Raw genomic sequence first — 141,581 nt, forward strand, 5'->3', positions numbered from 1 at the left:
ACCCGGTTCTCCCAGATAAGAGAGCTCTGGCTGACCCAAGGCCATTCCAGCAGCTGCAAGTGGAGGAGTGGGGAATCAAACCCGGTTCTCCCAGATAAGAGTCCGCACACTTAACCACTGCACTGAAGTGGCTCAATAAGGGGTTACTGGCCCTCCTGGTGTTGCTTGCTCATGAGTTGTCAGGGAATTGATTTATAATTTTAGAAAGTATTTGCTGTTGCTCAAATGTTTTCTGTCCACCTTGTGGACTCCGATCAAGTGTCAAGGTGGCTGTAAAATGCTTTCAGTAAACAAATGCATGCAACGCACGAAGAGGCCCTGTGTAGAAACAAAGGGACCGAGTGAGTCTCCTCTTGCAGGCTCTGGATCTGTTGTTCTTTTTTAAAGGGGGCCACAGGGGAGGGAACTTGAAGGGAAGAGAGGAACACTCTGCCAATAAACAAATGGGAATAGAAGCAAAGAAATCAAATTGAAAATCAAGGAGGAGATGGAAGCAGGAAAAAATGAAGTGTCAAAGAAGAGAAAAATAGGAGGCTGGAGAGAGTTTGACAGCAAAGGGGCCATGAGAGAGAAAGTGCAGCAAGGAGAAGACGTGCAAGATGAGGGACGTCAGCGTTAGATGGATGGACCACGGAGGAGAATGCAAAGCCCCGGGCAGAAGAGACGAGGCCATCCAAGCACACAAGGAGCAGAAGTTAAGGGCGGTGACTCATCTGCTGAGAAAGACAAAGGGCTCCTGTGTGGAAGCGGCCATTCACAGGAACGGCACTTAAGTGTGGTGCCAGGACAACGTGAGGGTTGCTTGGAGGACCCTTCACAGCCTCGCTTCCTTTGATCACTTTGCCTGATCTTCTGGCCTACCATGGCCTTGATACTGGACTACTGTAATGTATGATAGGTGGGGCTCCCCCAGACGACGTGGAAGTTCCAGTCCATTTAAAATGTAGCAGCAAATTGACCAGCAAAATCCATGGACTGTAAATGCATCGCTCCAGGCTCTGCACTGGTTGCCTGTTTTCCCCCCATAGAGAGCAGTTTGGTGTAGTGGTTAAGTGCGTGGAGTCTTATCTGGGGGAACAGGGTTTGATTCCCCACTCCTCCACTTGCACCTGCTGGAATGGCCTTGGGTCAGCCATAGCTCTGGCAGAGGTTGTCCTTGAAAGGGCAGCTGCTGTGAGAGCTTTCTCAGTTCCACCCATCTCACAGGGTGTCTGTTGTGGGGGCGAGAAGATATAGGAGACTGTAAGCTGCTCTGAGTCTCTGATTCAGAGAGAAGGACGGGGTATAAATCTGCAATTCTTCTTCTTCCCCTCTCCTCCACTTGCACCTGCTGGAATGGCCTTGGGTCAGCCATAGCTATCAGGAGTTGTCCTTGAAAGGGCAGCTGCTGTGAGAGCTCTCTCGGCCCACCCACCTCACAGGGTGTCTGTTGTGGGGGGAGAAGATATAGGAGATTGTGAGCCGCTCTGAGACTCTGATTCAGAGAGAAGGGCGGGGTATAAATCTGCAATTATTCTTCTTCCCCACGCCTCCACTTGCACCTGCTGTAATGGCCTTGGGTCAGCCAGAGCTCTTGCAGTGTTGTCCTTGAAAGGGCAGCTGCTGTGAGAGCACTCTCATCCCCACCCACCTCATAGGGTGTTGTGGGGGGAAAAGATACAGGAGATTGTAAGCCGCTCTGAGACTCCGATTCAGAGTATAAATCATGTTCCAGATGCTGCTTTTAACCTGTAAAACCGTCTGCAACCGGTCACCCTTCCCCCCCACGTATGGCTCCCTGCAGTGACCCCCCCAGACGCTCACTCCACCAGCCAGCCATGGTGGTCACAAGCCGATGCCCATTTGCACCTCAGGTTCTGCTTAACGAAGTGGAAAGTACAATGTGTTTCCTGATATGGTCCTTCAACTCCATTCGTCAACAGCCAGCTCAGCCGGGATCCCACCTCACTTCATCCTCACTGTCCCTCTCAGCTTTCATGCTGTCTTCTCATCTTCCTCCAAGTCTGGTAAGACAGAGTTTCTCAGGCTTCAACAATTCCCCATTTCCTGCCCGTGCAGCCGTGAGCCATCAGACATCCGTGGCCACTCTGTGATCTGCCACCCGCCAAAGGACTGTCTCTTCCTTGGAGCCTGCTGAGTGGCAGCTTCAGGCTCCTCCCCTCCCTCCTCAGGTCCTGCAATCCAACCAGCCAGGGGTCCCTCCAGCCAGACCTGCAGCAGGGGGGTTTTGCCTGCTCCCACCAACAGCTTTGCCCCCAAGCCAGAGGCAGCCCTGTGTCTAAGAAATGCCCCCCTGGCCAACGAGCAAGAAAGAAGGATACAGTTCTCATCCCCCTTCCGGTTCCTGGGGGGGCCGGGCATGTTGAGCAGCACCAGCTTGGCCTCCTGGGACTTCTTCACAATCACCTCGTTCAGCCTGACGGCCGTGTGCATCCGCCGCACGTTGGACTGGTTCCTGCAGGAGACAGGGGCAGAGTTGGTAGCCCAGCAGCCCGGAAGCTCTTCCCCACGGCCCAGGCGTTGGCCGAGGAACGCGGCGGCGAGACGGAATCCGTGGCTACGGAAGCAGCAAGGACCTCCCCCCGCCCCCCTCGCTTCTCGCCAAGCACAAAGCAAACACTTACAGCGTCTCCCACTCTCTGGCAGCGGCAGGCAAAGGGGAGAAGAGAGAGAGCAGGTCATTCACTGCCTGGGACCAAGAGCTGATGCCTTGGGCAAGACCCCCTTCCCTGGCTCCTGGCTTCCTCTCTACCCCGCAGCTCTTGGTCACCCCTCTGCCCCCAAGGCCCCCCGTTCCTGCCAGAGGGACTAGAGGCCGTACCAGACGCAGCTGCCCCCCTCCCCTCCACCTGCCAGGTGCCCCGGGGGGGTGGGAGACTCACGGCTTCATGCTGAAGAAATCTTTGATGCTTTCAGGGCTCACGGGGCTTTTGGCCTTGTTCTTCTCTGCCACCTTGTCCTTCGTCCAGGTGAGGTGCACCTTCTCGGGGGCTGCCTCAGGTTCTGTCTCCGCTTCCTCGCCTGGCGACTGAGAGCTACTTGAGAAGGCCGTGGCGGTTTTGTCATGGATCAGCTGCACCTGTTGGGGCACGAGACAGAGAGTGGGGGGGCTGTGCGCGGACCCAGCTGTGGCTCTCCTTGGGCAACCCCCCCAGTCCGCACTCAAGCACACCTCCACCTGCAACTCTGCTCTGCCTCCTCTGAGCCTTAAGATCAGGTCCCCTTTTCCCCTCCGGCCCACGGTCCCAGCCGCCTGCAGCCAATAGCAGAAAGGGATCGTGTGGCTTGGTCTCAGCACAAGGCAGAGGACATAAGAACAGCCATGCTGGATCAGGCCAATGGCCCATCCAGTCCAACACTTTGTGTCACATCGTGGCCAGAGCACAGGAGCGGTAAGGAGATTTACCAGTGGGGCCAAAACTCTAGAAGCCCCCTACTATGGCCCCCAAGCACTAAGAACATAAGAGAAGCCATGTTGGATCAGGCCAATGGCCCATCCAGTCCAACACTCTGTGTCACACAGTGGCAAAATTTTTTATATATACACACACACTGTGGCTAATAGCCACTGATGGACCTCTGCTCCATATTTTTATCTAAACCCCTCTTGAAGGTGGCTATGCTTGTGGCCGCCACCACCTCCTGTGGCAGTGAATTCCAAATGTTAATCACCCTTTGGGTGAAGAAGTACTTCCTTTTATCAGATGAGGTTCAATGTGGCCAAGTGCAAAGTAATGCACACTGGGGTCAAGAATCCCAGCTACAAATAGAAGTTGATGGGTTGTGAACTGGCAGAGACTGACCAAGAGAGAGATCTTGGGGTCGTGGTCGATAACTCACTGAAAATGTCAAGACAGTGTGCGTTTGCAATAAAAAAGGCCAACGCCATGCTGGGTATTATTAGGAAGGGAATTGAAAACAAATCAGCCAGTATCATAACGCCCCTGTATAAATCGATGGTGCGGTCTCATTTGGAATACTGTGTGCAAATCTGGTCACTGCACCTCAAAAAGGATATTATAGCATTGGAGAAAGTGCAGAAAAGGGCAACTAGAATGATTAAAGGGCTGGAACATTTTCCCTATGAAGAAAGGTTAAAATGCTTGGGACTCTTTAGCTTGGAGAAACGTCAACTGCGGGGTGACATGATAGAGGTTTACAAGTATATACATGGGATGGAGAAGGTAGAGAAAGAAGTCCTTTTCTCCCTTCCTCACAATACAAGAACTCGTGGGCATTCAATGAAATTGCTGAGCAGTCAGGTTAAAACGGATAAAAGGAAGTCCTTCTTCACCCAAAGGGTGATTAACATGTGGAACTCACTGCCACGGAAGCATGCCCAGAATCAGACTGCTGGACTTGAAGGTGCCCACTGGACTTGGACTTTGCTCCTGTGCTTCAGACCAACATGGGACCCAGCTGAGACTGTTAGCCTGTTTGTCAGCCTGTTCAGAAGGAGGATTTGCTGGATTTCTTTCTAACTGTGCAGCAGAATAAGCTTTTCACAGCTGTGCCTTCTCACACAGCTCAATGCAGTTCTGTTCCCCGTTGGCTGTAGTGCAGCTCCAGTCTGCAGAAGACTCTAAGCAGACAGTGCAAGAAGTGCTTATAAGCAGGGTCCTGCCCAAGGGCTATCTTTTCCTTCCCTGAAAGCCCCCCTGGTCTGTCCCCTTTCCCTACTTCCTTCCCACCCACCAGCCAGCCTGCTTTTATCGGCTCCGCTGCAGCCATCCAGCCAGGTCTACATGTGCAGAAGCCATTGCTGAGCTGCTCCTGTTTGCACAGCTGGGCTAGTCACGGTGCAGCAGGGGCCGAACGGTTTGTTATGGGGGCCGGATCTCACATAAAGGAGACCTTGAGGGGCCGCGTCGTGTTGGGTTGGGCCGAGCTAGATCAGTCCAGGCCCCGTGTGTACCTATTTAAGATTAGGTAGCAGAGATATAAATTTCGTAAAGAACACAGACAAACACAAATATATATTTTTTAAAAAACTTAAAACATGCTTAAAACGTTAGCACTCATTGGTCTTAAAGGCCCAGATAGAAGCCACTGCGAAATCCGCCTTTTTCCACCTTAGGAGGGCACGACAGTTGGTCCCCTTCCCGGAGCGCAGCGACCTAGCAGCTGTGATCCATGCAACGGTCACCTTGAGACTAGACTACTGTAATACCCTCTACATGGGGCTGCCCTTGTCTCGGATCCGGAAACTGCAGTTGGTGCAGAACGCGGCAGCCAGGCTGTTATTGGGTCTCTCTGTACAGGAGCACATACAACCAAGGCTGCGGGAACTGCACTGGCTGCCAATGGTATTCTAGATTCGCTACAAGATGCTGGTTATTACCTTTAAAGCCCTATATGGTCGAGGACCTGTCTACCTTAGGGACCGTCTCTCCCCACATTCCCCAGAGGGTACTTAGATCTGGATCGCAGAATCTACTGTCAATCCCCGGGCTGAGGGAGGCAAGAGTGAAGGTTACCAGAGAAAGAGCCTTCTCAATTGCGGCCCCCCACTGGTGGAACCAACCCCCAGAAGTTGTAAGGGCCTTGCGGGACCTTGCCCAGTTCTGCAAGGCCTGTAAAACAGTTCTATTTCAACCGGCCTTTAGTTGAGCTACAACATCGCTGAATGTAATGGTACCAACACTAGCACCAAAAATTGATTAAAAATTTTTTACACTGTTATAAATTGTTTAATTGGTAATGATTGTTAATTTTAATTGTTTGCTTACTGTTCTATTGATCAGGTTTGATTGTTGTTAGCCGCCCTGAGCCTGCTTCGGTGGGGAGGGCAGGATATAAATGCGAGGAATCAATACATAAATAAAGGTGCTTTCTTTCTTTTCTCCCATGGGATCCAGGGAACTGGGCAAAGGAAGCTCCGGCTCTTTCCTTCCTTCCCCAGGGAAGGGTGGGCGGGAAGCCTCAGTCAGTAGAAGGAAGAGAGGCTTGGCTCAGTAGCTCTGCTGTGTGATTGAGGAGCCTGGCAAAGTAAGCTATTCCTCCCCAAGGGAGGAGCCTCAGCCAATGGAGAAAATAGAGGTTTTGCTCTGTAGCTTGTGTGCAATTGAGCAAGCCTGGCAAAGCAAGCTATGATGCAGAAGGAAGCAAGAGAGAGAGAGAGAAGGGAGCAGATGACAGCCAGTTGCTCAGGGACCTGATAGGAGACCTCAGGGGGCCTGATTTGGCCCCCCAACTGCATGTTTGACACCCCTGATATGGGGTACACAGTGGCCACCACAAGTCCAGGTCCAGCTATGTGGGTATTGAATCTCCAGCTGTCCCTGGCAAGTCCTCTTCCGTCAGGGGACATAACAGGAGGGGTCTAGGACCTTTTCCATGTTACAGAAACCTGAGCTTGGAAGGCTCAGCAATAATGCTGTGGTTGCCTAGCAACCTCCAAAATTGCCCTTAAGAGCTCAGTGGGAGTTCTTTATTCTTAAGTTACGTGCATTATTTCTATTATTTAGGGGAGTTTTAATCCCTTGATGCATCCCCCCCCCCCGATTTTTCTGCAGATCTGCAGGTTTGTACAGAAATTCCACCCCCATCTGTCCCTAGCTATGTTTTGCGGCCGTATTAATCACACTCTCTGTGGTGTGGTTCAGAATTAGATATATGATAAATGCTGTCTTTAAAAAAACTCCCACTGTTCAGTGTTCATCCGAGACTTAGCGACATTAATGCTGCCAATCTATTTCCATTCGTAGAGTTTTGGAACATTTGAAAAAATCTAATGCAAACCTGTTCGATGGGTGTCCAAGTCTTTCAGGTATGAACCAAATAGATCATTTTAGGTCGAATCAACACAGCCAATTGCCGTAAATGTGACTATTGAACATACTTGCAGCAAAATTCATGACATCTGTTAGTCCACACCACGGAGCTGCCCAAATCACGTAACCAGAAGCCAGATCTGTGATGCCCATAGTCAGGGGTGGAATTCTAGCAGAAGCTGATTTGCATATTAGGCCACACCCCCTGATGTAGCCAATCCTCCAAGAGCTTACAAGGCTCTTTAGCTTGGCCACTGTGTGATACAGAGTGTTGGACTGGATGGGCCATTGGCCTGATCCAACAGGGCTTCTCTTATGTTCTTATGTGACACAGAGTGTTGGACTGGATGGGCATTGGCCTGATCCAACATGGCTTCTCTTATGTTCTTATGTGACACAGAGTGTTGGACTGGATGGGCCATTGACCTGATCCAACATGGCTTCTCTTATATTCTTATGTGACTCAGAGTGTTGGACTGGATGGGCCATTGGCCTGATCCAACAGGGATTCTCTTATGTTCTTATGTGACACAAAGCGTTGGACTGGAGGGGCCACTGGCCTGATCCAACAGGGCTTCTCTTATGTTCTTATGTGACACGGACTGGAGGGGCCACTGGCCTGATCCAACAGGGCTTCTCTTATGTTCTTATGTGACACAGAGTGCTGGACTGGAGGGGCCACTGGCCTGATCCAACAGGGCTTCTCATATGTTCTTATGTGACACAGAGTGTTGGACTGGAGGGGCCACTGGCCTGATCCAACAGGGCTTCTCTTATGTTCTTATGTGTGACACAGAGTGTTGGACTGGATGGGCCATTGGCCTGATCCAACATGGCTTCTCTTATGTTCTTATGTGTGACACAGAGTGTTGGACTGGATGTGCCATTGGCCTGATCCAACAGGGCTTTTCTTATGTTCTTATGTGACACAGAGTGTTGGACTGGATGGGCCACTGGCCTGATCCAACAGGGCTTCTCTTATGTTCTTATGTGACACAGAGTGTTGGACTGGATGGGCCATTGGCCTGATCCAACAGGGCTTCTCTTATGTTCTTATGTGACACAGAGTGTTGGACATGAGGGGCCATTGGCCTGATCCAACAGGGCTTCTCTTATGTTCTTATGTGACGCAGAGTGTTGGACTGGAGGGGCCATTGGCCTGATCCAACAGGGCTTCTCCTATGTTCTTATGTGACACAGAGTGTTGGACTGGATGGGCCATTGGCCTGATCCAACAGGGCTTCTCTTATGTTCTTATGTGACACGAAGTGTTGGACTGGAGGGGCCACTGGCCTGATCCAACATGGCTTCTCTTATGTTCTTAAGCTCTTGGAGGATTGGCTCCATCAGAGGTGTGTGGCCTAATATGCAAAGGAGTTCCTGTTAGAACTCCACCCCTGCCCATGGTCACGCACGGTTCATTACTGATTCATTGGCAGCTGGTAAAGACCCTGCCTCTGGTGCCATCTCTTGCTTTTCACCTGGGCCAGAAATGGCTTCTCCTACACACACGCATACCCGTGCCAGCCACATGAGCACCCTCACCTCTTCCTCAGGCTTCTCCTCGCTGTCTCCCACCTGCTCTTCGGGGACACTGAGCCGCAGTCGCGTGTTGGTTGGATTCTTGCGCCGAATGGAGCCACGTGACTCATCGGTGATGCTCTGGATCTGGAAGGCAGAGGGGGAAAGAGGCGGGTGATAAACAGCTGCAATGGATACCTGCCGTGGCGGACTGGGACGGAGGGATTCCAACCCGAGGACTGGAGCCACCATGGCTAACTGGAGCCCCCGTGTTCAAATACAATGTTTTATTTATTTACTTCATTTAGAAGATGAAGAGATTGCATTTATCCCTCGCCCTTCACTTGGGAGTCTCAGAGGGGCTTCCAATCTCCTTTCCCTTCCCCTCCTCACAACAGACACTCTGGTAGGTAGGTGGGGCTGAGAGAGCTCTCCAAGAACTGCTCTTGAGCAGAACAGCTCTTTGAAGAACTGTGACTGACTCAGGGTCACTCCAGCAGGTGCATGTGGAGGAGTGGAGAGTGGAGCATAAGATCCATGTATTTAACCACTACGCCAAACTGGCTCTCCATTCCCACCGCCCCACCGCTTCTCTTCTTCTCCTCTTCTCCTCACAACAACGCTGTGAGGTCAGCTAGGACTCAAGGGTGTCAAACTCATTTTTATGAGGGCCGGATCTGACACAAGGGAGACCTTGTCGGGCCGAACTATGTGAACATCTGAAGCTGCCTTCTACTGAATCAGACCCTCCTGGGTCCATCAGAATCAGTCTTGTCTACTCAGACTGGCAGTGGCTCTCCAGGGTCTCAAGCTGAGGTTTCTCACGCCTACTTGCCTGGACCCTTTTTAGTTGGAGATGCCGGGGATTGAACCTGGGACCTTCTGCTTACATATGAACATATGAAGCTGCCTTCTACTGAATCAGACCCTGGGTCCATCAAAGTCAGTATTGTCTACTCAGACTGGCAGCGGCTCTCCAGGGTCTCAAGCTGAGGTTTTTCACACCTATTTGCCTGGACCTTTTTAGTTGGAGATGCTGGGGATTGAACCTGGGACCTTCTGCTTCCCAAGCAGATGCTCTACCACTGCGCCACTATCCCTCCCCCATTTTATGTGCGTCATAAAATGCAATGCCATGTAGTGGAAATATAAACTTTATAAAGGACACAGGACTGAACAGAGATGTTGTGTTTTTTTTTTCTCATTACATATACTAATCCCTTAGCACCTGTCGCATCAACCATCACCAGTGGTCTGACCAAGCCTCAGATCGCAAAGCATGGAGGCACACCATCCACCAGGCTGTCTCTTCCTTTGAGAACGCACGCATAGCTGGTCTTGAGGACAAAAGGAGATTGAGGAGGAATCGCACTGCTACAGCACCAACCCCAAATCAGACTTTTCCCTGCAGCCACTGTGGCCGGATCTGCCTGTCCCGCATTGGTCTTGTCAGCCACCAGCGAGCCTGCAGCAGACGTGGACTACTGCACCCTTCTTAAATCTTCGTTCGCGAAGTCAAGCCGAGAGAGAGAGACATATACTAAACCCACTTTCATCAAGTAGGGCGATATATCCACAGTATTCCAATGTATTTCTCTTTTAGGATAGTGTATCGGAATAACGCTTTCGTATTGACATACTCAAACTAGGGATATTGGCTGTTTATCTCATTACATATACTAAACCCATCTTCCACTATATTTTAATGTCAAACTAGAATGATGTATATATTTGTTACATGTTAAAAGGTAAATTAGTTGGACAGGAAAAACTTCTGGGAAAGAAATGCTTTCTTTTTGACCCAGGTTTATTAGCAATAGAATAATTAACAGGCATTCTCACATTCTGACATTACTGTTTTATGGTTTCCCACGCTAATTCAACCCAGATCAAAGGTTTTCTGAATTTGTTAATTTTGCTATTCAGCTACTGGTTTTTAACTTTGTGCCACTTGGCATTCCGAACCCCACCAGCTATATGTGGCTCTGCTTACTGTACCTCATTCCTCGTCTGAAGAAGTGTGCAGGCACACCAAAGCTGATGTTCTGAATAAAACTAAGCTGGTCTTAAAGGTGCAATCGACTCCTATTTTGTTCTACTACTTCAGACCAACATGGCTGCCTATTTGGATATACAGGCAAACAAACATTCTTTAAAAAAACCTAAAATAAAACATGCTTAAGGTATTATCCACTCTTGTAATACTGTGGTCAGCATCAAGCAAGCTAAGTTAGGTGGAGGGTGTGTGGCTGGCCCAAGGTGAGCAGTAGCCAATGCTCGCTCAATATGCCTCAGGTTCCTCAACGGAACAGGCTTCCTCCTCGGAAGGTGGGGGGGTCTCCTGCTTGGGAGGTTTTTAAGCAGAGGCTAGATGGCCCTCTGACAGCATAAACATATTTATTTGTTTATTATTATTATTAGAAGAAGAAGATATTGGATTTATATCCCCCCCTCCACTCCGAAGAGTCTCAGAGCAGCTCACAATCTCCTTTACCTTCCTCCCCCACAACAGACGCCCTGTGAGGTAGATGAAGATATTGGATTCATATCCTGCCCTCCACTCCGAAGAGTCTCAGAGCGGTTCACAATCTCCTTTACCTTCCTCCCCCACAACAAACACCCTGTGAGGTAGATGAAGATATTGGATTTATATCCTGCCCTCCACTCCGAAGAGTCTCAGAGCGGCTCACAATCTCCTTTACCTTCCTCCCCCACAACAAACACCCTGTGAGGTGGGTGGCGCTGAGAGGACTCTCACAGCAGCTGCCCTTTCAAGGACAGAGCTATGGCTGACCCAAGGCCATTCCAGCAGGTGCAAGTGGAGGAGTGGGGAATCAAACCCGGTTCTCCCAGATAAGAGTCCACACACTTAACCACTACACCAAACTGGCTCTTATTTATTACTTCCCTTTTATATCCCGCCCTCTCTGCAAGTGGACTCAGGGCGGCTTACAATCAATTATATAAAACACTTTAAAACCAAGAAAATGCATTTAAAACATTTTGTGGTGCTATACACTTAATATGGTGTGATCTTCCTTTTTTCTGTTAATGATCCCATGATATTCATAGCTCCTCAGTGGTGAGGTGGTGGTTCTCTCCCGGATTCAGATGTTGAGGCCTGTCAAAACAGTTCTGTCTTACAGGCCCTGTGGAATTGTGGAAGATCCCGCAGGGCCCTTAAGGCCTCTGGAAGGGCGTTCCACATTTCTGGTGCCACCACTGAAAAAGGCCTAGCCCATGTAGAGCATAGCCTGGCTTCCTTTGGTACGGGGATGGACAATAGATTTTGTGTCCCTGAACGCAGTGCTCTCTGGGGAACGTTCGGAAAAAGGCAGTCCTGTAGATAGGCGGGCCCTCGACAATAAAGGGCTTTAAAGGTCATAACCGACACCTTGAAACGAACTCAGAACACAATAGGCAGCTTTTGCAGCTCTTTCAGCACTGGCCAAATGTGCTCCCATCTAGGAAGCTCCATCAGTTTGGTGTAGTGGTTAAGTGTGTGGACTCTTATCTGGGAGAACCGGGTTCGATTCCCCATTCCTCCACTTGCACCTGCTGGAATGGCCTTGGGTCAGCCAGAGCTCTGGCAGAAGTTGTCCTTGAAAGGGCAGCTGCTGTGAGAGCCCTCTCCAGCCCCACCCACCTCACAGGGTGTTTGTTGTGGGGGATGAAGGTAAAGGAGATTGTGAGCCGCTCTGAGACTCTTCGGAGTGGAGGGCGGGATATAAATCCAATATCTTCTTCTTTTTCTTCAACAGCCATGCTGCAGCGTTCTGCGCTAGCTGTAGACTCCAAGTCAGGCCCCATGTAGAGGGCATTACAGTGATCTATTCTCGAGGTGACCGTAGCATGGATCACCATAACTAAGTCATCATGCTCCAGAAAAGCTGCCATACCCGCCGGAGATGAAAAAAGGATAAACATATGGAGCAGAGGTCCATCAGTGGCTATTAGCCAAAGTGTATTGTTGGAACTCTCTGGGGCAGTGATGCTCTGTATTCTTGGTGCTTGGGGGGGAAACAGTGGGAGAGCTTCTAGTGTCGTGGCCCCACCGATGAACTTCCTGATGACACTGGGTTTTTTGGCCACTGTGTGACACAGAGCATTGGACTGGATGGGCCATTGGCCTGACCCAACAGGGCTTCTCTTATGTTCTTATGTGACACAGAGTGTTGGACTGGATGTGCCATTGGCCTGATCCAACAGGGCTTCTCTTATGTTCTTATGTGACACAGAGTGTTGGAATGGAGGAGCCACTGGCCTGATCCAACAGGGCTTCTCTTATGTTCTTCTGTGACACAGAGTGTTGGAATAGATGGGCCATTGGCCTGATCCAGCAGGGCTTCTCTTATGTTCTTCTGTGACACAGAGTGTTGGACTGGATGGGCCATTGGCCTGACCCAACAGGGCTTCTCTTATGTTCTTATGTGACACAGAGTGTTGGACTGGATGGGCCATTGGCCTGACCCAACAGGGCTTCTCTTATGTTCTTATGTGACACAGAGTGTTGGACTGGATGGGCCACTGGCCTGATCTAACAGGGCTTCTCTTATGTTCTTATGTGACACAGAGTGTTGGACTGGATGGGCCTTTGGCCTGATCTAACAGGGCTTCTCTTATGTTCTTATGTGACACAGAGTGTTGGACTGGAGGGGCCATTGGCCTGATCCAACATGGCTTCTCTTATGTTCTTATGTGACACAGAGTGTTGGACTGGAGGGGCCATTGGCCTGATCCAACAGGGCTTCTCTTCTGTTCTTATGTGACACAGAGTGTTGGACTGGATGGGCCTTTGGCCTGATCTAACAGGGCTTCTCTTATGTTCTTATGTGACACAGAGTGTTGGACTGGAGGGGCCATTGGCCTGATCCAACAGGGCTTCTCTTATGTTCTTATGTGACACAGAGTGTTGGACTGGAGGGGCCATTGGCCTGATCCAACAGGGCTTCTCTTATGTTCTTATATGGCACAAACTGTTGGACTGGATGGGCCATTGGCCTGATCCAACATGGCTTCTCTTATGTTCAATACTGATTCTGTGAATTAGGCAGTTCATGAGAAGGAGGGCAGGAAGGGTTGCATCAGTGACGAGTTCTTGTGGCCCTTTCTTAGAGGTCTGTCAATGGCTACCAGCTGTGGTGACTAAAGAAAACCTCCACAGTCAGAGGCAGCAAACCTCTCAATGCCAGTGCTGGGAGGCAACATCAGGCAAAAATCTTGGCCTCTCTGCTCTGTTGTTGGCCCTCCAGAGGAACTGGCTGGCCACTGTATGAGACAGGAGGCTGGACTAGATGGACCCTCACTGGTCTGATCCAGCAGGGTCCTTGTGATGTTCTTCCCAGGGGAAGGCCTCGGCCTCTCTGCCCTGTTGTTGGCCCTCCAGAGGAACTGGTTGGCCACTGTATGAGACAGGAGGCTGGGCTAGATGAACCATAAGAAAAGCCATGTTGGATCAGGCCAATGGGCCACCCAGTCCAAGACTCTGTGTCACACAGTGGCCCCAAAAAAAAGGTGCCATGAGGAGGTCCACCAGTGGGGCCAGGACACTAGAAGCCCTCCCACTGTGCCCCAAGCACCAAGAATACAGAGCATCACTGCCCCAGAGAGAGAGTTCCATCTATAAGAACATAAGAGAAGTCATGCTGGATCCAGCCAGTGGCCCATCCAGTCCAACACTCTGTGTCACACAGTGGCCAAAAAACCCGCAGGTGTTATCAGGAGGTCCATCAGTGGGGCCAGGACACTAGAAGCCCTCGCACTGCCCCCCTCCACAAGCACCAAAAAGACAGAGCATCACTGCCCCAGACATAAGAACATAAGAGAAGCCATGCTGCATCAGGCCAATGGCCCATCCAGTCCAATGCTCTGTGTCTCACAGTGGCCAAAAAAACCCCAGGTGCCATCAGGAGGTCCATCAGTGGAGCCTGGGCACTAGAAGCCCTCCCACTGTTCCCCCCTCCACAAGGACCAAGAATACAGAGCATCACTGCCCCAGACAGAGAGTTTCAACAATACGCTGTGGCTCATAGCCACTGATGAACCTCTGCTCCAGATATTTATCCAATCCCCTCTTGAAGCCGTCTATGCTTGCATGGGCTATCCAGGTCAGGGCTTTTGGCATCTTAAAGGATGGGAATGAAATTCCAGATGGCAGAAGGCTGGAAACAAAGGATGAAATTTAAAAACGTAAAACAATAGAGACAAACCCTCTAGGCAAAGAAAAAAGGGATCAGATGCAGGGATAGAAGGGGCGGGGGAGCAACTAGTGTGGCAAAGGATCTTGGGAGTTCAGCTGATGACAAGCTGAACATGAGTCTTCAGTGTGAGACATCTACAAAGAGGATTGATGCCATTTTTAGCTGCATTTCTAAAAACATAGTAGCCAAGCGAGAAGAAGTGACAGATCCGCTCAGGGCTAGTCAGACCTCAGGTGGCATAAGGGGGTCTCCTTTGTGAGGGGGATGTAGTCAACCTGGAAAGAGTTCCGGGGAAGATGACTGCAGCAGGCTGGGTGTCTGGGAAATGTAGGAAGATTTATTTATTGAGAAAATGTATCCATGGCCTCTCCAGACACCACCTGAATGGATAAATTCAGCTTGGAGAAGAGAAGAAAAGCTTCCCTTGAAAGGAAGAGCTCACACTTTCCCCCCCACTTTTTTTTGGGGGGGGGGGAAGTGCGTCTTATGGTGCGAAAAATATGGTATTTATTTAACTTAAATTTACAAACCTGTATTTAACTGTATTTTATTGTATTAATTGTATTTTATTGGTATATCATGGTATATCTATCATGTCTTGTAAGCTGCCTGCCTGCTCTCCGTATTGTGCCTGATCTCCGTAAACATGCTGTGGCTATTTGGTCCTGCTATCTGAAAGGTAGTAAATTGGAGGGGCAGCGGAACAGCTCCCCACTTCTGGAGTGTGATGACAGGTCAGACTGCAAAGTGTGTCAGATCACCCTGTGACCACTTGAAGGAGAAAAGTGGGAGATGGAAGTCTGAGAAGCGCTCGGAGTTGGCTGGGAACATGACAACCAGATGAAGCCTCTAAACAGCAAGGCTGGGAAAAGGTGCTAGATGTGCAAATCTGTCCAGCATGAGATACTGTCTCATTTGCTGGTGGCAGCAGTTACTACCCAGGCTCCAAGAGGGAGTAAGGGGCAGGAGCAGCAGCACCAGGGAGTACAGACTTGGGACGGCTGTGAGATTTTTCTGACCTCCCAAGATCCCAAAGGAATGGAACTCTATAATTCACCTAACCAAAGGGCCTCTCTTCTTTTGTTTAACTGGGAATTCTCTGGTGGGGATCAAGGCTAAATATGTCCGGTTGTTTTGGGATGCTGCTGAAAAGACCGAGAGAAAAAATCCTAAGTGAAGATTGCTGTGGGATGAAGATGGGAACAGAAGTGTAAAGAAGAGCGTGGACTAGGAGAGGAAAGGAAAGGAAAAGGCAGAGGGAGAGAGAAAGAGAGAGAGCAGAACTCTGCCTAAGGGCTCCCATTTTTGCACATAAGTAATTTAAATGAACCTGTCTTGTGTGTCAATACATCTCTATACATTTTAAGCTTGCTTTAATGCTTTTATTGTTCATCTCCTTGGGGACCCTAAGCTGGGTGGGAACAGAGCTTAAAAATGCTTTCAACAAAATAAATAAATATCCTGAACCCAAACTTTGAATGTTGGATCACAGGCATGCAGACTGCCTGTGATCCAACAAGATCTTCTTGCAAGATGGGGAAAGCTGGTCCAGCCAGGATAAGGGGGCTTCTTTCACAGACAGCTTTTCCTGCCAGCAGTCTGTAGCTCCTTGGAAAGGCTGCACCAAAGTCTTTGGCCAGCCCCTCTCTGTCTAGCCCACTTTGAAGGGTGTTATGAGGACAAGCTTAGTGTGAAGAATTGTGTGGCTCCTGGAGGGAGGGAGGATGTGCTGCTAGAACATGAGATGCATTGTAGGAGCCCTTAGTCTTGGAGGTCCAGACAGCTGTGCGGGGGGCGGGGGGGTCAACCTTACCTCTCGTTCTCGCTCTGTCTTGGTGAGGTGCATCTGCTTCAGGATCTGGGACCTCTGTTCCATCACCAGGGTCTTCTCATAGGTATAGGCAGAGATGTCGCTCTCATGCTGCAGACCAGGGAGGGTGGGAAGAAGAGAGGGTGGTCAGCGGGTGTCCGGTCAGTGCCGGGGCAAGGAATAGAAACCTGTGCTGGACCAGGAGAGCTCCTTGCGTGCCTCTTGATTCAAGAAAGAGCCTGTGTCTCACCCTCATGGCTGCCAAGGAAAACGGCTGAGTGACACAGCCTGAACGGAGCTCCCCTCCCCGTTTCCTTCCCTCCCCGCTCAACGCTTTGTGCCCATGCCTTTCCCCAGCCCATGAATGAAAAGGAAGGGAAACACTGTAATGAAATGCCTAAAGAACAACTACAGGGAAACTGTGTTAAATATTGCTACTCGATCACGCAAATAATATTTATACAATATCAACATAACATAACAAACAAATGACAAGTCTCAAAAGTCCAAAAGGCTCAGCGATAAACAACGCCCTTGAAATGTGGCAGAAAATCTTCTTCCAGGTATTTTGCTGGCAACGTTCCCAAATTAGATGTAATCTGATAGACCGAAGCCTCCTGAGATATACAAGGCGGTTTCTGGACGTCTTAGTGCGTTTCGAAGCATAGCCCTTCATCAGGCAGTCTCATTCCACTTAAGGGTAATTCTATTGGTTGAATTGTACAAGACTTTTTTGGTCTAATTATACAAGAAGCTTTTCTTTTTCGGGGTCCCAATTAACACATTCTCACAGTCATGCAGCTTCACAAAATTGTAGCGTTATTTAACACGTTTTCTCTGTAGTTGTTCCTTAGGCATTTCCCCAGCCCCATGACAGGTATCTGTTTGCATCACTTCCTCCAGGGCTAAGCCCTTCACAGCAGTTGGCCATTCTCTGAAGCTCAGATGCACCAATCAAGAAAAACAGCTGGTCTGGTACCGTCTCCACCAGGGCTTTTGTTGTAGCAAGAACTCCTTTGCGTATTAGGCCACGCCCCCTGATGTAGCCAATCCTCCAGGAGCTTATAGGGCTCTTCGTCCAGGGCCTCCTGTAAACTCTTGGAGGATTGCCTACATCAGGGGGTGCGGCCTAATAGGCAAAGGAGTTCCTGCTGCACAAAAGCCCTGGCCTCCACCAAAGGGGACCAGGAGGCTCCAAGAGAAGTTGGAAGGGGAGGAATGGACCCGCCCACTTTGCCTTGGAGGAGCCAGGCAGGAAGTTGAAGATGCAAGTGCCAGCCAGCAGCTGACACACTTCCTGGGGGTGGGGGCAGCTGATGAAGAATGACTTTTGAAAGGACCACCCTGCTGAACGCAACCCCGGAACAGAGGCCAGGCACCCCATCATGCCTTCTGCCCTCTCCACGAGCATCTGTGTGTGGAGGGGGGGGGAACTGCTGGGCCCCCCCGGTGGGTGGGGGTGGCCCTGGCTCCCCCCCTTCCACGCCGCCTACCATCTCCACCACTTCCACTTCGGCGGTGATGCGGAGGTGGTACAGGAAGGTGGTCAGGTCCTTCTTCATCTGGATGCTGTTGTCGTCCATCTGGGCCACCGTGAAGATCCTCATCTTGCACTTGCGCCACACCTGCGGGCGAGCAGAAGGGGCCCTGAGGACAGGTGTTGACCCCCCGTGGGGCCAGTCCAGAAGCCTCCCTCCCTCCGGGCCCCTCCCCCGCCCTCCCCCCACCCCTGGGACTCACCTTGTGCTGCCGAAGCAGGAACGGAAGCAGCATCAGCATCCCCCCGTCGTGCACAATCCACCAGACGTCGATGTAGCTCTCTGAGAAGCGCTCAGAGTTGGCCGGGAACATGGCCACGTTTTTGGCCACCAGCAGTGCCATGTGGCCAGCTGTGGTCTCGCGCACCAGCTCTGTGGGCCAATGATAAGAGAGTCAAGACAGCCCAGCCGGGGAGGGGAGGGGAGAATATCTGTCCATTCCCCACTCAGGAACACAGACCTTGGGAGGGCAGCTCAGGGGTGGGGAATTGCCCCCCAAGCCCCACGTTTTGGGGTGGCTTGCCACCGTCCCCATCCCCATGACAGACCAGATATCTCACCAAAGAGAAAATATATCACAATAAAAAAAATACAAGAATACTAATATATCAATACTAATACACCACTTGAGTGGTATATTAGAGCAAAGCAACACCTGCGCAGTCGAAATCTCAGGGCCCCTCTTGCAAATTATCTCCTAATGTCTCCTGCAGGCCCCTTCTCCAAAGCCCCTTTGACAAAGCTGCGGGGGGAGAAGCAGAGAGAGGCAAACCGGCCGCGGCCCCTAAAGGCATGGGGCCTATTTGGCATGTTCGTTATTCTGGCCCTGCCTGAAGGGGGCAAAGGAGAGACGAGGGGAGGAAGAGATCCCCGGAAGGGGCGTGTTCTCTGTGGCAAACCTGTGGCCCTGCCCACCCATACGGTGACACACAGGGAGTGACTGAAAGAGGGTTGCCAATCCCCAGGTGGGGGCAGGGGATCCCCCGGTTTGGAGGCCCTCCCCCCGCTTCAGGGGAGGGGAGGGAAATGTCTGCTGGGAACTCTATTATTCCCTATGGAGATTTATTCCCATAGAAAATCATGGAGAATTGATCTGCGGGTATCTGGGGCTCTGGAGGGGCTGTTTTTTGGGGTAGAGGCAGCAAATTTACAGTATAGCATCTAGTGCCCTTCCCCAAAATTCCCCCCAAGTTTCAAAACGTTTGGACCAGGGGGTCCAATTCTATGAGCTCCCAAAGAAGGTGCCCCTATCCTTCATTATTTCCTATGGAAGGAAGGAATTGAAAAGGTGGCCAGAACTCCCTTTGGAGTTCAATTATGCTTGTCACAGCCTTGATCTTGGCTGCACCCCTAATGTCTCCTGGCTCCACCCCCAAAGTCCCCAGATATTTCTTGCATTGGACTTGGCAACCCTAGACTGAAATGGTATTTGGGCCCTACATGGTGCTTCCCCCCTGTCCAGAAGTCTCCTGGAAAGGCCTGGCTGCTGCGTCCCGCCCCCTCCCTCCTGCCCCCCTCCCAGCAGCCCCCTCAGCCCCTCCCAGAACATACCAATGAAGTTCCTCCAGGTCTGGTGGTCCTCTTTGCTGCGCCAGTTGCGTGGCCATCCGACCAGCACGGTGTTGTGTTGCAGGCCCCCGAGGCCACTGGCCTGGATAAGGTGGGACATGCCATCCCGCACGTTGGACGAGGTCACCACGTGGCAGAAGCCCTTCACTTTCTCGGCCTCCATTTGCCTCCGGATGGACTGGGGAGAGAGGGACATCCGTGCTCAGCATCCCGAGAGAGAGAGAGACGCCTCCCAACACTGCACCTTTCAGCACCTGGAACCCCACCACCCCGCCAAAGCAACACCTGTGCAGCTGGGGGTGGGGTCAGTGGGAAGATCCCGAGTGATTCTTGGCTCTTTGCTACATCTGGCCCCTACAGAGAGCTCAGAACAACGGCCTGGTTTGCAAAGTGGGGGTAGGGGGTTTTTGGCTGAGGACCCCTCAGGACCCACCTCTTCCGCACGCTGGACCTGCGGGTGGTTGTCCAGGAAGGTGCCGTCGAGCACCGAGCCCACAATGGTCAGCCCCTTGCTGGCCTTCAGCTGATTGGTGAAGGAGAGCAACTGTGGGTGGACAACGTTCTGGTCCTGATCCACACGGACGAGCACAAGTAGCTGTGGCCTGAGAAGGAGAGACCGGGAGCCCAATTGGCCACGGAGACCATGGCATAACGCCCCCTTTCCCTGCCTTTGACCGGACGGCCGCCCTCCTTCCCTCTCTGGACCGCAAGGACCTCTGCTGCCTCTGGACCTTCTGTCAGCCATCCCTGTCCAACTTGCCCCCCTCCCTCCTCACAGCTGGCCTGTCCATTAGCTCCACATAGGCCGTTGCCATGACGCCACACCTGGAAGGGCACCAAAAGGCCCCGAAGCAGCTTAAGGGCTTCTTTTAAAAAGCAGCAGGTCTACCCCAGGGAAGTGACCAGAGGGGAGCACAAGGTCTGGCAAAAAGCGTACGGCGGGTAAAAAAAGAATTTGAGGAGAAACTGTCATCAAAGATAGAATTGTTAAGCACACAGAGGAGCAAAACCTGTTTGGAGAAAATCAGCATGACTTCTGCAAGAGGGAATCCACCTATTCCGTAGAGAGCCAGTTTGGTGCAGTGGTTAATTGTGCGGACTCTTATCTGGGAGAACTGGGTTTGATTCCCCACTCCTCCACTTGCACATTGGGTAAGCGATAGCTCTAGCAGAAGTTGTCCTTGAAAGGGCAGCTGCTGTGAGAGCCCTCTCCAGTCCCACCCACCTCACAGGGTGTTTCTTGTGGGGGAGGAAGGGAAAGGAGATTATGAGCCGCTCTGAGACTCTTCAGAGTGGAGGGCGGGATATAAATCCAATATCTTAATCTACCTCACAGGGTGTCTGTTGTGGGGGAGGAAGGGAAAGGAGATTGTGAGCCACTCTGAGAGTCATCGGAGTGGAGGGCGGGATATAAATCCAATATCTTCTTCTATCTTCTTCTTCTTCTTCTCTCCAGCCTTTTGGAGGTCTTGGGAGAAAGTGAACCATTACTGACTTTGCCAGGAAGTAGAAGAAGAAGAAATTGGATCTATACCCCGCCCTATACTTTGAATCTCAGAGTCTCAGAGCTGCTCCCAATCTTCTTTCCCTTCCCCTACCCACAACCCCGAGAGGTGGATGGGGCTTAGAGAGCTCTGACAGAAGCTGCCCTTTCAAGGACAGCTCTGCCAGAGCTAGGACTGACCCAAGGCCATGCTAGCAGGTGCAAGTGGAGGAGTGGTGCTTTCCCACATAAGAGTCCACACACTTAACCACTACACCAAACTGGCTCTCTGACTGGCAGCCACAGAAGCCTTCACTGACATGAGCCAAGCTGCTGAGGTGGGCACACAGGGAGATGGGGTGCCACAGATAAACCACAAAGGCCTTCGTTTGTGGCAGCATGGACCTTAAACTGAGCTCAGTCACAAACGAGCTCTGGACAAGAGGTTGCAGTTTGAGCAGAACATGGAGACACAGAACAGCTCCCGACTGGCAAAGGAGCGAGACAAGGATGTAATTTGTCTCCTGAGCTCTTTAATCTACATGCAAAACATTTCACAAAGAAAGCTGGATTAGACTCAGTTAAAGGAGGAGTGGAAACTGGCAAAAGGAACATTAACAGTGTGAGATAGGCACTGCATTCCTGGAAGAAATTGGTGAAGACTTGAAACAACCCCAGTGATGGTTAAAATAGAAAGTAGCACAGCAGGATTACAGCTGAGCATGAAGAAGACAAAAGGAATCGCTACTGAGCAGCTGCTCAGCTTTAAGGGTGATGATGACGAAACTGAGACTGTTCAAGTGTTTCTATTCCTTGGCTCCCTCATCAAGCAGAACGGAGACTGCAGCCAAAAGCCAGGAGTCTGAGACTGCGAAGAGGAATCACAAAGAAGGAAGTGTCACTGGCAATGGAGATCAAGGTAATTCATGGTATTCCCCATTACTGTGTCTGGGTGTGGAAGCTGGACAATGAAAAAAGCAGACAGGAGAAAGTGGATTCATTTAAGATCATAATAGAACATACAAGAAGCATGTTGGATCAGGCCAATGGCCCATCCAGTCCAACACTCTGTGTCACACAGTGGCTGAAAAACCCAGGTGCCATCAGGAGGTCCACCAGCAGGACCAGAACTCCAGAAGCCCTCCCACTCTTGCCCCCCCCCCCAAAAAAAGCACCAAGAATACAGAGCATCACTGCTCCAGACAGAAAGTTCCATCTATACCCTGTGGCTAATAGCCACTGATGGACCTCTGCTCCAGATGTTGATCCAATCCCCTCTGGAAGCTGTCTGTGCTTGTAGCCACCACCACCTCCCGTGGCAGTGAATTCCACATGTTAAAAGGAAGTTAAAAGGACTTCCTTTTATCAGTTCTAACCCAACTGCTCAGCAATTTCATTGAGTGCCCACGAGTTCCTGTATTGTGAGAAAGGGAGAAAGGGACTTTCTCTATCCCGTGCAGAACCTCTATCATGTCGTTTGAAGTGTGGTGTCAGAGGAGAGTTTTACTGCCAAATAGACAAGCAAGTGGGTTCTAGATCAAGTCAAGCCCAAGAAGATCAACTCTCCCAAGAAGCTGAAATGACCATATTGAGGCGATTGTATTTGGTATCATTATGAGGAAATGAGTCACGGGAAAAGGCAACAATGCTAGGAAAAGTTGATTACAGGGGACTTAACAAATGGTGTCCTGGCATTGGGGCTGAGATAACTTGGACCGTCTCTTCCTGTACTGCCCAACCTGCCGGTTAAGATCTGCCGCCAAAGCCCTGATCTTCTCCTTACCCCTGCCCCAGAGACAGGGCCTTTTCAGCAGTGGCACCTTGGTTTGAAAGAATGCCCTTCCCCAGAGGCTTGCCTGGCACCCTCCATTAGGCCAAAACATTTCTTTCCCCCCAGCCTTCTAGCTAAGGGCTTCCATTTTTTTGAGATGTTTTATTTTCTGTCTATAATCTTGGGATTGTTTTATGGATATTTCTAGGGTGGTTGGTGTAGCTTTTATGCTGCTTTTAATTGCTTGTTTTTAATACTGATCATTTATATTGTTTTCTTATATTGTTTTTCCTTGTAAGCTGCATTGGAAACATCTGCGGAGAGGCTGCATTTGTTGTTGTTGTTCAGTCGCACAGTCGAGTCCGACTCTTTGCGACCCCCTGGACAAAGTCACGCCAGGCCCTCCTGTCTTCCACCATCCTCCGAAGTCTGCTCAGATTTGTGTTGGTGACATCAGTAATGCTGTCCAGCCATCGCATCTTTTGCTGCATATACGTCCCTCTAACCAATCCATGTTGTCTGTAGTCCGGCAGGTCCTTTGTCTCGCATCCACCTGGGATCACCCAAGGCCGTGTGGTCCTGTCACACTGGTCAGCTACAGAGCACGGACTGCCACAACAGGATACTTAGAACATCCCATGATGCTGCTGCCAACACACCTCTGCTAGCATCTGATTCCGCTAAGCAGCCAGCTGAGCAAGCAGCTTGTGTGGGACAGACACGGATCTTGCGCAAAGGAGCATTGCAGAGAGAGCCTGAGCCCCCCACCACCACCACCAAAGGGAAGTGCAAGGCCCCCAAGTGACCCGACTCGATCTGTGCTTATTCATCATTTTTATCATACGTAATTTTGTTTCATTACATTCAGTCTCAGAGGAGAAGATGTTTGCATATGGAGGGCGATGAAGATGGTGAGGGGTCTGGAGACCTATGAGGAAAGGTTGAAGGAGCTGGGGATGTTTAGCCTGGAGAGGAGGTGGCTGAGAGGTGATAGGATCACCATCTTCAAGTACTTGAAGGGCTGTCCTATAGAGGATGGTGTGGAATTGTTTTCTGTGGCCCCAGAAGGTAGGACCAGAACCAATGGGTTGAAATTAGTAAATCAAGAGAGTTTCCGGCACAATATCAGGAAGAACTTCCTGACCGTTAGAGCGATTCCTCAGTGGAACAGGCTTCCTCCTTGGGAGCTGGTGGGCTCTCCTTCCTTGGAGGTTTTTAAGCAGAGGCTAGATGGCCATGTGACAGCAATGAAGATCATGTGAATTTAGGGGGAGGGGTTTGTGGGTTTCCTGCACTGTGCAGGGGGCTGGACTAGATGACCCTGGAGGTCCCTTCCAACTCAGGAGGTGGTGGGCTCTCCTTCCCTGGAGGCTTTTCAACAGAGGCTAGATGGCCATCTGACAGCAATGAGGATCCTGTGAATTTAGGGGAAGGTGTTTGTGGGTTTCCTGCATTGTGCAGGGGGTTGGACTAGATGACCCTGGAGGTCCCTTCCAACTCTATGATTCTATGAATGTCAAAGTAAAGCTGCTTTTTGGATCACTTTGTAGTCGGCTGCGCTGAATCTCCTGTCCCTCCGTCTGCTGCTTTGTGTGCTTGTGACGCAGTCGAATATGTATTTATTTAAAACATGTTTATGCTGCCTTTCCATCCAATCGGGGGCCCCAAGGCGGCAGACATAAAAACATTTGAACAAAAACAGTTAAAATATAAAATACAGTTCAAAGGCACAAGACAATGGAGGTGCTTAGTTGCGAGCCTGGCTCGATGTGTCTGTGTCAGACGGAGTTCGTTGCCTGACCCCCAGGAGGGGACCCAATCCCGCCCCCCCCCAGCCCAGTTTCCAGGGCCTCCCGCCACCCTGCCTGGCCTCGTCTTCCCCGTGTCTGGGCAGAACCCCTCCAGCCACCTCCCCATCACTGACCTCCAGTTCTTGGTGTGGGGGGGCCCTTCCTCCAGGCGCAAGAGGGCATATCGCGCAGCACTCAGGGAGAGGCCTCGGATGCCGTCGCCCCATTCCTTCTCTGCTCTGGAAGGAGGGAAAGGTGGAGAGAAACCAGTCCTTGCTGGGATCCTGCTGGAGCCGCCCACTTTCATGGCACCCCCCTCAGGCCAGAAGGATTGGGAGGAGACTGGCCTTGGGGGGAGCACTAGGCATCCCTTCCCCAGGCCAGCCAGGTCCCACTTACAGCTACTGGGATTTGCACCATGCTTGTTAAGCGCTTTGCTGGGCCACAGTGGCATGGACACTACACTGGTCTAGGCACTTGGGGGATCGGAAGAGAGGCTGCAGCTTGTGCCAAGCTCAGAGCCCCTTCGATTGCAGGCACACAGGACTCAAGGTGGGGGGGAGGGGAGGGGGCACATTCCTGTTGTGGCTGCTTAGTTCTTGGGGGGGGGGTCAGCGGAGAGAGGGACAGCAGAGGCAAAGGGAACGGTGAAATAGCAGTGCTCACACTCCACATAGAAAAAATGTTCATTATTGTCCACAATTTGTTTCTTCCAAAAATTCTCAACAGTATTACAGACAAAAAACCATCTATTACAGGGGTGGCCAACGGTAGCTCTCCAGATGTTTTTTGCCTACAACTCCCATCAGCCCCAGCCAGCGTGGCCAATGGCTGGGGCTGACGGGAGTTGTAGGCAAAAAAAAACATCTGGAGAGCTACCCTTGGCCACCCCTGATCTATTGCACAACACGCCTACTGTCCAGAAAAAGTCCAACGAATCATAAAAGAACTTGGGGAGGGACAGTGGCTCAGTGGTAGAGCATCTGCTTGGGAAGCAGAAGGTCCCAGGTTCAATCCCCGGCATCTCCAACTAAAAGGGTCCAGGCAAGTAGGTGTGAAAAACCTCAGCTTGAGACCCTGGAGAGCCGCTGCCAGTCTGAGTAAACAAGACTGACCTTGAGGGACCGAGGGTCTGATTCAGTAGAAGGCAGCTTCATATGAACAATGGATCTCTCAAAACCTTTGGGGGAGGGATGGTAGCTCAGTGGTAGAGCATCTGCTTGGGAAGCAGAAGGTCCCAGGTTCAATCCCTGGCATCTCCAAAAAAGGGTCCAGGCAAATAGGTGTGGAAAACCTCAGCTTGAGACCCTGGAGAGCCGCTGCCAGTCTGAGTAGACAAGACTGACTTTGATGGACCGAGGGTCTGATTCAGTTTAAGGCAGCTTCATATGTGCAACCAGTCCAATTTCGTTTCGGGAAGACCCTTCTTTTACTTTTATGGGTTCAGTGGTGCTGATGTTTGCAGCCGGGATTTTGGTGAACGATATCGCCGTAGAAGCGGTACCATGGTCGGATCACCTAGCCCTTAAGGCCCGTGTGGGGATGCCGCCCCAACCCTGTATGGGCGGAGAGCCTATTTTGGCTCGCCCTCGGGGCCTGATGGACCCGGAACGGTTCCAAACGGCCCTGAGGGATCCCTGGCCCACTGGCAATTCCCTCGATGACCTGGTGGAAATATGGCAGGGCCAGCTGTCCAGGGCTATCGACGAAATTGCACCCCGGCGCCCTCTGCGCCCTCGTATGAAGCTGGCTCCATGGTACACCTTGGAGTTGCGCCAGCTGAAACAAGGGCTCAGACGACTAGAGAGGCAATGGAGGCATACTCGGGACGAAGCAACGAGAACATCCTATAGAACGTTTATGAAGTCTTATGAGATGGCAGTCAAGGCTGCAAAGAAAGATTACTTTGCAACCAAGATTGCATCTGCAAATTCGCGCCCAGCACAATTATTTAGAATAATTGGGGATCTTACAACGTTGCCACAAGGCAAACCAAATGTTAGAGAATTAGAAATAGGCTGCGAGGCATTTGCGAAATATTTTGCAGATAAAATCTCGCTGCTCCGCCAAGACCTGCCTACCACATTAGATACAGTGAGTGAAATTGAGGCTCCGTGCCTGTCTTCGGGTTTAGTGCTGGACCACTTCGACCCACTCAGCCTGGAGGAAGTCGACAGAATCCTCTCTGCTGCTCGCCCGACAACATGTGATCAGGACCCTTGCCCCTCTTGGCTGATTAAATCCTGCCAAGGGGAGCTTAGATGTCCTTTACGGGACATCATAAATAGATCCCTTTTAGAGGGGCATTTTCCAACACCTCTGAAAGAGGCTTTGGTCCGCCCTCTCCTGAAAAAAGTTACAGCAAACCCGGCTGAATTGGCGAATTACCGGCCGGTGTCCAATTTACCGTTCTTAGGTAAAATTATTGAGAGGGCCGTGGCGCAGCAGCTACAGGGGTTTCTGGATGACGCTTCTGTCCTAGACCCATGTCAGTCTGGTTTCCGGCCGGGCCATGGGACGGAGACGGTGCTGGTCGCCTTAGTGGATGACCTCCAACGGCAACTGGATCGGGGCGGCGTTGCGGTACTGATGTTGTTAGACCTGTCGGCTGCATTTGATACAGTCGACCATCGGTTACTGACGCGCCGCCTCGCCGACATTGGGGTCGAGGGGTCGGCCTTGCAGTGGCTTTCCTCCTTTCTCCTAGGTCGGGGACAGAGGGTGGCTATCGGGAGCGAGCGGTCCCGGAGGCGCACACTGGATTGTGGGGTGCCTCAGGGAGCAGTTCTCTCCCCTATGTTGTTTAACATCTATATGCGCCCCCTTGCCCAGATTGCCCGGCGGTCTGGGCTGGGTTGCCATCAATATGCAGATGACACCCAGCTCTATCTACTAATGGATGGCTGGCCCGACTCCGCCCCAGGGAACCTCAACCGGGCATTACAGGCTGTTGCGACATGGCTCAGGCTGAGTGGGCTGAAGTTGAATCCAGCGAAGACAGAGGTCCTATGCGTGGGTCGCGGCGCTCTGGGAAGGGAAATAGCTCTCCCGACCTTTGATGGTGCGCCATTGAAAGCAGCGCGCCAGGTAAAGAGTCTGGGTGTTTTACTGGAGCCTTCACTATCGATGGAGGCCCAGATAGCAGCCACTGCCAAGTCAGCATTCTTCCATCTGAAGCGGGCAAGGCAGCTGGCCCCTTTCCTTGAGCGCCGGGACCTCGCAACAGTGATCCACGCAACGGTCACCTCAAGACTAGACTACTGTAATGCCCTCTACTTGGGGCTACCTCTGTGCCGGACCCGGAGATTGCAGCTAGTGCAGAACGCGGCGGCCAGGCTGTTGTTGGGACTCCCAAAACGGGAACATATACAGCCGGGGCTACGTGAACTGCACTGGCTGCCGATTATATACCGGGTCCAGTACAAAGTGTTGGTCGTTACCTTTAAAGCCTTATATGGCCGAGGACCTGTCTACCTGAGGGACCGTCTTTCCCCATACGAACCCCAGAGAGCACTGAGGTCAACCGGGAAAAACCTAATGACTGCCCCTGGGCCGAAGGAAATTAAATATCAGAGTACCAGAGCACGGGCCTTTTCGATCGCGGCCCCTACCCTGTGGAACCGACTCCCAGAGGAGGTGCAGGCCCTGCGGAACCTTGAACAGTTCCGCAGGGCCTGCAAGACCACCCTTTTTAAATTAGCATACTCGGACTGCTAGGAAAAACGGTAACCAAGGGTCCGCCAATGCGGTCTAAAGATCTATACCGCATCACAACTGTATTACTGGATTGGTTTTAAGTTAATATTTTAATGTTTTATTGCTCTATATTGTAATTTTAAGGTTTTACTTGTTATTGTATGACTGTAGAATGTTGTTAGCCGCCCTGAGCCTGCCGTGATGGGGGAGGGCGGGATATAAATGAAATAAATAAATAAATAAATAAATAAATAAATAAATAAATGTGCCATTTTTCATATCTCTGTTTTCCAAATGATAATCTCATCTAAAGTCTCTTGTTGGAACGCCACTGCTAATCCTTCTCCTGCAGCATTTGAGAGCACTGTTATTTCATAGTTCTCGGGGGGGGGGGGCGGGAAGCTTCTGCATTCGCCTCCAGAATCCCCCCTCACTGCACCCCTGGGGGGAACCGGCCCAGCCCCTCCAGCTTACCCACGATATTCAATGTATTTGTAGATGAGTCCGGCGATCAGCATGGCCACCAGGGCGTAGTACCAGGAGCAGATGAACATCAGGGCCAGGCAGAGGCTCATGCCCAGAAAGGAGAGCGTCCTGCAGGCATCACACGAGAGCTTTGCAAAGACCCCCACGAGAGCCAGCCAGCCCCCCTCCCTCCCTCCCACCTAGCCCCCTGCCCCTCCCCTCCCAGCCCCCAGCAGACCCCACTCTCTGCCCCTGCTGCGGGGGGGGGGGGGGGCTTTCCTCACAATGGCTGTCCAGCAGAAGACACCTACCAATGGTAATACCGAAACCGCGGCCTCCAATTTGGGGTCCTCAGCAGGGTCTGGACTGCGCATGCCAGGTTGACGAACATGTAGCACATAAGGAAGAACCTGCGGAGGGAAAGAAGACGACGACTGTGGATTTATACCCCACCCTTCTCTCTGAATCTGAGTCTCAGGGCGACTTACAGTCTCCTTTATCTTCCCCCCCACATCAGACACCCTGTGAGGTGGGTGGGGCTGAGAGAGCTATCCCAGAAGCTGCCCTTTCAAGGACAGAGTCTCAGAGCAGCCTACAATCTCCTATATCTTCTCCTCCCACAACAGACAACCTGTGAGGTGGGTGGGGCTGAGAGGGCTCTCCCAGAAGCTGCCCTTTCAAGGACAGAGTCTCAGAGCAGCCTACAATCTCCTTTCCCTCCCCACCTCCACAACAGACACCCTGTGAGGCGGGTGGGGCTGAGAGGGCTCTCCCAGAAGCTGCCCTTTCAAGGACACAGTCTCAGAGCGGCCTACAATCTCCTATATCTTCCCCCCCACAACAGACACCCTATGAGGTGGGTGGGGCTGAGAGGGCTCTCCCAGAAGCTGCCCTTTCAAGGACAGTGTCTCAGAGCAGCCTACAATCTCCTATATCTTCTCCCCCCACAACAGACACCCTGTGAGGTGGGTGGGGCTGAGAGGGCTCTCCCAGAAGCTGCCCTTTCAAGGACAGAGTCTCAGAACAGCCTACAATCGCCTTTCCCTCCCCACCCCCACAACAGACACCCTGTGAGGTGGGTGGGGCTGAGAGGGCTCTCCCAGAAGCTGCCCTTTCAAGGACAGAGTCTCAGAGCGGCCTACAATCTCCTATATCTTCTCCCCCCACAACAGACACCCTGTGAGGTGGGTGGAGCTGAGAGAGCTCTGACAGAAGCTGCCCTTTCAAGAACAATTCCTAGGAGAGCTCTGGCTGACCCAAGGCCATTCCAGCAGCTGCAAGTGGAGGAGTGGGGAATCAAATCCGGTTCTCCCAGATAAGAGTCCGCACACTTCACTACTACACCAAAAGAAAGGCCTGAAGGGGACTGGGGCGGGGTTGTCCAGAAGGAGACTGTTGCTCATCCAGCTCCAGCAAAACTCCCAGCCCAAAGGCTCCCCACAAGGTTTCCATGCGGGGTGTGTGTGTGTGTCATGTGAGCTGCTGGGGGGAGGCGAGGGCAGGGAAAGACACCAGGCCCTTCTCAGCCCCCCCGTCAGCATGGGGCAGCTTTCTTCCCTGCAGGCCCCGGAGGGTGCAGAAGGAGGCCAGGCCACTGTCTCCTTCCAGGGCGGGGGTGTTCAAGGGCGTACATGGACAGGATGGGGGCCACTTCATCCAGGGACGCTATGAGGATGCCGATTTCACAGATGCAGGCGGTGAGCAGGAGGGCCCAGGTGGGCTCCCCGTTCGCTTTGCCGTGGCCAAAGACCTGGAGAGAAAGAGAGAGACCTTGAGCCGAGGCATGACCCGGAGGGACCTTGGGCCTCTGCAGTCCCACCAAGAAGGGGGCAGCCTCACACCGTCTTCCTGCGCCCTGCCACCCTGGGCCTCATTTCCAGTGCAAACCCGCCCGTGAAGGCAGCCGAGTCCCAGGCTGTCTCTCCCCCCTCCCCCTTCTGTCTTCAAGCCTTTTCCACATCTTGCTCATTTAGGCGAGTGCAGTGACCTAGTCAAGGTGGGGCTGCCCTTGGAGACTGCCTGGAAGCTGCAGCCGGGACAGAACACTGACTGGAGGGGGCCATGCTAGAGACCACCTCACTCCTGCCTCACTGGTCTATGCTGGGGCCCAGGGTGCTTCCAGAGGGGCGAAAAAAGGTGTGTAAGGGGGGGGAATGTCTTTCCCAAGGCTGTTTTTGCAGAAAAATCCAAGCAGGGGCTCATTTGCATATTAGGCCACACCCCCTGACATCACTATTGCTTCACACTGGGTTTGTTTTGTAGAAAAAGCCCAGCAGGGACTCATTTGCATATTAGAAGAAGAAGAAGAAGATATTGGATTTATATCCCGCCCTCCACTCCGAAGGCCACACCCCCTGACACCAAGCTAGCTGGAACTGCATTCCTGCTCCAAAAAAGGCCCTGGTCTTTCCTAATTTCTCTCATCGAAATGCAAATCTCTCAAACTCTCCTCCTCCCTTCTGGACAATGCAACAAATGAAGTCCTGGCATTTTAGGGCTGGGAGCGCAGAGGACTCAGCGGCCTCCCTCTCAGACGGGGCACCCTCAGAGGTGTGCTTGTTCCGGTTTTGACCTCAGCCTCAGCCCACTGGCCCCAGCCTCCTCCTCTTCCTCCCTGGGCAGAGGGCAAGCCCCTTCCCACCTCCTGCAGACGCGAGAGCCGTCTCTGAGTGAGAAAGGGCACAAGACAGGGAAGGACCTCGTGAATTGGTCTGAGACTCAGGAAAGGCACCTTGTGACAAGTGCTGAAAGCCAGGCGGGCGGGATGTGTCAGGGGCTGTGCCAGCTGCCGCCACCTCACAGGCGCTGGGCAAGGAGGCTGGGGCCTGAGCCACAAACAGAAGGGTCAAGCGTGCCAGGCAGAGAGGGGGAGGGGGAAGAGCCAAGCAGCACCTGGGTCCTTCTGGGAGCACCGAGGCCGCTAAATGTTTAGCAGGTGGAAGCAGCGCAGAGGCGGAAGAACCACTGTTGGCTCTGCAGAGGGAAGCCTGAGGAGACAGAAGGCGGCAGCAGGCCCAGGCCTGGGAGAGGCAGAGGAGGAAAGGGGCTGGTTGCATTCCCTCCATGCTGGGGCCTTGGGGGCATCTCCAAGCAGGAAGCTTTCAAAGCCAGGCTGCTTCTGGGTCAGTCGCCCCTCCCACCCCAGTAAAGGCAGGAGGCGTCCAGAACAAGACTGACTGTCAGCTGCCAAAACAGAACCAGGTGACCACCTCCCAGGTGTAGCTGGCATCTAAAGGGCTGGTTCTGTGTGGCTCTCCGATAACAGCAATATGGATGACCAAGAACAGGCCCCCACTCTGCAGAGTGACCCAGCGGCACAGGCAGACTGCAGGTCAGAGTCATGGAATCCTAGAGTGGAAGGGACCTCCAGGGTCATCTAGTCCAGCCCCCTGCCCAATGCAGGAAACTCACAAACACCTCCCCCTAAATTCACAGGATCTTCATTGCTGTCAGATGGCCATCTAGCCTCTGTTGAAAAACCTCCAAGGAAGGAGAGCCCACCACCTCCCAAGGAGGAAGCCTGTTAGAATCATAGAAGAGTTGGAAGGGACCTCCAGGGCCATCTAGTCCAACCCCCTGCACAATGCAGGAAACTCACAAACGCCTCCCCCTAAATTCACAGGATCTTCATTGCTGTCAGATGGCCATCTAGCCTCTGCTTAAAAACCTCCAAGGAAGGAGAGCCCACCACCTCCCAAGGAGGAAGCCTGTGAGAATCAAAGAAGAGTTGGAGGGGACCTCCAGGGTCATCTAGTCCAGCCCCCTGCCCAATGCAAGGAACTCACAAACGCCTCCCACTAAATTCACAGGATCTTCATTGCTGTCAGATGGCCATCTAGCCTCTGTTTCAAAACCTCCAAGGAAGGAGAGACCACCACCTCCGGAGGAGGAAGCCTGTTAGAATCATAGAAGAGTTGGAAGGGACCTCCAGGGTCATCTAGTCCAACCCCTGCACAATGCAGGAAACTCACAAACCCCTCCCCCTAAATTCACAGGATCTGCATTGCTGTCAGATGGCCATCCAGCCTCTGTTGAAAAACCTCCAAGGAAGGAGAGCCCAGTTAAAGCATAGAATCATAGAGATGGAAGGGACCTCCAGGATCATCCAGTCCAACCCCCTGCACAAGGCAGGAAACTCACAAGCCCCTCCCCCTAAATTCACAGGTTCCATCTCCCATCTGCATCCCCCAGGCAGACCTTCCCCACTCCGACCACATGGGGCTGAAGGAAGGAGCTCTCCGAGTGGGGCCTCCCCCTCCCCAGGGCAATGACTCACCCTCAGGAAGGGCACGATGCCGTCCCGGGAGATGGCCTGCAGCAGGCGAGGGGCCCCCGTCAGGCTCTGGAGTCCGGCCCCGCAGGTGGAGAAGAAGGAGCCAAAGACGATCACCCAGGGGGAGGGCCAGGCCAAGGTGCCAACCACCAGGTTCCCGTTGACAGCCTCCCCAAATCTGCAAGAAGGCACATGCGTCAGCCCTGGACCCCTCCTCTAGACAGAAACCCCTGCCCCACAGCCTGGCACAGAAAGGCATCCTCCTAGGCGGAGTGGAAGGCACAATGATGCCACACACCTAGATCTCCACGGGCCGTCTGATGCCCAGGTGAGGTAGCCCACAGAGGGGCAGGTTTCGAGGGGTTCCCCTCCCCCAACTCTGCCAAGGTTGGTTGCACGGGTGGCCCCGAAGTGCCAGCCGCCCTCCCCATGGCACAATACGGGGCAGGGGGTCAGGCCAGCCAGCCAGCCTGTTCTTCCTGGGGAGCCCTGGAGTCGTCAGCTGGGGGTGTGAGGGCAGCAGCCCAGGAGCAGAAGGCCCTGAATCCTCCACCTCCCCACGTCGGGGTGGGGGTGCCTCCCCCCCCCAGCCAGGGATCAGGGGCAGGCAGGTGACTCACTTGTCCCGGAGCACGACCCCCTCGATGCAGGCCCCGAAAAGGATCACGGAGCTGATGTCTGGGAGAGCATCAAGGAAGGAGACCGTTCCAACCCTTGGAGGGGAGGGCAAAGGGAGCGGGGAGGACCCTGGCCGGCCATGGGCACCCCACCTGAGGGGCAGCCTTCGCTCCCGTGACTGGCGAGGGCGTCTTTCTCAGCAGCAACCACAAGGGATGCTCCACAAAGGATTCGCCGTCTCTGCACTGACACGGCAGAGCATTCCGGCCTGGGCTGCGGAAGGGCTCAGCCACACATCGGAGCCTCTTGCAGCAACAGCTTGATCCCCCCAAACTCTGTCCTGGGGAGGGCAGCAGACAAGCCCGACATGCAGGCCAGCCCAAGGCAGCGGCCTCAGTGCCCCCCCTCCCTCCTCAGGCGCCCTGGGAGCCGCGAGCAGCCCCTGCGCCTCCCCCCAGGCCAAGGATACAGACTGCTGAGGTGGTGGCGATGGCAAGGATGGTGCCTGTGGGGATGGACTTCTGGGCATCGCGCAGATCTCCGGACCTGTTGGAGCCGGCCATGATCCCTGGGAAGGAGAGAGAAGCAGGTGAGGAGGGAGCTGCCCACAGCTGCAGCAGGGAAAGGTCCTGCAGGGGCCTCACATGGACAGCTGGAGCTCTTAAGACATAAGATATTGGATTTATATTCCGCCCTCCACTCAGAGTCTCAGAGCGGCTCGCAATCTCCTTTCCCTTCCTCCCCCACAACAGACACCCTGTGAGGTGGGTGGGGCTGAGAGTGCTCTCCCAGCAGCTGCCCTGTCAAGGACAGAGTCTCAGAGCGGCCTACAATCTCCTTACCCTTCCTCCCCCACAACAGACACCCTGTGAGGTGGGTGGGGCTGAGAGGGCTCTCCCAGCAACTGCCCTTTCAAGGACAGAGTCTCAGAGCAGCCTACAATCTCCTTACCTTTCCTCCCCTACAACAGACACCCTGTGAGGTGGGTGGGGCTGAGAGAGCTCTCCCAGAAACTGCCCTTTCAAGGACAGAGTCTCAGAGCAGCCTACAACCCCTTTTCCCTTCCTTCCTCACAACAGACACCCTGTGAGGTGGGTGGGGCTGAGAGGGCTCTCCCAGCAGCTGCTCTTTCAAGGACAGAGTCTCAGAGCACCCTACAACCTCCTTTCCCTTCCTTCCCCACAAAGGACACCCTGTGAGGTGGGTGGGGCTGAGAGCGCTCTCCCAGAAGCTGCCCTTTCAAGGACAACTCTGCCAGAGCTCTGGCTGACCCAAGGCCATGCTAGCAGGTGCAAGTGGAGGAGTGGGGAATAAAACCCGGTCCTCCCAGACAAGAGTCCGCGCACTTCACCACTGCACCAAACTGGCTTTCAAAGGAGGCAAAGAAGATGATGGTCTGGTGAGTAAAAGCTGGAGAAGAAGCCGCCGCTGCTGCTGAAGGGACTGAATGTTTTGCCATTTTCCTCTCTGGGCTGGACCCCCGGCATGAGTTTGCCAGGCTCCTGAACCCCCAGCCTTCAGGGTGGGGCAACGTAGGGCTCTCTGTGCTGCACCAAATACATGATATGGCGGGGGCGGGGCTCCCCCATGGCCATGTTTCTAGCCAAGCAGATCTGGGCAGGGGGGTGAGGAAGCCGTGCCCACCCTCAGATGCCTTCTGCCCCCACCCACATGCCGACCTCACTCTGCCAATCTCACTGCCCCCTGTCTGTCCCCAGAGGACAGTGGGAACTCTCAAAAGCTCATCTCCCCCCCACCCATCCCCCAATCCGGTTGATCTCTCAGGCTGCGCTTTGACCCTGTCTCCACACCCGGGGCATTGGTGTGTGTGTGTGTTTGGGGGGGCTTTTACCTGTGACAGATGGGAAGTAGATGCCGACCAAGAGGGTGAAGTAGGAGGTCATGTCGCTGAAGACGTAAGGCTGGTCCATGTTGATGAGAGGATCCGAGGGGGGCACAGAAGTCATGCCCGACCTCTCTATGATCACCCCTTTGGGCAGGTAGGTGCTCCAGAGGTTCTCTGTGGAAACACGAGCCATATGCTTTGGGGCAGGGGGCTCAGTCCTGGTAGGTGACCTTGGCCGCCCCAGAGTAGCTCCTCTCCCCCCTACTCTCTCCCCCCTTCACCCCTGTCTTCCAGCACCAGCCTGGCAACACACAGCCCAGCCCCCCACCTGGTACTGAGCAAGTGGGTGGTAGTTGTTGTTCAGTCGCACAGTCGAGTCTGACTCTTTGCGACCCCCTGGACCAAGTCACGCCAGGCCTTCCTATCTTCCACCATCCTCCAAAGTCTGCTCAAATTCGTGTTTGTTACATCAGTAATGCTGCCCAGCCATCTCCTCTTTTGCCGTCCCCTTCTTCTTTTGCCTTCTGCCTTTCCCAGCATCAGGATCTTCTCCAGGGAGTGCTCCCTTCTCATTGGGTGGCCAAAGGGTTTGGGCTTCAGCTTCAGCATCTGACCTTCCAGGGGACAGTCTGGGTTGTTTTCCTTTAGGACTGGCTGATTTGATCTTCTTGCAGTCCAAGGGACTCTCAAGATTCTTCTCCAGGGAGTGCTCCCTTCTCATTGGGTGGCCAAAGTATTGGAGCTTCAGCTTCAGCATCTGACCTTCCAGGGAACAGTCTGGGTTGATTTCCCTTAGGACTGACTGATTGGATCTTCTTGCAGTCCAAGGGATTCTCAAGAGTCTTCTCCAGGGAGTGCTCCCTTCTCATTGGGTGGCCAAAGTATTGGAGCTTCAGCTTCAGCATCTGACCTTCCAGGAAACAGTTGATTTCTCTTCAGACTGACTGATTGGATCTCCTTGCAGTCCAAGGGACTCTCAAGAGTCTTCTCCAGCACCATAGCTCAAAAGCATCTATTCTTCTGCGCTCGGCCTTCCTTATGGTCCAGCTCTCACAGCCATACATTACTACTGGGAATACCATCGCTTTAACTATACAGACTTTTGTTGGCAGGCTGATGTCTCTACTTTTTATTATCCTGCCCAGGTTCGCCATAGCTGTCCTCCCAAGGAGCAAACGTCTTTTAATTCCATGGCTACAGCCACCATCTGCAGTGATCTTGGATCCCAGGAATGCGAAGTCTGTCACTACTTCCATGTCTTCCCCTTCTATTTGCCAAGGTGTGATGGGGCCGGATGCCATGATCTCAGTTCTTTTGATGTTGAGTTTCAAGCCTACTTTTGTGCTCTCCTCTTTCCCCCTCAACAAGAGGTTCTTTAGGTCCTCCTCACGTTCTGCCATGAGAGTGGTGTCGTCTGCATATCTGAGGACTGCCCTCCCCCAAACCCCGACATGGCAGGCCAGAAATGCTCTCAGAAGCAGCCTCAGCCAGAGGTGTGGGGTCTTCTTCTGCCCGCCCACAGGAAGCTGCCCCATGCAGAACCAGGCGATCAGTCCACTTCTGGGGCTGGGCCTTGGACCTCATGTCTTTCAGAGCTGAGGTAATGGAGTCCACCCCCCTCGCCCCCTGGCCTCCCCAGCTCCAGCCCAGGGCCCCCCCAGGCTCTGCGCACCTTGGATGAGGCCAGACGCCGCACCGGGGATGCCCTCGATCTCGGTCACGTTGTTCTGGATGAAGTACTCGTCGCAGGAGGCGTTGAGGAAGCGCGAGGAGCAGAAGAGTTCCCACAGCTGGGAGCCCATGGATTCGTTGCCCACTTGGATGATCTTGGCACACACGTCGATGCCGTGGCGGGACAGGGTCCGGTTGCCCAGTAGGCATATCCTGGCACACGCAGGGAAGGGAGAGAGGGAAGGTGTGGGCTCCTTGGAGGGGCTGGGCCAATGGCCTTGCAGTCGGCACCCTCCCCCTTCCTGCTCATGACTCCCTCAAAGCTGAGTGGACTCAGGGCTCCTTCTCAGGCCCCACCGCAAGAGGCCAGCTCAAGAGCACCCAACAGGCCAGCCTCTCTCAACAGACTCTCTTTAGCTTTCAAGGGCTTTCAAAAAAGAGCCCTCTTGGCTTGACCGGAGCTCTGCCCTGGACATGGTGTGGGGGGGTGTGGCATATGGTGGTCCATGCTGTATTTTGGGGTGCAGAGGGCAAGCAGCCAAAACAGTCCCCTATTCAAATCTCCTTTGGAACACAGGCTTCTAGGTGGCCTCGCAATGGAGGCTTGTGGCACTGGAACCATTGTTTGGACTGGCACCACAGCATGTCTTCTTGCAGGGGTCAGCGTCCCAATCACGGGGATGTGTCACGGGGTGGTCCACGTTTTGCTTGGGGGTACAGTCTAGCCCTGCGTGAGTGTCCTGGGGGCACCATGGTTTGGAGCAGCTGGCACAAGAACCGTTCTTTGGACCATGAGGCAGCACAGCTCCTCTCAAAGGGCAAAGGTGTGAGGTGGGTGGGGCTGAGAGAGCTCTCCCAGAAGCTGCCCTTTCAAGGACAGAGTCTCAGAGCGGCTACAATCTCCGATATCTTCTACCCCACAACAGACACCCTGTGAGGTGGGTGGGGCTGAGAGAGCTCTCCCAGCAGCTGCCCTTTCAAGGACAGAGTCTCAGAGCGGCTACAATCTCCTATATCTTCTCCCCCACAACAGACACCCTGTGAGGTGGGTGGGGCTCTCCCAGAAGCTGCCCTTTCAAGGACAGAGTCTCAGAGTGGCCTACAATCTCCTTTCCCTTCCTTCCCCACAACAGACATCCTGTGAGGTGGGTGGGACTGAAAGAGCTCTCCCAGAAGCTGCCCTTTCAAGGACAGAGTCTCAGAGTGGCCTAATAATCTCCTTAAGAACATAAGAGAAGCCATGTTGGATCAGACCAATGGCCCATCCAGTCCAACACTGTGTCACACAGTGGCCAAATATATATATATATATACACACACACACACACACACATACACTGTGGCTAATAGCCACTAATGGACCTCTGTTCCATATTTTTATCTAACCCCCTCTTGAAGCTGGCTATGCTTGTAGTCGTCACCACCTCCTGTGGCAGTGAATTCCTTTTCCTTCCTCCCCCACAACAGACACCCTGTGAGGTGGGTGGGGCTGAGAGAGCTCTCTCAGAAGCTGCCCTTTCAAGGACACAGTCTCAGAGCAGCCTACAATCTTCTTTCTCTTCCTCTCCCACAACAGACACCCTGTGAGGTGGGCGGGGCTGAGAGAGCTCTCCCAGAAGCTGCCCTTTCAAGGACAGAGTCTCAGAGCAGCCTACAATCTCCCTTCCCTTCCTCCCCCACAACAGACACCCTGTGAGGTGGATGGGGCTGAGAGAGCTCTCCCAGAAGCTGCCCTTCCTCTGTTCCATATTTTTATCTAACCCCCTCTTGAAGCTGGCTATGCTTGTAGTCGTCACCACCTCCTGTGGCAGTGAATTCCTTTTCCTTCCTCCCCCACAACAGACACCCTGTGAGGTGGGTGGGGCTGAGAGAGCTCTCCCAGCAGCTGCCCTTTCAAGGACACAGTCTCAGAGCAGCCTACAATCTTCTTTCTCTTCCTCTCCCACAACAGACACCCTGTGAGGTGGGCGGGGCTGAGAGAGCTCTCCCAGAAGCTGCCCTTTCAAGGACAATTCTGCCAGAGCTATGGCTGACCCAAGGCCATTCCAGCAGCTGCAAATGGAGGAGTGGGGAATCAAACTCGGTTCTCCCAGAGAAGAGTCCACGCACTTCACCACTCCGCCAAACGGGGGGATGGGAGGCACTGCAGCAGGGAAGGGGGCTCTGCTCCGGCACCATCTCCTGGACCAGACCCCTTTCTTCTGATGCCCCGGACGGAGCAGGCTGAAGCCCCCTGCGGAGTATTTCCAACTGGAGAGGCAGCTTCCAAGGGGAAACTAAATCTTGTGGTTCTGGCATGGAGTCCTACCTGTAGCATGCCCCACTCCCCGCCCAGCCAAATAATAAGACTACAGCTCCAGTATCCCCCCTGTGCAGTCTTTGGCAGGAGGCGTTGCCAAGGGGCGGACCTGGGAACTTTTGCAAGCCCCCCTCCTCCTGTCATTTCCCCGGCCCTTCACTGAAGGTGAATTTTCTTCTCTATGACTACATTTGGGGCGAAGGCTGAGCGGGCAGCTTCTGGCCTGTCTCCCACTACTGGAGCAACCCCAGCATTCCAGCTTGAAAAGGAATGTTTGGGCCCAAAGGGAGATCTTAGACAGTGTGGATCAGCGGTCCCTCTAAGCTGAATTAGTATGAGCTAGCTCAGTTTTTTTGCCTCTGGCTCACGCATTTGTGTCTTAGCTCAGGAAGGAGGGCCCCAGAGCACAATAATTGATACAGGAGCTGTACCACTCACTCACCACTTGAATGCCAGTAGCACACAAAGTAGAATTTCCACTCACCAGACTCCACAGCTGAGAGGGAGCAGCATGTGGAGGGTTCCTGCCCCATTCCAACCACAGCTGCCCCCCACCCCCAAATCTTGGCTCAGCCAATGGCCAGAAACTCACGGGAAGGAGGGCGGGTCAATGGCAGACTTGATGACCCCGGCGTAGATGGCAAGGATGGAGAGGATGACGCAGCCCAGGAAAACCAAGGCAAACTTGTTGACGTATTTGACTCCCACAAAGACCACGGTGGCCATGCACGTGAGCACACACGTCCCGTAGACCCGCATGTTGTTCAGCAAGGCCGCTGCCTCTCCACTGGCGTCCTCGGCCTTGAAGATAGCCATGGGTGGGAAGATGTAGGCCTAGGAGGGAAGCAGGAAACAGCAGGCATCAGAAACAGGCTGCACCTATAAACGCTCTGGCCCCACCCCACAGCCCTTGCCGGCAAGGAGCCAGGAATACAGTGCAAACCCAGGAATCAGCCTAGAAGAGATCCCTTCTGCACCTGAGAAAGTGGTCTCTTGCTCACAAAAACTTTAGCCTAAATACATGTGTCACGACTCAGGGGGGGCTCACCGATTGCTGCCACCACTCCGGGTTAAGGGTTCCCCTTGAGAAGGCCCAGAGTCCCCTCCCAAGCCCTCAGGCCTCCCTTCCTAGGCCAAATACTGGGCGTGAGGACCAGGCAGAGTTAACAACAACAAAAATGTTTATTCCAGGGCAATATAAATTAACAAGGTGCATGAAACAGTAAAAGGGTGAAGGGGAAATGGTCAAAAGTCCTAACGTGTCTATCTCTACAGTCCCTACTCTAATACTACACTTACCCCTACCCCTTGGGTAAGGGCCTCTCCCCTGCTTCCAGCTCTCCAGGTGACAGCCTGCCGCCAGCTCAGCCTTCCAGGGAAAGAACACCCACTTCCTGGGCTTGGCCTTTGTGTTAAAACGGATAAAAGGAAGTACTTCTTCACACAAAGGGTGATTAACACATGGAATTCACTGCCACAGGAGGTGGTGGCGGCCACAAGCATAGCCACCTTCAAGAGGGGTTTAGATAAAAATATGGAGCAGAGGTCCATCAGTGACTATTAGCCACAGTGTGTGTGTGTGTGTGTATATATATATATATAAATAAAAAAAATTGGCCACTGTATGACACAGAGTGTTGGACTGGATGGGCCATTGGCCTGATCCAACATGGCTTCTCTTATGTTCTTATGTTCTTATTCTCTTCCCAGGCCCCACCCCTCTCTGGAATTGTTTCCCTCCAAACCCCTTGTTACCCAATCAGAGGGACAGAGGGGATCCTGGGAGATGTAGGTTTTTTCCAGTAACTCCTAAGCAGGCTTCCCTGGGGCCTGCAGGCCTCACTAGGCCCAGATCATGACACCCCCCGCTAGACCAAATCATGGGGTGTGGCAATCAAGATCCCCATTGATGTCTACCCAAAATAGGGTTGCCTTGGAAAACCAACCATAAAACATTAATACACTCAAATAGCAACAGGACCCAATTATACACAATAGTCTCTATCTCAGGAGCTTAGGGTTGGTGAGTTTGGCTGCCTGTTGCCACCTCCCTCCAGTTTCCAGAACCCATGGAGTAAGCAGTGAAGTGGCCAAGTTTGCAGATGATACTAAATTGTTTAGGGTGGTGAGAACCAGAGAGGATTGTGAGAAATTCTAAAGGGATCTGTTCAGGCTGGGTGAGTGGGTGTCAACGTGGCAGATGATGTTCAATGTGGCCAAGTGCAAAGTAATGCACATTGGGGCCAAGAATCCCAGCTACAAATACAAATTGATGGGGTGTGAACTGGCAGAGACTGACCAAGAGAGAGATCTTGGGGTCATGGTAGATAACTCACTGAAAATGTCAAGACAGTGTGCGATTGCAATAAAAAAGGCCAACGCCATGCTGGGTATTATTAGGAAGGAAATTGAAAACAAATCAGCCAGTATCCTAATGCCCCTGTATAAATCGATGGTGCGGTCTCATTTGGAATAATGTGTGCAGTTCTGGTCACCGCACCTCAAAAAGGATATTATAGCATTGGAAAAAGTGCAGAAAAGGGCAACTAGAATGATTACAGGTTTGGAACACTTTCCCTATGAAGAAAGGTTGAAACGCTTGGGGCTCTTTAGCTTGGAGAAACGTCGACTGCGGGGTGACATGATAGAGGTTTACAAGATTATGCATGGGATGGAGAAGGTAGAGAAAGAAGTACTTTTCTCCCTTTCTCACAATACAAAAACTCGTGGGCATTCAATGAAATTGAATGCACTTACCCCCATGGGTAAGGGTTTTTCCTCTGCTTCCGGCTCTCCAGGCTACAGCCAGCTTCCAGCTCAGCCTTCCAGGGAAAGAACACCCACTTCCTGGGCTTGGCCTTTATATTCTCTTCCCAGGCCCCACCCCTCTCTGGGCCTGTTTCCCTCCGAACCCCTTGCTCCCCAATCAGAGGGGATCCTGGGAGATGTAGCTTTTCCCAGTAACTCCTAAACAGGCTTTTCTGGGAGCTGCAGGCTTCGCTAGGCCCAGGATCATGACAACATGCATTAGGTTTTTAAATTAAAGAGAAATAGTTAGGCTTTAAGGCACCAATAGATGCTTTGTCAATATTGGACACTTTGGCCCTTAGAAACTGTTGATTCTTTTATGTATTCTAAATGCCTTTGTAGGTTTTCCCTCCCCCATGTTAAAAGTAGTGAGTATGCCTGAAATGTATTGGAGGGGTGGGGGTCATCACGTTGCCTTTGGAAGAGATCCGGTTGCAGCGTTCTTTGTGAGTTTCGACCAGACTTCTTTGTGAGTGTAGCTGCCAATAAAATCTAAGTTCCCCACATTTTTTTTTTAAAAAACCATTTTACAAATCATACACAAAGCTGCTTGAATACTGGATCAGACCCCCCAGTTCATTGAGGTCAGTCTTGTCTACTCAAGCTGGCAGCAGCTCTCCAGGGACTCAGGCAGAGAAGGGTCTTTCCCGGCACCTGCTGCCCGGTCCTTTCTAAGTGGAGATGCCGGGGATTGAACCTGGGACCTTCTGCATGCCAAGCAGATGGTCCACTGAGCCACAGCCCCTGTCCAAACACACATGAAGCTGCCTTATATTAAATCAGACCCTTGGTTCATCAAGGTCAGTATTGTCTACTCAGGCTGGCAGCTGCTCTCCAGGGTCTCAGGATGAGATCTTTCACATCCACCTCCTACCTGGCCCTTTAAAATGGAGATGCCGGGGATTGAACCTGGGACCTTCTGCATGCCAAGCAGAGGCTCTTCCACCGAGCCACAGGCTGAGGTCTTTCGCATCACCTGTTGCCTGGTCCTTTTTAAGTGGAGATGCCGGGGATTGAACCTGGGACCTTCTGCATGCCAAGCAGAGGCTCTTCCACCGAGCCACGGTCTCAGGCCAAGGTCTTTCACATCAACTACTATCTAGTCCTTTTAACCGGAAATGGCGGGGATTGAACCTGGGACCTTCTGCATGCCAAGCAGAGGCTCTTCCACCGAGCCACGGTCTCAGGCCAAGGTCTTTCACATCAACTACTATCTAGTCCTTTTAACCGGAAATGGCGGGGATTGAACCTGGGACCTTCTGCATGCCAAGAGGAGGCCCTTCCACTGAGCCATGGGCCTTCCCTGGTTGGCTCATTCAGCCTTATTAATTCTGTTTCCTCTGGCCACAGCAGCAGAAGGGGAGAGCACCAAACGCCCCCCCCCCCCCCGCACAGGCATCCACATACTGAGCCAGCTAAGCAAGCCCCCTCTCTCCCTCCCTCCTTACCTATGGGGGTTTGGGTAGGCACCACCAAGCAAATATTTGTTGCTCAAAAGCAAAGCTACATCAAGGCTTGGAAGCTGTTCCCTTAAAAGGGGCAACAGAACTTCTCTGAGCAGCAGGTTTTGCCACCCAGGGGCAGCTCTAAGGTGGCCACATGGGGGGGGCGCAACCCCCAGGCTGCTGAGCCTCCACCAACATCCATGGTGAGTGGAGGTCCTGCCTTCCCCGTCCCTCACCCCCACTCACCAGTAGGATCTCGATGGTGCCCAAGATGTACATGGCACCGGCAAAGGTGGTGCCCAGGTAGAAGCAGAGGCCTACAGCTCCACCAAACTCCGGGCCCAGAGAGCGTGAGATCATGTAGTAGGAGCCCCCAGCTGGAAAGAGGGAGAAGAAGAAGAATTGAAGAATTGCAGATTTATACCCCACCCTTTTCTCTGAATCAGAGACTCAGAGTGGCTCACAATCTCCTTTATCTTCTCCCCCCACAAAAGACACCCTGTGAGGTGGGTTGGGCTGAGAGGGCTCTCACAGCAGCTGCCCTTTCAAGGACAACTCCTGCCAGAGTTATGGCTGACCCAAGGCCATTCAGCAGCTGCAAGTGGAGGAGTGGGGAATCAAACCCGGTTCTCCCAGATAAGAGAGCTCTGGCTGAGCCAAGGCCATTCAGCAGCTGCAAGTGGAGGAGTGCGGAATCAAACCCGGTTCTCCCAGATAAGAGAGCTCTGGCTGACCCAAGGCCATTCCAGCAGGTGCAAGTGGAGGAGTGGGGAACCAAACCCCGTTCTCCCAGATAAGAGATCTCTGGCTGACCCAAGGCCATTCCAGCAGGTGCAAGTGGAGGAGTGGGGAATCAAACCCGGTTCTCCCAGATAAGAGAGCGCTGGCTGACCCAAGGCCATTCAGCAGCTGCAAGTGGAGGAGTGCAGAATCAAACCCGGTTCTCCCAGATAAGAGAGCTCTGGCTGACCCAAGGCCATTCCAGCAGCTGCAAGTGGAGGAGTGGGGAACCAAACCCCGTTCTCCCAGATAAGAGATCTCTGGCTGACCCAAGGCCATTCCTGTAGGTGCAAGTGGAGGAGTGGGGAATCAAACCCGGTTCTCCCAGATAAGAGAGCTCTGGCTGACCCAAGGCCATTCCAGCAGCTGCAAGTGGAGGAGTGGGGAAACAAACCTCGTTCTCCCAGATAAGAGATCTCTGGCTGACCCAAGGCCATTCCTGCAGGTGCAAGTGGAGGAGTGGGGAACCAAACCCCGTTCTCCCAGATAAGAGAGCTCGGCTGACCCAAGGACATTCCAGCAGGTGCAAGTGGAGGAGTGGGGAATCAAACCCGGTTCTCCCAGATAAGAGAGCTCTGGCGGACCCAAGGCCATTCCAGCAGCCGCAAGTGGAGGAGTGGGGAATCAAACCCGGTTCTCCCAGATAAGAGAGCTCTGGCTGACCCAAGGCCATTCCAGCAGGTGCAAGTGGAGGACTGGGGAATCAAACCTGGTTCTCCCAGATAAGAGAGTGATGGCTGACCCAATGCCATTCCAGCAGCTGCAAGTGGAGGAGTGGGGAATCCAACCCGGTTCTCCCAGATAAGAGAGCTCTGGCTGACCCAAAGCCATTCCAGCAGGTGCAGGTGAAGGAGTGGGGAATCAAACCTGGTTCTCCCGGATAAGAGTCCACGCACTTCCCCACCACACCACACTGGCTCTCCCTGGGAGAGACCAGGTGAGCAAAGCTGCCTGTGCAGAAATTCCCAGCCCCACTCCAAGAGGCTGGGCTGTGCAAGAGTTGGAGAAAGCAGCCTTGGCAGCCAGGAATCCCCTGCCCTCCGCTCTCAATCCAAGATGGCAGCTGTCCGCCCAGAGAAGGCAGCCAGGCAAGGCCTTCTCTTTCCACCCCCCGCCCCCCATACACACACACTGTGGGGCTGGGGCAAAAGCGTGGGCACCTTCCCAGGCTCTCTTCCTCCAGCCTAAGGCCACACAGGGCCTCCTGCCCCATCCCCCCCAGCCCGCAACAAACCTGGTACCACGCCGTTGGTCGCGATGGCACTCATGGAGATGGCCGTCAGCATCGTCTGTGGGGGCAAGGCAGAGGTGTTGGAGGGGGGCGTGCCAGGGAAAAGGGGTTTGTTGTTGGTTGGGCAGCCCGGGCCTCTTGGCACAGTCAGCTCCCTTGAGATCCACAAGCTACCTCCCCTTTCCCTGGGCAGGCACAGCAGCTCTGCCCCCCCTACCCCTTTCTTATGTGCCCCTCTCTCAGAGAGACAGAGCCAGCTTGAACCGAAGTTGGGTGCTTGGAAGGTTGGCTGCAAGACTTCCCCCCGCCCCGCCAGGGAAGGGGAGAGAAGAAAGTGAGGAGACCTGCAGCAAGGCTGCTCCTCGTCCAGAGCAGCGGTGAGAAAAGGGGACAGACTGGGGGGCCTCTGACAGAGGGGCTATACGGCTGGAAAGGGGGGCTGAAAGGATGGGCCTGGACCTCTAGGCCCTATGGGTGGCGGGACTGGGCCATTTGAGAAGAGGCCGGGCTCCTTGCGCTGCCGCGAGAGGAGCTGGAGGGATGGATGGGCTTGAGCAGCCGTGCTTGTGGGCCAGGATGCACCTGGAGCCTGCTGGGTGACAGGCGGGGATTAATCAGCTGCCAGAGCTCAGCCTCCCCGCACCGCTGCCCACCCAGGCAGGCGTATCCATCCCCATCCCCAGCACCAGCAGCCGGCTGCTCCTCGGCCTCCCAAGCCTGGCTGCGGGCAGGGACCGCACCATGCAGCAGAGGCAGGAGGGGCAGGGCTGCTGGGGGGGGGGCTGGCAACGGGGGCTTCCCAGAGGAGCAGGGTGGGGGTGGGCTGGAGACTCACGCAGGAGCAGCAGAGGACGACCATGCAGAAGGACTCCAGGATGCCCGAAATGCCCACCACCCAGGTGAGGCGGAGGAAGAGGATCACGCCAAAGATGTTCTGCAGGCAGGGCAGGTAAACCCCCATGAAGGTGCCCATCCGAGGAGCCTGCAGGACGAAAGACAGCGGGGGTCAGGCAGGTCAGTGCGGGGGGGGGGAGGCCAGGAGGGCAGAGGAGGGGAGGAGTTTGCGCCGCACACCGATGCCTCCTCTCCGGAGCCCCCTTGCATGGGGCAGAGGAAGGGAGCAGCTCCTGGGAAGGGGCTAATTCTCAGCTGGCCCCCAGAGGACGTCTTGGGGGCTCCCAGAACCTTTCTGACAAGCGGGGGGGGGGGGCGGCATTTAGACTCTCAGCCATCCCTTGCTCCACTTGCAACCGCAGCCCCAAGAGTTGTTTTTGTTCACCCCACCCTGAGGATAGAATCCCAGATCTGCGATTTCTCCCCCAAGCCCTTAAAAAACAGTAAATAAGAATCAAGCAGAATGCCAAGGAGTTGGCTGATGGCCATGGGGGGCGGCCCCCCCGCAAAGGTCTCAGGAGACCCACAGCCGAGATCTGAGCATCGCAGACACGTGGCTCTGTCAATCACACTCTCTCGCCTGGAGTGCTGCTTTTTTTTAAAGTGTCCTAATTTTTCACTTGTGTCTTGAGAGACGCATTTCATGCTAATGCAGCTTCCTTAGTGGGTGGGAGGGAAGGGGAGGGGAGGGAGGGGAAGGCTCAGAACCACCACTGGCCCCCAAGAAAACTTAATAGCCGCCCCACCTATGACAGGGAGCCCTTTCAACTGGGCATGCCTTCAAGTCAAACCAACACCTGTCTGCTGCCACCCAGGGACACATTCTGGGCCGGCTGGCCAGTCTCTACCATGCGCTTCTTCCTCTAAATCAAAGGTGGCCAAACTGTGACTCAGGAACCACGTGTGCCTCTTTCACACATATTGTGTGGCTCGTGGAGCCCCTACCGTTCTGCCGGCTGGCTTGGAGAATGCATTTGTCTCTTTAAATCACTTCGCCAAACCAAGCCAGGTGGCAGCTTAGAGAATGGCTTTAAAGTTGCTTTCTTTCCACCGCTCCCTCCCCCATCTATTTGCTTTCCTTCCTTCTTGTCTTGTTGCTCGCAAACATTTGACATTCATGTCCTGAGACTCTCAAACATCTGATGTTCATTTTATGTGACTCTTATGTTAAGCAAGTTTGGCCACTTGCGCTAAACCCTCCACTCGCACAAAGACTGAGCTGGAAGCCATTGAGGGGCACAAAGGGAGGCTCCAGCGGAAGAAGAAGGGGCTCTGGGGCAGGGCAATCCAGCAAGCCCGGAACTCGGCCTTCGGAACCTTATTTTGTTTCATTGTTCTATTGTTCTTGGTTTGCTAATTTTACGGTATTGTTTTTAAACTTAAATTGTAGGTTTTTATTGTTGTTCAGATTATGTTGTGACCCACTCTGAGCCCCTTATGGGAAAGGGAGGAGTAGAAGCCGACTAAATAAACAAATAAAAATAAATAAATAATGCTGAGCAAAGACATGCGGTTCTGGGCTTAGGATTCCCAAACTCCAGGTCCCAGCGGGGGATCTCCTGGTTTTACAGGTCCTCCCCCCCCCCCCGCCCCCAGCCAGCTAGCCGGAGGGGGAAACCCCACCCCCACAGCTCTAGATCTCCAGCAGTTTTAGGGAATAATGGGGAATTGATCCGCGGATATCAGGGAATCTAGGGGGGCTGTGTTTTGAGGTAGAGGCACCAAATTTTCAGTATAGCATCTAGTGCCTCTCCCCAAAATACCCTCTATTTTCAAAACGATTGGACCAGGGGGTCCAATTCTATGAGCCCCCAAAGAAGGTGCCCCTATCCTTCATGATTTCCTATGGAAGGAAGATTTAAAAAGGTGTGCTGTCCCTTTAAATGTGATGGCCAGAACTCCCTTTGGAGTTCAGTTATGCTTGTCACACTCTTGTTCCTGGCTCCACCCCCAAAGTCTCCTGGCTCCACCCCCAAAGTCCCCAGATATTTCTTGAATTGGACTTGGCAACCCTATCCAGGGCAGGGAGCCCTTGTCCCCCTACCCACCTCCTCTTAGACCACAGCAGCCCAGCGTGCAAATGGGGCTGCAGGAATCTAGCCTGGGAGAAAGCCCCTGAAGCCCCATGGGCAGGGTCTCAGCCCCTATGGGGAGGGGGGTCTGTTGCTCTGCCAGCCCCACCCATTGTGCAAGCAACAAGAGGACCCCAATCCCTCCAGAAGGAGAAATGGACACCCCACCCCAGCCCCCCACCAGCTTCCAGAGTCAGCTCAGGCCAGGCAGCACCCGAGGTTTCCTCCAGTGGCACAGAGAGAGTCTGGAAGCTGAGAGAGCTCCCCCCCACACACACACATAAAGGCTGTTGTGTCCCCTGTTGTTGTGTTGCCTCTTAACGGGGTGGGGAAAAGGGAACGCCAACCAGGACTTCAGACCCTCAGCTCAAAGCGCCCCCCCAGCCCCGCTTGAGCCCCACACACCTTGACGGAGGGCTTCTTCTTGGCTCCCTCGTTGTTCTCAGCCTCTTCGTGCTCCCGGCTGCCCTGGGGCAGGTTGGTGTAGTTGGCCAGCCCGCTGAGCAGGGAGGAAACCATGGGGCTGGTGTCCATCTCCTCCTGGAAGGCACAAGAAGGGGGGGTGAGGCTTAGGAAACAGCTCCTGTCCAGCCACGCCCTTGCCCCCCCATAGGGTTGCCAATCCCCAGGTGCGGACAGGGGACCCCCCCACTTCAGGGTCATCAGAAAGCGGGGGAGGGGGAGGGAAATGTCTGCTGGGCATTCATTATTCCCTATGGAGACTGATTCATAAGAACATAAGAGAAGCCATGTTGGATCAGGCCAATGGCCCATCAAGTCCAACACTCTGTGTCACACAGTGGCAAAAAAAATCTATATACACACATACGCTGTGGCTAATAGCCACTGATGGACCTGTGCTCCATATTTTTATCTAAACCCTTCTCCATTATTCCCATAGGGAATAATGGAGAATTGTTCTGCGGGTATCTGGGGCTCTGGGGGGGGGGCTGTTTTTTGAGGTAGAGGCACCATTTTTGCAGCATAGCATCCAATGCCTTTCCTCAAAACACACCCCATGATTCAAAAAGATTGGACCCAGGGATCCTATTCTATGAGCCCCCCAAAAAGGTGCCCCTATCCTTCATTATTTCCAATGGAAGGAAGGCATTTGGTGTGTGTTCCCTTTAAATGTGATGGCCAGAACTCCCTTTGGAGTTCAATTATGCTTGTCACAACCTTTCTCCTGGCTCCACCCCTGAAGTCTCCTGGCTCCACTCCCAAAGTCCCCAGATAATTTTTGAATTGAACTTAGCAACACTACCCCCCCACCTGCCCCACCCCACTCACCTCAAACAAGGCCATGTTCTTCCCGTCATACTCCTTCCCTTTCTCCAGGTCTGTGCTGTTGATGAAGGGGCTGCTCTCTTTGGGGTTTCCATCTCCTGAAAGGAAGAGGTGCAGGGGGTCTGTATGTGGGGCATGTGATCCCTTCCCTGCCTGGCCCTTGTCATGATCCCAGGCCTAGTGTGGTCTACAGGCCCAAGAAAGCCTGTATTAGAGTAGCAACCAGGCCTACATCTCCCAGAATCCCTTCAGCCCCTCTGATTGGGTGGGCAGAAGTTTTGGAGGGAAAACTTGTCCAATGGAGAATAGAGGGGTGGGACCTGGAAAAGAAAAGGATAAGAGGTCTCGCTAGAGAGGGGGAAGTGTGTTCTCTCTGGAAAGGCTGAGCTGGAGGGAGGCTGCAGTAGGAGAGTTCCCTCATCCAAAGAGGGGTGAGTTGGAAGTAGAAGGAGGAAGCGTGTTAGTTAGTCACATCAGGGCTTTTCTTTGCACCACCTTTACTGCTTTCCCCCCCTTTTACTGTTGCACTAGTAATTAAAGTCCATTTGTTTGTTCTTGAGCACTTAGAATAAACTTCTTGTTATACTGCCTGGGTCCTCATGTCTCTTCAGTCACAGATAGAAGGGGGGTTGTTAAGAAGGAAGACAGGGGTGAGGGGGTGCTATGGGCCCTCCCAGACAGACCCACACCAGAGTGGGGGCAGCCTGGAGAGCCCCTCCCCGACAGTCGCCTGCACATGCCCAACAAAACTCCTCTGGTTCATTAGCAAGGCTAGGACTGGTATCTGGGGCACTCCTCTTCACCACCACCCCCAAAGCCAGGAGAGGAGACCACGCCCACTCTCTGTACCAAGTTAGAGGCACCGACTGGATAATGGGGGGTGGGTTTACAGTCAGAGTAGTTCAGAGGTGGAACCAGCTGCCTAGGGAGGTGGGGAACTCCTGTTCGTTGGCAGCCTTCAAAACACGGCTGGATGATTATTGGTCAGAGATGCTGTAGGCTGATCCTGCATGGAGCAGGGGGTTGGACTAGATCAAGGGTGGCGAAACTGTGGCTCTTTCACACATATTGTGTGGCTCTTGAAGCCGCTGCCACCACATTGATCAGCTTGGAAAAGGTATTTGACCCTTTAAATTACTTCTCCAAGTGAAGCCAGCTGGTGGCTTGGAGAATGCATTTAAAGTTACAGTTGCTTTCTTTCCACCTCCCCTACCCCTATCTATTTTCCTTCCTTCCTTCCTTCCAACACCTGGCATTAATGTCTTGTGCCTCTCAAGCAACTGATGTTTATTCTATGTGGCTCTTACGTCAAGCAAGCTTGGCCATCCCTGGACTAGACGGTCTGTATGGCCCTTTCCAACTCTATGGTTCTAAGTGCCATCAAGTCCCAACTGAGGCAGGGTGACCCCAGCAAGGGGCTTCCGAGGCAAGAGAGAAGCAGAGCTGGCTTGTCATGGCCTTCCTCTGCTAAGTTGTCCTGAGTTGTCTTGAGTTGGGGAAGGACGGTGGCTGAGTGGTAGAGCATCTGTTTGGGAAGCAGAAGGTCCCAGGTTCAATCCCTGGCATCTCCAAAAAACGGTACAGGAAAATAGGTGTGAAAAACCTCAGCTTGAGACCCTGGAAAGCAGGGGACAGATGGTGGCTCAGTGGTAGAGTATCTGCTTGGGAAGCAGAAGGTCCCAGGTTCAATCCCTGGCATCTCCAAAAAAAGGGTACAGGAAAATAGGTGTGAAAAACCTCCGCTTGAGACCCTGGAAAGCAGGGGACAGACGGTGGCTCAGTGGTAGAGCATCTGCTTGGGAAGCAGAAGGTCCCAGGTTCAATCCCTGGCATCTCCAAAAAAGGGTGCAGGCAAATAGGTGTGGAAAACCTCAGCTTGAGACCCTGGAGAGCCGCTGCCAGTCTGAGAAGACAATACTGACTTTGATGGACCAAAGGGGGGGTCTGATTCAGTAGAAGGCAGCTTCATATGTTCATACGTGGTCTTCCTTCCAAGGACCAAGCTCACCTTGTCCAGCTTAGAGATCTGATGAGATCAGGCTCTCCACCCTGCTCTGCTGAGCACCAAACTAGAAAGGAACAAGAAAGCCACCTGGATGGGCCTCTGCTGGGGGAAGCCCCCAAGGGAGCCCCGAATTGCTGGCCACGGAGCCAGCAAGCCACCGGTGAAGAGAAGAGGTGCTACGCATGCAAATTCCACTTGGCTGGTTCAACCCATGCCCTAATTGTCACAAGGACTGGTCCCTGGGGCTGCTTCCCCCTGCCCCATGCTCCCTGCTGCATAGACCACCTTCACCCACCCCGGCCGGGTTCAGCTCCTCCTGAACACTTCCCCTGCTGCTGTGCTGCCCCTCCGCTTGGAAGGTGCTTCGTTGACTGGTCCCCCCCACACACGCACACACCAGCACCACCCCACACATCACCAGAGGGGCTTCTTTCCTGGCCACAGACTGTTCTGCTCTAATGCTCACTCTCTCCCTAAGAGCCTGTTAACAACGAGGCCAAGTAAGCAGTGGCCTATGGAACTCCATGCCTTTAGGGGCCCCAGGCTGCCTCCACCCACCCCGTTCCTGCCCCCCTGCTTGCAGCCCTCCCAGCCTGCACACACAACCAGCAACGGAGCCGCTCTTTGCCCGACTTGCCTGGAATTGTTGTCAAGTTTGCCTCTCTCTGCATCTCCCCCCCCCTCACAGATTTGTCAAAGAGGCTTTTATGAAGGTGCCCGCAGGCTGCAGTGGGAGCCACGAGTGGCGGGACCGGGGCTCAGACTCTGAGATCATTTGCATGGGGGCCCCCAAGATTTCAACTGCTTCAGGGCCTCCACGGGAGTGGCCCCTCCAGTCCAACGCTCTGTGTCACATAAAAAAAAATAAGAGAAGCCCTCTTGGATCAGGCCAGTGGACCCTCCAGTCCAACACTCTGTGTCACATAAGAACATAAGAGAAGCCGTGTTGGATCAGGCCAATGGCCCCTCCAGTCCAACACTCTGTGTCACATAAGAACATAAGAGAAGCCCTGTTGGATCAGGCCAATGGCTCCTCCAGTCCAACACTCTGTGTCACATAAGAACATAAGAGAAGCCCTGTTGGATCAGGCCAGTGGCCCCTCCAGTCCAACACTCTGTGTCACATAAGAACATAAGAGAAGCCCTGTTGGATCAGGCCAGTGGCCCCTCCAGTCCAACACTCTGTGTCACATAAGAGCATAAGAGAAGCCCTGTTGGATCAGGCCAATGGCTCCTCCAGTCCAACACTCTGTGTCACATAAGAACAGAAGAGAAGCCCTGTTGGATTGGGCCAATGGCCCATCCAGTCCAACACTCTGTGTCACATAAGAGAAGCCCTGTTGGATCAGGCCAGTGGCCCCTCCAGTCCAACACTCTGTGTCACACAGTGGCCAAAAAACCCAGATACCATCAGGAGCTCCATCAGTGGGGCCAGGACACTAGAAGCCGTCCCACTGTGCCCTCCCCAAGCACTGAGAATACAGAGCATCACTGCCCCAGATATAAGAACATAAGAGAAGCCATGTTGGATCAGGACAATGGCCCATTCAGTCCAACACTCTGTGTCATACAGTGGCCAAAAAACCCAGGTGCCATCAGGAGGTCCATCAGTGGGGCCAGGACACTAGAAGCCCTCCCACTATGTCCGCCCACAAGCACCGAGGATACAGAGCATCACTGCTTCAGACATGAGAACATAAGAGAATCCAGGTTGGATCAGGCCAATGGCCCCTCCAGTCCAACACTCTGTGTCACATAATGGCCAAAAAACCCAGGTGCCATCAGGAGCTCCATCAGTGGGGCCAGGACACTAGAAGCCCTCCCATTGTGTCCCCCCCCAAGCACCAAGGATACAGAGCATCCCTGCCCCAGACAGAGATCCTTCTATGCCTTGTGGCTAAGAGCCCCTGATGGAGCCCTGCTCAAAGAGGAGCAGCGTGTAGCAACCTGAGCTCTGAAGGCAGCCAGCCCTGCCCCAGTGACAAAACGTCTGGGAGGAAAGAAGAAGCAGGTGCGAGTTCAGCAACACAGCAAAGGAACCCAGGGCATTGGTCTCTCCATGTCCCTAAAATGGGCAAGCACACTTTCCACAAACAGACCCACATAATTATGAAATTTATTAAAAAGGAGATTAAAAAAGAAAACAATTCTGAAGGCAAAATGCCAGCAGGGCGTGGGGGTATCCAGCATATTGCATGGAGTGCAACATGTATGACTGGCTGCCACCTGGACAGATGTCATTGGGGGGGGAGTGCTTGGTGCAAGGAGCTTCTGGTTCTCGGGGAAGGGGTTTGCACCCTTGAGGCCAAGGTGGCTGACCTCAAGAAGCAGAGACAGTCAGGTAGGCACAGGGCTAAGACTCCTGGGGACTTGTGTCCCACCCCATAGCTGTCAGGGAGCAGGAGGGTCAAAGGGAAACAGGGCACCATTCTGAAGAAAGGGGGAAGGTGCCCTCAGAAGGGACTCCCTCTACAACTGGTGAGTGGTTATCCTTTCACACCAAGGACCCCTCCCCTGGGCAGGAGGGGGGCTCTTTTGGAGCTGGTGATCCAATCCTTAGGCCTGTAGATAGATGGGTGCCAAACCTGCCAAGTGCAAAGGTAGCAGACATCACGTGTGGTCTAGATAGGCTGGCAGAGAGTGCTGGGGAGGAGCCAGTGGCCGTGGTACATGCTGGCACCAACGATGTGGGGAAATGTAGTAGAATGGTCCTGGAGGAAAAATTTAGACTGCTGGGCGGGAGACTCAAGGCCAGAACCCCTCTCAGAAAGGCTGCCTGTTCCACATCCGGGGCCAGAGAGACAGGCACAGATTAGGAGTCTCAATGAGTGGATGAGACAATGGTATAGGGAGGGAGGACTTGAGTTTTAGGCACTGGGATGCTTTTCGGAACAAGCAGGACCTGTATAAAAGAGCCAGCCTCCACTTGCCCCGAGAAGGAACCAGGCTGCTGATGCTTAAAATCAAAAAGATGGCAGAGTAGTTTTTAAACTAAATCTTGGGGGAAAGCCGACAGGAGATGAAATGTCTCTGGTACAGGATGGCTTAGTTCTGAGAGATGAAGGGGGAGCTGTTACTGCTCTATACAAATAAGAGTTCAATACTTTGAATACACTTTTTTGTGGTGTTGTGTTTTTGTCACAGTTTCTTGTTGTTCACTTTTGCTCCATGGGGTGGGGGAGGGCAGACAGACAAACAGAGAGAGTGCTGAGGTGGGCGTAGGAAGAGAGAGAAAGATTGATGATGTAGAGCGGAAGAAAGAGAGAGAGAGGAGGTGGGGGGCAGAAAGCAACAGCCATGGGGAGAAGAGAAGGGGCACCCTGAGAGAGGACGGCTGAGAGGCAGAGAACTAGCAAGAGAGGGGAGGAAAGAAAGGGGGGGGCAAAACTCCGCCCTGAAAATTTCTTGCAGCTTTCCACTCGTTCCTATTAAAGTGATTACCCATTAGCTTAAGGGTTTGATTACATACTTAATTCAGTTAAGATGCAATTTTGGGCTGTATCAACAGAAGTCTAGTGTCCAGATCATGTGAAGTGATGGTATCACTTTACTCTGCTCTGGTAAGACCTCACCTGGAGTCTTGTGTTCAGTTTTGGGCACCACATTTTAAGAAGGATCTAGACAAGCTGGAACGGGTCCAGAGGAGGGCAACGAAGATGGTGAGGGGTCTGGAGACCAAGTGCTATGAGGGAAGGTTGAAGGAGCTGGGCATGTTTAGCCTGGAGAGGAGGTGGTTGAGAGGTGATATGATCACCATCTTCAAGTACTTGAAGGGCTGTCATCTAGAGGATGGTGTGGAATCGTTTTCTGTGGCCCCAGAAGGTAGGACCAGAACCAATGGGTTGAAATTAAATCAGAAGAGTTTCTGGCTCAACATTAGGAAGAACTTCCTGACCATTAAAGCAGTTCCTCAGTGGAACAGGCTTCCTCGGGAGGTGGTGGGCTCTCCTTCCTTGGAGGTTTTTCAACAGAGGCTAGATGGCCATCTGACGGCAATGTGGATCCTGTGAATTTAGGGGGAGGTGTTTGTGAGTTTCCTGCATTGTGCAGGGGGTTGGACTAGATGACCCTAGAGGTCCCTTCCAACTCTATGATTCTATGGAGATACTGTTGCCTGGATTGGAAACAGTGAACATAATGCTATTAAGTTCAGCAGTAATGTCAGTGGAAAGTTGTCCCCAAAGTTCAAAACAGTCACTTTTGATTTTAAAACTTCAGGGGAAGGCCCCAGCCTTTGTGCCCTGTTGTTGGCCTTCCAGAGGAACTAGTTGGCCACTGTGTGAGACAGGAGGCTGGACTAGATGGACCCTCACTGGTCTGACCCAGCAGGGCTCTTCTGATGTTCTTATGAAGACCTCGGCCTCTCTGCCCTGTAGTTGGCCCTCCAGAGGAACTGGCTGGCCACTGTGTGAGACAAAAGGCTGGACTAGATGGACTCTCACTGGTCTGATCCAGCAGGGCTCTTCTGATGTTCTTCTCAGGGGAAGGCCTTGGCCTCTCTGCCCTGTTGTTGGCCCTCCAGAGGAACTGTCTGGCCACTGTGTGAGACAGGATGCTGGACCAGATGGATCCTCAGTGTTCTGATCCAGAGGGCTCTTCAGATGTTTTTATGAAGACCTCGGCCTCTCTGCCCTGTTGTTGGCCCTCCAGAGGAACTGGCTGGCCACTGTGTGAGACAGAATGCTGGACCAGATGGATCCTCAGTGTTCTGATCCAGCAGGGCTCTTCTGATGTTTTTAGGAAGACCTTGGCCTCTCTGCCCTGTTGTTGGCCTTCCAGAGGAACTGGCTGGCCACTGTGTGAGACAGAAGGCTGGACTAGATGGACCCTCACTGGTCTGACCCAGCAGGGTTCTTCTTATGTTGGCCCCTGCCTCTCTGCCCTGTTGTTGGCCCTCCAGAGGAACTGGTTGGCCCCTGTGTGAGACAGGATGCTGGACTTGGTGGACCCTCACTGGTCTGACTCGGCAGGGCTCTTCTGATATTTTTATGAAATTAGACAGATGAAGTTCTAGGACTACTAGGCAAACTGAAAACTCATAAGTCTGCAGATCCAGATGGCATACATTCGAGGGTTGTTAAATAACTCAAATGTGATATTGATGAACTACTAACCAGTATGTGTAACTTGTTACTAAATGCAGCCTCCACACCAGAGGATGTGAAGAAAGCAAATGTCACAGGGGTGTTTAAAAAGGGGTTGAGAGAGGAGACAAGGAATTACAGGCCAGTCAGCTCAACATCTCTTCTGGGTTAATTAGCCACTGTTCTGAAAGACTTTTAAATTATTGAAGACCTTTAAACGGTGACTTTTTGTGGGGTTTTATAATTCTTGTTTGTGTTGCAATTTATATAATGTATTTATATTGTAAGCCACATTGAAGTCTACAAGGGAGAAAGGCAGCTAATGAAGGTTTTAAATAAAGAAATCCTTAAGGTTTCTGCAAAAGGAAGTCCTCCCTCATCGACCTGGAATCATAGGATTGGAAGGGACCTCCAGGGTCATCTTGTCCAACACCTGCACAATGCTGGAAATTCACAACTACCTCCTCCCCCAACACACACACAGTGACCAGTGAACATAAGAACATAAGAACATAAGAGAAGCCATGCTGGATCAGGCCAACGGCCCATCAAGTCCAACACTCTGTGTCACACAGTGGCAAAAATGTTATATACACACATACACTGTGGCTAATAGCCACTGATGGACCTGTGCTCCATATTTTTATCTAAACCCCTCTTGAAGGTGGCTATACTTGTGGCCGCCACCACCTCCTGTGGCAGTGAATTGCACATGTTAATCACCCTTTGGGTGAAGAAGTACTTCCTTTTATCCGTTTTAACCTGTCTGCTCAGCAATTTCATCGAATGCCCACGAGTTCTTGTATTGTGAGAAAGGGAGAAAAGTACTTCTTTCACTACTTTCTCCATCCCATGCATTATCTTGTAAACCTCTATCATGTCACCCCGCAGTCGACGTTTCTCCAAGCTAAAGAGTCCCAAGCGTTTCAACCTTTCTTCATAGGGAAAGTGCTCCAGCCCTTTAACGATTCTAGTTGCCCTTCTCTGCACCTTCTCTAATGCTATAATATCCTTTTTGAGGTGCGGCGACCAGAACTGCACACAGTACTCCAAATGAGACCGCACCATCGATTTATACAGGGGCATTATGATACTGTCTGATTTGTTTTCAATTCCCTTCCTAATAATTCCCAGCATGGCGTTGGCCTTTTTTATTGCAAACGCACACTGTCTTGACACTTTCAGTGAGTTATCTATCATGACCCCAAGATCTCTTTCTTGGTCAGTCTCTGCCAGTTCAACTTGTATTTGTAGCTGGGATTCTTAGCCCCAATGTGCATTACTTTGCACTTGGCCACATTGAACCGCATCTGCCACGTTGACGCCCACTCACCCAGCCTCAACAGATCCCTTTGGAGTTCCTCACAATCCTCTCTGGTTCTCACCACCCTGAACAATTTAGTGTCATCCGCAAACTTGGCCACTTCACTGTTCACTCCCAACTCTAAATCATTTATGAACAAGTTAAAGAGCATTGGACCCAGTACCGACCCAGTGTTCCCACTAAGCTGAGTTATCATGAGCTAGCTCACAGATTTTTAGCCTCCAGCTCACACATTTTTGTCTTAGCTCAGGAAGGATGACCCCAGAACACACTAATTCATGCAGTAGCTCACAACTTTCATGCCAGTAGCTGACAAAGTAGAATTGGTAGACATCATATCCTTTGGACTTTCAAAAGATACCTCACCAAAGATTCCTGAGTAAACTTAGCAGTCATGAGATAAGAGGAGAGTTCACTTATGGATCAAAAACTGGTTAAATGGCAGGATGCAGGGAGAGGGAAGAACGAGGCAGTTCTCATAGAATCCTAGAATCATAGAGTTGGAAGGGACCTCTAGGATCATCTAGTCCAACCTCCTACACAATGCAGGAAACTCACAAACACCTGGTGGGAAGCAGTGGGGCTTCGCAAGGATCAGTACTGAGACTGAAGCCATTGCATTTGTTCTGAAATAGAATCATAGAATAGAATAATAGAGTTGGAAGGGACCTCTAGGGTCATCTAGTCCAACCCCCTGAACATTGCAGGAAACCCACAAATACCTACCCCAAATTCACAGGATCTTCATTGTTGTCAGATGGCCATCTAGCTTCTGTTTAAAAACCTCCAAGGAAGGAGAGCCCACCATCTCCTGAGGAGGAAGCCTGTTCCAGTGAGGAATCGCTCTAACGGTCAGGAAGTTCTTCCTAATGTTGAGCTGGAAACTCTTTTGATTTAATTTCAAACCACTAGTTCTGGTCTGACCCTCTGGGGCCACAGAAAACAATTCCACACCATCCTCTGTAGGACAGCTTTCATGTACTTGAAGATGGTGATCCTATCACCTCTCAGCCGCCTCCTCTCCAGGCTAAGCATCCCCAACTCCTTCAACCTTTCCTCATAGGACTTGGTCTCCAGACCCCTCACCTTCTTCATCGCCCTCCTCTGGATCCGTTCCAGCTTGTCTAGATCCTTCTTAAAATGCGGTGCCCAAAACTGAACAGAAGACTCCAGGTGAGGTCTTACCAGAGCAGAGTAAAGCGATACCATCACTTCACATGATCTGGACCCTAGACTTCTGTTGATACAGCCCAGAATTGCATGGTTTGGAATTGGGGCTGAGGGCCAAGTGTGCGGATGATACAAAAAACAAAGAAGCAAAGCCCCCAAAGTTCCACGAGGAGCTCTGCAAACGGAATGAAGGGGCAACAACCTAGCCAATGAAGTTCCTTGTAGCAGGCAAGGGGATGTACCCTGGAACAAACATCCCCTCTTTAAATATACATTAATGGGGCATGAACTGGCTGAGACTTCAACTGAAAGAGATCTTGGGGTCATAAAAAGCTCGATGAAAACGCTGGTTCTGCATGCAGCAGCAGGGGTGAAAAAGGCAAACTCCATGCTGGGGATTACAGGGAAGGGGATTAGAAATCAAATGCACAGCGTTATAAAGCCCCTGCACAGATCTATGGTGCGGCCTCATTTGGAATACTGCGTACACTTCTGGTCACTCGCTGCGTCTCAAAAACGACACTAAAGAACTGGAGACAGGATGCTGGGCTGGATGGAGCCCCCCTGGTCTGATCCAGCAGAGCTCTTCTGACATTCTCATGTGTGGGACGGTTCTGTCGCATCCCAGAGCAGGGGGGCACACTGGCCGGAAGAGGCTGAAGGCAAACTGGGCCCTGCAGGTGCTGAGGGGGGCGGCACTTCCACGCTGGGTGCAGGAGGGGGCAGCCATTGTGGCGTGGGGGGCTTACAGCCTGGGCTGAGAGGCATAACGCTTTAGAGGGAGCATTTTGTCCTTGTATGTATGTGGACTCAATTGAAGACCAATGGGTGTTTCTGCCTGGCTTATTGGAGCCATACAGACTGAGCTTGGGAACTATGGGCAGCAGGGTCCAGATCTACCAATCACAAGCCCCTGCCAGTTTGAATGATCCAATAATGTGCTTTCGTGGGAACTCAGCGTTGTATATAACTTTGGCCCCGTTGGCCCAGTCCTCAGCCATCTACAATACTGTCCCAAATAAAGAAGAAGAAGATAAGAAGATATTGGATTTATATCCCGCCCTCCACTCCGAAGAGTCTCAGAGCGGCTCACAATATCCTTTCCCTTCCTCCCCCACAACAGACGCCCTGTGAGATGGGTGGGGCTGGAGAGGGCTCTCACAGCAGCTGCCCTTTCAAGGACGACCTCTGCCAGAGCTATGGCTGACCCAAGGCCATCCCAGCAGGTGCAAGTGGAGGAGTGGGGAATCAAACCCGGCTCTCCCAGATAAAGAGCTGTTATCCACTTCCACCTTGCGTCTTCAGTGCCTAAGAACCCACTATAATATAAAATAGTCTTCCATAAAAGTAGAGACATCAGCCTGCCAACAAAAGTCCGTATAGTCAAAGCGATGGTCTTCCCAGTAGTAATGTATGGCTGTGAGAGCTGGACCATACGGAAGGCTGAGCGCAGAAGAATAGATGCTTTTGAGCTGTGGTGCTGGAGAAGACTCTTGAGAGTCCCTTGGACTGCAAGAAGATCCAATCAGTCAGTCCGAAGGGAAATCAACCCAGACTGTTCCCTGGAAGGTCAGATGCTGAAGCTGAAGCTCCAGTACTTTGGCCACCCAATGAGAAGGGAGCACTCCCTGGAGAAGACCCTGATGCTGGGAAAGACATCACCCTGCCAACAAAAGCCCATATAGTCAAAGCAATGGTTTTCCCAGTAGTAATGTATGGCTGTGAGAGCTGGACCATAAGGAAGGCTGAGCGCAGAAGAATAGATGCTTTTGAGCTGTAGTGCTTGAGAAGACTCTTGAGAGTCCCTTGCTCTGCAAGAAGATCCAGTCAGTCAGTCCTAAGGGAAATCAACCCAGACTGTTTCCTGGAAGGTCAGATGCTGAAGCTGAAACTCAAATACTTTGGCCACCCAATGAGAAGAGAGCACTCCTTGGAGAAGACCCTGATGCTGGGAAAGACAGAAGGCAAAAGAAGAAGCAGACGGCAAAAGAGGAGATGGCTTGGCAGCATTATTGATGTAACAAACACGAAATTGAGCAGACTTTGGAGGATGGTGGAAGATAGGAAGGCCTGGCGTGACTTGGTCCAGGGGGTCGCAAAGAGTCGGACTCGACTGTGTGACTGAACAACAACAAATCTCGGATGGGCTGTGAGCCGTGAAGCACATGGAAGGCAAGGACAAGACAGTGAAGCTGGCACCTAATATCCTGGGAAATTATATTTATTCCAGCTCACAGATGGACACCAACCACTGCAGCAGGCGAAGTTAACCTCAAGGGCATCTCCAGCACTGAGGAACGTGCCTTGCCTGGGGCGGCAGAAGCCACGGCTCCTCCTCTTCCTCTTCCTCCTCCTCCTTGCAAGAACAGGGGGCAGCCCCCCACTCCTGGGAAGGCAATCAACTGGCCCATCACCCCCCAGCTCCAGGGTGCACCCAAGGGAAGGGCCACAGCTGCCCGGCTGGGCTTCAGTGTCTCCAAGAATCCTCCCCCTCTCAAAGTACCCCTCAGGCCAAAAGGCGCCCATAGGCGGCTGTGAATCCCAGGTGGGAAAGTGGGGAACTCAGCAGTGCAGGTGCTGAAGCAGGGCGCTCCATGCAGCTCCGTTTCCCTCCACCCCGGGGGGGAGGGGGGCTCACTCATTTTCCTGGCAGTGACCATCCTCTGCAACTGGAGGCCCCCCCCTCAGAAGAATGAGAAGAATTCACCCTCCCCCCCCCCTTTGCAGAGTCTCTGCCTGTTCTGTGATGAGAGGGGGGGGGAGGCAAAACAGAGCAAGCAAAGCCAGTATTCAAAATGCAGCTCACACACACAGTCCCCCCCACTTGGCTCCCTTCTCTCTGAAGCTGGCAGAGGACTCTGCTGTTCTGCTGCCCCAAACCACCCCCCCCAGCAGCTGCCAAGGCCTGTCTTTGCTGGGTTCCCCCTCCCACCCCCACCCCCCGTGACTGCACAGGGTCCCATCGACCAAGCGCCCCACAGGCTGTAGAGCTGGTGGGGTGGGGTGGGGTCAGAGGTCAGATTCCTCTGCATCCTCCCCCTCCCTCAGCTGCTGCTGCCTCTCTGCTGCTCTCAAGGACTCCCTCCCTCCCACCTGCCTCCCCCTCTTCCTTCCGGCGGCTTCTTTGTCCAACCTCAGCGAGGTCAAGATGTGTTCTTCTCAGCATCATTCTGCATTTCAGCTCCGAGAGACTGCTGGCTGCCACACTTGTCCTTCCTTTCCTCTCCTCTCCTCTCAGCATGCAGGGTTCTAACAAGGAAGGACTTCCTGGAGACATTCCTTCTAAAAGCAGATCCCCCCCCCCCCACAATCACTAAGCAAGCTGCCTCTAAAACCAACTCCGAGCACACGCCTCCCCCCCACCCCCGCATTCCCGGGAAGGCTGAGCGAGGGCGGTGTGGGGGTGGGTTTACTTGGAGGCACTCAGCTGTGGGCTGCCTGCCGCTGCTGCGCCCACCCTCGCTTCTGGGCTGCCCCCCCTTCTCTCTCTGGCAGCACTAGAATGGGGGGTCCCACAGCCTGGGGTCTCTCCTTAGGAGAAGCAGGCTGGAAGGAGGAGGATTAAACTGCTGTTCCCATCCCCCCCCCCTGAATTCTCCTTGCATTTCTTTTTTCTAGTTTCACATCACAAATCCCCCCCCCCAACGCCACCCACCAGATTTCTTTTCCCGTCAGAAGGTGGGGGCTGTTTGTATCTATGAAGCTGAGACTCGAGCAACGGAGATCCCCTTTTGTGCCATCATCACTGTGTGTTGTATTGTGTTGTAGTGATGCCTTCCAATAAACTGCTTTGCTCAGATCAGTGTCACTCTGGAGCAGGGGTCCTTTTGCAGAAAAACAGGTCGCAGACCTCATTAGCATATGCCACCACCCCCCCCACCACCAGCCAAAAGCAGCCCTATGCAAGAAAGGAGAGCCCCGGGCAAGTGAGACCTGCTTGGACTGGCTAGAGATCCAGCCAGCCCAAGCAGGCCTCGCTCACCTGGGGCTCTCCTTGGCCGCCCCCCCCCAGTCAAAAGGCCAGCAAGCCACCTGCCACCCAAAATCACATGAAAAGTGGAGAAAACGTGGCATGGGCTTCTCCAGGGGTTAATGAGGGCTGCTGGGGGTGTGGCAAAGCTCCTGGTGGCTGGCTGGCCGCCCGCTCTCCTAATCCAGGGATTGTTATGCAGCTGCACCTTCTATTCAATGGACAAGGTGGGTGTGGAGAAAGAGGTGGAACCATCAGAAAGGTTCAGGAGCTGTGCTCCTGTGAGCTCCTGCTGAATCTGAGGCCAGCCCCGGAGTCTCCTTTGTCTCCCTGTGGAAGGAACAGAGGCCTCCTGGGTAAGGGGACTGGATTCACAGGTCCTCCCTCCCTGCAGGGGACCTCGGGGTGTGAGACACAAACCAGGGCAGGGGGACTTCCCAAGCAAAGATGTCAGCAGGCCTTTGAAGCGAGTTCCTCTGACATAAAAATCTCACTGGCATGCCCAGTTTGGGACGCTGCAGGCCAGAGGGCAGCCCACAATTCCTAGGCGGAGGGGTGCTGGGGCTCTAGGCTCCAGGGTTGTCTCCCAGGCACCGGGCAGAAGAGGCTTTTCCTGCTGGACCCTCGGTTGCCAGCTTCCAGGTGGCGCCTGGAGCTCCCCAAGGACTAAAATGGATTTCCAGGTGGCAGAGCTCAGTCCACCCCCCCCCCCAGAGAAAACGACTGCTTTGGAGGGTGGTCTCTGTGGGGCCTGTAGGAGGGTCAAGAAGCAACGGTCAGAACGAGAGATGGAGCAACTGATTGGTTTAGAACAGGAAAGGGAGTTCGACAAGGATGCATATTGTCGCCCTGCTTATTTAATTTATATGCAGAGTACATCATGCGGAATGCTGGCCTGGATGAAGCACAAGCCGGAATTAAGATTGCCGGGGAAAACATCAACAACCTCAGATATGCAGACGACACCACTCTAATGGCAGAAAGTGAGGAGGACCTAAAGAACCTCTTGTTGAGGGGGAAAGAGGAGAGCACAAAAGTAGGCTTGAAACTCAACATCAAAAGAACTAAGATCATGGCATCCAGCTCCATCACTCCTTGGCAAATAGAAGGGGAAGACAGGGAAGTAGTGACAGACTTCACATTTCTGGGATCCAAGATCACTGCAGATGGTGACTGCAGCCATGAAATTAAAAGACGTTTGCTCCTCAGGAGGACAGCTATGGGGAACCTGGGCAGTATAATAAAAAGTAGAGACATCACCCTGCCAACAAAAGTCCGTATAGTCAAAGTGATGGTATTCCCAGTAGTAATGTATGGCTGTGAGAGCTGGACCATAAGGAAGGCCGAGCGCAGAAGAATAGATGCTTTTGAGATGTGGTGCTGGAGAAGACTCTTTAGAGTCCCTTGGACTGCAAGGAGATCCAATCAGTCAGTCCTAATGGAAATCAACCCAGACTGTTCCCTGGAAGGTCAGATGCTGAAGCTGAAGCTCAAATCCTTTGGCCACCCAGTTGAGAAGGGAGCACTCCCTAGAGAAGACCCTGATGCTAGGAAAGACAGAAGGCAACAGAAGAAAGGGATGCCAGAAGATGAGATGGCTGGACAACGTTGCTGATGTAACAAACACGAATTTGAGCAGACTTCGGAGGATGGTGGAAGACAGGAGGGCCTGGTGTGACTTTGTCCATGGGGTCGCAAAGAGTCGGACTCGACGGTGCGACTGAACAACAACAACTCTATGGGGCATTCTGTCCTGCTGAGGCTCCACCTGTCTAGGCCAGCGACACGTTAAGAAATACCTGGAGATTTGGGGGTGGAGCCTCAGGAAGCTTGGAGCATCATGTCATAGAGCCCAATTCCCAAAGCGGCCATTGTCTCCCGGTGAATCGGTCTCTGTTGCATGGAGACCAATTGTTATAGCAGGAGATCTCCAGCTACCCCCTGGGGGTTGGCGACCCTATTCCTGCCCTCAAAGCCTGCCCACTCCAGGCTCCGCACCTAAATCTTCAGGAATTTTCCAGCCTGCAGTTGGCAACCCTGGACCTTCTCATGACAACAAGAAGCCTTCCCCATTAAGGTAGCAGCACCACCAGCCAGCTGAGACCTGTCCAGTGAGCTTGCAAGAGAAGAGGGCGGGGTGGGCTTCCTTTGCTCTCAGCAGCCCTGCAACTCTCTGCACAGCTCCTAAAAGTCACTCATCCAGCCAGCCTTCCTCCCTCCCTTCCTTCCCCCCTTCCCCCCTTCCTTCCTTCCTTCCTTCCTTCCTTCCTTCCTTCCTTCCTTCCTTCCTTCCTTCCTTCCTTCCTTCCTTCCTTCCTTCCTTCCTTCCTTCCTTCCTTCCTTCCTTCCTCCCTTCCTCCCTCCCTCCCTCCCTTCCCTCCCTCCCTTCCCTCCTTCCTTCCTTCCTTCCTTCCTTCCTTCCTTCCTTCCTTCCTTCCTTCCTTCCTTCCTTCCTTCCTTCCTTCCTCCCTCCCTCCCTCCCCTCCCTTCAAAGGAAACATGTTGCATTCCCTGAAAGGCCAACATGAAAGCAGACAGCCGAGCCTCATTCATTCAAAGCACAGAATTTGAAAATGTTCATACACAGCGAGAACAGTCAAGGAGTTAGTGGAGGAAGGAAGCCTGAGAAGCAATGCCAGTGTCACCTCTGCTAACTCCAGGGACACCAAATACACAACACACACACACACACATTCCTCCAACAAACCACCACCCATCCCAAGGAATGGGATGTCCCAAGGGGGCAACAGTGGGAGGGCTTCTAGTGTCCTGGCCCCACTGATGGACCTCCTGATGGCACCTGGTTTCTTTGGCCACTGTGTGACACAGAGCATTGGACTGGATGGGCCACTGGCCTGATCCAACATGGCTTCTCTTATGTTCTTCTGTCTAGGGCAGTGATGCTCTGTCTTCTTGGTGCTTGGGGGGGGGCAACAGTGGGAGGGCTTCTAGTGTCCTGGCCCCACTGATGGACCTCCTGATGGCACCTGGTTTCTTTGGCCACTGTGTGACACAGAGCGTTGGACTGGATGGGCCACTGGCCTGATCCAACATGGCTTCTCTTATGTTCTTCTGTCTAGGGCAGTGATGCTCTGTCTTCTTGGTGCTTGGGGGGCAACAGTGGGAGGGCTTCTAGTGTCCTGGCCCCACTGATGGACCTCCTGATGGCACCTGGGTGTTTTTTGGCCACTGTGTATGTGACGGAACCGGCCCGATTGCGCCTTCAGACCCGGTCCCGTCTGCTCCCTATGGAGTCGCCAACTCCTGGAGGGAGCTATTTCTCCTCCTGCCCCTTGGGCTCGCTGCCACCACCTGCTCAGTCCCGGGGTTCAGATTGAGAGGAACAGGACTCCCAATCCCCCTCTCCAGCTATGAGGCTGGGCCTCCAGGTCCTCTGCCACCCTGCACTTGGGTTTCACAGAGACCTCCGCGCTTCTTTGGGGCACCCCTGGAGGATTGGCACCATATCCAACTGCATGCCTTCCCCCTTCCCCGGGGCCCCCTTCTCAAAAACAGCGTGGTCTAAAGCGGTTTGGGGATCTATGTGGTACAGAGATTGACTGCCAGCATTTTAAACAGAAAAAACATATTTATTTAAAAGAGAAAAATATAGGGAAAGAAAAACAAAACAAAAACAGTTGCATCTACAAAATTAGCACAGCACAGCCCAGCCCAGCAAACAGCATGACAAAGGAAAGGTGTTTATAAACGCTTTCTACTGTCCCTGGTCTAACCTTGTCCTGTCTTGAGAAATACTTACTTGGTCTGCCTGCCTGGGAGCCTCCCAGGCAGGAGCCTCCATTGCTCACCACATGCTCGCTCGAGCCCCAGTTCAAATCTGGCTTCTCTTCCTGCCTAACACATGCAAGGAACAACAGCACTTCCTGCCTCTCTAGGAAATTTTCCCCCTAGCGTTGTTGGTTTGGCTCTGGAAGGGAGGGGGGGGAGTGAGGGGAAGGCTACAAAACCGGCTGAGGGATTTACTGACCCCTGCCAAATGAAGCACCACCACTGCCTAAAATGGCGTTTCTCCAAACGTCCCCCTCCTTAAATTCTGAGCCGGAGGGGTTGCCTCCTACAGAGGTGACCCCGTAGCAGAATCCAATCAAACAAGGAGAAACCCATTAACCAAAATATTACACAAACATCCAGGTATTTCTCCAATAATACACAAAGTCCCACAACCTAGGTGTCCATGTCCTTTCTGGACAAAACGTTGCATTGCTGCATGCAGAAGGAATGTCCAGTCTTTAAGATGTACTCCTCCATCTCCCAGGACCACCTCTGGAGTTTGGTGCTCTCCCTCCGTTGCTGCTGTGGCTGGGGTGAGTGGCCCATCAAAGGAGCCAATTCCTGGCCCCACATCTGAGGTTGGAAACTGCCCAGTTCCCACAAAGTTGCTTCTTTATCCCTCATTGGTGGAATGTTCCCTCTGTCCACTCTGTCCTCCCAGAAAACCACCTCTGGGGCTCCAAACAATTGCTGGCCCAGCTTCTTTTTGTCTCCTTCCTTCCTACCTATATGCACCACCAGGGACCTCGCAGAGAATGGCAGTGGTATACTCACCTGCACCACTTTAACTGCCTTTCCCATTTTCTCCATAGCCCCCACACAGGTAGCATCGTCTAGATCATCCACAATCACATGGGGTCCCTCCCATTCCACTTTCCGTTCACCAGTATGAAGGGGCAGGAAAACCATCACCCTATCCCCTGTCTCAGCTTCTGAGAACTCCACTTTCTGGTCCCTTGCCACCTCACACAGTGGATCCAGCCTCGGGTCACTTTGAACCTCAGACAGGAACATTTCTGGCTCCCCCAGACTTCCTATCATCTGTTCCTTCAAGCCACCCCTAGTCCCACTGTTTCCAGAACACTCAACCCAAGTTTGACCTGGGTTCTCCGCCCCCTCAGTTGGTTTTTCAATGTCAGCCAACTGAGCTCCTTCCTGTCTGGAAGGCTCCACCGCATTCCGCTGCCCTTGCGGAACTTGGCACCCCTCTTCCCATTGGGCACACCCTCCTGCAGGGCTTGAGACAGGCTGGTCCTCCCCCTCCCTGGTTGGTGGTGAGGTGGCTTCCCTAACGTTGCCTTCCTCCCCCCACCTTCCCCTGAGGGTTTGGCTTGGGTTCTCAGTCCCCTCGGTTGGTTTTTCAGCACTACCCAACTGACCCCCTTCCTGCCTGGAAGGTCCCACAGCTTCCCAGGATTCCTGTCTGCCCTGCTTCAAGACGACCTGTTTTGAGAGCGTCTCGGACGATCCCACTTCCTGATCCACAGCTACTTGGTGAACCGGTTCCAACTTAAGGCCGCTCCGGACCCCCTTCTGGAACCGCTCCCGTCCCCCCAAGCCTTCAGCTATGTGCTCCTCTGAGCCCACATTAGCCTTGCTGCTCTCAGAACCTCCTGTGAAATCTCCACTCTCCACCTCGGTCTCTTCAGCTTGCACATCCTTTACGCTAGACAGGTTCCCTTCCTCGCTAGGAACATCCACAGCCTCTTGCTGCACTTGGGGAAAGCTACACCCCTCTTCCCCTTGGGAACACCCTACTCCAGGGCTTGAGATAGGCTGGTCCTCCCCCTCCTGGGTGACTGCCCTCTCTTCGTCCTCAGTAACCTGGGCTATTTCCCCCTCCCTGGTTGGTGGTGAGGTGGCTTCCTTAAAGTTGCCTTCCTCCTCCCACTTTCCTCTGAGGGTTTGGCTGCTGGTTACAGCATTGATAGAGTACTGGCCAACCAACAAATCCCGGCCCAATAACACTGGAACTGTTTGTTCCTTCATTACCCCACATTCAGAATAGGATTTACCTTCTTGTGGAGCCAAACCCCTGAACTGCTTTCGGGAGTGGTCCGGCCCCAGTTTAAACCTTTTAAATACAGTGGCTTTATAGGCCGCAAAAGTTATCCCCCCATCTTCCATAGGCATGCTGTGATAGATGGCTGAAAGTTCTCCAGTCAGGTTGCTACAGAGGTAAGACATATAGTCCTCCTCTGCAATCCCCCACTGTTTGGCTGCCCTCTCAAAGTTGGAGAGGTATGTGGAGGGGTCTTCTCCCTCCTTGTACACTGCAAAGTCTTTGGGGGTGACTTTGATCGTTCCGCTTAGCTCAGCTTCCAGACGTAGCACCTCAAGCTCATGGCGACGTTGCTCTTCCTGCTCCCGTCGGCGGATTTCAGCTCGTCTCAGCTCCCTCTCTCTTTCCTCCTGTCTGCGGAGCTCAGCTCGTCTCAGCTCCCTCTCTCTTTGTCTTTCCTCTCTCTCTCGTTCCTCCTGTCTGCGCTCTCGGTACGCCTCGGTACGTATTCTTGCCAGTTCCAACTGTAGCTGCAAGATTACTTATGACTGGGTGGGGGCCACTTTTGCAAGTGCCCCTGCATGCTGATGATACTCCAACAGGAGGTCTGTCATATCTACTACAGTCATGTTGTCACACTCCAGCTTGTGCTTTGCACACTCTTCCTGGAGCTGTGGCTTTGTCATCTCCAGGATTTCCAGCCTCTTAGCACGCTCCATCCTAACTAACTAAACTTTCCCTATTCCAGTTGACCCGAAAATAAAACAAAACCGCTGTTGCTTCCTCTGGGTGCTTGCACGCATCAAAAACCAAAAATGCCTGGCCAATCAAGTTCTCTGTTTGTTCTTATCCCACCGCTGCCACCAAGTGTGACGGAACCGGCCCGATTGCGCCTTCAGACCCGGTCCCGTCTGCTCCCTATGGAGTCGCCAACTCCTGGAGGGAGCTATTTCTCCTCCTGCCCCTTGGGCTCGCTGCCACCACCTGCTCAGTCCCGGGGTTCAGATTGAGAGGAACAGGACTCCCAATCCCCCTCTCCAGCTATGAGGCTGGGCCTCCAGGTCCTCTGCCACCCTGCACTTGGGTTTCACAGAGACCTCCGCACTTCTTTGGGGCACCCCTGGAGGATTGGCACCGTATCCAACTGCATGCCTTCCCCCTTCCCCGGGGCCCCCTTCTCAAAAACAGCGTGGTCTAAAGCGGTTTGGGGATCTATGTGGTACAGAGTTTGACTGCCAGCATTTTAAACAGAAAAAACATATTTATTTAAAAGAGAAAAATATAGGGAAAGAAAAACAAAACAAAAACAGTTGCATCTACAAAATTAGCACAGCACAGCAAACAGCATGACAAAGGAAAGGTGTTTATAAACGCTTTCTACTGTCCCTGGTCTAACCTTGTCCTGTCTTGAGAAATACTTACTTGGTCTGCCTGCCTGGGAGCCTCCCAGGCAGGAGCCTCCATTGCTCACCACATGCTCGCTCGAGCCCCAGTTCAAATCTGGCTTCTCTTCCTGCCTAACACATGCAAGGAACAACAGCACTTCCTGCCTCTCTAAGAGATTTTCCCCCTAGCGTTGTTGGTTTGGCTCTGGAAGGGAGGGGGGGAGTGAGGGGAAGGCTACAAAACCGGCTGAGGGATTTACTGACCCCTGCCAAATGAAGCACCACCACTGCCTAAAATGGCGTTTCTCCACAGTGTGGCACAGAGTGTTGGAATGGATGAGCCATGGGCCTGATCCAACATGGCTTCTCTGATTTTCTTACTGCTCCCAGCCATGAGACCGGCAATTACTGCTTTGTTGGGGATTAATTTAGTGTCCCAGGTGAGCCGGATTCTGTGCTTATCTTGTGATGGGACCAGAAGGGACCTGGAGGCATTCTCTTCCCCTCTTGGGGCTCCCAGATGAACACGCCCAGGCCAGACAGGGGAGAAGGGATATGGTAGTCCTGCCACCAGGCGCAAGCCTGCCATAGAAGCATTGAGTTGGAAGGTACATCCAGGGTCATCTAGTCCAACCTCTTGTACAATGCAGGAGAAGCACAAATCCCTTCCCCTGCCCTTCTCATGACCTGCTCAAGTTCACAGAATCAGCATGTCCCTCACTTGCCCCAGACATTCCCAGAGAGGATCCTTCCGGCCCCAGGAGGAGGAGGAGGAGGAGGAGGAAGAAGGTGATGACGACAACGACTTCCTTCTGGAGCCTTGTTGGTGATAGCTGCTTCCTTACTGGCCACCCCTGAGTGATGACATGTCATCCTCACTGACATCCAGAAAAAGCTCATTGGACACTTATGGCCATCCTGGTTTAATCAGAGAAGACTGGAGGCCAGCAAGGAGAACAACAGGAGGACAGGCGGACATCTACACAAGGGGAAGAGAGGCCAGCTGAGGAAGGATAAGATCATAAGAGAAGCCATGTTGGATCAGGCCAGTGGCCCATCCAGTCCCATACTCTGTGTCACACAGTGGCCAAAAAAAACAGGTGCCATCAGGAGGTCCATCAGTGGGGCCAGGACACTAGAAGTCCTCCCACTGTGCCCCCCAGCACCAAGAATACAGAACATCACTGCCCCAGACATGAGAACATAAGAGAAGCCATGTTGGATCAGGCCAGTGGCCCCTCCAGTCCAACACTCTGTGTCACATAAGAACATAAGAGAAGCCCTGTGGGATCAGGCCAGTGGCCCCTCCAGTCCAACACTTTGTGTCACATAAGAACATAAGAGAAGCCCTGTTGGATCAGGCCAGTGGCCCATCCAGTCCAACACTCTGTGTCACATAAGAACATAAGAGAACCCCTGTTGGATCAGGCCAGTGGCCCATCCAGTCCAACACTCTGTGTCACATAAGAACATAAGAGAAGCCCTCTTGGATCAGGCCAGTGGCCCATCCAGTCCAACACTCTGTGTCACATAAGAACATAAGAGAACCCCTGTTGGATCAGGCCAGTGGCCCATCCAGTCCAACACTCTGTGTCACACAGTGGCCAAAAAAAGCCTGGTGCCATCAAGAGGTCCACCAGTGGGGCCAGGAGACTAGAAGCCGTCCCACTGTTCCCCCCCACAAGCACCCAGAATACAGAACATCACTTGCCCCAAACAGAAAGCTCAGCTCAGACAAGCTAGAAGGCAGGACCAGAACCAATAGGTTGAAATTAAATCAAAAGAGTTTCCGGCTCAACGTTAGGAAGAACTTCCTGACCATTAGAGCAGTTCCTCAGTGGAACAGGCTTCCTCCTCGGGAGGTGGTGGACTCTCCTTCATTGGAGGTTTTTAAACAGAGGCTAGATGGCCATCTGACAGCAATGAGGATCCTGTGAATTGAAGGGGGTGTGTGTTTGTGGGTTTCCTGCATTGTGCAGGGGGTTGGACTAGATGACCCTGGAGGTCCCTTCCAGCTCTAGGATTCTAAGCATCTCATTAGAGCCACAATCTACCCAGAGCCCTGGACGGCCACCAAAACAGCCTGGCACAGGAGCCTTCTAGGGGAGGGGCCGTGGCTCAGTGACAGAGCCCCTGGTTTGCATGCAGCTGGCTCCAGGGGTCCACTTGGCAGGTGCTGGGAAGGACTTTTCTCTCCGCCTGAGACCTGGGAGAACCACTGCTGATGAGATGGACCACTCCTCTGCTCTGGAAAAGGCATCTCTGCATGCTGAAGACGAGCTCCGCAGGGGAACCCAGGAGTGCCCAAGAGACCAAGGAAATTTTCAGGGCATCAGGTGGGAAGAGTCCAAGCCCCCCTCACTCTCCAAGGCACAACCCCCCTTGCTATCTTGTGAGTCTCTACGTTGCTCTACTCTTGCTGTTGAGCAGGCCTCCAGTGGGGGGGGAGGGGGGCACGGGGAGTCACATGGTTCATCCCCGGCCTCTCTAATTAAAGGGTTGGGGGGGCATCTTTCTTTAGGCTCTGGGAAGCTGCTGCCTGTGGGAGGAGATGGTTCTGAGCCACCATGGGGACCGCTGGCCAGCCTTGCTCCGAGGCAGCTTCGTAGGACATTTATCCCCTCTAATTTTCAGCCCAGCGCGCTTGAGGGTGAAGCAAGAGACGTGCCAAAGAAGAGCTGAGCGAGGGCTGTGAGCACTTCTCTCCTGGCTGGGAGCTGTGCAGGAGCCCTGAGGCACAGTGACACAAGCCCTTGCTGAGGCCCACAGCCCAGAGGTTAGTGGCCGCTGGCTGGAGTGGGGGGGGGGGCACAGCACTTGAGTAACGGGAGGGGGCTTTTGCCAAAGGAGAAGGGGATTGGAGGCTGCTTTGTATCCCTCACCCCAGCTGATCTCGAGTCCTGGGCAGAGCAAGATGGGGGGCCGGCTGCTGCCCGCTTTGCAACCAGAACCTGAAGCAGGCGCTGGGCAGGAGTCCATGGGCAGAGGCGAGGCAAGTATGGAGTGAAAGACCAGTCCTTGAGGAGCTGAGTGAGCCAAGGAAGCCTCAAGGGGCAGGGGGAGGATGCAGCTGAGGGAAGAGAGTTGGGGGCTTCTGGGATCAGCCCTCCCTGCATTTGAAGGGAAAGGGAGCCAGGCTGCGGGGAAAGGTGGCACAGCAGCTTTCAAACTGATCCTGGGGGGGGGGGGGGAGGAGGGATGAAGCCAACAGGAACTAGGGAGCCTTTGATTTGGGGCGAGTCAGCCCAAAGGGAAGATCATGTAAGCACTTAGGGGGATACTGTGTAACGTAACTTGGGAGTGAGGGAAGGAGAGCAAATGAAGGTGGTGGGTGGCGACTAAGGAAGGCGAGGGTTGCTGGACAGTGAAATGCATTCCAGGTGTCTCCAGGCCAATGCTAGACATCTCCGAGCCAAAATGGGGGAGCTGGAATGCTTGGTGCTCAATGACAATGTTGACATAGTAAAGGGGTGGCCAAATTTGCTTAATGTAAGAGCCACATAAAATAAATGTCAGATGTTTGAGAGGAGGGAGGGAGGGAGGGAGGGAGGGAGGGAGGGAGGAAGGAAGGAAGGAAGGAAGGAAGGAAGGAAGGAAGGAAGGAAGGAAGGAAGGAAGGAAGGAAGGAAGGAAGGAAGGAAGGAAGGAAGGAAGGAAGGAAGTTAATTCTCTCCAAGCTGGCCAACGGAGTGGTGGGGGCTTCAAGAGCCACATAATATGTGTGAGAGAGCCACATGTGGCTCCCAAGCCACAGTTTGGCCATGCTGATATAGCAGATCTCTCAGAAGCATGGTGGAATAGAGAGAATGACCTATGGGAGACAGCTCTGGATGAAACGTGCCTAGGAAACCAAGGGAACGGGGGCACCTTGGAAATGAAAGATTTTTCTCAGTCACTCCATGTTATAAGTCAAAATAAGGGACCACGGTGTTAGCCAAATACAACCAGAATCAGAAACGGCACCATGAACCAACACTAAATTCACTCAAATAATTAATATATCTTATTGCCTTTGTGTTCAATCAATTAAATAATTTTTATGTGATATTTTTGCTCATGCGATTACTTTTTAGTTAATATTGTATTCTTGATAATGAACCTTATAATGACAATATCAAGCATTCCAATTAAGATACCTCATTGGGGGGAAATTCCCAGTTGCCCAGAGCATGAAGTCCATAATAGTGAATCCGGATCAAAGAAAGAAGGAAATGTTCTATAACGAAGCAACGTGACTCACTGTTCCAGAGCAACAACCTGCAGCTTGACTTTAAGTGTGTTTCACTGAATCTCCTCTAAAGTCGCAAATCCAATTTCATGCCGAATGTGAACCAGAAATATGAGCGAGCAGCTGTTCACATGGGCATGTCAGCGGCCTTGAACTTCTCTTCCCCACATAAAATCCAGGCCCTCAGGGCTGAAGAAAACACATTTCCTTCAGTGCTTACCGTATGTGTAAACAATATTATGGTTTAGTGGTAATTGCATGTGTAACTCATATTTGTTGCTTTATACAATGTCTTAATGGATATGATGCTACACCCACCACCTCTTTGTTTTTATCTACATTCTATGTTTAAAAAACGGCGTTACTGTGCATGTTGCAATAAATACATCTATATTTTTCCTGTGGTTTAGCTGCTCAGTCTTCTGGGTTCCTCGCAGTTAGTCACAGAGCCAACCAGAGGGGTAGAGTTACCCAAAGTGGTTGTGAGGGTCTCCTGAGTTTGTTGGGGGGATTGGCTAGGAGACCCCCAGGCTATGAAGAGGCCAGTAAGCAGGTCCCCTACCTACGTTTACAGGGATTATTCCTCCAGAAGAATTCTCACATGAACAAAGCCTTGATTGATGAAATGGTTTTTATTGAAGAAAAATTAAAGAAATCAAATCAAACGTATGAACTGAAGAGTGCTCCATGAACACACAGGCAAGTTCAGAAAGTAAAGGTGGTAGCTTTAGAAAGACAAAGAAGGGAACTTATTCTATGGGACTCTATCTACCTATCCAGAGAATAGCATTCCACTCAGGTGAACTCAACCTCGTGGCTGGGCTGGGAGTCAGTGGACATCCAAAGACACACACACACACACAGATAATCCATTGGACAGAGGGTGGCTAATATAACTTTGAGCAACAACGTAGTTTTTCCTAGAAAAATTCTGTGATGGTGTGAATGAAACAACATCCTTGAACCAGGGAAGCTTTCTCACTTCTCCAGGGGTTGCAGACGCAATGTAACGTTCATGTGAAAATGTCTATTGCGTTTACTGACCTCTAACAGACAGGACAAGACAACTATCACACAAAGGCTTATGGGATTAAAATGTTTTTGACTAGAGACTTACATAGTATAAGCCAGGTAAGGAAAAGTCAAGCAAGGGGGAGGGGGGGAGGGGTTAGTTGTGTTGCCTTTTCTGGAAATTAATCTTTGGCACAGGTGGAACATAAGAATATAAGAGAAGCCCTGCTGGATCAGGCCAATGACCCCTGCAGTCCAACACTCTGTGTCACATAAGAACATAAGAGAAGCCCTGTTGGGTCAGGCCAGTGGCCCCTCCAGTCCAACACTCTGTGTCACATAAGAACATAAGAGAAGCCCTGTTGGATCAGGCCAGTGGCCCCTCCAGTCCAACACTCTGTGTCACATAAGAACATATGAGAAGCCCTGTTGGGTCAGGCCAGTGGCCCCTCCAGTCCAACACTCTGTGTCACATAAGAACATATGAGAAGCCATGTTGGATCAGGCCAATGGCCCCTCCAGTCCAACACTCTGTGTCACATAAGAACATAAGAGAAGCCCTGTTGGATCAGGCCAATGGCCCCTCATGTCCAACACTCTGTGTCACATAAGAACATAAGAGAAGCCCTGTTGGATCAGGCCACTGGCCCCTCCAGTCCAGCACTCTGTGTCACATAAGAACATAAGAGAAGCCCTGTTGGATCAGGCCAATGGCCCCTCCAGTCCAGCACTCTGTGTCACATAAGAACATAAGAGAAGCCCTGTTGGATCAGGCCAATGGCCCCTCCAGTCCAGCACTCTGTGTCACATAAGAACAGAAGAGAAGCCCTGTTGGATCAGGCCAATGGCCCATCCAGTCCAACACTCTGTCTCACATAAGAACATAAGAGAAGCCCTGTTGGATCAGGCCAGTGGCCCCTCCAGTCCAACACTCTGTGTCACATAAGAGAAGCCCTGTTGGATCAGGCCAATGGCCCTCCAGTCCAGCACTCTGTGTCACATAAGAACATAAGAGAAGCCCTGTTGGATCAGGCCAATGGCCCCTCCAGTTCAGCACTCTGTGTCACATAAGAACATAAGAGAAGCCCTGTTGGATCAGGCCAGTGGCCCACCCAGTCCAACACTCTGTGTCACATAAGAGAAGCCCTGTTGGATCAGGCCAGTGGCCCATCCAGTCCAACACTCTGTGTCGCATAAGAACAGAAGAGAAGCCCTGTTGGATCAGGCCAATGGCCCATCCAGTCCAACACTCTGTCTCACATAAGAACATAAGAGAAGCCCTGTTGGATCGGGCCAGTGGCCCCTCCAGTCCAACACTCTGTGTCACATAAGAGAAGCCCTGTTGGATCAGGCCAGTGGCCCCTCCAGTCCAACACTCTGTGTCACATAAGAACATAAGAGAAGCCCTGTTGGATCAGGCCAGTGGCCCCTCCAGTCCAACACTCTGTGTCACATAAGAACAAAAGAGAAGCCCTGTTGGATCAGGCCAGTGGCCCCTCCAGTCCAACACTCAGTCTCACATAAGAACATAAGAGAAGCCCTGTTGGATCAGGCTAGTGGACCCACCAGTCCAACACTCTGTGTCACATAAGAGAAGCCCTGTTGGATCAGGCCAGTGGCCCCTCCAGTCCAACACTCTGTGTCACATAAGAACATAAGAGAAGCCCTGTTGGATCAGGCCAGTGGCCCCTCCAGTCCAACACTCTGTGTCACATAAGAACAAAAGAGAAGCCCTGTTGGATCAGGCCAGTGGCCCCTCCAGTCCAACACTCTGTGTCACATAAGAGAAGCCCTGTTGGATCAGGCCAGTGGCCCCTCCAGTCCAACACTCTGTGTCACATAAGAACATAAGAGAAGCCCTGTTGGATCAGGCCAGTGGCCCCTCCAGTCCAACACTCTGTGTCACATAAGAGAAGCCCTGTTGGATCAGGCCAGTGGCCCCTCCAGTCCAACACTCTGTGTCACATAAGAACATAAGAGAAGCCCTGTTGGATCAGGCCAGTGGCCCCTCCAGTCCAACACTCTGTGTCACATAAGAACAAAAGAGAAGCCCTGTTGGATCAGGCCAGTGGCCCCTCCAGTCCAACACTCAGTCTCACATAAGAACATAAGAGAAGCCCTGTTGGATCAGGCCAGTGGCCCCTCCAGTCCAACACTCTGTGTCACATAAGAACATAAGAGAAGCCCTGTTGGATCAGGCCAATGGCCCATCCAGTCCAACACTCTGTGTCACATAAGAACATAAGGGAAGCCCTGTTGCATCAGGCCGATGGCCCCTCCAGTGCAACACTCTATGTCACACAGTGGCCAATACACACACACACACACACTGTGTCTAATAGCCACTGATGGACTTCGGCTCCATATTTCCATCTAAACCCCTCTTGAAGGTGGCTATACTTGTGGCCGCCACCACCCCCTGTGGCAGTGAATTCCACATGTTAATCACCCTTTGGGTGAAGAAGTTCTTCCTTTTATCCGTTTTAACCTGACTGCTCTGCAATTTCATCGAATGCCCACGAGTTGTGAGAAAGGGAGAAAAGGACTTCTTTCTCTGCTTTCTCCATCCCGTGCATAATCTTGTCAACCTCTCTCATGTCACCCCGCAGTCAGCGTTTGGAGTGCAGGCTGGGAGGGCTGCAAGCAGGCGGGAAACGGGGGGGGGGGGGGGGAGCTGGCCCGGGCCCCCTAAAGGTGTGGGCGCCCATAGGCCAGTGCCTAATTGTTAATGCAACCCTGCTGGGGCGGGGGAGTCAAGCATCTGCTTCTGTGGGCTGCACAGAGAGCCGGAAGACCCCAGGAGGGGCCACTGCCCTGCAGCCGCCGCTGACTGAAGGGGCGCTCTGGCCTGGCCTGGCCTGCCGCCCTCGTTCCCCGCTGCAGCGTGGTTGTTGCTTTGCCGGAGTTGCGCGGGGCTGCGTGCGCCCGGCTTCCCGGCTGGCTGCTGAAGCGTCCCGCGTCCTCTCCTCTCCCCTCCTCCCTCGCGCGCCTCTCTTACAAAAGAGCGTTAGAGGAGTCGTCGCCGCCACCGCCGCGAGGTTTAATCAGCTCCTCGCCAGCGCAATTAAATAAACCTGCCTCCCCCCCCCCCCCGCCCCCTGCACCAGATTCCGCACGAAAAGCAGCCTCGTTTCCTTCTCGGGCAGCAACGGCCGCTGCAGGCTGCAAAGCGCTTGCGAGACGCTCCTGAGCCCAGAAGCCGCTTCCCTCTGCAGAGCAGAAAATGACCCCCCCCCCCATCCCAACGCCTTTCCAAGCCCCAGTCAGGCACAGCTGAACCAGCCTCCAGGAGGGGCCTAGGGACACCCCCCTCCCCGGGAAGGACAGCTCATCGCCAGACTGCAGAGATCACTTCCTTTGGAGAAGGTGGCTGCTTGGGTGCGAGGGAGGGAGAGAGGGGGGAGCGGGGGCTGCGGCCTTCATACCCCTCCCCTCCCCAGGTCCCGCCCCCCCAAAAATCTCCAGGAGTCTCCTAACCTGGAAGTGGCAACCCCCACCCCTCACCACTGGCCGGGCGGGGGGGGGCGGGGCTGGCAACTCTAAGCTCAACCAAACCATACTTGGGTAATTTGGACTGGGACTTGTGGTTGCCAGCTCTGGGCTGGAAAACTCCTGGAGATTTGGAGGGGGAGTTTTGGGAGGGAGGGTCTTCAGCAGGTATGATGCTTTCGAGTCGCCCCCCCCCCCTTTGAAGAAGAAGAAGAAGAAGAAGATATTGGATTTCTATCCCGCCCTCCACTCCGAAGAGTCTCAGAGCGGCTCACAATCTCCTTTACCTTCCTCCCCCACAACAGACACCCTGTGAGGTGGGTGGGGCTGGAGAGGGCTCTCACAGCAGCTGCCCTTTCAAGGACAACCTCTGCCAGAGCTATGGCTGACCCAAGGCCATCTCAGCAGGTGCAAGTGGAGGAGTGGGGAATCAAACCCGGTTCTCCCAGATAAGAGTCCGCACACTTAACCGCTACACCAAACTGGCTCTCCAGTTTGAAGCCACCATTACCTGCAGGGGAACTGGCCTCTCTCGCCTAGAGGCCGGCTTTAATTCTGAGAGATCGCCAGACCCTCCCTGGAGGCTGCTGGCACCTCTAGCTGGGGTGAAGAATCTATTCTGGCTGCCTGGACTTAAGGGGAGGGAGGGGCCCCAGTCCTGCCAGCCCCTCCTGAAAAAATGTGCATTTCGGAGGGGTCTTCCGCTCTCCCCATGTGCTTCCATCTGCTCTGCAACCACAGCTCCTGCACATGACCCACCAAGGCATACTCCGAGGAAGCAGGGCCAGTGCCAATCAAAGTCTGCGGGGTGGGCGGGCTGTTCTTTGCAGGGGAAAGCCAGGCGCAGAGAGCTAGCTGCCTTCCAGGGACACCAGCCATGCTGGGCTTCTCAGGAGAGGCCTCCCAGACTCCGTGGCACACCACGCTACATCCCCTCCTGAGTACCCCCCCCCCCCGGACACCCCAAAGACTGTCCATTCCAGCAGACTCTTTTGTGGACTGGGGGCTGCTTCCTTGGATCCAGGAAGTGGGTGCTGGCCAATGTGGAGTCTTAGGAGCAAAAATTCTACTTTGTGAACTGCTGGCATTAAAGTGGTGAGCTCCTGCATCAATGAATGTGCTCTGGGGTGAGCTAAGACAAAAATGTGTGAGCTGGAGGCTAAAAATCTGTGAGCTAGCTCACGCTCACTCAACCTAGAGGGAACGCTGGTCCTTGCGAGGCTGGCTGCTCTGCGGAATGGGGGGTCTGCCATGCTGGTGAGCATCTCTCCGGCCCTTAGAAAAGCCCTTTGCAGACATTCACAGGCTCCACAGATTATTTCCGCCAGTTGGGCTTCAGCCCATGAGTGCAACACAAATCACATTTATTTTTGTTTCACCTGACTGACATTGCTCTACCCCTCTGGAGCTTGTCCTCCTGGGTTACTCCAGTAGATTAAATTGTTCCTACAGTCAAACGGAGCACAGGCAAAGTGATTTACAGGACAGCCAGTGCAAGCCCTGGGGCGGGGGTGGGCAGAGAGCCCTGGCGTTCTAGCGGCTGGAGCGTCAGGCAGGAAGTTGGGCGATCCAAATGCATATCCCCACTGAGCCAGGAAGCTGAAGCTGGGACCGCGCTCCCCCCACCCTCAGTGCTCCCCCCACCCTCAGTGTTGTCAGGACAAAAGCGGGGGAACCAAGCACCCCTGCCTGGAAGAAGGGTGGGGTACAACAGACACGCTGAACACAAAAAAGAACTGTCTGTCTTTACATTTTTGTTGCTCAGTTGCTGAGTCTGACTCTTTGTGACCCCATGGACAAGGTCCCGCCAGGCCCTTCTGTCTTCCACCATTCTCCGAAGTCTGCTCAAATCCGTGTTTGTTACATCAGTAACGCTGTCCAGCCATCTCATCTTTTGCCGTCCCCTTCTTCTTTTGCCTTCTGTCTTTCCCAGCATCAGGATCTTCTCCAGGGAGTGCTCCCTTCTCATTGGGTGGCCAAAGTCCTTGAGCTTCAGCTTCAGCATCTGACCCTCCAGGGAACAGTCTGGGTTGATTTCCTTTAGGACTGACTGATTTTCTTTTATTTTAAGCTTTTATAAGTTGTAGATATAGTACTGCTACCATATGTTACTAATAAAAATTGTTTATAATGAGGACTGACTGATTTGATCTTCTTGCAGTCCAAGGGACTCTCAAGATTCTTCTCCAGGGAGTGCTCCCTTCTCATTTGGTGGCCAAAGTATTGGAGCTTCAGCATCTGACCTTCCAGGGAACAGTCTGGGTTGATTTCCCTTAGGACTGACTGATTTTATCTTCTTGCAGTCCAAGGGATTCTCAAGATTCTTCTCCAAGGAGTGCTCCCTTCTCATTGGGTGGCCAAAGTATTTGAGCTTCAGCATCTAACCTTCCAGGGAACAGTCAGGGTTGATTTCCCTTAGGACTGACTGACTGGATCTTCTTGCAGTCCAAGGGACTCTCAAGAGTCTTCTCCAGGGAGTGCTCCCTTCTCATTGGGTGGCCAAAGGATTTGAGCTTCAGCTTCAGCATCTGACCTTCCAGGGAACAGTCTGGTTGATCGTTTTTAGATTATGTTTTCCTTTGTAAACCAGCTCCAGCAAATTCACTGGACAGGCAGTATGGGCATTTTCTAAATAAAACATTGCTTTTAAAGAACAGAGAGAACATCAGGGCTTAAATTAAAATACGGGGATGTGTGTCATCAGAAAGCGTTGCCGGAACAGAGAGACTGGAGCGGCCTCCTTTGGGATCCTGGGTGAAGTTCTCCTTCTCCTTCTCTCCAAGAGGACACAGCAGAGCTGTAAGAAGCACCCAGGAGGGCAACAGAGGGGACTGGAGGGGAAGGAGCCCCTTCTCTGTGAGGAAAGGCGGAAGAGTCTCAGTCTTGGGGTGGGGGGCTTCTCTGTTTAGAAAAAGGATGGTTAACAGGGGGCAGGATAAAGTGATGCGCAGGGTGGCAAGAGAGTGGGCAGAGAGAATGTTTCCTCCTCCCATAAAAGGAGGACTCCGGGTACCCAGTGAAGTTGACGGCCGTGGGGGTCTGCAGGAGAACAGCTGGATTCATGTCCCTGGAGCACGTGAGAGGCCAACCAGATGTTGGGGTGGGAGCTTGCAAGAGTCAAATCTCCCTTCGTGAGTCATGAGTAATGGAGATCCCTGAGTCGCACTCAGACGGTGGGAAGGGGCAGGGGGGCTGCCCAGAAGGAACTCAAAGGGGTGCAGAGGAAAAAGGCACAGTGGAATCAGCTGGATTAGAGCAGAGGGGAAATGCTGGGGGGAGGATTTGCATCTGAAGTGAGATAAGAATCCCATGTCCCTATTCAGCCCGAGGTGAGCGGGTTCCATTGTTCCAAACCAGAGCCCGGAATCACTCTTGATGGGGCCAGAATGGTGCTTCTCAGACCCCCTCCACTTTGAGACCCGCCATCCTCTGGAGAGATTTTCAGGAGGGGGGGCATCTGTTGTGAACGCTGCTCTCAGGACAATTCAGGTCTTCCAGTCATCCTTCAGGTCTTTAGGCACGTCCTCATTGACAGCAGATAGACCAAGGCCCAGAGACGGATGGCTTTAAGGCAAACAGAGACCCAGCTGCAGAAGGCCAAAAGGCTGCAGAAGAAGTTTCAAGAGTTCTTAGCCAAGCTCAGGGCCTTCCTCCCAAGATCTCTGGGAAGACTGTCTGTCTTGGCCAACATGATGGCATTAGAAATCAGGTCTACCACAGGAGCATTGCCTTCTGGGAGCCTGAAGCGGTCATCCCCTCCAGACCCAGAGAACTGAGATGGGAAATAATCCAGTGGTCGGCTTTAGGCCTTGTGGAGGCTTCCCATTCCATCTTGACAACCTTGCTGGAAACAGATGGGAAGGGGTGGCCTAACGGAGTCCCACCCATGAGCCATGCCTCTTCATGCTGCATGGAGCCACTGTTTTTTTGTAGCAGGAGCTCCTTTGCATCTTAGGCCACACCCCCTGATGTAGCCAATCCTCCAAGAGCTTACAGGGCTCTTAGAACAGGGCCTACTGGAAGCTCTAGGATTGGCTACATCAGGGGGTATGGCCTAAGATGCAAAGGAGTTCCAGCTACAAAAATAAGCCCTGCCTGGAACCCTCAGGCTGGGGAGAACTTGGAGGCTGTGAAAGCTGTGCAGAGGTGCCTGGAGGCAGTTTTGGCACGGAGGAGGGCTAACAAGCTGCAACTTAACACAGACGAAACAGACCTGCTACTAGTGAGGGGATAGCCTGGCCCAGGTAATGCGTCATCCCCTGTTCTGGGTGGGGTGGCACTCCCCTTAAAGGAACAGGGGGGATACTCCTGGACAGAGCACCAGGAGTACCTTCCGGCAGTTTTGGCCCATCCTGGGCAGAAAAGTTCTTGTCATTCTGGTGCATGCCCTGGTGACATCTAGATTAGATTACCGCAATGTGTGCCTGCCCTTGAAGACTGCTCAGAAGCTGCAGCTGGTACAGAGTGCTGCAACCGGAGCATTGAGAGAAGTAGATAGTAGGGACCATCTCACTCCAGTCTTGCTCCACCTGTGCTGCTCTTGGCCAACATGATGGCATTAGAAACCAGGTCTACCACAGGAGCATTGACTTCTGGGAGCCTGAAGCGGTCATCCTCGCCAGACCCAGAGAACTGAGATGGAAGCTATGCTGGCTTCCAGTTTGCTTCTGGGCCCAATTCAGGGTGCTGGTGTTGACCTGTCAAGCCTTGCATGACCTGGGGCCAGCTGACCTCAAGGACTGCCTCCCCCCAAATGACTGCCCTGTTTACCTCAATCCTCCTCAGAGGGCCTGCTTCAGTTGAAGCCCAAGAAAGAGCCTTCTCAGTGATGGCACCAAGATACTGGAGCTCCCTCTTGTGGGAAATGTGCCTGTCTCCCTCTATTGGCGTCTTTAGCCACAGGTGAAGACTGTTTTGTTTGGCATATCCCCATCTCTTGAATCCTAGGCCTAGTGAGGTCTGCAGACTCCAGGGAAGCCTTTGTTAGAGTAGCTACAGGGCCTACATTTCCCAGGATCCCTACTGTCCCTCTGATTGGATGGGCAGAAATTTTGGAGGAAAAGGTTGCCCAGTGAAGACTAGAGGAGTGGGAGCTGGAAGGCAGGAAATTAAAGGCCCAGCTAGAGAGGGAAGGTTGTTCTCTCTGGAGTGGCTGCAGTCAGGAGAGTTCTCTCTGGAGAGGCTGAGCTGGAGAGAAGGCTGCAGCAGGCGGGAGAACGGGACGTGTAGCTAGTTGCATCAGGGCTTTTATTTTCTCTGGACCACCTTTACTGTTTCTTTCATGGTTGCACTAATAATTAAACCCCACTTTTTGTTCTTGAGTATTACTATAAAGTTAGAATCACAGAGTTGGAAGGGTCCTCCAGGGTCATTTAGACCAACCCCCTGAACACTGCAGGAGCTTCACAAATACCTCCCCCCCACACCCACACATCCCCAGTGATCCCCACTCCATGCCCAGAAGATGGCAACCCCCCCCCAAAAAAAAAACACCAAAAAACAACCTTCCAGGATCCCTGGCCAAACTGGCCTGGAGAAAAATTAATAGAATCATAGAGTTGGAAGAGACCTCCAAGTGACCCCAAAGTGGCAATCAGCATTTTCCTGAGCGTATAAGAAAGGGCCATGAGAACTAAGCGTTAATGTAACCCTTCCCGCCCTCCTTCTCATGATCTGCCTAATTCACAGAATCAGCATTGCTATCAGATGGCCTCTGTTGGAAAACCTCCAAGGAAGGAGAGCCCACCACCTCCCGAGGAGGAAGCCTGTTTCACTGAAGAACCGCTCTAACAGTCAGGAAGTTCTTCCTAATGTTGAGTCGGAAACTCTTTTTATTAATTTCAACCCATTGCTTCTGATCCAACTTTAAAACAATTCTGCACTATATGAGAGCCCTTCAAGGACTTGAAGATGGAGATCAAATCACCACTCATTTGTCTTCTCTTCAGGCTAAACATAGCTCCTTCAACCTTTCCTCACAGGACTTGGTCTCCAGACCCCTCCCCATCTTCCTCACCCTCCTCCGGACACGTTCCAGCTTGTCTGTATCCTTCTTAAAATGTGGTGCCCAAAACTGAACATAATACTCCAGGTGAGGTCTTACCAGAGCAGAGTAAAGCGATACCATCACTTCACATGATCTGGACGCTATACTGCTGTTAATGCAGCTCAAAATTGCATTTGCCTTATTAGCCATTGCATCACACTGTTGACTCATGTTCAGCATATGAAAGATTTCAGGTTTTCATGGCTGGTAACATCATTAGGGTTTGTAGAATCTTTCGGGCTCAAGTGCTATGTTCTACTGGAGAAAGTTTTCCTTCCAGACGTTTCGTTCTCAGCTGCGGAGAACATCCTTAGTGGCGTTGCAGCCAGAGCAGGTGCTCTGACCTTCTTGGCTGCTGTGCATTGAGTGAGGCCAGGGCTGCTGGAGAGCTGCTATTTCTAGGCTGGAGGGGGTGTGGTGAAAGGGCAATTGGTTTGTGGATGTGCCCATTGTTTGGTGGGGCTTCCTGGAAGGGTAGTGATAAGGAAACTGGCTGTTGAATGTGACCATTGTTCTGTGTTGATTGCTGGGAGGGTTGGAAGGGGTGTGAAGATAAGGAAGATGGTTGTTGACTGTGCTGATTGTTCTGTGGAATTTCAGCATATGGTCCACTAAAACCCCCAGATCCTTTCCACACAAACTACTGCCCAAACAAGCCTACCCCATCCTATTATTTTATTTTATTTTTATTGGATTTATATCCCTTTCTCCCCACCGAAGCAGGCTCAGGGCAGCTCACAACACATAACTTACAATAAAAAGAATTACATTAAAAGCATTAGAACAAAGCAGGAGTCAAGTGGCACCTTTAAGGCCAACTAAGTTTTATTCAAAAACACAAAAGCTGACGTTCTGAATAAAACTTAGTTGGTCTTAAAGGTGAAACTTGACTCCTGCTTTGTTCAGCTGCTTCAGACCAACACGGCTGCCCAAATGGGTCTATTAAAAGCATTAAACATTGCATTGGATTTTTCCTACCTAAATGCAGAACTTTCCATTTATCCTGGTTAAAATTCATTTTCTTTGCTTTAGCCCAGTTTCCCAACCTGTCAAGACCATCTTGTATCCAACTCTGTCTTTGCAACCTGTCCCAATGTATTACCCCAATTTAGACACCCTCCAAAACAGGCAACCACAGCCCTCCCAAGCACATTGGAGGCCCCCTGCCAAGTCAGCAAGGAGAAAGAAGCTCAGCTGCCGGGTCAGGTGGCATGGGGGGGGGGGGTGTTGCCTGCCCTTGGAACACAGGCGCTTGGCCTTTGGGGTTCGGAGCAGCACAGGAGGGGCCTTTAGCACCTGGGGGGATGGGGTGAGCACTCAGCGCACTCACTCAGAGGGAGAGAACCTGCTGCCTTGGCTGAACTCTGCTCTGAATCATAGAGTTGGACGGGGCCTCCAGGATCATCTAGTCCAACCCCCTGCACAATGCAGGAAATGCACAAATACTGCCTAAATTCACAGGATTTTCGTGCTGTCAGATGGCCACCCAGCCTCTGTTTAAAAACCTCCAAGGAAGGAGAGCCCACCACCTCCCGAGGAGGAAGCCTGTTCCACTGAGGAACCGCTCTCACTGTCAGGAAGTTCTTCCTCATGTTTAGGCAAAAACACTTTAGAATTAAATTCAACCTGTTGGTTCTGGTCTGACCTTCTGGGGCCACAGAAAACAGCCATCCTCTAGATGACAGCCCTTCAAGTACTTGAAGATGGTAATCATATCTCAGTCATCACCTCTCCAAGCTAAACGTACCCAGTTATCAAAGATTTCAGGTTTTCACGGCTGGTAACTCAATGCACAGCAGCCAAGAAGGTCAGAGCGCCTGCTCCGGCTGCAACGCCACTGAGGATGTTCTCCGCAGCTGAGAACGAAACGTCTGGAAGGAAAACTTTCTCCAGTAGAACACGGCACTTGAGCCCGAAAGATTCTACAAACCCTAATAAACATACTTAGCTTCTTCAGCTTTTCCTTGTACAACTTGGTCCCTAGACCTCTCACCATCTTCGTCGCCCTCCTCTGGACCCCTTCCAGCTTGTCTACATCCTTCTTAAATTGTGGTGCCCAAAAGTGAACACAAGACTCCAGCGGAGGTCTTACCAAAGCAAAGCGATACCATCACTTCACGTGAACTGGACACTATACTCAGGGCGTTTTTTGTAGCAGGAACTCCTTTGCATATTAAGCCACACACCCCTGACGTAGCCAGTCCTCTAAGACAGGGGTGGCCAACGGTAGCTCTCCAGATGTTCTTTGCCTACAACTCCCATCAGCCCCAGTCATTGGCCATGCTGGCTGGGGCTGATGGGAGTTGTAGGCAAAAAAATCATCTGGAGAGCTACCGTTGGCCAGCCCTGCTCTAAGAGCTTACACAGCTCTTGGTACAGAGCCTACTGTAAGCTCTGGAAGATTGGCTACATCAGGGGTGTGTGGCCTAATATGCAGAAGAGTTCCTGCTACACAAAAAGCCCTGACTATACTTCTGCTAATACAGCTCAAAAGTGCATTCGTTTTTTTAGCCGCTGCATCACACTGCTGACTCATGTTCAGTGTAGAGTCCACTAAGACCCCTAGATCCTATGATGATGCATTGGATTTTTCCTACCTCTGCAGAGGATACAGAGGCCAGCGGGGGGAGCCCTCCTCTCCAGCCTCAGGGGCTACACGCTGCCCCTCGCCTGCTTGCCATGCAGGGTCTTCCCCTCTACGCTGGAGGGGGGAGTTGTGGGCCCTGCCTGTCTCTGAGACTCACACATGGCCTCCGACTCTATGCAGGCAGCTGTCCAACAGGGCATGGGGCCAAGAAAGGCTGCCTTCCCAGAATAATGCCAACCATCTGCCAGGCCGAAGCAGCAGGGCTCAGTTCTCATGGACCTTCCTGACACGCCCAGGGAAATGCTGGTCACCACTTAGGTGTCTTCTCCAAGCCTGTTTGTCCAAAGATCCTGGAAGTTGTTGTTGTTGTTTTGCCATCTTCGGGGCATGGTCACTGAGGTGTGGGGGAATATTTGTGAGCTTCCTGCATTGCGCTGGGGGTTGGACTCGATGGCCCTGGAGGTCCCTTCCAACTCTATGATGGTGTAGTTTGGTGTAGTGGTTAAGTGTATGGACTCTTATCTGGGAGAACCAGGTTTGATTCCCCACTCTTCCACTTGCACCTGCTGGCATGGCTTGGGTCAGCCATAGCTCTGGCAGATTTGTCCTTGAAAGGGCAGCTGCTGTGAGAGCCCTCTCAGCCCCACCCACCTCACAGGGTGTCTGTTGTGGGGAAGGAAGGTAAAGGAGATTGTGAGCCCCTCTGAGACTCTTCAGAGTGGAGGGCAGGAAATAAATCCAATATCTTCATCTACCTCACAGGGTGTCTGTCGTGGGGGAGGAAGGGAAAGGAGATTGTGAGCCGCTCTGAGACTCTTCGGAGTGGAGGGCGGGATATAAATCCAATATCTTCATCTACCTCACAGGGTGTCTGTTGTGGGGGGGGGAGGAAAGGAGATTGTGAGCCCCTCTGAGACTCTTTGGAGTGGAGGGCAGGATATAAATCCAATATCTTCATCTACCTCACAGGGTGTCTGTTGTGGGGGAGGAAGGGAAAGGAGATTGTGAGCCCCTCTGAGACTCTTCAGAGTGGAGGGCGGGATATAAATCCAATGTCTTCTTCTATGCTTCTCTGTTGCCAGATGTTAAAGCAGCCCCTGACATGGGGACAGTGGGAGGTGGCCAGGTGAGCGTTCCTCCACACTCTGTGGGAAAGTTCTCTATCTACAGGAGACAGGTGATTCCAGGAAGGCAAAAGCCAGTAAAAATGATTTTAGATCCACAGACAACACAGCAAAGAGTCTGCTTCCCCTGTGTGGTGCTCTGAAGGGGGATTGCCTCCCCACAACAAATCTATACACCAGCTGTAAAACACTAAGCCCGAGAGAGAGAAAGAGAGAGGCCCTCCCGTCTGGCTGCGTGGCCCTTTGGCTGCCTGCAAGTGGCTGCCCAGCCTTTGGACTTCCCAAATCTCAGGCACAGGAAGGGGGGTGGGGGTGAGGGCTGGCTTCTTGCCACCTCCGTCAATTCACCAGGGACACATTTTCATCTGCAGCTAAAGCATTAGTTGGCTAATCATAATGATTAGCTCATTAAAGTTCCCCACCCGAGTAAATAGATTCCTCTCCCGCTCCCTGCCCCCTTGCCCCCCTCTCCGGCCTTGACCCAGGGTGGGACTTCCTTCCCTTTCTTGCCAAACGGGGGGTGGGAGGGGGCTAATTGCAGGGCTCTGGAGGATGTCCTGGCGGGGGTCCCTTCCCCAGAACTCCCAAGGGAGGCTGGGTCCTGATCCGAGGCTCCCCCCTCCAGCCAAGCCCCCTCTCCTCCTCCGTGAAGACAGAGGCCGGAGACATCCCCATCACTAAGCTGGTTTCCATGGCAACCCAGAGCAGAATCCTCGGCTACCCGGGCTCTTATGTAACAATACAGCTGGCCGGGCCGTGGGATACAGGCTGCTGCCTCCGTGGTGGCACAGATGAGCCTGGGGGAGGGAGAGGGCTTGAGACCCCTGTGGCCTCCCCCTCCCACACGTGCACCCACCCACGCCTCCTGCCCCCAAGCCAGACGCTGAGGAGCACTGAGCCAACCTAGTTACAAGATGTGAAGCTGGGCACCGCTGCCGTCTCTTTCCACGCATTCCGTCACTGCTCCTCCGTGGCAGGCTGGCCTGGCAGCCCCTTAGAGCAAAGCACAGAGAGAGGGGGCAGACCCCTTTCCACCCCTTCCCTGGCACTGGAGAAGCGGCAGTTGCCCTCTGCACACCCCCAGGGGCTTGTGGCATCCTCAGGTTCCGCTCAAGTAATAAGGAACAGGTGCCTGGGATGAGTGTGCAGGAGTCCGGCCACCACTGGAGGCTCAGCAGTGTCCCCAGCACTGGACAGACACTGTTTCTGTCACCAGCACCAACCTGTCTGTGAGGTAGGCTGCCACCCTCATGCAGCAGGTGCCCAGAGAGAGAAAGAGAGCAGCTTCTCATTCCCCTATGCCTCCCACCCTGCCCTGGCAGGGGAACCACGGCAGCTCCAAGGACTGAGGGACGGCCCTTCCAGGCAGGCTGTGTATGTGGCTGGCCAGCTCCTCCCCAGGGATGGAGCTCCTGCCCCTTCACTGGGGTCACAAAGGGGGCAGCGTGGAGGCCGCAGCTCCCTATACCCCCTGGCCCTCTTTCTCTTGGTACTGTAGCTTTACCAAGGGATTGGGAGGCAGAGTGGACACCAAGCTGAAGAGGAGGAGGAGAGGAGAAGAAGATTGGATTTATACCCTGCCCTTCACTTGGAGTCTCAGAGGAGCTTACAAATCACCTTTCCCTTCCCCTCCGCACAACAGGCACCCTGTGAGGGAGGTGGGGCTGAGAGAGCTCTGAGAGAAAAACTGCTCATGAGAGAACAGCAAGTGGAGGAGTGGGCAATCAAACTCAGTTCTCCCAGAGTAGAGTCTGCACACTTCACCTCTATCCCAAAGTGGCACGGCGCGGGGGCGGGGAGGAGAGCCCTGCAGGGGCTGCTGCCAGGGGAGGGGAGGGGAGCTGAGTGAGCCAGAGGGGCACAACAGGCTTCTCAAGCATTTGCAGAGGCCACCCTTCAGTCTTGCCTGGGAAGAAGCTGCGGCTTCCACGCTTCCCCCTTTGTGACCCCAGTGAAGGGACAGGAGCTGGGGAGGAGCTGGCCAGCCACATACACAGCCTGGCTGGAAGGGACGTCCCTCAGTCCTTGGAGCTGCCGTGGTTCCTCTGCTAGGCCTTTGCTGGCCTGCCCAGCCAGCAGCAGGGAGCAGGAGGAAACGCAGCCCCCTTCTCTTCTCCCCCCCCCCAAGCAAGAAGAGCCCCCCCCAGGCTGTTCAGCAGCAGGTGGGGGCCACAGCAGCAGGACTTCCCGCAAGCGGCGCTTCTGGATCAGGAGGGCCCCCAAAACACACGCTGGAGGCAAAAGATGTCACTGTGCAGCTGCGACAATGGGACGAAGGCAGAGCCTTCCGCCGTTCTCTTTCTTCTTCACGCCCCCCCCCCCTTCTACTGCTGCAGCCTGGCAAGGGAGTTTTCTCCTCACAGTAGGCAGGGCTGGGACTCTCTCTGTGGGTTTCAGGAAAGTGCAAAAGAACTTGGAGCCAAGTGGGGAGGGGGCAAAATCAAGGCCACACCTGTTTCTGCCAGAGCATAAGGTCTGAGTCCTGGGGGGCGGGGGGCATCCAAAGGCATAGGGTCTGCTGCAAAGTCTGAAGCCCCTTCGGCGTCTCCTCTTAGACAGCGATGCCCCCCTCCCCTCCCTGCCTTGCTTGGAAACCCCCTTCCCCTTTGGCTTCTAGCCGGCTGGCTGGCGTGGAGGGGTGGGGGAGGGGCAGGCTAAGGACCTATGGAAGGCCTGGCAGGCAGCCTGGGCCAAGGGCACAAACAGGCTCTTCGTGTTCTTTTGGCAGAGCTCCCTCCTGGACGGGGCTGCAGATCTGCTTGCTGCTAAGACGGGGCTGGCCCTGCCATCGGAGGACTGCCGGCTTTATGTCTTCATTGGGATGGGCTGCCCACGCCATCAGGATGGAAGCCCCAGAAACAGCCAGCACCACTGCATCCCCTTCCATTTGGCCAGAAGACATAAGAACAGAAGAGAAGCCCTGTTGGATCAGGCCAGTGGCCCATCCAGTCCAACACTCTGTGTCACATAAGAACATAAGAGAAGCCCTGTTGGAGCAGGCCAGTGGCCCCTCCAGTCCAACACTCTGTGTCACATAAGAACAGAAGAGAAGCCCTGTTGGATCAGGCCAGTGGCCCCTCCAGTCCAACACTCTGTGTCACATAAGAACATAAGAGAAGCCATGTTGGATCAGGCCAGTGGCCCATGCAGTCCAACACTCTGTGTCACATAAGAACATAAGAGAAGCCCTGTTGCATCAGGCCAATGGCCCCTCCAGTCCAACAATCTGTGTCACATAAGGACATAAGAGAAGCCCTGTTGGATCAGGCCAGTGGCCCATCCAGTCCAACAATCTGTGTCACATAAGAACATAAGAGAAGCCCTGTTGGATCAGGCCAACAGCCCATCCAGTCCAACACTCTGTGTCACATAAGAATATAAGAGAAGCCCTGTTGGATCAGGCCAATGGCCCATCCAGTCCAACACTCTGTGCCACATAAGAAGCCTTGTTGGATCAAGCCAGTGGCCCCTCCAGTCCAACACTCTGTATCACATAAGAACATAAGGGAAGCCCTGTTGGATCAGGCCAATGGCCCCTCCAGTCCAACACTCTGTGCCACATAAGAACATAAGGGAAGCCCTGTTGGATCAGGCCAATGGCCCATCCAGTCCAACACTCTGTGCCACATAAGAACATAAGAGAAGCCCTGTTGGATCAGGCCAATGGCCCATCCAGTCCAACACTCTGTGCCACATAAGGGAAGCCATGTTAGATCAGACCTGTGGCCCCTCCAGTCCAACACTCCGTGTCACATAAGAACATAAGAGAAGCCCTGTTGGATCAGGCCAGTGGCCCATCCAGTCCAACACTCTGTGTCACATAAGAACATAAGAGAAGCCCTGTTGGATCAGACCTGTGGCCCATCCAGTCCAGCACTCTGTGTGACATAAGAAGATAAGAGAATCCATGTTGGATCAGGCCAATGGCCCATCCAGTCCAGCACTCTGTGTCACATAACAACATAAGAGAAGCCCTGTTGGATCAGGCCAATGGCCCATCCAGTCCAACACTCTGTGCCACATAAGAAGCCGTGTTAGATCAGGCCAGTGGCCCATCCAGTCCAACACTCTGTGTCACATAAGAGCATAAGAGAAGCCCTGTTGGATCAGACCTGTGGCCCATCCAGTCCAGCACTCTGTATCACATAAGAGAAGCCCTGTTGGATCAGGCCAGTGGCCCCTCCAGTCCAACACTCTGTATCACATAAGAACATAAGAGAAGCCCTGTTGGATCAGGCCAATGGCCCATCCAGTCCAACACTCTGTGCCACATAAGAACAGAAGAGAAGCCATGTTGGATCAGGCCAATGGCCCATCCAGTTCAGCACTCTGTGTCACGCAGTGGCCATAAAAACCATCAGGAGGTTCACAAGTGGGGCCAGGACACTGTGCCCCCCAGGCACCCAGAATACAGAGCATCCCTGCCCCAGACAGAGAGTTCCATCAATACACTGTGGCTAAGAGCCACTGATGGACCTCTGCTCCTTGTGCTTATCCAATCCCCTCTTGAAGACCCACAGACTCAGGATCCTGCCAGGAAAGGTGGCTCCACTGAGGCCTGAGCTTTGGTAGGGGGCAGAAATGCCTCCCAGCTGTGCCCAGCCTCCCTCCCGCTCTGCAGGGACTGAGGCTATGTGACGACCCCCGTAGGGCCTCCAACAGAAGGAGCCGCCGACCTGACCAAGGAGGGTCTGCCCAGTGTCCAGGCCGCAGCCAGAGCTCTCCTGCAAGGGCCGATCCTTGTCATCCGGAGGTCAGCTGTAATAACAGGCGATCTCCAGAGCCCACCTGAAAGTTGGCAACACTACCTGAACCAAAGCCTGAGCAGCCACACTGGTTAAAGGGGATTGCAAGAACTTGCAGTGAGCCACTGTGGACATCCTTCCAAACTGGAGGGGGGTTGCCGGGTGTGACACCAAAGCTTTGGCACTCTCTCCACCCCCCCCCCCCACCCCCGTCCCCTTCTGTCTCCATCTTCTGCCTGCGGGTGAAGGCTTTTTGGTTCCACCTGAGATGCCCTCAATGAGGCCTCCTTCCTCACCACTGTTCAAATTGCTGATTTCATGTCTTGTATGTTCTCACTTTTTAAAGTTGTTTTAGTCATGTATTTTAATGATGTAATCAAAAGACTTTACTGCCTTGGTGCTTACGTTATGCTGAATGCTACCAGCCTATAGGTGGTTTTATGTCTTGTTGCCAATGAAGTGGATCATTGTTTTTGACCTAATTGGATAATTCTGTAATTATGGTATTGTTTAGTTTGGCGCAGAGTGGTAAAGCAGCAGTACTGCAGTACTGTGATCTGAACTCTCTGCTCACGACCTGAGCTCGATCCCAGCAGAAGCTGAGTTTTCACGTAGCCAGCTCGAGGTTGACTCAGCCTTCCATCCTTCTGAGGTTGGTCAAAGGAGTCCCCAGCTTGCAGGGGGGAAAGCGTAGATGACTGGAGAAGGCAATGGCAAACCAACCCGTAAAAAGTCTGCTGTGAAAACGTTGTGAAAGCAACGTCAGCCCAGAGTCGGAACTGACTGGTGCTTGCACAGGGGACCTTTCCTTTCCTTTGGTTTGGATACTATTTATTTAATGTTTTAATGCTGTACACCGCCATGAACCCACTTGTGGGATAGGGCAGGGTATAAATCAGGAAAAAAAAAATTAAATTAAATGTTTTGGAGGGAGCTAATTTTAAAGATTTTGAAATGTGGTTTTTTTTTTATCCTGTGTGTTTTAAATTGTTAGCTGGCTGGGTTGCCATTGTGAGGGCAGGAAGGCAGGATAGAAATTGTGTAGCCAAATCAGTGGGTGGGGGGCACCTCCCAAAGCAGGAGGGCAGGGAGGCCAGGTGGAGTGCGGCCTGCGGGAGCCAGACTCAAGCCAAGTGGAAAGGGCTTTTAAGAAATGGTCCCGGTTTTTGTTTTCCCTGGGCAGGTGCTCTGTCGCTACTCGGGCAAGAGCTGCAGTTGGGCTGGTGTCCCACCTCCTCCAAGATCAGGCCAGAAGTATCAGCCCCCACCTCCTCCTCACCTGGCCCGGACCATTACAGGGAGGGTTTCTGAAAGGAGAGAGATGCAATACGGTGTGGGGAGGACAAGGAGGGAGAGCAGCGCCTTTGCTGACTCACAGGCTCCTCAGAGTCAGGAGCCCCCTCTTTGGATTCTGCTGACTCACTGCTGGACACTCACAGGGCGGCTCATCTAGTCCATGGCCAGACTCCCCAGCGCGGTCGTCTGTGGGCTGGAGGAATCCTCTCCCACATGGACAGATGATGCTGTCCTATACTGGATCAGGCCCTCGGGTCAGTCTTGTCTACTCAGACTGGCAGCAGCTCTCTCTCCAGGGACTCGGGCAGAGAAAGGTCTTTCCCATCACCTCCCACCTCATCCCTTTCCACTGGAGGTGCTGCTGGGGATTGAACCTGGGGCCTTCTGCATGCCAAGCAGAGGCTCTTCCACTGAGCCACGGCCCTTCCCTAATAGTCTACAATCAGCCATTGAGGCCACACATGAAGCTGCCTCCTACTGAATGAGACCAGTGGTCTCTCAAGGCCACTCTTATACTGGATCAGACCTCCAAGCCATCAAAGTCCAACAGCAATGAAGATCCTGTGAATTTAGGGGGAGATATTTGTGAGTTTCCTGCATTGTGCAGGGGGTTGGACTAGATGACCCTGGAGGTCCTGCCAATCCTGTGATTCTATGAAAGTCAGCATTGCCTACTCCAGGGGTGGCCAATGGTAGCTCTCCAGATGTTTTTTGCCTACAACTCCCATCAGCCCCAGTCATTGGCCATGCTAGCTGGGGCTGATGGGAGTTGTGGAGAAACGCCATCTGAGAGTGTGGGTGCTTCATCCAAAAAGGCAGGGATCAGTAAATCCATTCAGCAGGCTGTGTAGCCTTCCCCTCACTCCCCCCCCTCCCTTCCAGAGCCAAACCAACAACGCTAGGGGGAAAGTCCCCTAGAGAAGCAGGAAGTGCTGTTGTTCTTGCCATGTGCTAGGCAGGAAGAGAGTGGGAGATTTGAGCCAGCGCTCGAGCAAGCATGTGGTGAGCAATGGAGGCTCCTGCCTGGGGGCCCCCAGGCAGGCAGACAAAGTAAGTCATTTTCTTAGGCAGATCAAGTATAGACCAGGGACAATACGATGCGTTTAAAAACCACCTTTATTTTGTTATGCTGTTTGCTGTGCTTTGCTGTGCGGTGCTGTGCTGTGCTAACTTTTTAAATGCAACTGTTTTTGTTTTGTTTTTCTTTTCCTATCTGTTTCTCTTTTTAAATAAATATATTTTTACTGTTTAAATGCTGGCAATCAATCTCTGTACCACCTAGATCCCCAGACCGCTTTAGACCACGCTGTTTTTAGGAAGGGGGCCCCAGGGAAGGGGGAAGGCATGCAGTTGGATAAGGTGCCAACCCTCCAGGGGTGCCCCAAAGAAGTGCTGAGGTCTCTGTGAAACCCAAGTGCAGGGTGGCAGAGGACCTTGAGGCCTGGCCTCACAGCTGGAGAGGGGGATTGGGAGTCCTGTTCCTCTCAATCTGAACCCCGGGACTGAGCAGGTGGTGGCAGCGAGCCCAAGGGGCAGGAGGAGAAATAGCTCCCTCCAGGAGTTGGCGACTCGATAGGGAGCTGACGGGACCGGGCCTGAAGGCAGAATCGGGCCGGTTCCGCCACACTTGGCGGCAGCGGTGGGATGAGAACAAACAGAGAACTTGATTGGCCAGGCATTTTTGGTTTTTGATGCGTGCAAGCACCCAGAAGAAGCAACAGCGGTTTTGTTTTCTTTTCGGGTCAACTGGAGTAGGGAAAGTTTAGCTAGTTAGGATGGAGCGTGCTAAGAAACTGGAAATCCTGAAGATGACAAAGCCACAGCTCCAGGAAGAGTGCGCAAAGCAAGAGCTGGAGTGGGACACCCTGACTGTAGTAGATATGCAAGTCCTCCTGTTGGAGCATCTTGAGCATGCAGGGGCCCCTGCAAAAGTGGCCCCCACCCAGTCAGAAGTAATCTTGCAGCTACAGTTGGAACTGGCAAGAATGCGTATCGAGGCGGACCGAGACCGCAGGCGGGAGGAAGCAGAGAGGGATGCAGTCCGCAGACGGGAGGAAAGAGAGAGAGAGGAACGACAAGCAGAGATCCGCAGACGGGAACAGGAAGAGCAACGTCGCCATGAGCTTGAGGTGCTACGTCTGGAAGCTGAACTAAGCAAAGAGATCCAAGTCACCCCCAAAGACTTTGCAGTGTACAAGGAGGGAGAAGACCCCTCCACATACCTCTCCACCTTTGAGAGGGCAGCCAAACAGTGGGGGATTGCAGAGGAGGACTATATGTCTTACCTCTGTAGCAACCTGACTGGAGAGCTTTCAGCCATCTATCACAGCATGCCTATGGAAGATGGGGGGATAACTTTTGCGGCCTATAAAGCCACTGTATTTAAAAGGTTTAAACTGGGGCCAGACCACTCCCGAAAGCAGTTCAGGGGTTTGGCTCCACAAGAAGGTAAATCCTATGCTGAATGTGGGGTAATGAAGGAACAAACAGTTCCAGTGTTATTGGGCCGGGATTTGTTGGTTGGCCAGTACTCTATCAATGCTGTAAACCGCAGCCAGACCCCCAGGGGGAAGTGGGAGGAGGAAGGCAACTTTAAGGAAGCCACCTCACCACCAACCAGGGAGGGGGAAACAGCCCAGGTTACTGAGGACGAAGAGAGGGCAGTCACCAAGGAGGGGGAGGCCCAGCCTGTCTCAAGCCCTGGAGTAGGGTGTTCCCAAGGGGAAGAGGGGTGTAGCTTTCCCCAAGTGCAGCAAGAGGCTGTGGATGTTCCTAGCGAGGAAGGGAACCTGTCTAGCGTAAAGGATGTGCATCCTGAAGAGACCGAGGTGGAGAGTGGAGATTTCACAGGAGGTTCTGAGAGCAGCAAGGCTAATGTGGGCTCAGAGGAGCACATAGCTGAAGGCTTGGGGGAACGGGAGCGGTTCCAGGAGGGGGTCCGGAGCGGCCTTAGGTTGGAACCGGTTCACCAAGTAGCTGTGGATCAGGAAGTGGGATCGTCCGAGACGCTCTCAGAACAGGTTGTCTTGAAGCAGGGCAGACAGGAGTCCTGGGAAGCTGTGGGACCTTCCAGGCAGGAAGGGGGTCAGTTGGGTAGTGCTGAAAAACCAACCGAGGGGACTGAGAACCCAAGCCAAACCCTCAGGGGAAGGTGGGGGGAGGAAGGCAACTTTAGGGAAGCCACCTCACCACCAACCAGGGAGGGGGAGGACCAGTCTGTCTCAAACCCTGCAGGAGGGTGTGCCCAATGGGAAGAGGGGTGCCAATTTCCGCAAGGGCAGCAGGATGCTGTGGAGTCTTCCAGGCAGGAAGAAGCTCAGTTGGTTGACAATGAAAAACCAACTGAGGGGGCGGAGAACCCAGATCAAACTTTGGCTGGGTGTTCTGGAAACAGTGGGACTAGGGGTGGCTTGAAGGAACAGATGATAGGAAGTCTGAGGGAGCCAGAAATGTTCCTGTCTGAGGTTCAAAGTGACCCTAGGCTGGATCCACTGTGTGAGGTGGCAAGGGACCAGAAAGTGGAGTTCTCAGAAGTTGAGACAGGGGCTAGGGTGATGGATGTCCTGCCACTTCATACTGGTGAACGGAAAGTGGAATGGGAGGGACCCCGTATGATTGTGGATGACCTGGGCGATGCTACTTATGTGGGGGCTATGGAGAAAATGGGAAAGGCAGTTAAAGTGGTGCAGGTGAATGTACCACAGCCAGTCTCTGCGAGGTCCATGGTGTTGCCCATAGGTAGGAAGGAAGGAGACAAAAAGAAGCTGGGACAGCAATTGTTTGCAGCACCAGAGGTAGTTTTCTGGGAGGACAGAGTGGACAGAGGGAACATTCCACCAATGAGGGATAAAGAAGAAGCAACTGTGTGGGAACTGGGCAGTTTCCAACCTCATATGTGGGGCCAGGAATTTCCTCCTTTGATGGACCACTCACCCCAGCAACAGCAGCAACGGAGGGAGAGCACCAAACTCCAGAGGTGGTCCTGGGAGATGGAGGAGTACATCTTAAAGACTGGACATTCCTGCTACATGCAGCCATGCAACGTTTTGTCCAGAAAGGACATGGGCACCTAGGGTGCTGGACTTTGTGTATTATTGGAGAAATACCGGAATGTTTGTGAAATATTTTGGTTAACGGGTTTCTCCTTGTTTGTTTGGATTCTGCTACGGGGTCACCTCTGTAGGAGGCAACCCCTCCGGCTCAGAATTTAAGGAGGGGGACGTGTGGAGAAACGCCATCTGAGAGTGTGGGTGCTTCATCCAAAAAGGCAGGGATCAGTAAATCCATTCAGCAGGCTGTGTAGCCTTCCCCTCACTCCCCCCCCTCCCTTCCAGAGCCAAACCAACAACGCTAGGGGGAAAGTCCCCTAGAGAAGCAGGAAGTGCTGTTGTTCTTGCCATGTGCTAGGCAGGAAGAGAGTGGGAGATTTGAGCCAGCGCTCGAGCAAGCATGTGGTGAGCAATGGAGGCTCCTGCCTGGGGGCCCCCAGGCAGGCAGACAAAGTAAGTCATTTTCTTAGGCAGATCAAGTATAGACCAGGGACAATACGATGCGTTTAAAAACCACCTTTATTTTGTTATGCTGTTTGCTGTGCTTTGCTGTGCGGTGCTGTGCTGTGCTAACTTTTTAAATGCAACTGTTTTTGTTTTGTTTTTCTTTTCCTATCTGTTTCTCTTTTTAAATAAATATATTTTTACTGTTTAAATGCTGGCAATCAATCTCTGTACCACCTAGATCCCCAGACCGCTTTAGACCACACTGTTTTTAGGAAGGGGGCCCCAGGGAAGGGGGAAGGCATGCAGTTGGATAAGGTGCCAACCCTCCAGGGGTGCCCCAAAGAAGTGCTGAGGTCTCTGTGAAACCCAAGTGCAGGGTGGCAGAGGACCTTGAGGCCTGGCCTCACAGCTGGAGAGGGGGATTGGGAGTCCTGTTCCTCTCAATCTGAACCCCGGGACTGAGCAGGTGGTGGCAGCGAGCCCAAGGGGCAGGAGGAGAAATAGCTCCCTCCAGGAGTTGGCGACTCGATAGGGAGCTGACGGGACCGGGCCTGAAGGCAGAATCGGGCCGGTTCCGCCACAGGAGTTGTAGGCAAAAAAATATCTGGAGAGCTACCGTTGGCCACCCCTGGCCTTCTCAGTCTGGCAGCTGCTCTCCAGGGTTTCAGGCAGAGGTCTTCCCCATCTCCTCCTACCCAATCCTTTAACTGGAGATGCGGGGGGTTGAACCTGGGACCTTCTGCATGCCAAGCAGAGGCTCTGCCACAGAGCCCCTTCAGGAGCGGGTTGGATATATTAGGGCTCTTCCAGGTAGTTCTCGGCCCCATGCAAAATACTTGAATGAGGTGCCATTAAAACAAAAACACAGAATCATAGAGTTGGAAAGGACTTCCAGGGTCAAAGACCTCCCAGTTTTTAAGAACATACAATGTGGCTGTGCACCCCCCCCCCATCTTGATCTAAATCTGGAAGGTGTCCCCTCCCAAAGAGCTGGCCACCCCTCAAATAACCTGTTATCACACACACACACACACACACACACCCATGAGGGGAAACATGCAATGAAGCCTCCTGGCTTTACTCTCTGGGTCTTAATAAAGGTTAAAGGTCAGAATGGGAATAATTGCCCCCCACCCGTAGGGGGTTATTGAGAATTCATTTGATTATTTATAGTCCCCCTTTCTCACTGGGTCTTGGGGTGGATGACTCAGAAAAGGTCAATACAGTCAACAGGACAGGACATTCAACAGACAATGGGATAGGATCCGACTTGTAGGTATCTGGAAGCAACCAGTGATCAGAAATAATAGTGAAGCGAAGCACAATTAGCAGCGGGACAGAGAGCATGACTGTTATACAGTGGTACAGTCTAGAGCAGGGGTGTCAAACTCATTTGTGATGAGGGCCGGATCTGACTAGGCCAGGCCATGTTGGACTAGGCCACGTGTATCTCTTTAAGATTAAGTAGCAGAGATATAAACTTTAAAAAGGACACAGACAAAGACAAGTTCTCTCTCCCCTTCCTCCCCCAAGGGAGGAGCCTCAGCCAATGGAGAAAAATAGAGGTTTTGTTCTGTAGTTCCTGCATGATTGAGGAAGCCTGGCAAAGCAAGCTGTGATGCAGAAGGAAGCAAGAGAGAGGGAGAAGGAAGCAGATGACGGCCAGTTGCTTGGGGGCCTGATTCAGACCTTGGGCCACATGTTTGACACCCCTGGCCTAGAGTTCCTGACCTTTTCTCCCAAACTTCTTTCTGAATCATTTTGTTTTAACATAGCCCTGTTTCCTGTGCAAAAAGCTGTGCCTTCTTGTCCTCACCCCCACATTTTTGTCCAAGGAAGCAGAAGGCCCCTTTGCACCTTAGAAGCTGGCTGAAGCAACACTCCCTCCCCCCCACCACCACCACTTGGAAGCCTCCCACCAGCAGAGAGCAGCACGGAGACTTGGGGTGAGGCTTGGGTGGCCAGCCAGAGAGACAGGGACCACCCAGATGCCTCAGGCCACGCTGGATCAATGAGAGAGGAGCAAGGGAAGGTATCTCTAGGCAGGCATGTTACAAACAATATTCCCTCTAGGCTGAGTGAGTGTGAGCTAGCTAACAAGATTTTAGCCTCAAGCTCACACATTTTTGTCTTAGCTCAAGAAAAATGGCCCCAGAGCAAACTAATCGATGCAGCAGCTCGCAGCTTTAATGCCAGCAGCTCTTCAAAATAGAATTTCTGCTCACAAGGCTCCGCAGCTTAGAGGGAACACTGGTTGCAAAGACATCCCCAGTTTGGCCTTCTTTGCGCGCAACACGGCAAGGGCTGGCCTCCTAAGGAAAGCCAGATGGCCCTTCTGCACCACCCATCAAAGCAGGGAGTGGCACACAATTCACAGGGGCCAGCCCTAAAAAGGCCATTTGTGTAGTGGGGAGAGCTTTGCCACTGCCCCACGGCTGCTTCCTGCCTTGTGCAACACTCAAAGTGGGAAGGAGTGGAATGGGGAGGGCGATGAAGATGGTGAGGGGTCTGGAGACCAAGTCCTATGAGGAAAGGTTGAAGGAGCTGGGCATGTTTAGCCTGGAGAGGAGGCGGCTGAGAGGTGATAGGATCACCATCTTCAAGGACTTGAAGGGCTGTCCTATAGAGGATGGTGTGGAATTGTTTTCTGTGGCCCCGGAAGGTAGGACCAGAACCAATGGGTTGAAATTAAATCAAAAGAGTTTCCGGCTCAACCTGAGGAAGAACTTTCTGACCATTAGACCAGTTGCTCGGTGGAACAGGCTTCCTTGGGAGGTGGTGGGCTCTCCTTCCTTGGAGGTTTTTAAACAGAGACTAAATGTCCACCTGACAGCAATGAAGATCCTGTGAATTTAGCGGGAGGTGTTTGTGAGTTTCCTGCATTGTGCAGGGGGTTGGACTAGATGACCCTGGAGATCCCTTCCAACTCTGTGATTCTATGAACTTCCTGACCGTTAGAGCAGTTCCTCGGTGGAACAGGCTTCCTCCTTGGGAGGTGGTGGGCTGTCCTTCCTTGGAGGTTTTTAAGCAGAGGCTGGATGGCCATCTGACAGATGCATGGTGCAGGGGGTTGGACTAGATGACCCTGGAGGTCCCTTCCAACTCTATGGTTCTATTATTCTAAATTTCCACAGGCTTCCTCGGGAGGTGGTGGGCTCTTCTTCCTTGGAGATTTTTAAAGAAAGCTGGCAGCAATGAAGATCCTGTGAATTTAGGGGGAGGTGTTTGTGAGTTTCCTGCATGGTGCAGGGGTTGGACTAGATGACCCTGGAGGTTTCTTCCAACTCTATGATTCCAGGGTAAAAGTGTCATGTGCTGAGATTTCCCCTCTTACTTCAAGGTCTTAGGAACTCTCAGCCTCTGAGGCATGGCCTCCCCACCCCCAGGGCTGTGCCAGAGTTTAGACTCCCTCCAGAAGCAAACACACCTACCCACACCAAAGCCACCTTTCCCACAGCTCTGCCCCGCATGCCCACACACACTCTTGACAGGCACCACTGCAGAGGTGTCCACACCAGCGCTGCCAGCTCCCGGTTCAGAAAGACCTGGAGATCTGGAGAGGCGGGTTTAAGGAGAGGAGGGGGCTCGGTTGGGAGCATGCCTTCCCAAGCAGCCATTTTCTCCAGGAGAAGGGGAGTAAATGTTTCATATAAATAATATAAATTGTGCACACGTGATCCTATAGTGTAGTCTGGAGATCACCTGTCAATCCAGGAGCTCTCCAGCCCACCCACCCCCTGAAGATGGCAGGCCCAGGCACAGGCAGGTAGCTATGCCAGAGGGGGCAGGGGGTGCTGCCACCTTGGATGAAGGCAGAGGCCTCCTCAAGACCCCCAAGAGGGGAGGGAGAAGGGGGCATGGCACCCAGGCTGCTGCTCATTTCTGCCCACTCTGTCTCTCTCCCTGGCAGCCTGGCCCCTCCTCTGCTCGAGAGCGGCCCAGTCCCCAGGCCGGGAGGGGTCTGTGTTCCCTGCAGTCCAGCATGTTGCGCCAGCTGCCCCCTCCCCTCTCGCCTTCCGCACGTGGAGAAATCCAGAGCAGCAGCAATGCAGTCCCTGGACCTCCTTCTCCCCCCCTTGCGGTGGGGTCGGAGTCGGTCCCCAGTCCCCCTCCAAGCAGGCGGGAGTCCCGCACTGCTCACTGCAGGGCCTGATGGGAGGGAGGGGTGCCTTCTGGCTGTGGCTGGAGGGTGGCGCAGGCTTTGCCCAGAGCTGGCGGGGCAGCTGGGGGCAGGGGGGTGGGGACAGCCATCAGGCAGTCTGGCCTGGCCGGGTTCTCCCTGCCACCAGCCAATGGTTGGATGACTCCCACGCACCACCCACCCGCAAGATGCTCCAGACAGCCTCGTGCCTGCCTCTGAACCAGACCCCCTCGGGCCGCTCAGGTCGGTATTGTCTACACTGACTGGCAGCTGCTCTCCAGGGTCTCAGGCAGAGAAGGGTCTTTCCCATCACTGATTACCTGGTCTCTTTTCCCTGGCGAGGCTGCCGGGGATTGAAACGGGACCTTCCGCAGGCCAAGCGGAGGCTCTCCCACTGAGCCACGAGGGCCCCTCCCTTGGGTGCAGCCTGACTCCAGGGTTTGGGGCTCTGGGGGTGGCCTGGAAACACAGCAAGGCCTAGAGAGGGGAGGCCAGAGAAAGGTCTGGGCCTAGGCAGGTGAGAGCCAGCCCCAGCCCTCAGAAGCAGCAGCAGCAGCAAGTCTGCCTCTTCGATTCATCCTCCGAACGGCCTTCCCTCCCTCCCTCCCTCCCTCCCCGGGGATCACTCAACAGGAACCAGCCTTTTAATTTTCGGTGGTGGCTGGCAAGGCTTGCGGCTGGATTACTGGCAGGGAAACAACAGCCCCAGCGCGAAGATCAGATAATCCTCAAGCCAAGCGGAGGGAGGGGGGGTGGAGAGAGGAACAGAACACGGAGGCAAGAAGCTGCTTCCCTCCCCCCACAAGAATCAGAGCCTTCCCCGAAAGGGTCTGAGAGCCCTCGTGGGCGGGCAGGGAGACCTGGCCACATGGAGCTCCCATCTCCACCCTTCACGAGAGGTCATAGAATCATAGAGTTGGAAGGGACCTCCAGGGTCATCTACAAAAGACCAGTCTTCTGTCCTGCACTCATTCTGCCCCCTCCCCCCAGCAGCCAGCCGAGGCCCAAAGAATCTGAACCAATTAGAGGCAGAAGCCTCCCTGCCTGGTGTGGCTGCCAAGAGCACACTCCCCACGCCCACACTCCCTTGCCCCTTTCCTCTCTCCCCCAAGGGGCTGTGGGTCTGGCCTGAGAGCACCACATGCCCTCAAAGCAGGGAGGGGGTGGGATCCCCTTGTGCAGGGCACCCAAAAGCCCATCTCGGCCCTTCCGCAGGCACACCACCTTTTCCTCCCTGGGGCAAGCCAGGGGCACTGCCAGCTCTCCCCACTGGGCAGAACTGGATTCCTTCCTCTGTCTGAGCAAGTAATAAGAGCATAAGTGGAGCCCCACTGGATCAGGACATGGCCCATCTGGTTCAGCATTACGTCTCAAATGCTGGCCAACCAGATACCTTGGAGGGCTAACCAAAGGGCATAGAGGCTAAGGCCTTCTGCAGATAAGAACCTCAGAAGAGCCCTGCTGCAACAGACCAGTGAGAGTTCATCTAGTCCAGCCTCCTGTCTCACACAGTGGCCAACCAGTTCCTCTGGAGGGCCAACAACAGGGCAGAGAGGCCGAGGCCTTCTGCTGAGAAGAACATCAGAAGAGCCCTGCTGGGTCAGACCAGTGAGGTTCCATCTAGTCCAGCATCCTGTCTCACACAGTGGCCAACCAGTTCCTCTGGAGGGCCAACAACAGGGCAGAGAGGCCGAGGCCTTCCGCTGAGAAGAACATCAGAAGAGCCCTGCTGCAACAGACCAGTGAGAGTTCATCTAGTCCGGCCTCCTGTCTCACACAGTGGCCAACCAGTTCCTCTGGAGTGCCAACAACAGGGCAGAGAGGCCGAGGCCTTCCGCTGAGAAGAACATCCAAAGAGCCCTGCTGGATCAGACCAGGGAGGGTCCATCCAGTCCAGCATCCTGTCACACAAAGTGGCCAACCAGTTCCTCTGGAGGGTCAACAACAAGGCAGAAAGGTCGAGGCCTTCATAAGAACATCAGAAGAGCCCTGCTGGGTCAGGTCAGTGGGGGTCCATCTAGTCCAGCCTCCCATCTCATGCAGTCGCCAGCCAGTTCCTCTGGAGGACCAACAACAGGGCAGAGAGGTTGAGACCTTCCCCTGTCTCTGAGATTCAGTGGTTGACTGCTTAAAGAACATAAGAGAAGCCATGTTGGATCAGGCCAATGGCCCATCCAGTCCAACACTCTGTATCACACAGTGGCCAATACACACACACACACACACACACACACTGTGGCTAGTAGCCACTGATGGATCTCTGCTCCATATTTTTATCCAATCGCCTCTTGAAGGTGGCTATGCTTGTGGCCGCCATCACCTCCTGTGGCAGTGGATTCCACATGTTAATCACCCTTTTGGTGAATAAGTACTTCCTTTTATCCGTTTTAACCTGACTGCTCAGCAATTTCATCGAATGCCCACGAGTTCTTGTATTGTGAGAAAGGGAGAAAAGGACTTCTTTCTCTACTCTCTCCATCCCATGCATAATCTTGTCAACCTCTATCATGTCACCCTGCAGTCGCCGTTTCTCCAAGCTAAAGAGCCCCAAGCGTTTCAACCTTTCTTCATAGGGAAAGTGCTCCAAACCTTTAATCATTCAAGTTGCCCTTTTCTGCTTCTGTACAAGGAGGTTCCCGTTAGTCCCCATGGCTGGCAGCCTCCTCCATAAATCTGCTGAATCCTGTTTAAAAGTTGTCTATGCCTGTGGCCATCATTACCTCCTCTGGTAACCAAGGCAGGAAAAGGGTCTCAGACACAATTCTTAGTGAGATTCTGAGGGTGTGGGGCTCCTGCGGGGCCTGTAGGATTCCTCCCTCTTGCCCTGTCCCAAGGCCACACCCTCTGCCTTCAGGTGGCCCCTTGAAGAGCCCCGCCTTGTCCCACACGGAGGGCAAAGCACCACCCTCAACCACCCACCTATCTGTTGGGTCAGCTTATGGGGAACTGCAAAACAATGGCATAGAAGGCAGCCATTTTGTTCCTCTCAGTCTGACCAGGGGCTGGCTTGACTTGCTCTCTGGCACCAGGGCCAGTGTGGCATACCTCAGGAGCTGAGGATAGGCCCATGCAGAAGGGAGGGGAATGAGGTAGGGTGGAGATATACCCCACCTGTGGCACGTCAGAGCCCCTGCCAGGCTTAGAGGAAGGTGTGTGGGTCTAGCTAGCTTGGGGGTCCAGCTCCTGAGTCGAACCCTTCCCCAGAGGCTCCGTGATTGGCTCTCTTGCTGAGCGCGGCATGAGATTCCTGCTGAGCGGACCAGGTGTTTTGACGTCCACCTGGCAGGCAAAAGACAGAAGGGGAGGCCCGCTCATTGCCTCGTATCTCTCTAGTGGTGTTTAAGAGGCATTAATCATGGTCTGTGGAAATCCTGACGGGAACGTCCACAGTAGAATGGCTCTGGGGAGCCTTCCTGAAGCTCTTCTGGGACACACAGACACCTTCGTCTACTTTAGGCAGGTGGAGTATCAGGACAGCCCCTCGCTTCCCATGTTTGCCCCCAAGATTCAGGTGTATTTTTGTACTTCTTGCTCTGACATCAAATTCCTAGGAAGGTCTAAGGCCCAGCACAGCCATCATGGAAATTCTGCCGCCTATGGACATATATGAAGCTGCCTATACTGAATCAGACCCTCTTTGGTCCATCAAAGTCAGTCTTGTCTCCTCAAACTGGCAGCAGCTCTCCAGCTGGACCCTTTTTAGTTGGAGATGCCGGGGATTGAACCTGGGACCTTCTGCTTACCAAGCAGTTGCTCTACCACTGAGCCACTGTCCCTCCCCAATCAGACCTTTGGTTCATCAGAGTCAGTCTTGTCTACTCAGACTGGCAGTGGCTCTCCAGGGTCTCAAGCTGAGGTTTTTCACACCTACTTGCCTGGACCCTTTTTAGTTGGAGATGCCGGGGATTGAACCTGGGACCTTCTGCTTCCCAAGCAGATGCTCTACCCCTGAGCCACCGTCCCTCCTCTGAAGGACAGCCAGGTATCATTTGTTGGCCATTCTGGCTGGGGATCGGGGGCCAAAGTCACCTGTCATCATCTCCTGGACTCAAGTGTGTGGTTCTCACATACACACAAACACCCCCCCACCCCCGCAATCTGGGGCTGAGGAGGCTGCTTGGCCTTCAGCAAACAGAGCTCTTCACAGACTCCTCCTCCGCTTCTCAGTCACCCCAGACTGATTTCCCACCTAGCAAAGCCGCATCCTTCCCTGCAGGTGTGTGTGAGAGAGAGGGCTGATGTCATGGAGGGCAGGCTCACTTCAGAAACCGTCTTGGGGAATTTTCCACCCGTTTCTACAAGGAACCAAGGAAAATGTGCCAGGAAAGAGACTCTCCATTACAAATGACAACACCCTCTCCCTAGTCCTTCAGAGTACTCAAAGCAGCACCAAGGATCCGAGGGAGGCTCAGTGGCAGAGAATCAGGTCACCAGGGGTGGGAAAGAGGCCTCTGTCTGAGGCCCCAGAGAGCCACAGCAGGCCAGAGTGCCCGACAAGATGGAGAGTCTGGCTCAGTAGAGGACAAATCTGCTCATGGTGTCCTCCTCCCCCCACAGCTAACCACTCAAGCAAGCCTTGAACTTTCCACCTGCCACTGGCCCATGAGGAAGTATGTCAAGGCTGATGGAAGAAGAAGAAGACCGCAGATTTATACCCCGCCCTTCTCTCTGAATCATTGTCTCAGAGTGGCTTACAATCTTCTATATCTTCTCCCCCCACAACAGACACCCTGTGAGGTAGGTGGGGCTGAGCGAGCTCTCCCAGAAGTTGCCCTTTGAAGGACAACTTCTATAAGAGCTATAGCTGACCCAAGGCCATTCCAGCAGGTGCAAGTGGAAGAGCAGGGAATCAAACCCAGTTCTCCCAGATAAGAGGCCACACACTTAACCACTACTCCAAACTGGCTCTCTGGCCCAAACAGAATCGCTTTGCCACCTAGGACTGCTAGAGACCCCTGAAAGATCTGTGGCTCTTGCACCTGTCTCCCCTCCTGAGGGAGACAACGTCGTTTCAAACGGGCTCGCCCTTTCCTTGCCCAGTGCCAAAGGGGCGGCAGCAAGCGCACTCTTCGATCAGCCACAGCATTTCCACTGGCCTAGTCACACAGCGGGGCAGCTGCCCCCAGTACCCAGCACCTCCTTCTCCTGGCGGGCCTCCTCGCCCGGTTACAGCAGCCTGCACCCAGGGGTTCTTCCGGGTTCCTTACTATGGCACGTCTAAGCCTTCATACATTTGGGGAGGTCAAGTGAGTGGGCTTGACTCTGAGACACACTCGCCTTGGCCAAGCAAAAAGCGGAAGAGCTTCAAACAGGCCTGCGTTCAAGAGCCACCCGCCCACATGAACAGCGGCAAGTGGTGACACACAAGTATTGATCCCCCCCACACACACCCACTACGGTGCGCTCCCCCCTCACCCCCCCCCCAGCCACTGGACTCTTGCAGAAGTTGCTGCCACCCCTCAGCCCCCACATTTCGGACCTCCCCCTCCTTGAGGTGGCATGGGAGTCGGAGGGCAAGGAGTGAAGGTGTCAGGCCAAGGCAGTGCAGAGGTGTGCTGCTCCCAGCCCGGGAAGAGGTGTCCCCCCTCCCTTGGGCAGCTGGTATCCCCTTTGGCTCCCGTCCCCCCCTCCCCCCAGCATTCCCATGCAGAGACCTGCAGTCTAGAGCACCGCACTGTGCCCCAGTTCTGCCAATGGCTACGAAGCTGCGTCTTTCCCTCCCTCTTTCCCTCGGCGAGGTCGGGGGCGGCCTCCCCGCTCTGCCAGCAACCCCCTCCCGCCCCCAGCAGCCCAGCTGAGGAGGGGGCGTCCCGGGAGAGGGGAGCCGGGGCTGGGGGGCTCTGTGCACGAGCTGCGTGGCGAAGCGGTGCGGCTCTGCTGGCGCTGCATTGAGGCTGCAGTAGAGGATCTGCCGCTGGAGCAGCAGGCGGGGGGGAAGAGCGCCCGGGCAGTCCCGGCATCGCCGAGCGGGGCTGGGGGGCGTCTGGGGGGGCAGAGCCGAGGCGGGTCCCGGTGTGGGGCCTGAGCCGGCTGAGGAGGGCTCCCCCTTGCCCGTTCCGCCTGGCGCAGAAGCGCGTCCCGGGCCCGGCAGGGTTTCAGCACCACGGACAGCGGCGCGTCCAGCCCGCCAGCCCCGGGCTCGCTGCGTAGCCTCTGCGGCCGCCTCGGGCGTCTGGGAGCCGGGGGAGCCGGCCCGGGACAGCGCCGAGGAAGCCGCCCTCCTGCCCTCCTGCCTGGCCCAAATGTCTCCCCGGCGGGGTCGAAGGGGAGGGCAGCGTCGGGGGGCTCCAGGGGCTGGACGGCGGCACATCCCAGCGGCGCGGGGGAGGAAGCAGCCGCGGGGCCCCGCTGGCTGGCGGGGGAGGGAGGGAGGGCCTGGAGCCGCGCGCCCCTTACCTTGGCTGGGCCCCCCGTCGCCGTCCTCGCAGTCCGTCAGGTTGTTCAGCATGGCGGCCGCCCGCTGCTCGCCCGCTCCCGCCTGGCCCCGGTCGCCTCGGTCGCTCCGGCTGGCTCCTCCGCTGCCTCCGCCGGGGCTCGCTTCGCCTCGTGCGTCGCTGCAGTGCAGAGCAGCCGTCCCCGCCGCCCGCCCGCCCGCTCAGCGCCTGCTCGCCTTCATCGCGTATTCAGAAGGCATCTCTCCGTCGGAGCAGCGGCGGCGGCGGCGGCGGGGCAACGGAGGAGGGGCGAGGAGCAGCGCGCAGCCACGAGCCCCGCACCTCCCCGGGCAGCGCAGCGCAGCACAGCTCTGAGTCGCTGGCGGAGGAACTAGGGCGGGCGGGCGGGCGGACAGCTCGGGCGCGGGCACTGCGGCTCTCCCCCCGCCCTCCGCCCCCCCTCACCAATTCGCAAGCAGGGGGAGGGGCTCCTGTCCCACCCCGCCTGGGCCAAACCCTCCTCCTCAGGTAAACAAGTCCCTCCTAGGGCTACAGAACCAGGATGCAAATCGAGAGCGGCAGAGCCCCCCCCCCCCAATACCTGCCTGAAGGGTCCCCGCCCCCACTTCCTGAGAGGGCCTCCAGTCCTCTCCTTCCCCACACGCGGGGGATTCCCTGCAAGGAACAGCTGCTGCCCCCCACTCCCCAAAAGGCCCCAGACCCAGCCTCAGCATTATGCAAGGACTCTGCTGGGGAGAAAAAGGGAAGAGGGCACCCCCAGGCACGGCCCCTCCCAGGATCTCCCCCTCCTTCGGGGAGCCCCCACAAAGCCCCTGGAGCCCCCAAGAGGTGCAGGGGTTTGGCAAAGGCAGTGGTGGAGGGAGGGGGGAGGGGTCGCATGGCAGAGCCCAAGTGGGCGTGCTCTCAAAGCCCCAGAACAAACGGAAGGAAGTGCCTCTGAGCATGTGCTAAACATCTTTTGCTGCAGCAGACGGATAAGTCAAGGTGGAGACTTCGGGCCTCAGTCACTCTCCTTGGGGAAGGGCCGGATCCCGCTCCAGGAGTGCCTGAGAGACCAACCAGATCCCCAAGGTATCTGCGTTTGAGTCCAGTGCTCACTCCCTAAAGCTCCTCTACTAAAACTCTTGCTGGTTCCTCAGGCACTTCTGGAATCAACCCTTCCTGCGAAGCAACCCAGCTGCTCTCTGAAACTGCCTCCGTGGGGAAGGGAGCCCCCAGCGGGCACTTTCTCACCCACTGGGCTCCACACCGAGCCTGCAGAGGAGACACCAGGACAGCTGGGCCCAGCCTCCTCTGTCAGCTTCCCCTCTGGCTCCACCCCCCCCCCCCCTCTGGGCCCTTCCCTGCCCCAGCACCACCGGCCTTGAACATAAGAGAAGCCCTGTTGGATCAGGCCAGTGGCCCATCCAGTCCAACACTCTGTGTCACATAAGAGAAGCCCTGTTGGATCAGGCCAATGGCCCCTCCAGTCCAACACTCTGTGCCACATAAGAACATCAGAGAAGCCCTGTTGGATCAGGCCAGTGGCCCCTCCAGTCCAACACTCTATGCCACATAAGAACATCAGAGAAGCCCTGTTGGATCAGGCCAATGGCCCCTCCAGTCCAACACTCTGTGCCACATAAGAACATCAGAGAAGCCCTGTTGGATCAGGCCAAGGGCGGGCCCCTCCAGTCCAACACTCTGTGTGGCATAAGAACATCAGAGAAGCCCTGTTGGATCAGGCCAGTGGCCCCTCCAGTCCAACACTCTGTGTCACATAAGAACATAAGAGAAGCCCTGTTGGATCAGGCCAGTGGCCCCTCCAGTCCAACACTCTGTGTGACATAAGAACATAAGAGAAGCCCTGTTGGATCAGGCCAGTGGCCCATCCAGTCCAACACTCTGTGTCACATAAGAGAAGCCCTGTTGGATCAGGCCAATGGCCCCTCCAGTCCAACACTCTGTGTCACATAAGAACATAAGAGAAGCCCTGTTGGATCAGGCCAGTGGCCCCTCCAGTCCAACACTCTGTGTCACAGAAGAACATAAGAGAAGCCATGTTGGATCAGGCCAATGGCCCATCCAGTCCAACACTCTGTGTCACAGAAGAACATAAGAGAAGCCCTGTTGGATCAGGCCAATGGCCCATCCAGTCCAACACTCTGTGCCACACAGTGGCCAAAAAACCCAGGTGCCATCAGGAGGTTCACAAGTGGGGCTAGAAGCCCTTCCACTTTGCCGCCCCCCCCCCCCCCGCAAAACACCAAGAATACAGAACATTGCTGCAGCAGACGGACAAGTCAAGGTGGAGACTTCGGGCCTCAGTCGCTCTCCTTGGGGAAGGGCCGGATCCCGCTTCAGGAGTGCCTAAGAGACCAACCAGATTCCCAAGGTATCTGCGTTTGAGTCCAGTGTGGTCTCATTTGGAGTACTGTGTGCAGTTCTGGTCGCCGCGCCTCAAAAAGGATATTATAGCATTGGAGAAAGTCCAGAGAAGGGCAACTAGAATGATTAAAGGGCTGGAGCATTTTCCCTATGAAGAAAGGTTGAAACGCTTGGGACTCTTTAGCTTGGAGAAACGTCGGCTGCGGGGTGACATGATAGAGGTTTACAAGATAATGCATGGGATGGAGAAAGTAGAGAAAGAAGTACTTTTCTCCCTTTCTCACAATACAAGAACTCGTGGGCATTCCATGAAATTGCTGAGCAGACAGGTTAAAATGGATAAAAGGAAGTACTTCTTCACCCAAAGGGTGATTAACATGTGGAATTCACTGCCACAGGAGGTGGTGGCGGCCACAAGTATAGCCACCTTCAAGAAGGGTTTAGATAAAAATATGGAGCACAGGTCCATCAGTGGCTATTAGCCACAGTGTATGTGTGTATATAAAATTTTTTGCCACTGTGTGACACAGAGTGTTGGACTTGATGGGCCGTTGGCCTGATCCAACATGGCTTCTCTTATGTTCTTATGTTCTTATGTTATGTTCAGTGCTCACTCCCTAAAGCTCCTCTACTAAAACTCTTGCTGGTTCCTCAGGCACTTCTGGAATCAACCCTTCCTGCGAAGCAACCCAGCTGCTCTCTGAAACTGCCTCTGTGCGGAAGGGAGCCTCTAACGGGCACTTTCTCACCCACTGGCCTCCACACAGAGCCTGCGGAGGAGACACCAGGACAGCTGCAGTCCCCACCTGGGCCCAGCCACCTCTGTCAACTTCCCCTCTGGCTCCACCCCCCCCCCCCCGGGCCCTTCCCTGCCCCAGCACCACTGGCCTTGAACATAACAGAAGCCATGTTGGATCAGGCCAATGGCCCATCCAGTCCAACACTGTGTCACATAAGAACATAAGAGAAGCCCTGTTGGATCAGGCCAGTGGCCCCTCCAGTCCAACACTCTGTGTCACATAAGAACATAAGAGAAGCCCTGTTGGATCAGGCCAATGGCCCATCCAGTCCAACACTCTGTGTCACATAAGAACATAAGAAAAGCCATGTTGGATCAGGCCAATGGCCCATCCAGTCCAACACTCTGTGTCACATAAGAGAAGCCTTGTTGGATCAGGCCAGTGGCCCATCTAGTCCAACACTCTGTGTCACATAAGAACATAAGAAAAGCCATGTTGGATCAGGCCAATGGCCCCTCCAGTCCAACACTCTGTGTCACATAAGAACATAAGAGAAGCCCTGTTGGATCAGGCCAATGGCCCCTCCAGTCCAACACTCTGTGTCACATAAGAACATAAGAGAATCCCTGTTGGATCAGGCCAGTGGCCCCTCCAGTCCAACACTCTGTGTCACATAAGAACAGAAGAGAAGCCCTGTTGGATCAGGCCAATGGCCCATCCAGTCCAACACTCTGTGTCACATAAGAACATAAGAGAAGCCCTGTTGGATCAGGCCAGTGACCCATCTAGTCCAACACTCTGTGTCACATAAGAACATAAGAAAAGCCCTGTTAGATCAGGCCAATGGTCCATCCAGTCCAACACTCTGTGTCACAGAAGAACATAAGAGAAGTCCTGTTGGATCAGGCCAATGGCCCCTCCAGTCCAACACTCTGTGTCACATAAGAACATAAGAGAAGCCATGTTGAATCAGGCCAATGGCCCATCCAGTCCAACACTCTGTGTCACATAAGAACATAAGAGAAGCCATGTTGGATCAGGCCAATGGCCCATCCAGTCCAACACTCTGTGTCACAGAAGAACATAAGAGAAGCCATGTTGGATCAGGCCAATGGCCCCTCCAGTCCAGCACTCTGTGTCACATAAGAACATAAGAGAAGCCCTGTGGGATCAGGCCAGTGGCCCCTCCAGTCCAACACTCTGTGTCACAGAAGAACATAAGAGAAGCCATGTTGGATCAGGCCAATGGCCCATCCAGTCCAACAGTCTGTGCCACACAGTGGCCAAAAAACCCAGGTGCCATCAGGAGGTTCACAAGTGGGGCTAGAAGCCCTTCCACTTTGCCCCCCCCCAAAAAAAACCCCACCAAGAACATCACTCCCCCAAACAGTTCCAATAATATGCCATGGCAAGTAGCCACTGATGGACCTCTGCTTCATATTTTATCCAATCCCCTCTTGAAGCTTGCAGCTGCCACCACCTTGCATGCAGCCTGACATCCACCTCCTGCATTGGCCCAGGGGCCAGATCCTGACTCCAGCCAGGGTTCTTCTCATGGTCTACAGCCCCAGGTGGAGGGCAGGTCCGTGGCTCTGGGGGCCTCCTCCTCCTCCCACTCTGGTCACAGGAGAGAGGCAGTGTCAAATTAAACCCTGTACATGCCGCCAAGGCAGTCAAAGTCTGGGGGGGTGGCGGCCCTCGCAAATGATTTCAGAGTAGGAGCGCCCTCACCACCACCTGTGGCCTCCTCTGCAACCTGCAGGACCCTTCTCCGAAGCCCCTTTAACAAAGCTGCGGGGGAGAGGCAGAGAGAGGCAACTTGCAGACGACACCAGCAGCAGCCGCACCGGGCAAATGAGGCAAAGAGCAGCTCAGTGGCTGGTTGGGCATGCAGGCTGGGAGGGCTGCAAGGAGGGGGGCAACGGGGGGGAGCTGGCCCAGGGCCCCTAAAGGCGTGGGGCCCCATAGGCTAGTGTCTAGTTGGCCTAGTTGTTAATCCAGCCCTGGAGAGTGGAGGGTGCCTGGACCCTGCCTCGGCCTGGGACCCAGGCACTGACCCCAGAGCAGACACTGGCACTCGCTGCTCCTTGACAGCTGAGATGAATCGCCCGCTCCCTCCCGACTCTTGGCTGGCTGCTCTGCACTCCTGCCAGCTCCCTGGCCTGGCCTTGCAGCACAGCCGGCTCTGACGGGCGCAGCCACTGTGGCGGAGACAAGGAGAAGCGGCAGCTGGCACAGGAGCGGCAGCCCAAGTGCGGAGGTTTCCAGGCCCTCGGTGTGCCCCCCTCCTCCTCCGAGCACGAGGCCAAAGCTGCCCAGGCTTGTTTCCACCTGGGGCCTCTGAGGCACCTTGGCAAAGGGCAGGCTGGTAGGGCACGTCACTTGGCCTGCTGTTTGTGGCCGCAAAGGAGCAGGAGAAATGCAGAAGGTGGGAGGATTATAAGGCTCACCGTGGCTGAGTGCAGAGGAGACAAACTCCCAGGTCCCACAGCACTCTTCCTCATCCCCATCAAAGCAAAGACCACTTGTGTTTTGCAAGCCCAGAGCCAGGCGTTCCCCCTTCTCAATATGAGGACTGCTCACGTGCAAGAGCTGCTGCTATCCCTGGGCCGGAGGGCACTTGGGAAAGGCTTGGAATGGCTGGAAGTTGCCATGTCTTTCTGCTTGGAGACCAAGTCCTATGAGGAAAGGTTGAAGGAGCTGGGGATGTTAAGCCTGGAGAGGAGGCGGCTGAGAGGTGATAGGATCACCATCTTCAAGTACTTGAAGGGCTGTCATCTAGAGGATGGTGTGGAATTGTTTTCTGTGGCCTCGAAAGGTATGACCACAGCCAGTGGGTTGAAATTAAAGCAAAAGTATTTCCGGCTCAACATTAGGAAGAACTTCCTGACCGTTAGAGCAGTTCCTCAGTGGAAGAGGCTTCCTCGGGAGGTGGTGGGCTCTCCTTCCTTGGAGGTTTTTCAACAGAGGCTAGATGGCCATCTGACAGCAATGAAGGTCCTGTGAATTTAGGGGGAGGTGTTTGTGAGTTTCCTGCATTGTACAGGGGGTTGGACTAGATGACCCTGGAGATCCCTTCCAACTCTATGATTCCTGACCGTTAGAGCGATTCCTCAGTGGAACAGGCTTCCTCAGGAGGTGGTGGGCTCTCCTTCCTTGGAGGTTCTTAAACAGAGGCTAGATGGCCATCTGACAGCAATGAGGATCCTGTGAATGTAGGGGGAGGGGTTTGTGAGTTTCCTGCATTGTGCAGGGGTTTGGACTAGATGGCCCTGGGGGTCCCTTCCATCTCTATGATTCTATGACTGTTTGGTGCTCACAAGGTTGTCTTGAGCGTTGTGGACCACATTTCCACTTCCTATCAGTTGCGGAAGCACCCTCCCCATTTTGATGCCCTGTTAGCACCTGAACTTCCTCCCCGAGAATTCCACATACAGCCATTCTTACAACAGCTTTGCACAGCAGGCCAGTGGGGCTCACATTGCCACTCCTGCACTCAGGCTGAGCAAATGTGGGCTGGCCTCTGTTAGGGGTAGATTGATTGATTGATTGATTGATTGATTGATTGATTGATTGGATTTCTAGCCTCCCCTTCCCAGGAGTGAGCTCAGGGTGAGTGGGCCAGGAGACATTTGACTGGGAGACTTTCTAGCTAAGAGCTCATGTTTTTCATCGGTTCACATCACTGCCTCTTTCTCCCAGTAGGCAGAATGCTAGAGGAGGTTGCACAGGGGGTGACGCTCCTACCTGGGAAACACCCCCCCCCCCCAAGTCAGTCACCCACTGAGCCCCCCGCCCCGCAAGCAGCCAGTTTGGTTTCAGGCAACAGCCTAGACTGTAAATTGCTTCCTTCTCTCCCCCACTCCATAAGAACCAGCCCACCAGGTGCCCCGAAAGCCACACAGGCTTAGCCACCCACATGTGGGGAAGGGGGGGCCCTGCAGGCCTCCAGCAGTACTTCACCAGTTGGGGGTCAGAAGAAGATGATGATGATATTGGATTTATATCCCATCCTATACTGTGAATCTCAGAGTCTCAGAGCAGTCACAATCTCCTTTCCCTTCCTCTCCCACAGCAGACACCCTGGGAGGTGCGTGGGGCTGAGAGAGCCCTCCCAGAAGCTGCCCTGTCAAGGACAGAGTCTCAGAGCGGCCTGCAATCTCCTTTCCCTTCCTCCCCCACAACAGACACCCTGGGAGGTGGGTGGGGCTGAGAGAGCTCTCCCAGAAGCTGCCCTTTCAAGGACAGCTCTGCAAGAGCTATGGCTGACTGAAGGCCATTCCAGCAGGTGGAGGAGTGGGGAATCAAACCTGGTTCTCCCGCATAAAAGTCCGCGCACTTCACCACTACACCAAACTGGCTCTCAAGAGGTCCCCCCACTTCCGTACTCTCTGCAGTAATAAGGAAGCCATACATATTTATTTCAGGAGATGGCTCCTATTGGACTTCATAGCTAAGTGCAACTCTCTTGGGAGTGGGCTCTTGTGGCCCCCATGATCCCCCACCCCCTTTGCCAGGGCACTACCAGCTTCTGGGGCTGTGGGCATATCATGCCCCTGGGCAGTGAAAATGGGCAGGATTTAGTTGTTCAACAGACGAGGTAGGGCTGAGCACATGAAAAAGCACTAATCTCCTAATCCCAGGATTACGGCTCCATTTCAAGAAGCCTGACGGTCACTCCCTTGACAAAGGGGGAAGCTGCAGGCCTTTCTCCAACACCAGCACCAGCAGAAGGGCCTCTGTGGTTTCAGAAAGAGGCAAACGTACAGCTGGGTGCCCAGAAGAGGAGGAGGCCAGCAGCCGAGGCCATGGAGCCAGAGGGGAAGCTACACAGTTAAGGGGCTTCACGGGACACTGAAGTCCTGAGGAGTGGGTGGCCCTCCTTGGTGGTGCCTGCTCCGAGAGCAGTTGGGGATTTTGTATAGGGCAAAAGAGAGGATACCAGTCTCAAGGACAAGGGACCTTCAAGACCATGGAAGCCTCAAGAACAAGGGAGCTTGAAGACCATGGAAGCCTCAAGAACAAGGGAGCTTCAAGAACATGGAAGCCTCAAGAACAAGGGAGCTTCAAATCCATGGAAGCCTCAAGAACAAGAGAGCTTCAAGACCATGGAAGCCTCAAGAACAAGGGAGCTTCAAGACCATGGAAGCCTCAAGAACAAGGGAGCTTCAAGACCATGGAAGCCTCAAGAACAAGGGAGCTTCAAGACCATGGAAGCCTCAAGAACAAGGGAGCCTCAAGAACAAGGGAGCTTCAAGACCGTGGAAGCCTCAAGAACAAGGGAACTTCAAGACTGCGGAAGCCTCAAGAACAAGGGAACTTCAAGACTGTGGAAGCCTCAAGAACAAGGGAACTTCAAGACCGTGGAAGCCTCAAGAACAAGGGAGCTTCAAGACCGTGGAAGCCTCAAGAACAAGGGAACTTCAAGACTGCGGAAGCCTCAAGAACAAGGGAACTTCAAGACCGTGGAAGCCTCAAGAACAAGGGAACTTCAAGACCGTGGAAGCTTCAAGAACAAGGGAGCTTCAAGACCGTGGAAGCCTCAAGAACAAGGGAGCTTCAAGACCGTGGAAGCCTCAAGAACAAGGGAGCTTCAAGACCATGGAAGCCTCAAGAACAAGGGAGCTTCAAGACCATGGAAGCCTCAAGAACAAGGGAGCTTCAAGACCGTGGAAGCCTCAAGAACAAGGGAACTTCAAGACTGCGGAAGCCTCAAGAACAAGGGAACTTCAAGACCGTGGAAGCCTCAAGAACAAGGGAACTTCAAGACCGTGGAAGCTTCAAGAACAAGGGAGCTTCAAGACCGTGGAAACCTCAAGAACAAGGGAGCTTCAAGACCGTGGAAGCCTCAAAAACAAGGGAACTTCAAGACCGTGGAAGCCTCAAGAACAAGGGAACTTCAAGACCGCGGAAGCCTCAAGAACAAGGGAGCTTCAAGACCGCGGAAGCCTCAAGAACAAGGGAGCTTCAAGACCGTGGAAGCCTCAAGAACAAGGGAGCTTCAAGACCGTGGAAGCCTCAAGAACAAGGGAGCTTCAAGACCGTGGAAGCCTCAAGAACAAAGGAGCTTCAAGACCGTGGAAGCCTCAAGAACAAGGGAGCTTCAAGACCGTGGAAGCTCAGGCCTGACCCTCACTGGCAACTGGAGAGCGTGTGGCCACCACAAGGAGGTCAATTTGAAGGACACTCATCACTGAGACTCATAGAATCACAGAATTGGAAAGGACCTCAAGGGTCATCTAGTCCAACCCCCTGCTCAATGCAGAAACTTCATAACTACCTCCCCCACACACATACATCCCCAATGACCCCTGTTCCATGACCAGAAGAGGGCGGGAACCCTTGAAGACCCCTTGCCAAACTGGCCTGGAGAGAAATTGCAGACTGACCCCCAAAGTGGCAACCAGCATTTTCCTGGGCATGTAAGGAAGAACCACAAGACCTAAGCACTGATGCATCCATTCCTGCCCTCCCTCTCATTCCAAAGTTCACAGGATCTTCATTGCTGTCAGGTGGCCATCTAGCCTCTGTTTAAAAACCTCCAAGGAAGGAGAGCCCACCACCTCCCGAGGAAGCCTGTTCCACTGAGGAACGGTCAGGAAATTCTTCCTAATGTTGAGCCAGAAACTCTTTTGATTCAATTTCAACCCACTGGTTCTGGTCCTACCTTCTGGGGCCACAGAAAACAATTCCACACCATCCTCAATAAGACAGCCCTTCAGGTACTAGAAGAAGGTGGTCATATCTCCTCTCAGCCACCTTCTCTCCTGGCTAAACATCTCCAGCTCCTTCAACCTTTCCTCATGGTCTGTTCCAGCTTGTCTATATCCTTCTTAAAATGTGGTGCCCAAAACTGAACACAAGACTCCAGGTGAGGTCTTACCAGAGCAGAGTAAAGCGATACCATCACTTCACGTGATCTGGACACTATACTTCTGTTGAAATAGCCCAAAATCACTTTTGCCTTTTTAGCCACCATATCATTCTGTAGACTCATGTTCAGTATCTGGTCCACTAAGACCCCGAGATCCTTTCCACACATACTACTGCCAAGATAAGTCTCCCACATCCTATAATGAGGCATTTGATCTTGGTTCTCCCAGATTAGATTCCATGCTCTTACCAATTATACCTAACTGGCTCTCAACAGAAAGCCAAGCAGAGCGGAGAGGCCGAGGCTTCTCCCTGCTGCTGCCTCCAGGCGCTTAGATCCAGCCGTTGGCTGACTCTGAATGGAAAATATATATATACATATTTTCTTGTATTGATATACTCAAATAAGGGATATGGGCTTTTTTTATCTCATTACATATACTAACCCACCTCCCACTATATTTTAAGGCAACTTTTTTTTCTAATGGCAAACTAGAATGTAAACGAGGGTAAAAGAGAAGATCCTGTGAATTTAGGGGGGAGGTGTTTGTGAGTTTCCTGCATTGTGCAGGGGGTTGGACTAGATGACCCTAGAGGTCCCTTCCAACTCTTCTATATTCTAACAGGCTTCCTCCTCAGGAGGTGGTGGGCTCTCCTGCCTTGGAGGTTTTCCAACAGAGGCTGGATGGCCCTCTGACAGCAATAAAGATCCTGTGAATTTAGGGGGAAGTGTTTGTGAGTTCCCTGCATTGTGCAGGGGGTTGGACTAAATGACCCTAGAGGCCCCTTCCAGCTCTATGATTCTATGTATTTCTCTTTTAGAACAGTGTGTCAGAATATTTTGGTTTTTTGTACTTACATACTCAAATAGGGATATTGGCTGTTTATCTTATTACATATACTAACCCATCTTCCACTATATTTTAATGTATTCTTTTCTTCTAATAGCAAGCTATAATGATGTTATAACCTCTTGAGATACCAACGCCCTCCATTTAAACCCACAACTAAGAAGCCAGAATGACACCCAGATTTATGGCAATTCACACCTATGACATGTCTGCTTTTTATCACCCTCCACGGCAGTTACAGCCCAGTTAACAATACCAAACAAACAAACACAGACCCCAATTTGTGATTCTTTTAATCTGCCAAAAACATTCCCATGACTCTACATACCAACTCGCTGCCCACTTTCTCTATATTTAAAGATGGCTTGCCATTCCCGTTTTGTCTGATGAAGTCTGCTTAAGAGCATACGAAAGACTACATTCTGAATAAAACTTAGTTGGTCTTAAAGGTGCACTTTTCTACTGCTTTGTTCCATTGCTTCAGGCCAACACGGCCGCCCCCGTGGATCTATCTGAATGGGAAGTTCTGCTGTCCCAGTGGCTACTGATGGACTCTCCTCCATGAATCCGTCTAACCCTTTTCCACAGTTATCCATGCAAATGGTCACCATCACTACCTCACTGGGCAGTGAATCTTAATCAAAGTTTCAGTTTCAGTTTATTTCAATTTATATCCCGCCCTTCCCGCCGAAGCGGCTCAGGGCGGCTCGCAACATATAAAATCTAACATAAAGTTTGGCTTTAAAATACATCAATTTCCAACAATGGCTTTAAAAATACATCAATTTAAAACAGTAAAATAATAAAACATATAGAACAAGCTATCTGCCACAATGATACACTACAACCATCCATAAAGTTTCCAATGTCAGTTAGTTATAGGCCAGCCGGAAGAGGGCTGTCTTGCAGGCCCTGCGGAACTGCCCAAGGTCCCGCAGGGCCCTCACCTCTTCCGGCAGCTGGTTCCACCAGCAAGGCGCCATTACCGAAAAGGCCCTGTCCCTGGTGGATTTCCGATGGGCCTCCTTTGGCCCGGGGATTACAAGCAGGTTTTGAGAACCCGATCTCAGTACTCTCTGGGGAACGTGTGGGGAGAGACGGTCCCTAAGGTAGGCAGGTCCTAGACCATATAGGGCTTTAAAGGTAATAACCAGCACCTTGTACCAAACTCAGTATATTATTGGCAGCCAGTGCAGATCCCGAAGCCCCGGCCGAACGTGCTCCCGTCTTGGGAGCCCTAATAACAGCCGGGAAGCAGCATTCTGCACTAACTGCAACTTCTGGGTTCGGCACAGGGGCAGCCCCATGTAGAGGGCATTGCAGTAGTCCAACCTCGAGGTGACTGTGGCATGAATCACCGTTGCTAGATCATCGTGCTCCAGGAAAGGGGCCAACTGCCTCACCCACCTAAGGTGAAAAAATGCGGACTTGGCAGTGGCTGCTATTTGAGCCTCCATTGTTAGGGAAGGCTCCAATAGTACCCCCAAACTCTTGACCTTGTGCGCTGCTGTCAGTGGCGCCCTGTCAAAAACTGGCAGGGGGATTTCCCCTCCCGGGCCATGACGGCCCAAGCAAAGGACCTCTGTCTTTGCCGGATTTAGCTTCAATCCACTCAGCCTGAGCCACCCAGCCACCGCCTGTTATGCCCGGTCCAAATTTTCTGGGGCACAGGCAGGCCGTCCATCCATAAGTAGATAGAGCTGGGTGTCATCAGCGTACTGGTGACACCCCAACCCATACCTTCGGGCGATCTGGGCAAGGGGGCACATATAGATGTTAAACAACATTGGGGAAAGCACCGCCCCTTGAGGCACTCCGCAATCAAGTGTGTGTCTCTGGGACAGTTCACCCCCAATTGTCACCCTTTGTCCCCGACCATCAAGGAAAGAGGAAAGCCATTGTAGGGCCAACCCCTGAATCCCCGCGTCGGCAAGGTGGCAAGCCAGCAACCGATGGTCGACCGTATTGAACGCTGCCGATAGGTCCAACAACATCAGTGCCGCCGAGCCGCCTCAATCCAGATGCCGTGGAAGGTCATCCACCAGGGCAACCAGTACCGTCTCCATCCCATGGCCAGGGCGAAATCCAGACTGATGGGGATCGAGAATGGAAGCATCCTCCAGGAAACTCTGTAGCTGCAACGGCACTGCCCTCTCGATAAGTTTGCCCAAAAAGGGCAAATTCGAGACCGGCCGGTAATGCACCAATTCGGCCGGGCCTAACGTTGTTTTTTTCAAGAGGGGACGGACCACCGCCTCTTTAAGCAACGATGGAAAATGCCCTTCTGTTATGGATCTATTTATGATATCCCGTACAGGATATCTAAGCTCCCTCTGGCAGGTTTTAATAAGCCAGGAGGGGCAGGGGTCCAGATTGCAAGTTGTTGGGCGTGCAGATAAGAGGATCCTGTCAACTTCCTCCAGGCTGAGAGCACCGAAACCATCCAGAACACCAAAACCATCCAGAGCATTCCTTTTGTCTGTCCTATGCCTATTGCCCATCAGCTCCTTGAGTTCTAATATTACGGTCAAGGAAGAAAAAGCTCCCTCTGTCTGCTTTCTCCAACTCAGGCATGATGTTATAGACCTCTGTTTCATCTTCTTATTTGTCTTCTTTCTAGACTGAAGATTCCCAGATTCTGCAGCATCCTTTTGAGATACGATAGCCAGAACTGTCCATGGGATTTCAAATGAGGCCACATCACAGCTCTAGAGAAATATGTGGATCATCACAGCTAGGCTGAATCCTTGTCCCTCGTGGCTGGCAGTACTGAGTCAGGCTGAGTTGGCCAAGGGAATGCACTGCTCTCTCTGGGAGGCTGGACTTAACAACCATTTGAAACAGGCAGTTGTGAGAGCCCCTGTCAGAGCTGCCATGGGACCTGCTGCTGAGCCGCTTGCCGACACCCGGGTTTGGGCTACTGGGTGACACAGAGTCTTGGACTGGATCCAACATGGTTTCTCCTATGTTCTTATGACTCCAGTGACCTAAAAAACCAATAAGCAATCTTGGGCAGGAGGTCACTACATGGATTTGGGCAGATATAGAATAATTGAGTTGGAAGGGACCTCCAGCGGCCAACCAGTTCCTCTGGAGGGCCAACAACAGGGCAGAGAGGCTGAGGCCTTCCCCTGAGAAGACCATCAGAAGAGCCCTGCTGGGTCAAACCAGGGAGGGTCCATCCAGTCCAGCCTCCTGTCTCTCACAGTGGCCAGACAGTTCCTCTGGAGGGCCAACAACAGGGCAGAGAGGCCGAGGCCTTCCCCTGAGAAGAACATCAGAAGAGCCCTGCTGGGTCAGACCAGGGAGGGTCCATCTAGTCCAGCCTCCTGCCTCACACAGTGGCCACCCATTTCCTCTGAAGGGTCAACAACAGGGCAGAGAGGCCGAGGCCTTCCCCTAAGAAGAACATCAGAAGAGCCCTGCTGGGTCAGACCAGTGAGGGTCCATCTAGTCCAGCCTCCTGTCTCACACAGTGGCCAGCCATTTCCTCTGAAGGGCCAACAACAGGGCAGAGAGGCCGAGGCCTTCCCCTAAGAAGAACATCAGAAGAGCCCTGTAGGGTCAGACCAGTGAGGGTCCATCTAGTCCAGCCTTCTGTCTCACACAGTGGCTAGCCAGTTCCTCTGGAGGGCCAACAACAGGGCAGAGAGACTGAGGCCTTCCCCTGAGAAGAACATCAGAACAGCCCTGCTGGATCAGACCAGTGAGGGTCCATCTAGTCCAGCCTCCTGTCTCACACAGTGGCCAGCCAGTTCCTCTGGAGGGCCAACAACAGGGCAGAGAGGCCGAGGCCTTCCCCTAAGAAGAACATCAGAAGAGCCCTGCTGGATCAGACCAGGGAGGGTCCATCTAGTCCAGCCTCCTGCCTCACACAGCAGCCAACCAGTTCCTCTGGAGGGTCAACAACAGGGCAGAGAGGCTGAGGCCTTCCGCTGAGAAGAACATCAGAAGAGCCCTGCTGCAACACACCAGTGAGAGTTCATCTAGTCCAGCCTCCTGTCTCTCACAGTGGCCAGCCACTTCCTCTGGAGGGCCAACAACAGGGCAGAGAGGCCGAGGCCTTCACCTGAGAAGAACATCAGAAGAGCCCCGCTGGATCAGACCAGTGAGGGTCCATCTAGTCCAGCCTCCTGCCTCACACAGTGGCCACCCATTTCCTCTGAAGGGCCAACAACAGGGCAGAGAGGCCGAGGCCTTCCCCTAAGAAGAACATCAGAAGTGCCCTGAGGGTCAGACCAGGGAGGGTCCATCTAGTCCGGCCTCCTGCCTCACACAGTGGCCAGCCAGTTCCTCTGGAGGGCCAACAACAGGGCAGAGAGGCCGAGGCCTTCCCCTAAGAAGAACATCAGAAGAGCCCTGCTGGATCAGACCAGGGAGGGTCCATCTAGTCCAGCCTCCTGCCTCACACAGTGGCCACCCATTTCCTCTGGAGGGCCAACAACAGGGCAGAGAGGCCGAGGCCTTCCCCTAAGAAGAACATCAGAAGAGCCCTGCTGGATCAGACCAGGGAGGGTCCATCTAGTCCAGCCTCCTGCCTCACACAGTGGCCACCCATTTCCTCTGAAGGGCCAACAACAGGGCAGAGAGGCCGAGGCCTTCCCCTAAGAAGAACATCAGAAGAGCCCTGCTGGATCAGACCAGTGAGGCTCCATCTAGTCCAGCCTCCTGCCTCACACAGTGGCCACCCATTTCCTCTGAAGGGCCAACAACAGGGCAGAGAGGCCGAGGCCTTCCCCTAAGAAGAACATCAGAAGTGCCCTGAGGGTCAGACCAGGGAGGGTCCATCTAGTCCGGCCTCCTGCCTCACACAGTGGCCAGCCAGTTCCTCTGGAGGGCCAACAACAGGGCAGAGAGGCCGAGGCCTTCCCCTAAGAAGAACATCAGAAGAGCCCTGCTGGATCAGACCAGGGAGGGTCCATCTAGTCCAGCCTCCTGCCTCACACAGTGACCACCCATTTCCTCTGGAGGGCCAACAACAGGGCAGAGAGGCCGAGGCCTTCCCCTAAGAAGAACATCAGAAGAGCCCTGCTGGATCAGACCAGGGAGGGTCCATCTAGTCCAGCCTCCTGCCTCACACAGTGGCCACCCATTTCCTCTGAAGGGCCAACAACAGGGCAGAGAGGCCGAGGCCTTCCCCTAAGAAGAACATCAGAAGAGCCCTGCTAGATCAGACCAATGAGGGTCCATCCAATCCAGCCTCCTGTCTCACACAGTGCACTGCATGTGCCTTTGGAAAGAGTCCAGAAACTTCAGCTGTCGGGAACTGCAGCACTGAAGCTACTGCCAGGGGTGGGATGCAGGACTGGGCCCCTCCCTGGACCGAAAGAGTTTCCCTGGCTGTTCCCAGGCACAATTCAAAGAGCTGGTTTTTCTCTTTCAGCTCTCCTAATGACTTTGGGCTCAGCTCTTACATGTCTGTGTGCACTCCCCTTGTCCAGCCAGGCAAGTATGGTCTGCCCCTCAAGTCCTGCCTTTGAGGTGTGATGGAGGAGGAGACTGCAGGCGGGACATTCTCTCTTTCCCTTTGGAGCTCATCTGGCACCCATTTTGCAGCCTTTAACAGGGCTTTTTTTGTAGGAAAAGCCCAACAGAAATTCATTTGCATGTTAGGCCACCCCCCCTGACATCACCATTGTGCAGGGCTTTTTTGCAGAAAAAGCCCAGCAGGAACTCATTTGCATATTAGGTCACACCCCCTGACACCAAGCCAGCCGGAACTGCGTTCCTGTGTGCTCCTGCTCAAGAAAAGGCCTGTTCTTTAAGATGCCAGCCCCAAAGCTGGGGGGTTGTTTGATGGTCTCCTTCTGTCCTGAGGTCTGCTTTGTGGGTAGTTTTCTACTGTTTTTTTGAAGACCGGCTTGCTTTCCTATTAAGAATTTGAGAATGTATTGCTTTAATTGGATGCTGTCTCCAGTGGGGCTCTGGGGAGGTGGAATAACATTTCAGAAATAAAACAAATAAATAATCCATCCAGGCGTTACAATATCAGCCATATTATTTCTAATCCTTGTCTCTTAATCCACAGCACGCCCGATGCCCTCTTCACTGCTGCAGCAACGCTTTCGCTGAACTCTCCGCTACCATCCCCCCACCCTCCCCTCAGAAAACCTCTTTCTGTCTCAGTCTCAGCCAGTGCAGACTTCAGTCCCATCTATTTGAAGTTGCGGGGTGTGCGTGCGTGTGTGTGCAATGCTGGATTAAACCCTATGGAGGCCCCGAAGGCAGTCAATATCTCAGGGGCCCCCTTGCAAAATATCTCAGAGTGCCCCCCCCCACCGCCTGTGGCCCCCACTGCAGCCCCTTCTCGGGAGCCCCTGGGACAAGGCCGCGCGGGAGAAGCAGAGAGAGGCAGGTGTGTGAGAGTGGTGGAGGGCGATCAGGGCCGCATTAAACCCTGTGGAGGCCCCGAAGGCAGTCAACATCTCAGGGCCCCCCTTGCAAATTATTATTATTTGTTTATTTATATTCCACCCGTTCCCCATAGGGGCTCAGAGCGGAATACAACATAAATAATAAAATCGCAACAGCATGACAATCTCTGTGTTGGAGTGGCTGCCCCACGGCCCCCGCTGCAGCCTGCAGGCCCCTTCTCCAAACCCCTTCTGACAAAGCTGCGGGGGAGAGGCAGAGAGAGGCAAACTTGGGGATGACACCAGCAGAAACCGCGCCAGGCAAGTCGGGCAAAGAGCGGCTCAGTGGCTGGCTGCGTGTGCAAGCTGGGAGGGCTGCAAGCAGGGGGGAAACTGGGAGGGGGGCCAGCCCGGAGCCCCTAAAGGCGTGGGGACCCATAGACCAGTGCCTACTTGGCCTAACTGTTAATCCGGCCCTGGGGGGGGGCAACTAGTCTCATCTTGTCCGATCCTGGAAGCTCAGGAGGGCCAGTCCTGGTTAGTAACTTGAATGGGAAACTCTTTGGGGGTTGCTGTGTGGAGGCAGGCTGCGGCAAACCACCCGTGAATGTCACTTGCTCTGAGCTGGATGTCTCGGGTGAGCCCAGTCTTATCAGACCGAGGAAGCTGAGCAGGGTCAGTCCTCCTGAGTCCTGGGATGGGAGACCACCAGGGAAGCCCAGGGTTGCTACGCAGAGGTGGGTAATGGAAAACCAACTCTGTTCATCTCTGTTCAGTGCAGAGCCAGCTTGGTGGAGTGGTTAAGCGCGTGGAGGCTTATCTGGGAGAACCGGGCTTGATTCCCCACTCCTCCATTTGCACCTGCTGGAATGGCCTTGCCTCAGCCAGAGCGCTCTTATCTTGGAGAACCAGCTTTAATTCCCCACTCCTCCACTTGCACCTGCTGGAATGGCCTTGCCTCAGCCAGAGCTCTTTTATCTGGGAGAACCAGCTTTGATTGCCCACTCCTCCACTTGCAGCTGCTGGAATGGCCTTGCCTCAGCCAGAGCGCTTTTATTTGGGAGAACCGGCTTTGATTCCCCACTCCTTCACTTGCACCTGCTGGAATGGCCTTGCCTCAGCCAGAGCTCTCTTATCTGGGAGAACCGGCTTTGATTCCCCACTCCTCCACTTGCACCTGCTGGAATGGCCTTGCCACAGCCAGAGCTCTCTTATCTGGGAGAACCGGGCTTGATTCCCCACTCCTCCACTTGCACCTGCTGGAATGGCCTTGTCTCAGCCAGAGCTCTCTTATCTGGGAGAACCGGCTTTGATTCCCCACTCCTCCACTTGCACCTGCTGGAATGGCCTTGCCTCAGCCAGAGCTCTATTATCTGGGAGAACCGGCTTTGTTTCCCCACTCCTCCACTTGCACATGCTGGAGTGGCCTTGGGTCAGCCAGAGCTCTGGCAGAGGTTGTCCTTGAAAGGGAGCTGCTGTAAGAGCTCTCTCAGCCCCACCCACCTCACAGGGTGTCTGTTGTGGGGGAGGAAGGGAAAACAGATTGTGAGCCGCTCTGAGACTCTTCGGAGTGGAGGGCGGGATATAAATCCAATATCTTCATCTATCTCACAGGGTGTCTGTTGTGGGGGAGGAAGGGAAAGGAGATTGCGAGCCACTCTGAGACTCTTCGGAGTGGAGGGTGGGATATAAATCCACTATCTTCATCTACCTCACAGGGTGTCTGTTGTGGGGAGGGAAGGGAAAGGAGATTGTGAGCTGCACTGAGATTCTTCGGAGTGGAGGGCGGGATATAAATCCAATATCTTCATCTACCTCACAGGGTGTCTGTTGTGGGGGAGGAAGGGAAAGGAGATTGTGAGCTGCTCTGAGACTTGTTGGAGTGGAGGGCGGGATATAAATCCAATATCTTCATCTACCTCACAGGGTGTCTGTTGTGGGGAGGGAAGGGAAAGGAGATTGTGAGCCGCTCTGAGCCTCTTCGGAGTGGAGGGCAGGATATAAATCCAATATCTTAATCTACCTCACAGGGTGTCTGTTGTGGGGGAGGAAGGGAAAGGTGATTGTGAGCCACTCTGAGACTTTTCGGAGTGGAGGGCAGGATATAAATCCAATGTCTTCATCTACCTCACAGGGTGTCTGTTGTGGGGGAGGAAGGGGAAGGAGATTGTGAGCCCCTCTGAGACTCTTCGGAGTGGAGGGTGGGATATAAATCCAATATCTTCATCTACCTCACAGGGTGTCTGTTGTGGGGGAGGAAGGGAAAGGAGATTGTGAGCCGCTCTGAGCCTCTTCGGAGTGGAGGGCAGGATATAAATCCAATGTCTTCATCTACCTCACAGGGTGTCTGTTGTGGGGGAGGAAGGGGAAGGAGATTGTGAGCCGCTCTGAGACTCGTTGGAGTGGAGGGCGGGATATAAATCCAATATCTTCATCTACCTCACAGGGTGTCTGTTGTGGGGAGGGAAGAGAAAGGAGATTGTGAGCCGCTCTGAGCCTCTTCGGAGTGGAGGGCAGGATATAAATCCAATATCTTCATCTACCTCACAGGGTGTCTGTTGTGGGGGAGGAAGGGAAAGGAGATTGTGAGCCGCTCTGAGACTTTTCGGAGTGGAGGGCAGGATATAAATCCAATGTCTTCATCTACCTCACAGGGTGTCTGTTGTGGGGGAGGAAGGGAAAGGAGATTGTGAGCCGCTCTGAGCCTCTTCGGAGTGGAGGGCAGGATATAAATCCAATGTCTTCATCTACCTCACAGGGTGTCTGTTGTGGGGGAGGAAGGGGAAGGAGATTGTGAGCCCCTCTGAGACTCTTCGGAGTGGAGGGCGGGATATAAATCCAATATGTTCATCTACCTCACAGGGTGTCTGTTGTGGGGGAGGAAGGGAAAGGAGATTGTGAGCCGCTCTGAGCCTCTTCGGAGTGGAGGGCAGGATATAAATCCAATATCTTCATCTACCTCACAGGGTGTCTGTTGTGAGGGAGGAAGGGGAAGGAGATTGTCAGCCCCTCTGAGACTCTTCGGAGTGGAGGGCGGGATATAAATCCAATATCTTCATCTACCTCACAGGGTGTCTGTTGTGGGGAAGGAAGGGAAAGGAGATTGTGAGCCGCTCTGAGACTCTTCGGAGTGGAGGGAGGGATATAAATCCATTATCTTCTTCTACCTTCTTCTTACCCAGAAAACCCTGTGTGGGGAGGGTATAGCTGTAAGTCGGTTGCTTGACAGCATCGCCACCACCCTAGTCAGCAATCTGTCTAAGCGAGGCTTTCCCCAGGGCCACAGAAACATATGCCCAAGTGTAGGTTCAGAGATGGATCCGCTGGGCTGGTTCTGAAAGTGGCCCATGGAAGCAAACATGCCGACAGCCCATCGATACCAAGTCAGCACAGCACCCAAGATGGACAGCCCTTGCGGTTTTAATGAAAGATACACCGTTGCTGATCACATGGAACGCGCCAGTGGCATCCAACCTGTTGCAACAAAGACCAAATACCGGCACCAAGCCTTGGCTTACAGACCCCGAGGGCAGTCAGCCCCCTCGCATCACACCTTCCCCCCACCCCACCCCGTGCCGTCCCATCCCTCCTCCATGTGGCTTCCGGGCTACCCAGCTCTGACCAAACCCTTCTGTTTTTCAGAACAAGCAGACAAGAGCAGCCCTGCCAGATCAGACCCAAAGGGAGCCTCAAATTTTCTCTGAATTGCTGCCACAAACAATACACTCCCTCATCCAGATGTGTGGTCACCAAAGGCACCCTGTCTCTTAAGGCAGGGGCTCCATTCCTAGCTCTCGTGGCCCCATTGCCTACCCTCCAAGGACCCAGGGAAGTCACCTTTCCTGCTCCCCAATACAGAATCCTCCAGAGACTGGCTGGGGATGGGACCCCTCCCTGACCCAGATGGGGAGGGCTTGTGACTCAGTGGAAGAGCCTCTGCTTGGCATGCAGAAGGTCTCAGGTTCAATTCCTGGCAGCATCTCCAGCTAAAAAGACCAGGCAGGAGGTGAGCAGTGTTCCCTCTAAGCTGAGTGAGCGTGAGCTAGCTCACAGATTTTTAGCCTCCAGCTCACACATTTTTGTCTTAGCTCAGGAAGGATGACCCCAGAGCACAATAACTTGTGCAGGAGCTCACCACTTTCAGGCCAGTAGCTCACAAAGTAGAATTATTGCTCACAAGACTCTGCAGCTAAGCAGGAGGAAAAAGAAGACTGCAGATTTATACCCTGCCCTTCTCTCCAAATCAGAGACTCAGAGCGGCTCGCAATCTCCTATATCTTCTCCCCCCAAAACAGACACCCAGTGAGGTGGGTGGGGCTGAGAAGCCTCTCACAGCAGTTGCCCTTTCAAGGCCAACTCCTGCGAGAGCTCTGGCTGACCCAAGGCCATTCCAGCAGGTGCAAGTGGAGGAGTGGGGAATCAAACCTGGTTCTCTCAGATAAGAGAGCTCTGGCTGACCCAAGGCCATTCCAGCAGCTGCAAGTGGAGGAGTGGGGAATCAAACCCGGTTCTCCCAGATAAGAAAGCTCTGGCTGACCCAAGGCCATTCCAGCAGCTTCAAGTGGAGGAGTATGGAATCAAACCTGGTTCTCCCAGATAAGAGAGCTCTGGCTGACCCAAGGCCATTCCAGCAGCTGCAAGTGAAGGAGTGGGGAATCAAACCTGGTTCTCCCAGATAAGTGAGCTCTGGCTGACCCAAGGCCATTCCAGCAGCTGCAAGTGGAGGAGTGGGGAATCAAACCTGGTTCTCCCAGATAAGAGAGCTCTGGCTGACCCAAGGCCATTCCAGCAGCTGCAAGTGAAGGAGTGGGGAATCCAACCCGGTTCTCCCAGATAAGAGAGCTCTGGCTGACCCAAGGGCATTCCAGCAGGTGCAAGGGGAGGAGTGGGGAATCCAACCCGGTTCTCCCAGATAAGCGAGCTCTGGCTGACCCAAGGGCATTCCAGCAGGTGCAAGTGGAGGAGTGGGGAATCCAACCCGGTTCTCCCAAATAAGAGAGCTCTGGCTGACCCAAGGGCATTCCAGCAGGTGCAAGGGGAGGAGTGGGGAATCAAACCCGGTTCTCCCAAATAAGAGAGCTATGGCTGACCCAAGACGATGCCAGCAGCTGCGAGTGGAGGAGGGGGGAATCCAACCCGGTTCTCCCAGATAAGAGAGCTATGGCTGACCCAAGGCCATTCCAGCAGCTGCATGTGGAGGAGTGGGGAATCAAACCCGGTTCTCCCAGATAAGAGAGCTCTGGCTGACCCAAGGGCATTCCAGCAGGTGCAAGTGGAGGAGTGGGGAATCCAACCCAGTTCTCCCAGATAAGAGAGCTCTGGCTGACCCAAGGCCATTCCAACAGCTGCGAGTGGAGGAGTGGGGAATCAAACCCGGTTCTCCCAGATAAGAGAGCTCTGGCTGACCCAAGGCCATTCCAGCAGCTGCGAGTGGAGGAGTGGGGAATCAAACCCGGTTCTCCCAGATAAGAGAGCTAAGGCTGACCCAAGACGATGCCAGCAGCTGCGAGTGGAGGAGGGGGGAATCCAACCCGGTTCTCCCAGATAAGAGACCTATGGCTGACCCAAGGCCATTGCAGCAGGTGCAAGTGGAGGAGTGGGGAATCAAACCCGGTTCTCCCAGATAAGAGTCCGCACACTTAACCACTACACCAAACTGGAACATTGGAGGTGAGGGGGAAGACCTTTCTCTGTCTGAGACCCTGGAGGTCTGATTCAGTATAAGATAGTTTTATGTGTGTTTGGGAAGAGGCCCTGGGGGCTCAATGGCAGAACATGCGCTTGACATGCAGAAGGTCCCCGATTCAGTCCCTGACAGCATCTCCAGCTAAAAGGACCAGGCAGGAGGTGATGGGGAAGACCCATCTCTGCCTGAAGCCCTGGAGAGCTTGAAGGACCAAGGAGCTGACTGAGTAGAAGGCAGCTTCCTCTGTGTTTGTGTGTGAGTGAGTGAGTGTTCACCCCTGTCCTGAGCCCTCCCAAGTTCCTTGCTTAGCTGCACCCCTTTGCTCACCACCACCACCCACGACAACGACAACCCTGCCAACCCCTCCCCCTCCTAGGTGAGCAGGGGCTGCTGCCAGAACAAGGAAGAGCTCAGTGTCATTCCAGGAGAAGCCAGCCTGAGAAAGGACCTCGCATCACCTATTTTGCACCTCAAGGTGTGTGCACACAGCCACCAGCAGAGAGACAGGCAAGCGAGATGGTGACAACTGAGAACACACCAGTGGCAGGAGGAAACCGTCCATTCGTGTGGGAGAGTCCTTAGAAGCCGATCTTCTCAGCTGAGCCCTCGAGGGAGTCCCTCCCAGCAGATATTAAGAGAGGCAAAGAGTTTCCCAGGCAGCTGGGGGGGGGGGCATGGTGGTGGGTCTGGTGTCCCATAGGACACCCCAGCTGCAAGGGAGAGATGGGCTCCTGTGGGCTTAAAAGACCTGGAAGCCGCTTTGTTTGGCCTCCAGGGCAAGTTTGGAACAAAGCTCAGAAACCCCCTCCCTGCCCCCCCTTCAGCCCAGCCTCCTCTTCCCAAAAGTGACCTGCTAGGTGCCTCGGAGAAGCCAGGCCAGATGGAGAAAACTTGTGTCCTGCCTGCAGGCCTCCCTCGCCTCCCTCTTATTTCCCATCCCCTGGTTGACGCCCACCTACCGCCCCCCCCCCTTGCCTCACTGTTGTCTGCCTTGAGGGTGTGGCCACTTGTCCCACCTGTAGTCTGAGACAGGACTCATTTTAGGCAGGAGCTCACAGGAGCAGAGCTGACAAACTTTCTAATATTTTCCCCTACAGAAAATCAGGAAATCACCCAAACATCTAAAGCAGACAGACGGGAATCTTCATCCTGCCACTGTGGCCACAGAGGAGAAAGAAATTTGAAAATTATGACGGGGGGAAGGATTTATTATGACAATTATAATTCAAGAAGCATTTAAGGTAGATGCTGAGCTGATATAATTTAGTACACCTTCCGGTGATGACAGGGGGTGCAGCCTATGCAAATGAGTTGTGCTAATGAGCTCCAGCACCTCTTTTTCTGCAAAATGACCCCTGGCCTGAGAGACTAGATGTGTGGTGCCATCAAATGAGTACAGTAATGATTGTTATTTATGTATAAATCCTGTGTTAGACAGTAGCACTGTTATTGAGTGCAGGAAAGAGGTGTAGGATATATATCTAATAATAAAATCAAAATAAATACACACGACATTGTAATCACTTCATAAGAACACAAGAGAAGCCCTGTTGGATCAGGCCAGTGGCCCCTCCAGTCCAACACTCTGTGTCACATAAGAATACAAGAGAAGCCCTGTTGGATCAGGCCAGTGGCCCCTCCAGTCCAACACTCTGTGTCACAGAAGAATACAAGAGAAGCCCTGTTGGATCAGGCCAGTGGCCCCTCCTGTCCAACACTCTCTGTCACATAAGAACATAAGAGAAGCCCTGTTGGATCAGGCCAGAGGCCCCTCCAGTCCAACACTCTGTGTCACAGAAGAATACAAGAGAAGCCCTGTTGGATCAGGCCAGTGGCCCCTCCTGTCCAACACTCTCTGTCACATAAGAACATAAGAGAAGCCCTGTTGGATCAGGCCAATGGCCCATCCAGTCCAACACTCTGTGTCACAGAAGAATACAAGAGAAGCCATGTTGGATCAGGCCAGTGGCCTCTCCAGTCCAACACTCTGTGTCACATAAGAACATAAGAGAAGCCCTGTTGGATCAGGCCAATGGCCCCTCCAGTCCAACACTCTATGTCACAGAAGAATACAAGAGAAGCCATGTTGGATCAGGCCAGTGGACCCTCCAGTCCAACACTCTGTGTCACATAAGAGAAGCCCTGTTGGATCAGGCCAGTGGACCCTCCAGTCCAACACTCTGTGTCACAGAAGAACATAAGAGAAGCCCTGTTGGATCAGGCCAGTGGCCCCTCCAGTCCAACACTCTGTGTCACATAAGAACATAAGAGAAGCCCTGTTGGATCAGACCAATGGCCCCTCCAGTCCAACACTCTGTGTCACACATAAGAACATAAGAGAAGCCCTGTTGGATCAGACCAATGGCCCCTCCAGTCCAACACTCTGTGTCACATAAGAACACAAGAGAAGCCATGTTGGATCAGGCCAGTGGCCCCTCCAGTCCAGCACACTGTGTCACAGAAGAACAGAAGAGAAGCCCTTTTGGATCAGGCCAATGGCCCCTCCAGTCCAGCACACTGTGTCACACAGTGGCCAAAAAATCCCAAGTGCCACCAGGAGGTCCACCAGCGGTGCCAGGACACTAGAAGCCCTCGCACTCCCCCCTCCCAAGAATCCAGAGCATCCCTGCCCCAGACAGAGACTTCCAACAATGTGCTGTGGCTAATAGCCACTGATGGACCTCTGCTCCATATTTTTATCCAATCCCCCCTTGAAGGTGGCTATGCTTGCAGCCGCCACCACCTCCCGTGGCAGTGAATTCCACATGTCAATCACCCTTTGGGTGAAGAAGGACTTCAGCATACAAACAGAGAGCCGGCAGGTGGGGCAGCAGTTAGAGTGTCGGACTAGGATCAGGTTCGAATCCCCTCTCTGCCCCGGGAAGCGGCTGGGGGCTCTTGGGCCAGTCACACACTTTCTGCCTAACCCGACTTCCCAGTGTTGTTGTTCTGAAGATCAAATGGAGGAGAGAACTACAGAAGCCACCCTGCCCCTCCCCTTCCCCCCCCCCAGGGAGAAAGGTGGGGCATAAATACAGCAAAGTCTGAATTTGCACTCGCCTCTAATCTCTGGACCCTGGAGATGCCTGGGGCATCCTGAGTAGAGCTCACCAACAATGCCTTGGGCACCAGGCAGGTCTGTGCCCTGCAGTCCTGCTCTACCGCGAAAGCACCCATGTCTCCATGCCAAGAGTGCCCTCATACCACTTCTGGGGCCTGGAAGCCGCTGCTGCACCTGTTGGAGCTGGCTGGTGCAGGCTGCCTTTTGCGCTCCTCCTCGACCTGCTGCTTAATATTGGAAGGGGTGTTGAAAGACCTGAGTCAGATTGAGGTGACAAAAGAGGAGGTCCTACAACTGATAAATTAAAAACTAATAAGTCACCGGGTCCGGATGGCATACATCCGAGAGTTCTGAAAGAACTCAAAGTTGAACTTGTGGATCTTCTAACAAAAATCTGTAATCTTTCATTGAAATCTGCCTCCGTTCCTGAGGACTGGAAGGTAGCAAATGTCACCCCCATCTTTAAAAAGGGTTCCAGAGGAGATCCGGGAAATTACAGGCCAGTCAGTCTGACTTCAATACCGGGAAAGTTGGTAGAAACCATTATCAAGGACAGAATGAGTAGGCACATTGATGAACACGGGTTATTGAGGAAGACTCAGCATGGGTTCTGCAAGGGAAGATCTTGCCTCACTAACCTGTTACATTTCTTTGAGGGGGTGAACAAACATGTGGACAAAGGAGACCCGATAGATGTTGTTTACCTTGACTTCCAGAAAGCTTTTGATAAAGTTCCTCATCAAAGGCTCCTTAGAAAGCTTGAGAGTCATGGAGTAAAAGGACAGGTCCTCTTGTGGATCAAAAACTGGCTGAGTAATAGGAAGCAGAGAGTGAGTATAAATGGGCAGTCTTCGCAGTGGAGGACGGTAAGCAGTGGGGTGCCGCAGGGCTCGGTACTGGGTCCCATCCTCTTTAACTTGTTCATAAATGATTTAGAGTTGGGAGTGAGCAGTGAAGTGGCCAAATTTGCGGATGACACTAAATTGTTCAGGGTGGTGAGAACCAGAGAGGATTGTGAGGAACTCCAAAGGGATCTGTTGAGGCTGGGTGAGTGGGCGTCAACGTGGCAGATGCGGTTCAATGTGGCCAAGTGCAAAGTAATGCACATTGGGGCCAAGAATCCCAGCTACAAATACAAGTTGATGGGGTGTGAACTGGCAGAGACAGACCAAGAGAGAGATCTTGGGGTCATGGTAGATAATTCACTGAAAATGTCAAGACAGTGTGCGTTTGCAATAAAAAAGGCCAACGCCATGCTGGGAATTATTAGGAAGGGAATTGAAAACAAATCAGCCAGTATCATAATGCCTCTGTATAAATTGATGGTGCGGTCTCATTTGGAGTACTGTGTGCAGTTCTGGTCGCCGCACCTCAAAAAGGATATTATAGCATTGGAGAAAGTTCAGAAAAGGGCAACTAAAATGATTAAAGGGCTGGAACACCTTCCCTATGAAGAAAGGTTGAAAGGCTTAGGGCTCTTTAGCTTGGAGAAACGTCGACTGCGGGGTGACATGATAGAGGTTTACAAGATAATGCATGGAATGGAGAAAGTAGAGAAAGAAGTACTTTTCTCCCTTTCTCACAATACAAGAACTCGTGGGCATTCGATGAAATTGCTGAGCAGACAGGTTAAAACGGATAAAAGGAAGTACTTCTTCACCCAAAGGGTGATTAACATGTGGAATTCACTGCCACAGGAGGTGGTGGCGTCCACAAGCATAGCCACCTTCAAGAAGGGGTTAGATAAAAATATGGAGCAGAGGTCCATCAGTGGCTATTAGCCACAGTGTGTGTGTGTGTGTATATATATATATATATATATTTGGCCGCTGTGTGACACAGAATGTTGGACTGGATGGGCCATTGGCCTGATCTAACATGGCTTCTCTTATGTTCTTATGTTCTTATGCTGCCACCACTGTCATTCTTGCCAACCTTGACTGCCTGCCCATGGGGAGGGAGGGAGGGAGGCTGTGGCACTTCCTGCTCCAGCGGAGCCAGCTGCCCGCCTGCCCCGGCTCTGCGCCAGGTCTCCAGGCAGTCCATCTCCACTCAGAGACCCCCAGTCTCCTGGCCTCCCCCAGAGGTGCTGCCTCACCCTGGGGTGCCCGGCAGGAAGAGGCTGGCTGCCTACAGGACCTCTCCAGGCTGCTCGGCTGTCCGGCAGGAGGGCCACCGTGGAGGAGATGGGTCACGCCAGTCACATGTCCAGAGGCGACACTGAGGCCACAAGAGAGAGGTCATGTGACACATCAAGCTGCCTTATAGTGGATCACACCAGGGTTCTTTCAAGCTCAGTCCTGTCTACTCAGACTGGCAGGGGCTCTCCAGGGTCTTTCCCAGCCCCTCCTGCCTATTCCTTTTGCTGCCGGGGCCTGGGTCCTTTATTTCTGCAAAGCAGAGGCTCTTCTCATAAGAACGCGAGAGAAGCCATGCTGGATCAGGCCAATGGCCCATCCAGTCCAACACTCTGTCACACAGTGGCCAAAAAAACCCCAGATGCCATCAGGAGGTCCACCAGTAGGGCCAGGACACTCAAAACCCTCCCACTGCTGCCCCCCCCAAGCACCAAGAATACAAAGCATTAATGCCCCAGACATTAGAACATAAGAGAAGCCCTGTTGGATCAGGCCAGTGGCCCATCAAGTCCAACACAGTGGCCAAAAAAACCAGGTGCCATCAGGAGGTCCATCAGTGGGGCCAGGACTCTAGAAGCCCTCCCACTGTGCCCTACTCCAAACACCAAGAAAACAGAGCATCAGTGCCCCAGACATAAGAACATAAGAGAACTCATGTTGGATCAGGCCAGTGGCCCATCCACTCCAACACTCTGTGTCACACAGTGGCTAAAAAAACCAGGTGCCATCAGGAGCTCCATCAGTGGGGCCTGCACTCTAGAAGCACCAAGGTTACAGAGCATCACAGAAGAGGCCACATATCCAAGACACCCAGTCCCCCAAAAGTTAGCTGTCAGGACCACCCATGCCCCATCCTGCCACAGCAGCCCACACCAGCAAGCACCACAAACAGGCAACCCCCCGCAAAGGACTCACGCCCAGGTGCCACGTGCATGCAGAAGGCAGCAGCATCACAACCACCGCAAGAGTCACTGTCTGACCCAATCTGCCAAGAGTTCCCTCACAGCACCTGAGTGCTCACGCAGACCCCAGGACAACCGCAAGCACAGGGCTGAGTGTAACGCAACCTGACAGCCACCTCACCACCCATTCCGCTCCCCACAGAACAGCCTTCCAGTCATCATTCTGGGTGAAACTGGCGAGCTGCGCACTTCTTTATATATGATTTGTGAGTAAGCTGCGCTATTCTTTATGATTCAAATGTGGAATTCACATCACAACCAGAGGATGTAAAGTTGTCCACAAACAGAGAGGATTAGAAGGGGGGTCAATAAGTGGCTAAGAGCCACAGGGCTGGAGGAGACCTCCATATCCACAGGCAGCCAACATCTGACAACCAGCAGTGAGAGACAGCAGAAAAGGAGGCCTCAGCCTCTGTGCCATGTTTGACTGGCCCCTCAGAAGAACTTGTCAGCCACCATGTGAGACACGCTGCTGGACTAGATGGACCCTCCCTGGTCTGACCCAGCAGGGCTCTTCTGATGTTCTTCTCAGGGGAAGGCCTCAGCCTCTCTGCCCTGTTGTTGCCCCTCCAGAGGAACTGGCTGGCCACTGTGTGAGACAGGAGGCTGGACTAGATGGACCCTCACTGGTCTGATCCAGCAGGGCTCTTCTGATGTTCTTCTCAGGGGAAGGCCTCAGCCTCTCTGCCCTGTTGTTGCCCCTCCAGAGGAACTGGCTGGCCACTGTGAGAGACAAGAGGCTGGACTAGATGGACCCTCCCTGGTCTGATGCAGCAGAGCTCTTCTGATGTTCTTATGAAGGCCTCAGCCTCTCTGCCCTGTTGTTGGCCCTCCAGAGGAAATGGTTGGCCACTGTGTGAGGCAGGAGGCTGGACTAGATGGACCCTCCCTGGTCTGACCCAGCAGGGCTCTTCTGATGTTCTTCTCAGGGGAAGGCCTCGGCCTCTCTGCCCAGTTGTTGGCCCTCCAGAGGAACTGGTTGGCCGCTGTGAGAGACAGGAGGCTGGACTAGATGGACCCTCCCTGGTCTGACCCAGCAGGGCTCTTCTGCTGTTCTTCTCAGGGGAAGACCTCGGCCTCTGCCCTGTTGTTGGCCCTCCAGAGGAAGTGGCTGGCCACTGTGAGAGACAGGAGGCTGGACTAGATGGACCTTCAGTGGTCTGACCCAGCAGGGCTCTTCTCATGTCCTTCTCAGGGGAAGGCCTCGGCCTCTCTGCCCTGTTGTTGGCCCTCCAGAGGAAGTGGCTGGCCACTGTGAGAGACAGGAGGCTGGATTAGATGGACCCTCCCTGGTCCGATCCAGCAGGGCTCTTCTGATGTTCTTATGAAGGCCTTGGCCTCTCTGCCCTGTTCTTGGCCCTCCAGAGGACCTGGCTGACCACTGTGAGAGACAGGAGGCTGGACTAGATGGACCCTCCCTAGTCTGATCCAGCAGGGCTCTTCTGATGTTCTTATGAAGGCCTTGGCCTCTCTGCCCTGTTGTTGGCCCTCCAGAGGAAGTGGCTGGCCACTGTGTGAGAAAGGATGCTGGACTAGATGGGCCCTCACTGGTCTGACCCAGCAGGGCTCTTTTGATGTTCTTATGAAGGCCTTGGCCTCTCTGCCCTGTTGTTGGCCCTCCAGAGGAAGTGGCTGGCCACTGTGTGAGAAAGGATGCTGGACTAGATGGGCCCTCACTGGTCTGACCCAGCAGGGCTCTTCTGATGTTCTTCTCAGGGGAAGGCCTCGGCCTCTCTGCCCTGTTGTTGGCCCTCCAGAGGAACTGGGTGGCCACTGTGTGAGACAGGAGGCTGGACTAGATGGACCCTCACTGGTCTGACCCAGCACGGCTCTTCTGATGTTGTTATGAAGGCTTTGGCCTTTCTGCCCTGTTGTTGGCCCTCCAGAGGAACTGGGTGGCCACTGTGTGAGACAGGAGGCTGGACTAGATGGACCCTCACTGGTCTGACCCAGCACGGCTCTTCTGATGTTGTTATGAAGGCTTTGGCCTTTCTGCCCTGTTGTTGGCCCTTCAGAGGAACTGGTTGGCCCCTGTGTGAGACAGGAGGCTGGACTAGATGGACCCTCCCTGGTCTGATCCAGCAGGGCTCTTCTGATGTTCTTCTCAGGGGAAGGCCTCGGCCTCTCTGCCCTGTTGTTGGCCCTCCAGAGGAACTGGGTGGCCACTGTGTGAGACAGGAGGCTGGACTAGATGGACCCTCCCTGGTCTGACCCAGCAGGGCTCTGCTTATCTTCTTACTATGCTAGAAGAAGCTTTAGCAAGTGAATCTCTACATTCAGAGACAGTCAGCCTCAGAATCCTAGTGCAGGAGGCAACATCAGAGGAAGGTGCCAGCATCTCTGCCCTTTTTGTCTGCCCCCCTAGAAGAACTGGTGGGCTCTGTGTGAGGCAGGAGGCTGGACGAGATGGACTCCCATTT

General features: G+C 53.3%; 1 protein-coding gene across 1 annotated transcript; it reads right to left on the reverse strand.

Annotated features, from left to right (window-relative positions):
- Positions 1 to 2,878: 2,878 nt before the first annotated feature.
- SLC12A5 (solute carrier family 12 member 5) lies at positions 2,879 to 110,222 on the reverse strand. Its single transcript, XM_060263792.1, has 23 exons — positions 110,132 to 110,222; positions 49,844 to 49,938; positions 48,959 to 49,093; positions 46,423 to 46,569; positions 45,591 to 45,645; positions 43,823 to 43,953; positions 39,916 to 40,157; positions 37,026 to 37,237; positions 35,360 to 35,527; positions 33,977 to 34,075; positions 33,510 to 33,567; positions 32,893 to 33,067; positions 30,248 to 30,366; positions 28,928 to 29,026; positions 28,626 to 28,745; positions 24,590 to 24,694; positions 19,845 to 20,013; positions 19,394 to 19,589; positions 18,045 to 18,214; positions 17,798 to 17,929; positions 16,308 to 16,415; positions 8,319 to 8,441; positions 2,879 to 3,079 (listed from the first exon to the last, which is right to left on the reverse strand). The coding sequence occupies exons 1-23, from the start codon at positions 110,181 to 110,183 to the stop codon at positions 2,879 to 2,881; spliced, it is 3,111 nt and encodes a 1,036-aa protein (XP_060119775.1). The 5' UTR covers positions 110,184 to 110,222.
- Between the last annotated feature and the right edge of the window lie 31,359 nt (positions 110,223 to 141,581).

This window comes from Heteronotia binoei, chromosome 2 (assembly GCF_032191835.1).
Source record: "Heteronotia binoei isolate CCM8104 ecotype False Entrance Well chromosome 2, APGP_CSIRO_Hbin_v1, whole genome shotgun sequence".
Lineage (NCBI taxonomy): Eukaryota > Metazoa > Chordata > Lepidosauria > Squamata > Gekkonidae > Heteronotia > Heteronotia binoei.

Bases quoted from the DNA above. Each gene is read 5' to 3' on its own strand.
- SLC12A5 (XM_060263792.1), bottom strand. From the start codon at position 110,183: ATGCTGAACAACCTGACGGACTGCGAGGACGGCGACGGGGGGCCCAGC. The intron at 35,528-37,025 runs GTGCGCAGAGCC...GTGTTTCCACAG, and splicing joins GGCGTCTGGCCTCATCCAAG to AGAACCTCTGGAGCACCTAC. The intron at 17,930-18,044 runs GTGAGTCCCAGG...GCTCGCCCGCAG, and splicing joins TCCTGCTTCGGCAGCACAAG to GTGTGGCGCAAGTGCAAGAT.